The sequence below is a fragment of the Lathyrus oleraceus genome, chromosome 3, assembly GCF_024323335.1.
Source record: "Lathyrus oleraceus cultivar Zhongwan6 chromosome 3, CAAS_Psat_ZW6_1.0, whole genome shotgun sequence".
Taxonomy (NCBI): Eukaryota; Viridiplantae; Streptophyta; class Magnoliopsida; order Fabales; family Fabaceae; genus Lathyrus; species Lathyrus oleraceus.
Genome location: NC_066581.1, coordinates 196,336,131 through 196,480,309, shown reverse-complemented (window position 1 = coordinate 196,480,309; position 144,179 = coordinate 196,336,131). Strand labels below are relative to the sequence as shown.

At 36.1% G+C, this 144,179-nt stretch overlaps 11 protein-coding genes, 1 long non-coding RNA gene and 1 other non-coding gene across 14 annotated transcripts; 9 read left to right on the top strand and 4 right to left on the bottom strand.

The window, feature by feature from the left end:
- Nucleotides 1–5,347: 5,347 nt before the first annotated feature.
- LOC127129064 (uncharacterized) lies at nucleotides 5,348–7,725 on the bottom strand. Its single transcript, XR_007806137.1, has 2 exons — nucleotides 7,279–7,725; nucleotides 5,348–6,790 (listed from the first exon to the last, which is right to left on the bottom strand). It is a non-coding gene; the product is annotated as an uncharacterized LOC127129064 (long non-coding RNA).
- Nucleotides 7,726–13,093: 5,368 nt separating this feature from the next.
- LOC127126235 (18 kDa seed maturation protein) lies at nucleotides 13,094–14,211 on the bottom strand. Its single transcript, XM_051055121.1, has 2 exons — nucleotides 14,043–14,211; nucleotides 13,094–13,787 (listed from the first exon to the last, which is right to left on the bottom strand). Exons 1-2 carry the CDS (start codon nucleotides 14,148–14,150, stop codon nucleotides 13,323–13,325), a joined length of 573 nt encoding a protein of 190 aa, XP_050911078.1. The 5' UTR covers nucleotides 14,151–14,211; the 3' UTR covers nucleotides 13,094–13,322.
- Nucleotides 14,212–16,942: 2,731 nt separating this feature from the next.
- Nucleotides 16,943–18,608, top strand: LOC127130383 (uncharacterized). Its single transcript, XM_051059403.1, has 4 exons — nucleotides 16,943–16,969; nucleotides 17,103–17,155; nucleotides 17,480–17,684; nucleotides 17,781–18,608. Exons 1-4 carry the CDS (start codon nucleotides 16,943–16,945, stop codon nucleotides 18,606–18,608), a joined length of 1,113 nt encoding a protein of 370 aa, XP_050915360.1.
- Nucleotides 18,609–44,054: 25,446 nt separating this feature from the next.
- On the top strand, nucleotides 44,055–48,825 carry LOC127126234 (omega-6 fatty acid desaturase, endoplasmic reticulum isozyme 2). 2 transcript variants are annotated; one of them, XM_051055119.1, is made up of 2 exons: nucleotides 44,055–44,149; nucleotides 47,155–48,825. In XM_051055119.1, exon 2 carries the CDS (start codon nucleotides 47,165–47,167, stop codon nucleotides 48,317–48,319), a length of 1,155 nt encoding a protein of 384 aa, XP_050911076.1. In that variant the 5' UTR covers nucleotides 44,055–44,149; nucleotides 47,155–47,164; the 3' UTR covers nucleotides 48,320–48,825. The 2 variants fall into 2 exon arrangements, with proteins under 2 accessions (XP_050911076.1, XP_050911075.1); XM_051055118.1 differs by lacking the exon at nucleotides 44,055–44,149 and adding an exon at nucleotides 47,041–47,065.
- A 28,412-nt stretch (nucleotides 48,826–77,237) lies between these two features.
- On the bottom strand, nucleotides 77,238–77,310 carry TRNAA-UGC (transfer RNA alanine (anticodon UGC)). The gene has a single exon. It is a non-coding gene; the product is annotated as a tRNA-Ala (tRNA).
- Nucleotides 77,311–77,336: 26 nt separating this feature from the next.
- On the top strand, nucleotides 77,337–83,134 carry LOC127126233 (DNA polymerase delta small subunit). Its single transcript, XM_051055117.1, has 15 exons — nucleotides 77,337–77,492; nucleotides 77,567–77,696; nucleotides 77,836–77,942; nucleotides 78,250–78,376; nucleotides 78,681–78,788; nucleotides 79,329–79,444; nucleotides 79,534–79,617; nucleotides 80,573–80,641; nucleotides 80,716–80,787; nucleotides 80,870–80,961; nucleotides 81,052–81,179; nucleotides 81,404–81,505; nucleotides 81,616–81,683; nucleotides 82,427–82,509; nucleotides 82,854–83,134. Exons 1-14 carry the CDS (start codon nucleotides 77,454–77,456, stop codon nucleotides 82,484–82,486), a joined length of 1,302 nt encoding a protein of 433 aa, XP_050911074.1. The 5' UTR covers nucleotides 77,337–77,453; the 3' UTR covers nucleotides 82,487–82,509; nucleotides 82,854–83,134.
- Nucleotides 83,135–83,774: 640 nt separating this feature from the next.
- Nucleotides 83,775–84,695, top strand: LOC127126232 (uncharacterized). Its single transcript, XM_051055116.1, has 2 exons — nucleotides 83,775–84,365; nucleotides 84,451–84,695. The coding sequence occupies exons 1-2, from the start codon at nucleotides 84,009–84,011 to the stop codon at nucleotides 84,538–84,540; spliced, it is 447 nt and encodes a 148-aa protein (XP_050911073.1). The 5' UTR covers nucleotides 83,775–84,008; the 3' UTR covers nucleotides 84,541–84,695.
- A 9,022-nt stretch (nucleotides 84,696–93,717) lies between these two features.
- LOC127126231 (probable protein phosphatase 2C 68) lies at nucleotides 93,718–95,355 on the top strand. The gene is made up of 3 exons (XM_051055115.1): nucleotides 93,718–94,124; nucleotides 94,263–94,873; nucleotides 94,964–95,355. The coding sequence occupies exons 1-3, from the start codon at nucleotides 93,830–93,832 to the stop codon at nucleotides 95,243–95,245; spliced, it is 1,188 nt and encodes a 395-aa protein (XP_050911072.1). The 5' UTR covers nucleotides 93,718–93,829; the 3' UTR covers nucleotides 95,246–95,355.
- Nucleotides 95,356–105,240: 9,885 nt separating this feature from the next.
- LOC127126230 (probable protein phosphatase 2C 43) lies at nucleotides 105,241–106,881 on the top strand. The gene is made up of 3 exons (XM_051055114.1): nucleotides 105,241–105,611; nucleotides 105,748–106,361; nucleotides 106,470–106,881. The coding sequence occupies exons 1-3, from the start codon at nucleotides 105,317–105,319 to the stop codon at nucleotides 106,809–106,811; spliced, it is 1,251 nt and encodes a 416-aa protein (XP_050911071.1). The 5' UTR covers nucleotides 105,241–105,316; the 3' UTR covers nucleotides 106,812–106,881.
- A 1,024-nt stretch (nucleotides 106,882–107,905) lies between these two features.
- On the top strand, nucleotides 107,906–109,520 carry LOC127126229 (probable protein phosphatase 2C 43). The gene is made up of 2 exons (XM_051055113.1): nucleotides 107,906–108,347; nucleotides 108,448–109,520. The coding sequence occupies exons 1-2, from the start codon at nucleotides 108,062–108,064 to the stop codon at nucleotides 109,401–109,403; spliced, it is 1,242 nt and encodes a 413-aa protein (XP_050911070.1). The 5' UTR covers nucleotides 107,906–108,061; the 3' UTR covers nucleotides 109,404–109,520.
- Nucleotides 109,521–110,474: 954 nt separating this feature from the next.
- LOC127130382 (probable protein phosphatase 2C 43) lies at nucleotides 110,475–112,103 on the top strand. Its single transcript, XM_051059402.1, has 2 exons — nucleotides 110,475–110,836; nucleotides 111,115–112,103. Exons 1-2 carry the CDS (start codon nucleotides 110,551–110,553, stop codon nucleotides 112,101–112,103), a joined length of 1,275 nt encoding a protein of 424 aa, XP_050915359.1. The 5' UTR covers nucleotides 110,475–110,550.
- Nucleotides 112,104–112,640: 537 nt separating this feature from the next.
- LOC127126227 (probable protein phosphatase 2C 43) lies at nucleotides 112,641–115,141 on the top strand. The gene is made up of 3 exons (XM_051055110.1): nucleotides 112,641–113,001; nucleotides 113,100–114,088; nucleotides 114,454–115,141. The coding sequence occupies exons 1-2, from the start codon at nucleotides 112,716–112,718 to the stop codon at nucleotides 114,050–114,052; spliced, it is 1,239 nt and encodes a 412-aa protein (XP_050911067.1). The 5' UTR covers nucleotides 112,641–112,715; the 3' UTR covers nucleotides 114,053–114,088; nucleotides 114,454–115,141.
- On the bottom strand, nucleotides 114,697–116,910 carry LOC127126228 (actin-3). Its single transcript, NM_001427571.1, has 4 exons — nucleotides 116,600–116,910; nucleotides 116,120–116,513; nucleotides 115,294–115,907; nucleotides 114,697–115,146 (listed from the first exon to the last, which is right to left on the bottom strand). Exons 1-4 carry the CDS (start codon nucleotides 116,657–116,659, stop codon nucleotides 115,081–115,083), a joined length of 1,134 nt encoding a protein of 377 aa, NP_001414500.1. The 5' UTR covers nucleotides 116,660–116,910; the 3' UTR covers nucleotides 114,697–115,080.
- Nucleotides 116,911–144,179: the final 27,269 nt, after the last annotated feature.

Sequence of the window (144,179 nt, the reverse complement as noted above, 5' to 3'; positions counted from 1 at the left end):
TTTAATTTGTAATCTTCTGTCTTTGAATATTATGAGAGGCTAAACCCCCCAATGCTAGGGGGGTGTCCCTGAATTACTGTTGTATGAATATTTTATCCATGTTCTTATAATCATTGATGTTTTCGTAATTCAAATTATCATACAACGTGCTTAATGCTTAATTTTATTGGACAAATGAAATTCTGATCTCTGGTTAAGTTTTAGGTCGGACAAATCGCCTTATCACTTGTTGTATAATAAAACCCGCGTTTAATCACTTAGGAATGAGGATCAAACTGTGGTTACTGTTAATTCTTGATAAACTAAGTATTTCATAACAGCAATTTAAATAACTACGGAATTAGGATTGAAATTGCCTGTTAATAGTTTTTGGCTAAGGAATTAGAGAAAACTACTCTTGAGAAACGGTTTTGAATTATAATAACATAGATGTTTTATGATATGGAAGAAGTGGAATACAAAGCAATTCATACACCTGGCCCTAGCATTATTTCTCATATCGATTAAACTGTTTTTATACGTTTTATATTTTTATTTCTTATCATTTGTGAAAACAAACATCAAACCCCATATGAACTTTTGTTCAATCGAATTATTATAAAAATTGATACTTGCTACGCAGTCCTCGAGATCGATACTCGGGATAACTCCCTTTTTATTACTACATTGGTGCAAATAGTACACTTGTTATTTTACCGATCACCCAGCCAGGGTTGAGCCTTTGAGGTGGATGATTCTTGTTCATTCCTTGGCAACCTTTTTCTCTCCGACAGATGCTTCCCTTCTATGAGGATTGACTGAGTATTGTGTTGATGATGCATACCAGTTACATTTGTATCCTTTGTGATCATTTTGAGATCTTAGTGATCATAAGAGTCTAAAGTACTACTTATTTGATCAAAAGGAACTCAATACGCGGCAAATAAGATTGATGGACTTTATGAATGACTGATTTCGAGCTAAAATATCATCCTAGGAAAGTTAACATAGTAGTCGATGCCTTAAGTATGAAGGAATTACATAATTTGGAAATAATGATTCTCGAGTATGGGCTATTGGAAAAGGTATGAGATCTTAACTTGGACTTCACATGGACCCCAAGTGGAGTATTGATAATCCAAATGAATATTGTATGCAATATCAAGGAACAGATCAACCAAGACCAACTAATACAACAAAATCTGTAAGCCACACTTTATGGACCAGATTTCACTCAAGCTACAGGTGGAGTCATACTCTTCAAAGGTAGGATTTGTGTTTCGAATTATTCAAAATTGAAGAGGATAATCATGAAAAATGCGCAAAGGACTACTTTCTCTACTCTGGTGGTCGGGCATGAAAGTAAAGATAGTTAGGTTTGTAGCTCAATATTTTATATGCCAATAGATCATGATTGAGCATCAAAGGTCCAACGACTTGCTACAATTATTGGGGATATCAGAGTGGAAGTAGGGAGATATTTCTATGGACTTCATAGTTGGTTTATCTTTTATACCTGATGGACATGATTCAATTTCGGTAGTGGTAGACAAACTAACTAAATCTGTTCATTTTTTACCGACTAAGACTACCTACAAGGCACTTCACCTAGCTAGGTTATTAATTGAGAAATAATGAGACTTTATAGAATACTAGTGAATATTGTCTTAGACAGGGACCCAAAATTCACCTCACATTTTTGGAAGGCATTCCACCAAGCATCGAGGACAAAGTTGAAACTTAGTACGACAAACAATCCATATACGGAAGATCAGACAAAAAGGATTATTCAAATAGGGGAATATATGTTGCAAGCATGCATTTTAGAAGATGGAGGCAGTTGGAATCAACAATGACCATTAATTGAGTTTTCATATAACAATAGCCAACATTATAGAATTGGATGGCACTGTATGAAGCATTATACCGTAGGAAGTGCAAGACGTCATTATGTTGAGCGGAAGTAAGCGATAATGGAGTTTTTGGACTCGAGGTGATTTATGAGACTACTGGGAAGATAAAATCAATTCAAGTGGATATGAAGAGAGCCATAGTCGTCATAAGTGCTACGTAGATAAGCATAAAAGACCATTAGAGTTCGCGGAAGGAGATCATGTATTTTTTTAAGTTACTCCAAAATAAGGGTTGTGGGGTTATTTAAGGCAAAAAAGTTGCGCCCTTGATACATCTGGCCTTTTCTAGTTATGATGCATGTGGAATGGTGGTGTATTAATGTTAGCCAAGAAATTTCAAGAGTAAATTCGACAAGGAACCCAACAGGAATTTCTCCAAACATAGGGTAAAGTCAAGTTGTTTTTCGACTGAAAGACTTGCCATAGGAACAATAGGAGTCGTATTCGAAAAGTATGGTTGGGGACTTACTAAAATTTCAAGGAGTTCAATAAGGTATGAACTTTGACAAGTCGTTGGGATCAACGAGGAACATATTCAAAAAACTGAAGTAACTGCTTTTTGGTCTTATTCAATTTAACAAGGACATGTGAAAGTCGAGTCAAGCGTCAGTTTACATGCAGGAATGATGTGTCAGACATAGGATAATGTGAATTTTGGAAAGAAGATAATTTGTGGCATTATAAATAGGGATTCTAGTGTTAGGATCAGGGGTGACAAAAACATTGTAAATTACGATCACACTAAAAGTACCCGCACATAAGAGAGAAATGAGTTACCTGAAGAAAATGTATTTGTCTATCATTTTTATATTTATGCAAATACATCTTTTGTCTATTTAAAGTTCTTTTATACTTATTTCAAGACAGTCATAATCAATTTGCTAGTTACATTTACAAGATATTTATTTCTTCGAAAACACTAAACGTTCATTGTAAGAAATCCAACAAGATCGAAATGGATACTTTATTTTCTTAGAAACTGGTCACAAATTTGTCCTAAGATTTACTAGTTTGGTCCTTCAAGTAATTAACTCAAAACTAAGTAATTGATTACCAAGAACACCGGGGAACAAATTGGCACACCCAATTGGACCTATTTGTGCAAAAAAAAATAGTTTTAGTTTGAAAAGTGTTTGTTTTCCATATATGTTATAATTACAGTTTGTATTTAAAGGTGTTTTATGCATTTAAATTTATATGTGTTTGAGGAGTGGTTAAACTTTAATCGAAATGGTATGTCCTAGAAACACATCGAAAACAATGCTCCATAGAATGAATAATATGTCTCTTCGACGGTTGGAATGGCAGAGAATACTAATCCCATAGGGACTAATGAACCTGTCCTCAACCCAGTAGCGAGTACGACACCAATTCCATGGGCGGTGGTTACTTTTCCCGCGACAACAAGTATTCTGACTACTCCTAGGCCAACAATTATTCCCTTGGTGGACCATAGGCCTTCTTATGTATAAAATTTCACAATGCCACGGGTGTCGAGAGATTTTCCCTATGGTATGCCAATTGCAGTGATTGCAACATTACAGAGCAAAGCTTCAATGTTTGCAGATAATAACGCAACAATAGCATCCCCTTCGAATCCATACATGGCGTTAGGGTATACCATTAGTCACCCTAGTCGAGTAATGCATTAGGGAGGGACTTCATTTTCATCCTTAAACACGTCTTCTCTTATAACAAACTCCATGTCATCCATAAGACACCAAATGGATGGGAGTTACCACAAGATGGTTAACATGCTTACTCAACAAATTGGTACGGTGTTCAACCCCCTAATTCAGAACACAAACAAGAGTTACCAGTTATTGTACAATCATATGGGTCGAATAATCGGGTTTTTTAGCACCCCTCATGCCCAGCCGTACCCAATCCCTCAAATTGCACCAGTCAAGCCAATTGAAATGCCTGACAATGGAGATGTTCATATTAATCTAGGACAACACTAACAAGAAATGTCTAGACCTGTCGAACTCCATGTAGTTATGGGAGGAGAAGAAAAAGTAGCCCAGGCTAATCCAGAGGTAGCATGGTGAGTAGAGACCAAGAAGCTGAAGAAGTAGTAAGGAACGTTCGACAAGATAATTTGAGAGGCCAAAATAATCTAGCCCACATAGTCTAAATCATCCTTGCTCATAATAGCCTAAATGTAGGGTTACATAGGCCAAATTTTATGTCTCTTTTGACTGAATACGTCCTCCAGCCAGAACTTCCTAGGGGAGGGAAAGGCTCTAAATTCACTAAGTTTGCAGGAGACACAAGCGAGTCGACTGTCGAACATATCTGTTGTACCCCAAATTCCCCCCTCCCTTTTTCCTTTTCATATGACTTATTACTTGAGACTCATTCATGTGCACCGTTCATTCATGACTAACACTTGCTAACAAGCTTCATAGGTTCAATGTTTATGGTTGATAAAAACAAGGGCTTTGCTTGAAGATTGTGGTTTTGCTCATCATGTGGAGAGAAACCCTAATTTCTGAATTCTTTGGGACCTTGGTTTTTAAACTCTATATCAGGACATTCATTTGGGCATCCAAACCTTAATTCTTGATCTTTTCTATTAGGGGATCTTGTTTTTAACCTTTTGTGCATTAACTTGACTTTCAAACCCTAATTTTGGCTACCACCCTTTGTGTGGTCTCCTAACCCTAATTCCATATGATGCTCCTTCCTACCACTGGTTCTTGATTCTCTTGCTTGGTCAAGCTTCATCCTACAACCTTGTTCTTTAGCCATTCATGTTTCCTTCTTGGTTTTGGTTCTATTGAGTTCATGCTTTCCCATGTGCATCTTATGTTTGTGACCATTGGTTCTAGTCCAAATCCATGGCCCCCACAACTTTCATCTGATCAACTCCTCATGTCTTGTCATTGCATCTAGCCATTATTCACAAATTCAATTCTTTCCATTGATGTTTGGTTCATGGATCTTTGGTTAAGTCATGTTCATTGTACATTTTTTCCTTGTTAGGGTTTTTGGTTTATTCAAGATGTGTCATGGGCCATTATCTCATGTTCATGTCATTGGATCTTTAACTTTAATTCTAACCCCATGGTACTTTCAAATTCTTAGGTCTTTAAGCATTGATTCATGTTTGCATTGATGCATTGCTTATCTAAGTCCATTGCTTATGTTGGTCCATTGTGATTCGTAAGGGCTTGCATTCTTAATACATCCATCAATTTTGGTCTATTTGGTTCATGTATTATCATATGCTTATGATCTTTATGATTCAAGTGATCAAAAGTTTTTGATTTGATTTCTTCAAAGATCATTTAAAAAGTCATGTTCATAATTCATCATAGTGTTCATGTTTAAGCCATTTCAATCCATTGCAAATCTTGAAAAGTCATAGCCATTGTTCATCTCAATTCATTTCAAGTAGTTCATACAAGATTTGTGTTCAAATTCATCCATGCATTTCAATTCAAGTCATGTTCTCATAAATTTCAAGTTGTCTTATTCATTTCAAAACATGTCAATATTATTCATTTCATTCAAAATACCATTTCAATTCACTACATTACATCACAAGTGTCCAAAATGGAAAAATTACAAAAGGCTGAAATGTTGACCAAATGTTGACTTTGGTCAACAGTTGTCTTCTTGGTCAACTTTGACCAAAATCAACCCAATTTTCTTAAGGTTCTAATTCCTATAACCCTAATCCTAGTTCCATCTTTAATATTCATTATTTGATCCTTGACTTTTGGATTGTTGCATTTTGTACATGATAGCCCAAAACCAAGTCTTGTTGTCGTATTGCATTGTCCAAATAACCTACATAAACAAGAGGCAAAACATGAGCCCAAATTAGAACATGAACTTTTCAAATCATGGCATGGTGAATGGGGTTAGAATCAAGGAAATGCACAATTGAAACATGGTCAAGAGCTAAAAACATAGCCATGAATTACAAGCAATGCAACACTTCATATTACATACTGAACCGAGACATTTCGGTTTACCATCTACATCTCTCATTACTACAGCACTAGCAATAGTTCCATATTCTCCAAAAATGCATTCAAGTCATCAAATTACTTTTCAATTCAATCTTTGGATTCAATTCCAACATGTTATTTCATCAAAACCTCAAAGTTACATTCACCAATTCACATACAATTCCAATCCATTTCATTACCACCTGTCTCCTGCCTCCCATGCTAACGGCATTCCAAGTAGTACGAAGTCAATGATTGCTTCCACCCCTGTAAGCACAGCTATGACTACGGTAAAGTGGCTTTGTACCGTCATTTCCCCACTTCTGTCAAAGCCCTCATAATAGCTAAAGCGGTTTTTGACATCATGTGACAAGGATATTACGAGTGTTGTAATATGCAGAGCACGGATTTTATTTCAAGCAAAATTTCCTATTGGTCCCCTTGGTGATCGATGTGTAACTGGAAGCCTACAAAGTGCTAACCTCATGACAACACATGGGCTGAAAAACGAAGATTAGTAGCACTGAAGTTACACTACAGGGGACTTGCAACAATGTGCAGAGCAGAAGCTCAAATACTCGACGACAATCAAACTTCACTGCTTACCAAATATTCCATAGGTGCATGCTTGCCTGTTCCGTAGAACTAGTCCTGGCTACTCACAAGACCGTAATGATGTTGTTCCCTGCTGTACTAGAGCGGACTGGAATTACAGCTTTTCGACACGAGGAATCTCTCCCAAGAGAGTGGAGACGACATCTTAATTCGTTGGAGGAATGACTTTTAGAGAGCTTGGCATGGAAGAATGTATATTGTCTTCTCCAACGGATCCTAAATCAATGGACATCACTCTTTTTTAACTGCTATATCGACCAAATCATTATGTGTTGTTGAACTTAACTTTTATGGAGATTATATACAACTACAGAAAGCAACCTGCACAACAAACAAGCATAATGAACAGAGTAGTAATTGAATCATTGTAAACCTCACTCATTTAGAAGTCCAATAACTAATAGAACTCATAACAGCAAATTCATAAAACTGACTACTAACAAATAAAACTTAAGTTGACAGAGTGCATTTCAAAAGAAGAAAAATGAATTTTCATTTGGATTTCAATTTGAGTTTCAACTAATTCCCTCATATCTAACTGAAACTGAATTACAGATGAATTTCGACGGAATTTCGTTTGAGTTTCGTAACAGAATTGGATCCCTATAAGTCCATATCACACGCATCATTTTTTTTCACTGCATAATCAAAAATCTCAGAGAAGCAACCAAAAACTCACACAACAGAAACCCGATTCAGATTTTTCAATCTCACGCAATCAATCAACACCAACGCACATAGTAGAATTTGAGGGGAAGAAGCAAGAGGAAATCGGAATGAAAGCAGAAGGAAAGTGAAGAACACCGTACCTGTTCACGTCAAAGTTTCGATTCAGTGAGTTTTTTCGGTTCGATTTCGTTCTTTCCATTTACGCGTGCACGAAGATGAGTGGAACGTGAATGTTGGATGTTGAATTCGGAGACTGAATCGGTTACGACGCAGTGATTCGTCATATTCTTTTTCACCTTGAGTCCGACTTCGAGCATGGAAAACGTAGAAGCTGAAGAACGGAGATGCATTGCCGTGATTTAATTGCTTCTTCTTGTCGGGACCAAGGAATCGTCCGAACACGATTGATGAGGCGACGCCGAGATGGTTGACGCGCGTTGCAGCTTATTTGAAATAAGCGTTTTTCTCCATTTCATTTGTTGTTTCAACTACATGAAGAAGCGAATTCGTTGGACTGGTGTGGATGCATTGAGAGGCTTTGCTTGTTTGGCCCAAGACCCCCAAACGAACCAAGGCCCGAACGCGCTCTCCTATCTTTCTCCCACACTGGGCCTGTACCCACTTCTTCCTCAAGGTCCATTCAACTGTTGTTGGGTTTATTATTTTTTTCTCTACTGTTTGTCATATTAAGTTCAATTAGAGGTTTAGAAATAGGATTTTAATCAGATTAGTTTAATTAGGTTTTAGACTTAGGATTAGGCTAATTAGGTTAATTGGATTTAAAGTATTAGTTTTAGAAATTAATTAGGATTTTCGAATTTAGAATTTTTAGAAATATTAAAAATTGATTAGTTTTGATTTTAAAAAATTATAGTTAAAATAGATAATTAGATAATTTTCTAGAATTTTAGAATTTTAGAATAGGTTAGATATAATTGATATTAATTAGGATTTCATCCAATACCAATTATTATGAAATGACCATTTTACTTTTATGGGTTTATCTTGATATTTTAACCATACAAAATGCATGTTCCCCTTAGGAATACCCTATGAATTTAATTCTAACTCTTAGATCAGGATTAACCATAGATTTTAAATTAATTCCAACTCTTGATTCAAGTTGATTAAAAGTAATTTTGATCAACTAAATCCTTTGATCTTGTATAATTCCACAGTCTAATTCAAGTGATCAAAAGATTCTTTATCACTTGATAAGACTTTTTCCTATAAGTTGTAGAGCTCGAAGCCTCAAGTCAGACTCTTGATCGAGGCATCCCCAGTCATATCAAGCAACGGATCATACAAGACACATCAAAGGTGGTTCTTCAAGAGCTTGTTAATCGAAGTTATAATTGTGTGGCACGAGCCTTAAGAAATAAAGAATGAATGAGAATGGAGAATTTCATTAACTCTTTCTGAATATCTTTGGGTACGGGACGCTTGACCCAGTTGCTCATCGTATTCACCTCTATTCATAGACTTTAGCACAATTCAAATCATATGATTGACAAGTCTCTCCCTTCACAACACAATAGTGCAATAAACAAAAGACTCCACCAACAACTTATCAATCACAATTCGAGTTGTACGACACAAGCCTTAAGCAATGGACAATGATTGAGAGTGGAGAATTCCATTAACTCATTCTGAGTATCTTTGGGTACGAGACACTTGACCAAGTTGCTCATTGTATTCACCTTTATTCATAGACTTTAGTGCAATTCAAATCAAATGATTGATAAGGCCTTCATCATTACAAGGAGCGGCTAGGATTCTCCTTCAGCAACTTGAAAGTTAGGATGAGAATTACATGCCACGAGCCTTAAGTAGTAAAGAATGGATGAGAGTGGAGAATTCCATTAACTCTTACTGGATATCTTTGGGTACGAGACGCTTGACTCAGATGCTCATCGTATCCACCTTTACTCATAGACTTTAGTGTGATTCTTATCAAGTAACTATCAAGTCTTTTCACATTCAATCAATCCCTTCTTTTGCATCAATCATCTTGTTGTCAGCCCTAGTGGGCTGAACTACGATAGCTCTGATTTTCTCATTGCATAATGAGAATACATAGGCAGGTGAATTTAGATTTCCTGTGAGCTACCTTATTTATTAATACTTCATTCATTCAATCGATACCATCCTTTTGAGATCGAACATCACTTTTCCTTGGATTCCATGCACATCCTTTTAGAACGCCTAATGAAAAGTCCGCCTTGTGAACCAAGAGTTGTTTGACTTGTACCCAAACATTTAATTCGCTTTGTTTTTTGTTATGACAGAAGTGGGCATGCCTAGTTTCCTCCACATCCTATCCAATACCTCTTTCTCTCTTCGGTTCAGAGTTTATTCCTTCATGGATCCGAGACAATATTTCTCTTTGATCTTAAATTGTTTGTTCCCTAACAAGTGATATATTTTTCCTTGTATTCAAACAATACTTTTGTGGGTCTCATGCCATTCCTCTTAGGACGTTTGTCCATCTTGTGAACCAAGAGTTGTTTGGCTTGTACCCAAACACTTAATTCATTCTTTTTGGTAAGACAATACAATGGGTATGCCTCTGTTCCTCCACATCTTAGTCTGTACCTTTTTACTCTTGGATTCAAAGCCAATTTTCCTTATGGGTTCCCATGTTACCATTCTGTTGGTACAAGTTATACGGTCAATCACTTCAATAATATCCTTGAAGTTGTTTGTATTGTTAGTCCTAGTTGCTTAGGCAAACACTTCTTATCTCCCTTTATTTTCGTAGTTCCACGAACTACCATTGCTCAGATTTTCTCATTGCACGGTGAGAATACGTAGGCACGAGGATGCGAATCTTTGGCGAGCATAATCTTAAGTATTCCTTATTCTGCCTTAGGGCACCATCCATATCTTTCACGACCTATCATCTACCTTCAATCATTAAACTGTTTACCCTAGTGACATATTGTCTCTTTGAAACCGAAATACATTTTTCTTTGGAATTCCATATATACTCTTTTGGGACGCCTAATGAAAAGCCCAAATTTGTACCTAGAGTTGTTTGGCTTCTACCCAGACATTTAATTCTTCTTTTTTCGGTCCAAACATACAGTGATACCATGCCTTAGGCCCCTCACTTGTGGTTTATGCCACCTTCCATCTATGGTACAAATTTCATTTCTCCTATGTATTCCAATATACCTTGACTTTTGATTTCAAACTATACCTCTTCAGTCACTTGTTACCAAACCCTCAATTATGTGACTTTTGGTCACTTCATTCGGTTCATCTCCATTAATGCATTCATATTCTACCTTCATTCACTTCATGAGATATATCCTATTCTTTGAGCCAAATGCAATATATCTTTGAGTTCCATCTTATATCCCTTTGTGAACCAAGAGCCAATTTGTTTGTCTTGCCAGTCCTTATTGCTTAGACGAACATCACCTTACTTACTTTGCAGCTGTATACAGTCAATCCTCTTTGTTTTCGGTTATTCCAACACAGTGACACTATGCCTTAGGCCCCTCACTTTTTGGTTCATACCAGTTTACTATTGGGTTCATATTTTCACCCTTTGTTGGAGTTCAAATAACACAATCCTTTGGTTCAGACAATACCTTTATCACGATTATTTTTACCTTCCACCACTAGTTCTTTGAACTACGAAGCTCTGAATTTCTCATTGCACTATGAGGATACGTAGGCACGAGGGCCTCAATCCTCACTGAGCATTTTATCTATTTCTTTTCCTTTCCATCCATTCTTTTTTGAGTAATCTTTAGATATAACACTCATTCGAGCTAGAACGATCAAAACGGTTCCCATGGATTACCATGGATGTTAGGGGTGCTAATACCTTCCCCTTGCATAACCGACTTATTTACCCATCATATCTCTTTCCCCGGGTTTTATCGATGTTTTCTTTCCTTTGGGAATAAATAATATTCTATGGCGACTTTGTTGTATGTTCGAGCGTGCGATACGTTCGGGTATATTTTCGCTAGCTTCAGTTGGCGACTCTGTTGGGGATACTTTGCTGCTTGGAGTACTTCCTAGTCGCTAAAAGTTGTCGAGCCTAGTTTTGGTTCTTTCTCGCTAGTTTTAGGTGTTTATCTTTATACCTTACTCGCTTTATATTATTCGTCATTTATTTTATTCCTTACATTTCTGCATATTCTATTACACTGGATATCTATATATGTTGTTGTTGGGTTGGGGTTGATACTACATGAGTGAAGTTCTATATCGAATTTAATATATACACAGGATAGATTCTTGGATAGTCGTGTACACCTACATTTTGTGCGTTGGATTGTCACGAGAACCACACCTAGTCGTGGATACTTTATTAAAAATATTATAGAGTATTAATAGCCTCAATAAAAATAAAGTGTTAAAAATATATTTTAATATTAAAAGAGATGGAGGGAGTTTATACTTAAACATTTTAAAATTTATGCAATTAATAATTTGATTTTGTTATAATTAGAACTATGTCTTGTTTTGATAAATAAATATTAAAAAGAAATGCTACGAAAGAAAGTATACAATTTTTTAAAAAATTTATGCAATTAATTCAATCCGTATGCAAAATTAATTACAATCAGAACTATCACATTCAAAATTTATGCAATCACTTTGATTTTATTAGTTGTTATAAAATTATTTCAAATATTTATGATAATAATTGTTTACAAATTCTAAAGATGGCAATTATAATTAAAGGCGTTATTTACTATATATTTTTTTAAAAACAATAATTATAAATTTTCTTTATTAAACTTAGTAAAACATAATTGCTATCTTTCTTTAATAAGTTACATGGTTAGACTTGAAAACACTATCACATCATTTCCATCTCATTATAAAAGGATGAACATTCTCAATCACAACATTTCATTCTCATCATAAATAAACAAAACATTATTATTAACCTGCTAGCATGTATATTTTGGCATCTAGAAATTTTGTGTATGGGTAAAAAATACAAAACATGACTACTGCAATGAATTCAAATACATATGAAAACATTTAAAAAATGAAGCATTTCATAATATTTTAAGGATGCAATCAATGAGTAGCAACTAAGTTTGTTAGAAGTTGCTGTTGCACCCATTTTCCTACATATGATTGACTTTTTCATCTCTTTGAATATCCTGTTTTTTTTTCTCCTCTGAAATGCAAGGTTTCACCGATTAAATTTCTAGATGAAGAAAAATCTACATAGCAAACACCCATAAAAATCCGCCTGGGTAGGTAGAGAAACAACTAAGTGTTGTATGACATGAAACTTTTGAGCATCATCAGTTTTATCAAAATTTCCAGATTTATATCAAGAACCATGTGGTTAAAACTGCTGGAAGCACTTTCAGACTTTCTACATTTTTGGAAAGCTTGTTTTGGACCGCATTACCCTGCTTGATTTTTTCCATTAAGGATGATAAGTTGTATGCATTTTCAGTATTGAACTTTATATCAAGTTCACTCTTCTCTATGCTACTAATACTTCTAAAGTACTAATCTTTGGGGATGATTAAGTTATTTGTTAATTCATTATAGGGAGCTATAAGATAAAACTCAACAAACCGAAAGACACACAACCAAGCTATTTGCTTACTAAATAACAAACAGATAAAATCCTACCACAAGAAGTTTCCTCATCACAACAAAATTGGTAATTATACAAGAGAAAAATCAGCAAATACATAACCACTTGCTAGAAGCTAAGATGTCACTCCATATTTATTCATTCATGTAAAACATACTGAAAACTATCAAACCATTTTAGGTTGGGATATGAGTTAGGAAATCTATCTATTTTGAAAACATAAATTCAAGTCTTAGGAACTATCAATGACAGATTCTCTAAAATCAGAGAAATCTACCAGCATGTTGTACTTGGTACATTCATCTATTTACGTTTCACGTTTTACTGACATGTACTTGCTGGAAATATTAGGTACTTCTTAGATATCTTAGAATCAAAATAAATGTTATTATTTTCCTTTTACAAAGCATTTTTATTTAAACAAAATGAAATTGCAACTCCATGGCACATAATGTTCCACGTACTATAGTACTAATAGGAACATTCCCAAGCTTACACAAAAAACAGAGAGACAAAACAAGTTACAAGACAATGACTGAAAAGAAAAACAAAACTCTATTTTGTGTTTAGTTAGTTTCTATTTATTGTAGATATTCACTTGTAAGCACCACCAGTGGTATACCCTGTGGCATTCGGATTTCCACCAACACGGGTATTATGGGCCGTAGTAGTCCCATCTGTGCCTCTGTGGGTCCCAATAGGATGTGAGCCCACCACTCCGTCGGTAACATGGTCAGTATGATGTCCAGGTACGGCTGACATCTCATGGGCCCCTGTGGTTTGTCCATAATTTCCTATAGTAGAGTAAGTGCCTGCTCCTGTTCCGGTCCCGGTGCTATGGTGGCCCCCCATGGGCTGTCCATGATTTCCCGTGGTGGTGGTTCCAGTCCCTGTGTTGTGGTGGGCCTGACCCATTTGGGCTGCCGTGGTAGATTCTTTAACTGCCGCGTTGTGTTCACGCGCCATCTGTTTATCTAACTCTGCCTGGTTCATCTTCGCCTCTTTCTTTTGGGTTGCTGCCTCTTTCTGTACAGGATCACGTGCGCTCATTTTCTCAGTCTGTGTTTTTTATAAACACGACAACACATTCATTAGTTCAACACATGGTATGTACAAACCCACATGGTAGGTGCACGTTGAAGAAAATAAAAGATTTGTCCTAGTAATGATTTTAACCCCACATACATTCTAGAAGAAGAATACAAACACTTTTATTACAAGTTTGTGTTTGGTTAAAAATGTCAATGTTTCTAGAAATAATGTCAATGGGGAAAATATAAGTTGATATTAGGAGAACGAAATTAAGGATAATACCTTTTCTTGGACGGTGGCTTTGGTCTTCTCCATACCAGATTTGGCTGAAGCACCAATGTTGGCAGCTGTTTCCTTAATGGTCTCTCCGGCTTTCTTTGCTCCCTGCATTTTTTCAACTTCTTTTTCTAGATTTGTTTTCTTTTTCTTTTGCTTGATGTTGATTAACAACGGTGCACTCTTATTCTTAAATAGATTTAGGTGCCACAACCTGCTCGCTAACACGTGTCAATGTAGGACACGTGGTGAGTTTTGAACGGTGATTTAGTTAAGCACCTTACACGTATTTGCCCATGTGTCCGTCAGGAAGGTAACTTGATATAAGCATGGCGGTTTAGGAATTTAGGGGCACGTGGCTGATAACCACTACATGACTCCAGGGCATTTTTATGTGCCATAGTTCGAGACACAGGTATCTTCGACCTATACAAGTCATACTAAACTTTTTTTAATTGGAAAGACCGAAACTTGTCACATGGATTCATTTAGATACAAATGATGGTGTATAGTTATAATGACATTTATAGGCGTAATTAAAAATCAACTTACCGGTAGATATAGCTCCAAAATATTAATGCTTCCGATATTATTTTTTTTGTGACTTATAATTTGTTCTATCTACGGTAAAGTTTAATAGGGATAAATTTTTTAAATTATATATAATGTAAATAGACTTTTATCTATATTTTTTACTGTCACTATAAAAAATGCGTCATTATATATAATATATGATATTTGTGTATAAAAAAAAAAACACTTACTATATCTTTTAGCTACACCTTATACATAAGAGTTTCTTTTTGAAATATTGTTATTTTGTTTTTTTCTTTGAAAATGTGATAATTTAAAAATAACTTTTGAAAATTTTGATAATATTTAACTTCAAACTTGTTTTATTTTAAATTGACATTCCAACTAGTTAAAAAAGGGAGTGAACATCAATCTAATATATATCAAAACAATAAATATTAAGGCGGATTCTTATCTATCTATCAAGGATAGAATTAGCCTACTGAATTGTTAAAAGTTTATTGGTCCATATGTATCCTACTTATTAATGTCATGAAAATTTTTAATTTCTATTTTATTTATTTTGTAATTCAATCCGGTGCATTAATTGTTACTTAACACCTTATTAAATTTGAAGTTATTATTTTTTTTAAATGGTCCAAATTCTCATAACATGCATCTTCTCTTTTATGGCATTTTCCGGTGTATAAGAGTGTAATCAGTTCGATTTGAACCGGTTTTTTATCGAAAAAAATCTAAATCGATAGTATCTTCATCGATTTGGTTCGGTTTTATTTTTAATATTTTTCAAAAATAGATCTGAACCAAATTAACCGATTTTGTTCAGTATGGTTTGATTCGGTTGAGCGGTTTATAACATTTTTTCAAACATTATATTCATCAATTTATTTTCTACTTATTTTTTGGCGTATTTTATACTATATCTTTTAAAATAATATGTTTCATGTAATTTATTTCATACTCTATTTTTTCAAACAAATTACAAGTTTATCCATATGAAATAGTAACATGATTTCCATTGCATCATGAAATAAGTTCATTATCATAAAAGTTGACACTTGGATTTAGAATGTTGGGAAGAGATTTGAAAGTTTAACAAATAGAACACAACAAAACACACATTAATTAACATGTTTCACACCTCAAACACGCATCAAAACTATTTTGTACAAGACTGGAAGGAATTTTATTGAAAAAGAAGAAACAAAAAAGGTAAAAGAAATGAAAATTAACTAAGAAAACTTAAACACGAAAAACACGACCAAACCATATTAGAAAGACGGTAGAAGGATAAACACTTGTTGTGGGCAACGAGAGCAACAGTTCAGTGAAAGTAAGTTTGACTTATGGTTTCTACTTTTTATGTTTTGGAGTTTTATTCTAGATGTGTGTTTTACTGAAAGGAAGGAAGTGTTAACAAAGATGGAGAATCGTTGGACTTATACAAAATTTGGACTTAATGATGAGTGAAATTAAATATTTAGAGCGTAATTATATCCATTGATTCAGTTCATCGGTTTGAAAGTTCCTAAAAACTAAAACCGAGAACCGGACCAAACCACATCGATTTTCATTAGTTCAGTTTGGTTTTAGAACCAAACCAGAAACAATTGGTTTTATTTCGGTTTGGTTTTATTTGAATTGTTATAATTAATTCATTTTCAATAACTTGTAGACAAAGTTGGTTAGAGGGTACTTTACTATTTTCATTAAGTCTCACTTGTATTTAAGCAAGAGAGTGGTGTGAACAAATAACATAATTATTCCTTTTTGCAATTTGTGTAGTGTAGCAGAACAATGTGTGTGTGTGTGTGTGTGTGTGTGCGTTTGTTATAACTGTTTTAAGGTTGTGGAAGTTTGTTATTATTCTCTCTTCTTTCTCTTATTACCATTATTAATCTTTATCACCTTGTACACCAACAATTGGTATCTAAAGCTCCGGTTCAGATCCACAGGGAAACACGAGTGAAACGGTGAGACGTTGTGTGATTAATTTATGTTCAGAGAATTCGTGTTGAATTTTTTTATCAGAATAACATATCTTAATTATGTGGGATTGGGAAACATTGTGTTTAGGTGAGATCTGAGTGTATTGCACAAGGTTGAAGATGAACGAAAACAATAATATGAGTACCAAACTTCTAGTGTTCGATGGCAAGAACTAGATTCGTTGGATGATTCAGATGTGTGTGTTGTTTGGAGCTTAAAATATTCTTGATCTCGTCAATGACAGTTATGCTGCACTTCCAGAAAATGCAACTGATGCGCATATAAATGCTCAGCGTGATCTGAGGAAGAAGGATCATAAGGCGTTATTCTATATTCATTAGTGTGTCAATGTGAACGTGTTTGAGAAAATCGATGATTCGACAATGGAGGAGGTTGCGTATGACATATTGGTACGGTGCTACAGTGGTGATGCATAAGTGAAGAAGGTGAAGCTTATGTCTCTACGTAAGAAGTATGAGAATCTCAGCATGAATAACAATTAGAAGATACTTGATTATATCTCTAGATTGATTCTGATCACAGATGAGATTAAGTCGTACGGAGGAACTCTCTCTGAAGAAAGTATCATTGAGAAGGTATTTAGATCTCTTACTCCTCATTTTGATTACATCATTGTAGCAATTGAATATTCTAAGGATCTGAGCACCATAAGAATATAAGAGTTACAAAGTAGTTTAGGGGTGCAAGAGTTGCGTCTGACTGAAAGAACGTCTAAGATAGGTATAACAGGCTCTAAAAGCTTCTTTTGTCAAGAAAGACCAGAAGAGGTCTTGGTCAGAATCCAAGAAAAGACATGGTATGTCTCAGGAGTCAGAAGCCTCCAATTCTAATTAGAAGAAATATTAGAATGGAAGGGAGAAGTTTGACAAGAGAATAGTTCAATGTTACTATTGTAATAGGTTTGGCCCATTTGCTAAGGATCGTTGGTCAAACAAGGAAAGGAAGTCAGAAGAAACAAACATAGATATAGGAGATTCTGATTATGAACATTTGTTATTGATGGCTTATGAATCTGATGTTGATGAACCTGTGCGATTGACGATTTCTGATTCTGAAGGAGACTTTAAATATGAGTCAGAGTCAGAAGATGAATCTGAATCTAAAGTCGAGTCTGATTCTGAATATGAGTCAAAATCATAAGATGAGTCAAAATATGAAACTTCTAAAGATGAGTCAAAATTCGAAGGTTCTAAATAAGAGTCAGAATCTAAGGGTTTTAAAGCTGAGTCAGAAGATGACTCTGAAGCCGAAGTTGAGTCAGAAGATGACTTTGAAGTTGAAGGAGAAGTTGCCTCTGAAGAGGATTCTGCCTCTGAAGTTGAGTCAGAATCAGAAAATAAGTATGAAGGTGACTCTGAAGATGAAGAAGACTCTAAAGGTGAGCCTGACTCTGAAGGTGAATCTGATTTTGATCCAGATTCTGACGATGATCCGGAATCTGGAGGTAATCAAATATCTGGAAATGGAGCTTCTGGAGGTGGAGCTTTTGAAGGAAGAACTTATGAAGATATTGATTTTAATTATGAAGATGAGTCAGAGATTGTAAATGATTTTGAGAGTGAGTCAGAATCAAAAGGTGAGATTGATTTTGAGGAAGAATCTGATTCTGATCCAGATGCTGGTGGTGATTCAGATTCTGGTGATCCAGATTCTGATGGTGATTCAAATTCTGGTGGTAGTCCAGATTCTAGGAATATTCCAGATTCTGAAGGTGGTCATGCTTTTGAAGTCAGTACTTATGGAGTTCTAGTATCTGATAATATTCCAGAATTAGAAGGTTTTGAACAAGTTCAGAGGCCACAAAGAATCAGAAACATTTCGAAAAGGTTTGTGGAGTTTGACATGCTGCAAGACACTGAAATAGATTCTGAAGGGGAAGTTATTCAGTGTTGTTGCTACGCGAGAAATACAGAGTCACCATCGGTTTTTATTTGTTCCAAAGGAAAGGAAAAATATCGAGAAAACCTCAAAGAGTGGTCATGGATCCAGAATCAAATGAGATTTAAAACCACATGGCCACCTGATTAATCGAAATACGTGGCAAACCATGATGATCAAGGCATGATCATGTTGATCAAATGCCTCAAAACCATGTAGTTTACCAAACAAATGAAATTGTTCACCAATAGTATACACCAAGGGATTAGGGCTAGGTGAATTGATCCTCTTCAAATTATGGACGAACCAACGTATCCACCGGATGCAAGTACAAGCCATGAACTCAAGTCACGTGTCTCCTTGTGTCAAACCATGCTTATTCAAATGAAATGAGTGGGTGAATATGATATGCTAATGTTTGGGGTTAGTGACCTATATGATTATGTGAAGGGTAGGGCGAATTTTGGGGTATCACAGATGTCCCTATTTAATATTCTCGAACCTGAATGTACTGATAACAACGACTTCCATACATTCAAGGTAGGAGAGGATTAAATACTAGAATACTGGAAAATTTGCCCTCCAGGAACAAATGGAATGCAATGTGAAGATAGGTCACAAGGAACTTTTTCACTGGGAAATCGGACGAACAATAGTCTTTATGCAAGGTAGCTGCTGGGAATTGAAATGTTATGTGGTAGATGGGTATGGGAGCGGTTAGATATGCATGACGTATGCAGCTTGCTAATGCAAAATGATTGATTATTTTTTCATTCTATCTCTACTAACAAGTTTTTGCAGGCACTGAGAAAGATTTTTTTTTTGTTGGGGGATATATTGTGAGATTTTTTTTGAAATTGGTTTGCCAAGCAACACCTGGGCTTCAGGGTGGTGGATGACTTTACTGGGGACGATAGTAGGGGAATTGGAAGGTAAATAGTTGGTCTTCAACTCCGAGGTTGGGGACAGAAGCAAGAGTGACACTGATTGTTAGGGATTGAAGCATTCTGACCTCAATATTGCGATTGGGTAAAATTGGACATTCTCCACTCTGCGGTTGGAAATAAATTATGATCAACATCGGTTCTAAGAGTGGAAAAAGGATAGGCGTCAACTCTGAGGTCGAGTACAACGGGATGAACATCGACTCTAAGGTGGGAAACAAAAATGGTAGGCGTCAACTCTGAGGTTGGGTTTATAGATATCATTTATGGGGGTCGGAGGATAAGAAAACGACATAACAACTCGAAAGTCGGGAAAAAGGTAGCCATTCAGCTCTAAGGCTAGGGCAAAAATGTACATCAAATCCAACGTTGGCAAAAAGTAGACGTTTAGCTCTGAGGTTGGGGCGAGAATGGTAATCGTCAACTCTAAGGTTGGAAAAACGTAGTTGTTCAACTCTGAGGCTGAAAAAAGATACACCGACTCCGAAGTTGGAAAAATGTAGTCGCTCAACTTCGAGGTTGGAAGCAAGCAGATACTCGACTCTGAGGTTGGGAAAAGAATGGTAAACAACAACTCTGAGGCTGGCTAATGAAAAATGACAACAACTCTGAGGCTAGAAAAGGAGCATCAACTCTGAGCTTGTGGAAAGGATGACAAATGTCAACACTGAGGTTGGAAAAAGGTGATGAACATCAACTCCGAGGTTGGAAGTAAAACGACAAACAACAACTCTGAGGCTGGAAAAGGGTCAACAATTCTAAGGTTGGGGTAAGGAAAGGGCAACAACTCTGAGGTTTGGGTAATAAGAAAAGTGACAACAACTCTGAGGCTAACAAAGGGGCAACAACTCTGAGGTTGGGGTAAGGAACTGACATACAATTCTGAGGCTGGAAAAAGGGAGACAACTCTGAGGTTGGGGTAATGAACTGTAATACAACTCTAAGGCTGGAAAAGGGGCGACAACTCTGAAGCTGAGAATGAAAGGGCAACAACTCTGAGGTTGGAAAAGGGGAAACAAATCCGAGATTGGGAAGGGGAAACATACAACTCTGGGGTAGGATATGAAAGGAATAGACAACAACTATGAGGTCGGGAATAAGAGAAATAGACAACAACTCTGAGGTTGGAGTAGGAACTGACATCAAATCTGAGGTCGGGTGTAAGAGAAAGACAACAACTTTGAGGTGTGGAATAAGATAAATAGACAACAACTCTGAGGCTGGGGAAGGGGTCAATATCAACTTTGAGGTCGGGTATAAGATAAGGACAACAACTCTGAGGTTAGGGATAAGAGGGATAAACAATATCTGAGGCTGGAAAGAAGGAAGTAGCAATAACTTTGAGGTTGGAGTAGGAATTGGCATCAACTTTGAGGTCGGGTATAGAATGGTTTCTCAACTCTGGGTTAGAGGTAATAACATCATAACATTTGACACTGAAAGAAAGGTGATCATCTACAACTCTGCGGTTTGGAGAAAAGAGATATCAATACCGAAGGGTATTGAAAAAAGTGATAGACACTGACGAGCGAATGGAGATCAATACCGATGGATACTGAAAAAAGTGGTAGACACTGATGATATCTTGACTGGTCTTTCGAATTTGAGAGATATGGGTAGGAATTACAGGAACTGGGTTAGAGAAAAGGGGTTTTTGCCAATGAGAATTGGACTCTGCGAGAGGTTTGCCAACGAAAATGGGTTGTTGAATAGCGCCAAAAGAGTTTTGGGCTTGATTCTTTCTTGTTAAAGAGACTCGTGCTATGTTGGATGATATGCATGAATGAAATGATATGAACTATGCATGACAGGTTGATGCAATGATATGAGTATCTACGGATGCCCCAATCTTGGGTACCATGCAATGAATGCTGAGAAAATTTGCTCTGATTGCAAGGCTTCTGATTTATGGAGGGTGGGTTGCGTCTCGCATGACTTCCTGACATTTGACTACTGCTGGATGAAGAATCTAACATGGACCTTCGGATGTCCCAAGCTGGATCTAAAAAGCTTTCATAGGAAAGGAGAGAACCTTCATCTCTTTGGACCGTCTTGCCCCAGTCTGTTGGATATCTGCATGGATTGTCCCAATCACTAGTTATGAAGCAATTTCGTCGTGGATTAACTCAATCGGACCTGCCCAGTGTCTTGGAATTGCATTGCTCTGATTAACCATTTCAGGGAGATTGACTTCTTGTGCTATTGGGGTGGCATGCCCCAGTGCGAGCCTCAAGTAACCTTGCCGTTGGTTGGCTGATCTTTAAGGGAATGCCCCTGAGTTACTGCTCTTTAGAGAGATTGATCGAATCTCGACTTGACTACCTCAAATTGGCTGAATCTTGTAGAGACTTCTCGACGTGACTTCCTCTAATCGACTGCATCTTGAAGCGGTTTGTCTTTCTGCTCGACGGAGTCTTCAAACATTCTGACTGACGTGATTAAAAGAAGTGGTTTGCCCCTGCTCAATGGAGGTGTCAGGCGTTCTACACTTTTGAATCCTCGGGTTCCTCAATTCATGTTCATTGTAGCAGATCCATTGATGTCAGGTGCTTACTCACGAGTAAGACAAGTTCACTTTTGGAAATGATAATGTTAATGTCATGTTTATGCAGTTTTGAAATTCAAACTTGTTCACTAGAATTATGACATATAGTGAGTAAATCACTAATGAGAATGTCATGTCGATACCAACACATATGATAAGCAAATTGTTGAGGAGTTAGGTTTAACATGGTTGTACTGACTATAGTACGCTTTCGAAATAAACCCTGCTTCAATTAGGTCTTTTGAGGGTTGTAACATGGTCTAGTTCACGGTTTTAGAAAGAAAGGATTTATGGCTCGAACCTATCCTGACCCACCGCTCTTCGTGATGTTCTTCAGTCCTAGGTTTAGCTTAGTTCGATACAAGCGTTCTTCTTCCAAAAGAGATTTGGGAGTGAAAAGGAAACCCACGAGGTTTTCAGAGTGGCAGTCATGCACCTTCTGTTTGGTTTGTAGCCACATGATTTTGTTCTTGCTGAGGATTTTCTTTTGATTCCTCTTTTGCAGATTTGTTTTTTCATTTCCCTATTTTTGCTGGATTGGTTCAGATTTACAATTCACAGGGATGCCCTAATTTTTGCCTAAGTCACTTATTTTCAAGTTTTCGACTTAGCGGGCTTTATTTATTTTTTTGTTTTTGTTTTTGTTTTCTTTATTTCTTTGTTCTCTTTTGTTGAAACAAATCGTGTGACATATGGCCGTTTGATTGGACCTTTTGTTGAAACAAATCGTGTGACATATGACCTTTTGTTGAGATTTCTGACTTCTGAGACCTACCTTGTCTTTTCTTGGCTTTTGACCAAGACTGCTTCTGGTATTTCTTGACAAAAGAAGCTTTCAGAGCATGCTCTACCTCTCTCTCAGAGGTTCTTTTTTTCTGGTGTAACTCTTGCGCCTCTAGACTGCTTTGCAGCTCTTCTATTCTCATTATTCTCAGATCTTTAGAATACTCCATTGCTACAACGATGTAATCAAACTGAGGAGTAAGGGATCTAAGTACCTTCACAATGATACTTTCTTCAGAGGGAGTTTCTTTATACGACTTCTTCTCATTTGTGATCAGAATCACTCTGGAGACGTAGTCATGTACCTTCTCATTGTTCTTCATGTTGAGATTCTCATACTGCTTACGTAAAGACTGAAGCTTCGCCTTCTTCACTAATGCATCACTGTCATAGCACCGCACCGGTGTCTCCCACGCGGTTTTCGTCATCGTCGAATTAGCGAGTTTCTCAAACACGTTCACATCAACACACTAATGTATGTAGAACAATGCCTTTTTATCCTTCTTCCTAAGATCACGTTGAGCATTTCTATGCGCATCCGTTTTATTTTCTAGAAGTGTTGTGTAAATGTCGTTGACGAGATCAAGAACATCTTGAGCGCCAAATAATGCATGCGTTTAAATCATCCAATGATTCCAGTTCTTGCCATCGAACACTGAAAGATTGGTACTCAGGTTACTATTTTCGTTCATCTTCCACCTTGTGCAATACACTCACATCTCACCTAAACACAGTGTTTCTCAATCCCGCAAAATCAAGATATGTGATTCTGTTACGGTTCTGATAAAAAATTCAACACGGATTCTCTGAACAGAAAGTAATCATACAACGCCTCACCGTTTCACTCGTGTTTCCCGTGGTATTTCTCTGTGGATTTGAACCAGACTCTGATACCAATTGTTGGTGCCCAAGGTGATAAAGATGAATAATAAAAATAAGAGAGAATAAAGAATAATAACAAACTTCCATTACTCTAAAACTGTTATAAATGGTTTGACACACACACACACACTACTACACAGACTGCAAAAGGATAATGATACTATTGTTCACATCACTCACTTGCTTAAATACAAGTGAGACTTAAATAGAAATACTAAAATACCATCTAACAAACTTTGTCTACAAGTTACTTAAAATGAATTAATTCTAACAAAAATATTTAAAAAAAGTAAAAAATTACCAATCTAAAGGAAAGTTTCTTTCTCCGAAATTTCACTTAAAAAAAATCATCGTAGAAAGTTATTAGCTCATACATCATTAATTTTCCAGTTTGATGATAAACATTATTATATTTAAATAAAAATATTCATCTACAAAATTATATTTAAATAAATATAATTATTAAAATAAAAAGTAAAAATCATTAAATTAAATTTGAGACGGAGGAAATCTATGCGACACTAATCTTAAAAAAGAGAGTATAGTTATTGATCCTAAAATGTCGGCCCAACGGGTAGGCCACAAAAAGGCTATCGTCTAGCGCCTCATTTTTATTATATTCATATAATTCTAATCATCTTATTTTTTTTCTATAAATTTTTTATTATATATATATATATATATATATATATATATATATATATATATATATATATATATATATATATATATATATATATATATTAAATAATAACATCTTTTAGAAATTTATAATAATAACAACTATTTAAGATGTGCATTGTATAATTAGTTACTTAAAAAAACTATTGTTTTAAATTTTAGGAGGTTTTGTGTATAAATTTATTATAGTTTAATTGATGAAATCAATAGGAACTCTATTTTTTATTTTTTATTGTTTAACAATAATCATTATTTTTAGGTTTTTTTTAGTCACGAGTTAACCATAAAAAATTCTAGACTCTATGTTATATCCTGCTTTACACATCTTTAAAGATTATGTTAAAAGTTATATTTGTAAATAATAAATTTTAAAGTTTTTTTACATAAAAGAATATTTGAAATTTAAATTTTTTTAAAATTTTTTGGTAATGATTTTTTTAAAATGATAAAAAGAATGTTTAGATGTATTGGTTTTTATTATCAAATAAAAATAAAATATTAAATAAATTTGATTAGAATAATTTAATAATTTTATATTTTAAAAATAATTAAAATTAAAATATATTAATCTAAAATAAAAATATTTTTATCATATTTAATTTAAAATTTTGCCTTATACCTCTAAATATATTGGGTCGATGAGTGCATATTAGACTTGCTTGTACTTTTTTATTTTCTTAAAACTTAAGTTTTTATTTTGTACTCAAAGATCTCTTAAATTAATAGTAAGACAACATAGTATGCATTGAATATCATGTCCAATGTCGAGATCAAATGACCAAGTGGGGCGCATCATTTTTAATTTAACTAGTCCAATTTATACACATACTCCCACTTGAAATTAACGATGTATAATTTTTTAATATCTCATGCTTTATGATTAAATTTACAAATTTAATTAATCCTTGTAACTAAGTAAATCAAAAATCGTTTAATGGTGACCAAGGGGGATTATTGTATTTTCATATCAAAATACGTGTTGTTTTAATTTATCAATAAGTAGATGCCTTATTTATAAAAGAAAATTATATACTTTAAAAGACTATATCATCTGTCTTTTAGCAAATAAAATTAATCAAATTTAAAATAAAAATATTAAACGTGTACATTAATATAAACTTGGCCTTAATTTTATTTTTTTTGAAATCTCAAATTAATTGCCTTTTGATAATACATACAATTTCACAAGTCACCCACTTATAAAACCAAGTAGTTAGACGAAGACTTGTTTGTACTTGTGTTTCTTTGAACTGACTTTTTTTTATAGATGGCGAACGAGAACGTGGGTCTCGTTTTGATCTGTCTTGTACAAAATTTGTAAAAAATATAAAATAATTGAAAGTGCCAAACCTAATTTTATAATCTCTTTCTTATTAAAAAATGAGTGTGGGATCGTCATGATGGCTTTACAACTTAAGAGATAAAATTTACAAAAGAATTCTTATTAATCATTACACCCGCATACAGTATTCAACATAAAAAATGTTTATTGAGAAAATTTTTAATCCAACAATGATTGAAAATAAAGACTTAAAATCTAGATGGATATATCTTACCTTAAAAACTAGTAATTTTATAGAAATGAATTATAATTTACCATCCTATTATTTTTATACTCAAAGTTTTCTTAATCAAACACACGTGCATTGAATATAATCTAAAATAATATCGAGATCAAACTTCTTAGGGGGACGCATCCTTTTAAACTTGACTAGTCCAACTTATACTCTCTTTGGAATTAACCATGTAGTATAAATTTTTAATGCCCCATGCTTCATGATATATTTGACTAGTCAAATTTATGCACATACTCCCCATTGGACTAAGTGATTTTAAATTTAATACTCCCCTTGGACTAATCAAATTATAAATTGGGAATTAATCATGAAGCAATCAGGTGGTGTAATTCAAAAACTTGTGCTTCATTAATAGTAATTGACTTATTAAGTAGTCAAAAATCAATTTTCTCTTCCATGGTTAATTTTCTTTTCTATATTCTAAAATGTTTTTTTTTCAAATACTTACTTCATCCGTCTCAAATTAAATTTATTCTTTGAATTTTACTTGCTTTTAATATAGTGGTTAATTATATTAATTTCAATAATACAGTGAGTGATATTTAATAAAATAATCTTATATTAGTAGATGGTTAAGTAATTTCATAAATTAAAATGCTATTAATAAATATAAGTTTAAAATTAATAATAAATATTATATTGATACTTTAAAGAACAAACAAAATAAAAAAATAAAAATGACAAAGAAAATACGTATCATAAGAAAGAAGAAGTAAAAAACTATAAAGTCCGTGTAATCTTTAAATCTATATACAAAAAAAAAATTAAGTAAAAGTAAGGTAAATATCAAGAAAATAGGCAGACTTGTTGACTAGGTTGGGACCTCTGGGAATCCTTCTTCCCTTCTCACTCACTCTTAATATTATTGAAAAAAAATACAACAGGGGGAACCAAACCAAGGTCTTCAAAGAGAAGCAAAGATAAAACCAAAAATAGGATAAAAAAGCAAATTAAGAGAAACGAAAATTACATAAACCAAAGTGATCCATAAAAAAATCCTCCCTAATGAACAAAAGAGTAGACTTAGCAGATGGTAAGTCGATGGAAACACATAGTCTGTCACCTAACCATTTCCAAAGATCCAAAGCAAATGGACAATCTACGAAAAGATGAATCGAAATTTCAAAGACCATACATAAAACGTAGATGGACACATCTGTGTAACCTCGTATGCGTATGTTCTCATCCACAAGCATTTTCTTATGCATAAGCCTCCATAAAATAAAAGAGTGAGACAGAGGAATGAAAGGATGACAAATCATGGTGGACCAATCAAAAGTCAAATATAAAGGGTGAAAGAAATGAAAAGTTTGCTTAGCATTTAACACATTTCCAGACGAATGAGACCAAACAAGATTGTCTGAACCATGATTTATCTGACAATGTGTTAAATGCTAAGCAAGCTTTTCATTTCTTTCACCCTTTATATTGCCAATGTGTTAATGTGCAAACCTTCTTGGTAGAAATATATTCAGTCCAAATAAATTTTTGTATCCAACGATCTAAGGTCTTCAAAACTTTAATAGGCCAGCGATAAACATGGAAAGAATAAACTAGCACACCATGGATAATGGATTTAATTAGTTGAACACGACCCATAATAGAAAGCAATGAGCTTTTCCAAGCTGCTAGCTTCACCTTGATTTTGTGAGTAATTTCCTGAAAGTAGCATTTGGGTTTTCCTTTGAAAATCAGACATACTAAATAATTAAAAGGAATGGATATCACGCTAAAACCCAACATGTTAGAAATTATATAAACCCGGAAGTGAGGAATGAAACTGTAATAGAACTTGATCTTGTCATAGTTAACATTCTTCAATGTTTTTAATCATTTTGGAAACACACATTGGTTTTCATATGATCAAATTCTTGCAGGATAGAGCTAGATATGTGATTGTTCACTATGTGGATGCGCATGATCAATTTAAGGGCCCTTGGGTGTTAGAGCATAATGTTAGTAACATAATTGTCGTTCACGATGTCTTTAAGGATACAATTACTATCAAGTTATTATCGCGCCGCAAAAAATAACAAGTCGTCAGTAAACTTTATTTTTTCCAAAGGAAATGGAAAATATCGATAAAACCCCTAAAAGATGGTCGACGCAACCATGAGCGAATTCAGGAGTCGATTATGCAAGGGGAAAGTATTAACATCCCTCATATTCATTGTACTCAACGGGAACCGTTTTGCTTGTTTTATGTGTGAATGGGTGTTATTATCTAAAGGTTACTTGCTAAAGATAAAGTGGGGGATAAGTTTTAAATTAGTGTGTCCGTCAAGAATTCGAACCCTCGTGCCTATGTATCCTCATAATGAAATAAGGAAATTAGAGCTTCGTAGTTCCGAGTAGAAAATGAGTGTTTGTTGATTGTTTTTAGTGAACAATGTTAATATTCGCGTTCTAGCAGTTCAACGTTGCTTGTATGCTCGCGCATGGGAGACTTAAGCGTTTGTTTATTTGTTGTAGAATGAATGTGCTTGGATCGCATTCCAGCATTTAAACGTTACTTGTATGCTCACGCATTGGAGGCTTAAGCGTAGTTCATGGTAGAACGGGAATAACATGTTCGTTATGAAAAGGTTTGGATGCCCTAAGGAGGAAAATTGAATTTTATTGGTTGTGATTGTTTTTATAGTGGAGATAAGTATCAGACCACCAGTTAGGTACGACCGACAATCCGAGTACTTGGGAGCTGAAAGGATAATTGTATCTTAACCTATCTTTTTCATCCAAAGAGTTTTTATTTGTAAAATTTGCGAGGCGAGTTTAATCATTGATACTTAGAGGAATATTGCATCCTAACCACTCTTTTTCACCCTAAGATTACCAAATTAAACTTATTTTATTTTTATGTGTTTTGAATGGAAGACAAGTATCGGGCCACAAGCTAAGTATGGCCGACAACGCAAGTACTTGAGAAATGGCGCGCACATGTACGTACATCCCACCCTTTTCATCCAGTTTATTGTAAAAATATTTAAAAATGTACTTGACGTTAGATCAAGTGTTTGGAATTTTAAATGTGAAAGGTGTGAATGAAATGAAGGTGTGAGAATTGTGAAAGTGACATGGGAGAGATACTTGACGTTGGATCAAGAACTCGCGTTGCATTTGATTGAATTTGATTTGGAAAAATACTTGGCATTGGATCAAGTGTGATTTTGTCTTTTGAAAAAGGTTCTTTTTATCGTTTTCATTTTATCTTGTTAGTTAACATGCAAAGGAAATCGTTAAAGAAAAGTTAAATTTTATACTATTACATGTTCATGGGAATTGTGAAAATTTTACCCATAATATAGGGATGGATCATAAACCATGCAAGAATCAAATCCATACAAGCATACAACCATTAATCATGCACAAAAACAATCAAGTGGAAAGAAAAACATCAAGCACATTCATAATCAATTATTCTTGTATTTAAAAGTGAAATCAAGAATGGATACAGAGACATTAATTTCCAATGGATTAAAAAAAATCCTAAGACTAGTCATGCACCAAAGTAGAAAAAGGGGATTAATGTGATTATTTTTCAATCAAAAATGTGACTAAAATCTAATGAACATGTTACTTTCTACCATTAAAATGAATTTTAAGTATTAGTTGAAAATAAGAAAACAAATAAAGAGTTTTTATTTAGAATTTTACCACCAAGCATTTTTTTTACGCTTCTGAAAAAATTCATGCTCCGTAAGCCTACCAATCCCATAATAAAAATCCTTTTTGACATATCCTTGCAATGAAACAAATTTATTCATCTTAATCTCTAGACCTTTAGATAGAATATCTAAAATTTGACCCAACTCCACAATAGAAAAGTTAATTGGAATTCCTTTGACAGATAAACTAAGTACTCAATTTTCATAAGTCATGTTAGTGTAAAAGACCTTAACAAGTTCAGGATAATACATAGCATACATGTTAACCAATCCATCAATATTTTGACTTCTTAAATCCTCAACAAATTTAAAGCATGAATATGGAAAGGATCCTAAATCCACATACCTTAGACCAAACAAGGGTTTGGGGAGGAATTAATCAATATACCGTTTATGTTGTTGTCGAGTGGGGAACAACCGATTTAGCATTGAATCTGCTGAAGAGGATCTTGGAGGATTAAATGATGATGAATTTTATTTTCCCCTAGTTACCTTACCAACCTTAGTTTTTGAAGCCATGTGAGGAAAAATATGAAGATTTGGGTATGAGTTTAATGGAGTTTTTGTTTACTTTTAGTGAGAAAGTTGTAAACTTTGATGAAACTAAAATGGAGTCTAAGGGAAATTTTGGAGAAGATGAAGAGGGAAAGAAAGAGGTGTGTATATGTGGGGTTAAGTGGGAAGGAGAAAAGTTGGGATTCTATTTAAATGGAGAAATAATATAGAAGTTTGACCAAGAATTTAATTTACAATAAATCAAAGATATATCATATTTTTACACATAAACTAAAACACTTATTTTTACAATTAATCAAAGATATAACATGATTAGCATAATTAAACAATGGAATATGAAACAATTAGAAGAATGGAGTAGAAGCATAGATGCAGAAAAATTAAATTGCTGAATTTTAAATAATCGAAGACATACATGCATCTTTGGATTTATTGATGATCCATAAAGTCATGTGAGTGATTATATATCCCTTTCATCCAATATCCCTAGCTCTCGTCGAATTTTGTAAAATGAATCTTTTTTCAATTGTTTGATGAAGATATATGCTAGATGATTATGTTATGTATATCCACAAAAGTGATTTCTACATTACCTTGAAGAACATGATCACGTAGAAAATGGTGTCGTATGTCAATGTGTTTGGTTCTTGAATGAATGATTGGATTCTTTGTTATGTTGATTGCACTTGCGTAACATAGTAATTGAATGCATCCAAGATCAAGTTCGTAGTCACGAAGTTGTTGCTTGAGCCATATAATTTGTGAGCAACAACTACTCACAGCTATGTATTCTGCCTCTGCAATGGCAAGAGAAACACATGCTTGTTTCTTACAATACCAAGATACTAATGCACTTCCTAGAATGTGGAAAGTACTGTTGGCATCAATTTTGGTAAAACTAAGTGTTATCACAAGATGTCACGCGTGTTGTCTTGACATGTGATATCAACTTCCTATAGGTTGTTTAAATATGGTTGTGCAGGATTTAGTCAAGATGTCAGACCCGATGTTAAGACATGTGCATACAGAACATTCAGTCTAAATGTTATGTGTTTTGTTGTTGCATTTTTCATGCAAATCTTTGTGTGCTTATGTGGAGATTGCATGCGTTATTCAAGGAGTAATTCTATTTAAAATCAGAATGTTCTATTTTCCAAAAAGGAATGATTAGCTGCTGTTTCTTAGGAGATACGCAATTAAAATAGAATTAGGGTTTCATGCTGCCCATACCCATTCAAAAAGCTTCTATTTAAAGGCCATGTAAAACTTGTTTTAGATACACAAGATACGAACGATGAAGTGAGAGAGTTTTAGGGTTTTAGTCTTGTGTGAAATTGTGAATTGTGAGTCATTCATTCATCTTGTTGATGTATGAATTAGACTAAGTTTTGTGTTGTAATTTGTCCACTCTAAGCTTTGAAGTACGAGTGTATTTGTTTACTTGGTTGAAGCTTTTAAGCAAGATCAAGTATGTGTCCTTGAAGTGTGTCTTTTTATTTTTGTATTTGTTCTTATATCACTGCTGTGATTGAGGGGGAGTGAGTAGGGTCTCATATCTAAGAGTTCTTAGATAGAAGTCACACGGGTAGAGATTAGGTGAAAAGACAGTAACTTGAAGTTGTTTACTGAGAGTCTTTGAACTAATTTTGTTTAGTGGATTTCCTTCCTGGCTTAGTAGCCCCCAGACGTAGGTGAGTTTGCACCGAACTGGGTTAACAATTGCTTGTGTCACTTGTTCAATTGTTTCTCTGTTTTTATCCTGTTTATATTTCACTTATTGTTCAGATATTAGTGTCGTGACATTACCTTCGACGTCTCATATCTGATACCAAAATTTCAATTGGTATCAGAGCAGGCATCCTGCTCTGGTTCTGGGTGAGATCTTGCGACGTTAGTTTCTGGTACTATGGATAGAGACGGAGGATCTGTGCACAAACCACCAATTCTGGATGGATCTAACTATGACTACTGGAAACCTCGGATGGTAGCCTTCTTGAAATCGTTGGATAATAAGGCCTGGAAGGCTATTCTAACAGGCCGGGAACACCCCTTCATTACAAAGGATGAAGAAGTTACAACTGATAAGAATGGACCAAGGAGGAGGATGAACTAGCTCTTGGAAACTCTAAAGCATTGAATGCTATATTCAATGGGGTTGATAAGAACATCTTCAGACTGGTGAACAATTGTGAGGTGGCTAAAGATGCTTGGAATATTCTCAAAACCACTCATGAAGGTACCTCTAGAGTGAAGATGTCTAGATTGCAGTTGCTTACTATAAAGTTTGAGAATTTGAGAATGAAAGAAGATGAAAGTATTCATGACTTCCATATGAATATCCTTGAAATTGCTAATGCCTCAGGAGTCATGGGTAAGAAGATGTCAGATGAAAAGCTTGTGAGGAAAATTCTCAGATCACTTCCCAAGAGATTTGCCATGAAAGTGACAGCCATAGAAGAATCTCAAGATATCTGCAAAATGAGACTGGATGAGCTAATTGGATCCCTCCAAACATTTGAGTTAGGAATGAGTGATGGGTCTAAAAAGAAAGTCAAAAGCATAGCCTTTGTGTCAAACACTGAAGATAAAAAGGAAGAAAATAGTCAGGATACTAATGAAGATATGGCAAATGATTTAGCGTTACTTGGAAGACAATTCAACAAAATCCTGGAGAGGATGAATGTGAGGTCAAAGTCTAATGTCAAGAACAACTCATTTGACATCAGTAGGCCCAATGATGCTGGAAGAAGAACAAAATCTGAAGAAAAATCCAGACAGGGTAAAGGAATTTAGTGCCATGAATGTGAATGGTATGGCCACATTAGAGCTGAATGTGGGACCTATCTCAAGAAACAGAAGAAGAGTCTTGCTGCTACTTGGTCTGATGATAATTCTGAAAGTGAAACAGAAGGAGAATCTACCAATCTTGTGACTGCCTTGACTGGGAGATGAGATCCTGATGAAGACTCCAGTGGTGATGAATTGACCTTTAATGAATTAGCTACTTCTTACAGGAAGTTGTGTTTCATAAGTGAAAAGTGTGTCAATAAGTGGAGAATCAGAAGAAATTGATAACTCAGTTAGAGACTGAGAGGACAAAACACTTAGAAACCATCTCTAAGTTGAAGATTGAAGCTGTGTTCCTGAATTCGAAACTAGATGAGATGACAAAGTATGTCAGAATGTTAAACAGTGGATCTGACACCTTAGACAAAATCCTTCAGGCTGGAAAGATGGCAGGAGACATGACTGGCCTTGGGTTTAATGAATCCTCTTCTGACTGTAATCCCACTGGTAGCAAACCAAAGATGTCATATCAGGTGTCTCAACATCACAAGGAAAGACAACATAAAGGAAAACACCAAAGATGGAGATGTCATTACTGTGGGAAATTTGGTCACATAAAACCATTATGCTTTAGGCTGTATGGTTATCCCAGTCCTAATCATTAACCTAGACCCAAACAACACATCCCTGCTAACAGAAAACAGTGGGTTCCTAGGGCTGGTGCTACTAACTTGATAGCTCACACTTCCTTCAGAGTCTCAACCAAAGAAGATTGGTACTTTGACAGTGGATGCTCCAGACACATGACTGGAAACAAAAACCTTCCGGTTGACCTTCAATCTCATGTCACCAACTATGTAACTTTTGGTGATGGAGCAAAGGGTGAAATCAAGGGGATTGAAAAGCTGAACTTCCCTGGAGTTCCTAACCTTGATAATGTGCTGCTTGTTAAAGGATTGACTGTAAACCTGATCAACATCAGTCAACTATGTGATCAAGGTCTAAATGTGAACTTCACAAAAACTGAATGCTTGATTACTAATGCAAAAAATAAGGTCATCATGAGAGGAGTCAAATCTAAGGACAACTGCTATATGTGGATTTCTCAAGAAACTAACTATTCATTAATATGTGTTCTAGCTAAAGAAGAAGAAGTGAAGCTATGGCATAAAAAACTGGGTCATCTGCATCTTAAGGGAATGAAGAGGATCATATATGTTGAAGCTGTCAGAGGAATCCTAAAATTAAAGATTGAAGAAGGAAGAGTATGTGGTGAATGTTAGATTGGAAAGCAGACAAAGATGTCACATCAGAAGATCAAACATGACACCACATTTAGAGTGCTGGAACTTCTCCACATGGACTTGATGGGACCTATGCATGTGGAAAGTCTTGGTGGGAAAAGGTATGCTTATGTTGTGGTGGACGACTTCTCCAGATATACCTGGGTGAATTTTATAAGGGGAAAATCTGATGTGATTTAATGTGTTCAAAGACCTTTGTCAAAGACTTCAAAGAGAAAGAGAAAGTCATGTTATCAGAATCAGAAGTGATCATGGGAAAGAATTTGAGAACAATAAATCTACTGAATTTTGTTCATCTGAAGGGATTGGTCATGAGTTGTCTTCTCCCATTACCCCTCAACAAAATGGTGTGGTGGAAAGGAAAAACAGAACTCTCCAAGAATCTGCTAGAGCTATGATTCATGCTAAGAAGTTGCCTTACCACTTCTGGATCGAAGCTATGAACACAACTTGCTATGTTCACAACAGAGTAACCTTGAGAAAAGGGACCTCAACCACTTTATATGAAGTCTGGAAGGGAAGAAGACCAACTGTCAAATACTTCCATGTGTTTGGTAGTAAATGATATATCCTGGATGATCGTGAATAAAGAAGGAAAATGGATCCCAAGAGTGATGAAGGAATATTTTTGGGCTACTCAACAAACAACAGAGCCTTTAGAGTTTTTAATTCCAGAACAAAAGTTATGATGGAATCTATCAATGTTGTTGTTGATGATCAAGAGACTGATGTCACAGACGATGTTGAAACATTTCTGAATGATGCCCTAGCTGAACTCTTGGACAAAAGTAGTACGAGTGAGTCAATTCAAGCTAAACCTAAAGTTGATCAAGTAAATAAGGGACCCTCTATCAGAATTCAGAAGGATCATCCTAAAGATCTCATTATAGGAGACCCAAATAAAAGGGTCACCACTAGATCAAAGGAAGTGATCTCACATGCCTATTTTGTGTCCAAGATGGAGCCTAAGAATGTTAAAGAAGCCTTAACTGATGAATTCTGGATCAATGCCATGCAGGAAGAGTTAGGCCAATTCAAGAGAAATGAAGTATGGGAATTGGTTCCAAGACCTGAAGGAATAAATGTTATTGGAACAAAGTGGATTTACAAGAATAAATCTGATGAAAAAGGTGTGGTTACTAAAAATAAAGCAAGATTAGTAGCACAAGGATACACTCAAGTTGAAGGGGTTGACTTTGATGAAACATTTTCCCATGTAGCTCGCGTAGAGTCCATTAGATTGTTGCTAGGAGTGGCATGTATTATGAAGTTTGAACTGTTCCAAATGGATGTGAAAAGTGCCTTCTTAAATGGCTACTTGAATGAGGAAGTATATGATTTGAATAACCTAAGGTATTCACAGACCCAAATCTTCTAAAGCATGTGTATAAGTTGAGGAAAGCTCTCCATGGGTTGAAACAAGCTCCTAGAGCTTGGTATAAGAGACTCACTGTGTTTCTCATTGACAATGGATACAAAAAAGGAGGCATTGATAAGACTTTATTTGTCAAAGATGAAGGAGGAAAGCTCATGGTGGCTCAGATCTATGTGGATGATATTGTGTTTGGTGGGATGTCAAGTAAGATGGTTCAACATTTTGTTGAGCAAATGCAGTCTGAATTTGAAATGAGTCTTGTTGGGAACTAACCTATTTTCTTGGCATGCAAGTCAAGCAGATGGAAGATTCTACCTTTCTATCTCAAAGTAAATATGCCAAGAATATTGTTAAGAAGTTTGGCATGGAGAATGCAAGCCACAAGAGGACACCTGCTCCTACTCATCTAAAATTGTCTAAAGATGAAAATGGTGTCAGTGTGGATCAAAGTCTCTACATAAGCATGATAGGGAGTCTGATATATGTTACAACAAGCATACCTGACATTGCTTTTGTTGTAGGTGTTTGTGCTAGATATCAAGTTGAACCAAAGGTGAGCCATATAAACCAAGTGAAAAGAATCCTGAAATATGTCAATGGCACTTATGAATATGGGATGATATACACTCATGGATCTGAATCTGTGCCATCTGGATATTATGATGTTGATTGGGCTGGAAGTGTTGATGATAGGAAAAGCACATCAGGAGGATGCTTCTTCTTGGGGAATAATTTAATATCATGGTTTAGTAAGAAGCAAAATTGTGTCTTTCTGTCTACTGCTGAAGCTGAATACATAGCAGTTGGAAGTAGTTGTTCCCAACTGGTATGGATGAAACAAATGTTTATTAAATACAATGTCTCATAAGACATCATGACATTGTACTGTGACAACCTGAGTGCCATAAACATCTCAAAGAATCCTATTCAACTCAACAGGACAAAACATATTGATATCCGTCACCATTTTATTAGAGAACTCGTGGAGGATAAGATTGTAGCCTTAGACCATGTTGCTAGTGAGATGCAGTTAGCTGATATTTTTACAAAGGCCTTGGATGCAAATCAGTTTGAAGTCCTGAGAGGAAAATTAGGGCTTTGCATTTATGAAGACTTGTAGCAATTAATATGGAGTGGGAAAAGTAAGCAAATCAGTGTCTATGTGGCTAAAATAAAGCGCCCCCATTATGGTAAATCATAACTTAGTTTTGGAAATACCATCTATTACGTCTTCACACGCTACCCCCACAACCTCACTACCTACTCCAACTCTTCCATCTTCCTGCTCCTTCCTCACACACCTCTTCTAGGGCAACTGCGTTTTTTCCATAAAAACTCCAAAATGTCACAACATCAAAATACTTCTGCTTCAAAAACTACCAAGTCTACTCAAAAGGTTAGCGCTCCTTCCATGGACATTCCCGATGATGAGATTCTGGATGTGGTTCCTCTATCAGTTATTCCCTGCGAGGCCCTTGATTTAAACCATCCCATGGATGCCTCAGCTTTTGCATGCCCCAATCATGGTAACATCTCTAGTATCCCTTCTGGCTCAACTCCTGCCACTAATTCTAAGGAAGATATACACCACACTGATCGTGTTATAAGAAACCTAGTCACTAGAATCCTTAATGAAGGACATTCTGTGAAGGGAGTTTCTACTCCCCTGTCTAAAATGTAACCCTCTCCTAAGGTTGAACAACATAGTGGGAAGGATAGAGAAGATTTTGAGTCTGAAGAGGATGTTGAGGAAGATGTCCCTGACATCTCTCCTGTGAAGAAAACCACTGTGAGGAAGTCTCCTGTTAAAGTTGTTGCTGTGCATTTGGATAACATCTCTTTCCATCTTGAGGATGGAGCTGCCAAGTGGAAATTTGTGATTCAAAGAAGGGTGGTTGTGGAAAGGGAATTGGGAAAGGATGCTGCTGAAGTCAAGGAGGTCATGAACCTGATAAAGGCTGTTGGATTGTTGAAGATTGTGGCTGGGTTCTCTCAATGCTATGAGGGTTTAGTTAAGGAATTCATTGTTAACATTCCTGAGGATATTGCTGATAAGAACAACGAGGAATTTTGCAAGGTGTTTGTGAGGGATAAGTGTATCACCTCCCACTGTTATTAACAATTTTCTGGGAAGAAAAATTGAGGGTGCAGGTGAATTGAAAGCTACAGACAATGAGGTATGTAGAGAGATTACAACTAGGCAGGTGAAAGGTTGACCTATTAAAAAGCATCTTCCTGCTGGGAAGTTGACTGTCAAGTACACTATATTGCATAAGATAGGAGCTGCAAATTGGGTGCCTACCAACCATATTTCCACCATTGTTAATATCCTAGAAGGTTTATTTTTGTTGTTGGAACCAAAGTGAATTTTGACTATGGTAGGTTTATGTTTGAACAAATCATCAAGCATGCATCTACTAATGCAGTTAAGCTGCCTATTGCCTTTCCCTCTATGATTTGTGGGATTATCCTGAATCAATACCCTGGTATTCTGCGTTCTAATAACTTACCCAGTAGAAGAAAACCTGCTATGTTTGTGCATTATAAACTGTTTGAAGGCAGTCATGTCGAAGATATTGTCATGACATCTGCCATGAAAAAGCCAGCCTCAAAAGTTAGAACAATTGTTGAGCTTAAGGAGACTTGTAAAGAGCTAGGTGAAGGGATAAGGGTAGCAACAACTAGGAAACAATCATTGGAAGCCTTGATTGCAAGCTTGGAGCAAGCAAAAGGTGAAAATATTGAACATGCTAAGGACCCTGAAGCCCACACCTCTAGTGAGAGGTCTGCAAACAATGATGAGACAAGTGACAATTCTGTTTCTGGTGTTGATGAAGTTGCAAGCTCAAGCTCTACTGATTAGATCCTTTGACTTTGGTCCCTATTGATGTGATGGTTTTTATTGATGTGATGGATTTTCTTGATTTTGACAATTCTGTTTTGCTGTTTTGTTGGTTTGTATCTCAGCTTGCTTACAGCTGATTATGTACTTGGTTTTGTAACTCTTTAACTTTTGACATTTCGCTTAATGACTAAATAGACATTTATTTTGTCTCTTTGGTCTCTTTTAGCTAAAAATGGGGAGAATCAGCTATAGATTAATGATGTTTGTCTGTACAAAGAGGGAGAATTGTCTGGTGTGTAGTTGTTTGGCACATGGGGAGAACTCTCTGTGTTCTGTATGAAGCATGTTGATGCTTGGTGTGGACTAGCTGAAGGGGGAGGTGCGTGTTCTGAGCACAAGCTCATGTGTGTTTACTAATTGCTATTTTTGCTAGTAATGTGTGTTTGTTTACTTCTGCTGCTGAACTGATACTTTAATTGATTTCTTGTGAACGTATGATTTGATGTATGTTTTAGCCAAATTTTGCCAAAGGGGGAGTTTGTTGGTTCTATATGTTGGCATCAATTTTGGTAAAACTAAGTGTTATCACAATATGTCACACATGTTGTCTTGACATGTGATATCAGCTTCTTGCAGGTTGTTTAAATATGGTTGTGCAGGATTTAGTCAAGATGTCAGACCCGATGTTAAGACATGTGCATACAGAACATTCAGTCTGAATGTTATGTTATGTGTTTTGTTGTTGCGCTTTTCATGCAAACATTTGTGTGCTTATGTGGAGATTGCATGCGTTATTTAAGGAGTAATTCTATTTAAAATCAGAATGTTCTATTTTCCAAAAAGGAATGATTAGCTGTTGTTTCTTAGGAGATACGCAATTAAAATAGAACTAGAGTTTCATGCTGCTCAGACCCATTCAAAAAGCTTCTATTTAAAGGCCATGTAAAACCTGTTTTAGATACACAAGATACGAACGATGAAGTGAGAGAGTTTTAGGGTTTTAGTCTTATGTGAACTTGTGAACTGTGAGCCATTCATTCATCTTGTTGATGTATGAACTGGAATGAGTTTTGTGTTGTAATTTGTCCACTCTAAGCTTTGAAGTACGAGTGTATTTGTTTACTTGGTTGAAGCTTTTAAGCAAGATCAAGTATGTGTCCTTGAAGTGTGTCTTCTTTCTTTTTGTATTTGTTCTTATATCACTGCTGTGATTGAGGGGGAGTGAGTAGGGTCTCATATCTAAGAGTTCTTAGATAGAAGTCACACGGGTAGAGATTAGGTGAAAAGACTGTAACTTGAAGTTGTTTACTGAGAGTCTTTGAACTAATTATGTTTAGTGGATTTCCTTCCTAGCCTGGTAGCCCCCAGACGTAGGTGAGTTTGCATCGAACTAGGTTAACAATTGCTTGTATCGCTTGTTCAATTGTTTCTCTGTTTTTATCCTGTTTATATTTCACTTGTTGTTCAGATATTAGTGTCGTGACATTACCTTCGACATCGCATATCTGATACCAGAATTTCAAGTACCACGTGTGATTTTTCTATCAGTCTTACATCCTGCATAATCTGAGTCAGGGTAACTAACTAAATCATATATACTACATTTTGAATACCATAGCCTAACATTGGTTGTTCCTTTCAGATACTTCATGACCCTTTTTATGGAGGTGAGATGAGATTCCTTTGGATTACTTGAAAGCGTGCATTATGACAAACACTAAACATAATGTCAGTAAGGCTTGCCGTAAATTAAAGTAGGAAACCAATCATACCTCGGTACTTTGTGATATCAATAGAAACACCAGATTCGTCTTGATCTACATATGTTTCGGAACCCATTGGAGTAGTCATTTCTTTGCAATTATCCATATTGAACCTTCTCAATAATTCTTTTGCAATACTTGGATCGGTTGATGAAGATGTTATTATATAATTGCTTAACTTGTAGTCCAAGAAAGTAGGTCATCTTACACATCATGGACATCTCGAATTATTCTTTCATCATCAATAAAAATTCTTCACATAGGTCTTTGTTTGTTGATCCGGATATGATGTCATCAACGTAGATTTAAACCAATAAAGTATAACTTTTGGTTTTCTTGAAGGGAAAACCCCAATTGGTTTAATCAATGAAACCCCCAAAGATTCTCAACCCAATTAAGATTTTACTAACGTAACTTGGACATTATCACTATTAATCTAGATTACTCAACAAGAATGATTATGTGTAAATGTTGAATGAATGTTATGAAGAAGAATGAAGATGAAGGAAATCTTTGTATCTTCCAGGTCTCAATTTATTTGAAATGAGAAACATGAATGTATTTATATGTGTGTGAGAAAGAGGAAATGTAATAGAAAATTTGTGAAAAGAATAACAAACGTTTTTCAGCAAAAATGAGCTATGAGTCGACTCATAAAACTTCATGTGTCGATGTATGAAGGACAAAGAGAAACGATTTGTGAAAGCACAACTTACACAACGACCTATATAGCTATACGTCGACTCATTGAAGAAAAAATTCTTATATACGTCGACCTGTAACATGGGTGAGTCGACTCATACTTTCCATGGAATTTTCTTTTAAAAATTGAGTCTTCATGCATCGACTGTAGCAACTATGAGTCAATTCATGTTGACTGGAAAGTTTTCATGCATCGACCTGTAGCAACTATGAGTTGATGCATGCTGAGTGAAAATAATTTTCCACATTATTTGTGCAGTATGAGTTTACCTATGACTTTCATGAGTCGACCTATAAAAATCATTTTAACATAAAACCTTGTTTTTGACTTAGAAAATGACTCTAAGCGGATAAGAATGACTCTAGGATGATTATGCACTCCTAGTCAGGAAAATGAACACCTAGATTAAGAGGATGCCATCCAATATACATAAATACTAAGTGTTCTAGTTTTGACATCAATCAAAACATACAACTAGAAGAGAAATGCACTCACAAGTATAACAAAAATGTCTAAAATATATGGCATATATATTTTAGAAGGTTTCAATGTTGTTGTTCATTCATCATCTTCTATTGAAGATTTTCATGAAAATAATAAGCTATAGGATTTGAGGTAAAGGCATGATGGATGCATAAAGGTTGTTTCATAGCACTTTAATGAGTTTTGAAGAAGACAATAGATAAAACAAAACATGTGACCGCTAAGTTGTCATTGATCTTTTGGGTTAAGCTTGATGCTAAAACAAATTACTTTGTCCGCATGTGTACATTTACAAGAAAAACTTTCCAAACACCTATTGTAGTTTGTAATAGAAAATCTAAAAACTACTCTTATTCGAAGGTCGTTAAAGATTTTCCTATTGCGTAAATCAAGATAATTCAACTTGATGGTAAAGTTTTGGATTGTGTCATAGAATGATATCCAAAAGGTGAAAATGGTCATAAATTGCTTATTGCATATTTTATAGTGAACTCTCAAAAATAAATTCTTGTGGAGATGATGTAGGCCAGGCGGTTAGGACAAACCTCTATAAATTTTGGTGTAAACTCTGAATGTTGCAAATACTGTATCGACAAGCACATACATCTACATTTGCAAGACTTTCTCTTGACTTTTTACAATATAAGTTGATCACTCTAAGATGCTAAGTGTAAGACTATGTGAGCTTTACACTTTCTCTCTTATAGACTTCAATATCATTTGCTTGATCCAATGATTGATTAACCCTTTAATTGGATCTTTGAATTATTCTACGAGGCTTAAGATATCTTCTTGATCATATTCCATCATCAGGAGCTTAATGGACAATTGCAATTAACTCCCTATTTGTCAATTGTCACAAAGAACTCTCAACATCCAAAAGTCGTTTGACTTATGGAGTTGTCATCTTTAAGAGTTGTTTGCTAATTATCATCAATTGTCATCATCAAAACTAACTCATGATTATACTTGCACAACACATAGATCCACGTAATTATCATTTTCAAGAAAAAGGAATTGAATAATCTTGGTTAAATCAATTTATAACATTCTAAAGTACTAATACTGGAATTTTTTACCCTTCATTTTGTTTTTTCTCTCACAAAAGATGGCATGATAACTATTTGCCAAGACATATTCACATCCAACCAAGGTAATTGGTGAAACACCTCAAACCATTTAACTTCCTCTCAACTAATTTTATACTTGTTGACTAACATATTTTTTATCTAGAATGGGTACATATTTTGGTTACACTTAATATCAAGTCAACTCTCTCCAAGCTCATACACTTTGGTAGAATGAGAGTCAGGACCCTCGTCTTCAAACACAATGGACCTTCCCTCCAAGCTTATAAACTCAATCGTGTGAGAGTCATAACCTTTATCTTTAGTAAATCGAATCCCTTCCAAGCTCGTACACTTAGTTGGGTGAGAATCTCAACATTCTTTGCTACGCCAATTTCCCGGCTAGTCACCAGGTTATCATGCTATGACACCACATCCACCTCGATCTAGAGACTACTCATTGGGCCTAAGACGAGAACATTTATGTTTTGGCCAACTTACTTGTTCTCAAAGACAATAGGATGTCAATAAGACCAATCATAAAAAAAAGAAAAATCATGATCAAAACTCAATATTTAAGAGTTATGCATCACATGTGGCACCAACACATTGACGAAACACATTAAAAGTGAAATAAATGCCTATGTTCACTAAACAACTCTATCCTTGAACGAATTACTAATATTACATGTTTAATTGACAATATTCCCAACAAGGCATCCCTAATATACAAATGTCGGTTTCAAACCATCACATGGCTCCCCCTGCAATCCCGCGGTGCCAATATGACCGGAGGATAATTGTTTAAGATTGGACCTTTAACTTATCCAAGTCTAATACCACAACTTCATGTTCATGTAAACTTAACACGACCACAACAAAATTATATAAACTTAACACGACCACATCCCAAAGTACACATTTCTTAATCCTAAAAATTCCATGACCAATGCTAACTTGAGTATTAAATTATTTACATATATTTGACGGGTCCTCTCCATCTAAACTAACGGAAAAATATTCTAATTAATAACATAATCAAGTTATCATCCACCGTTCTATCGTTAACCTTGCGAACTTGAATTTTTCACTCCGTTAACATAATATTTTGAGTTTAAAAATTAAATACACATTCTTTTAAGACAAATATATTTACCTTTGTTTCCTAGCGTATATTCTTTTGGCACAAATTATATTAGCCTTCGTTATATCATAACAAGTGTTGCATATAGTGGACGAAAAATGTGTCTGTGTAAATAGTATATCTAGTTTAAATTTATACGAGAAAAGAACGACATTATTTGAACATAGGTTTATAACTATTAATAGAACTTTAAAATGAAATAGAACCGAATTCAAAAATGGTGTCCAATAACAAGTTGTTGTCAAATAATTTCTGATGAGAAACTATGTGTAGAAATGAGGTGTATGGCCATAGTCCGTTGGGGGCATAGAAAGGTACATGGGAGGTGAAAAAAACTACGTGGATTGTGCGTGGACAATGGTATACCCTGGTAGAGAGAGATAGAGAGAGGGAAAAACAAATGAATGTGAGAGAGAGAAAAAGTGAACATCCCAATTTGCGAACAACACGTTAAAAATACCAAGTGGGTCCCACGACCCGGGAGAGGAAGGTGCAAAGAAAACCAGTTCCACAATAAATACATCTTCATTCCGCACATATTAGCCTCGCCTCGCCCCTTCTATCCCTCCCTCTTCATCACAACCATTCTGCGGCGGCGCTTCAACCACAAAATCCTCGCACTTTCAGGTATTTTCTTCTTCTTTTCTCTAAATTTACCCTCCAATGTCATACATAGCTCTCTTTTGATTTTCATTACAATTAGATCTAACACCTTTTAATCGTTTCCGTTCAATTTTTTAGATCTTCCGGTTTCTGTTACATTAACATCGATCTTAATTCATTCATTACAAAATTTTCATCTGATTTTGTTAATTTCATATCAATATTGAACAATATATTGAAACAATCCTTAGTATCTATTTTTCCTCCGTGTATCTGGAACGAACCTCCGTTATTTCTATGTTCCGCGTTCAACATTCGTGATTTCTCTATCAGATCTAATGAGAAATCTCACATTTCCGTATTGTTCGCCGTATATTCAGGATTAACCTAATCTCTCGTGAAACTGCAGAGTTCTGTTCTTGTTTAATTTATTTTATTTTATCGATTGATTGAAATTTTGTGAATGCATATTTTTCTGTTGCGGATCTCGTTCATTCGGTTTGAGTTTGTTTATTCATTCGGTTTGAGTTTGTTTATTCATTCAACTGATGTGAGCGGATGAGAAGGAGAGACTATTTGTTTTTGTTTAAATTTGTATCGTGTCAGCATCGATTGTGAGTTAATGAATTTTTTTATAACTAGATTTTGACAACTTGTTTTGAAAGTTGTGTATATTTGAATTATTGAATCCAAGTTGAGTGTAAAACAGAATCAAATCCCTCCAAGACGGCAATTTGTATTGTTTAAATAATTGGACGGCACGTTTGAAGAACTAGATTTATATTCAACCTTTTGCATTTATTTTGAAGGTACAATTAAAAAGTGAACGTGCTTTGGTAAGATTCATTAAACTGTTTATAAATAATCTATTTATGTTTTTTACGGGATGAATGGCTTTTTTATTATAAAAAGAGAGAGAATAATGTATGGAGTATATACTTTGTAGCACTTGCTAGAAGAAAAAATATCTTGATATTTCATTAAGTTTGTACAGTATATATATTTATTGGAAACTGCTAGAGTATTCTAAGGATATCAGGAGGGTTTGAGTTGAGTTTGGGTAAAAACATGACACAAATCATATAGAGTACATCTATTTGATTAAGGTAAAATAATCATCGATAGCATTATTTGTTCTTTGTCTGTATGGATAAAACCATATGTCTGTAGGTTGGATTGGTCAAATTACTCTTTCTTAAAATTGATTTAACATATTACCACAATTCTCACATAATTACAAATATCAACTAGTAGTTTTAAATGAAGCAACAAAGTTTAAATACATCTAAGTCTTCACACATTAAATTAAAAAAATTAAAATTAAAAATTTAGTCACCCGGTATAGCCCATGATTTTATTAGGTGTGTTGTTTGAGTTTATTCGACATCCAACTATTTTATGCAATATTTTTCTCAAAAATCATGTGGACATAATCTATTTTTTTGGTTTATTTGAATCAGATCTTATACACTCCTAGATATTACTGTAATTAAAAACTTAAAAGAATAAGTTTAGGTTGAAATTTGTGTATTTAGGACTTTGAAAAATAAAATGTTTGATTTTTTAAAATGATTTATTTGTGGACATAATTAAGAAAACCATTATTTATTTTTTGACGGTTATTTTAATTATGAAAAATGTCATCAAAAGGGTGTTGGACACCGTATATGCCGTTTGGTATAGAATTTTGTTTTTGAATTTAATCAAAATATTTTAAAACGTTAAATTATATAAATAATTTAAAATTTTGAATTAGCGGAATGTATATTGTCTTTTTTTTTTTAATTAATTCATTCTCTCTTTAGATATACGCGTTCAGTTTATACGGTGTTAGTTTTATGTGTTCAAATAACACTACTAAAAAACTGAATAATGAAAGTATCACAACGAGAGTAAACATCACGTGAAAAAGATCCGAGTCATGTCATATGATAAAGAATACTAGTATATTGTATGCAGTAAACATATGGAAAGTTTGGTAGATGTTACATGCCGGGACCACTCATTATTATTTTATTACGGGCCATTGATTTCTTTTTGGCAACTTTAATATATTGCTTTTTAGTTAGACAATTGATTTTATTGTCGCATGAACGATACTACTCTCTCCTTGTCTATTTATAAGATCTTTTTAAGTATATTAAAAATTACTACTTGTGTACGCATGATTATTATTAATGCTAAATTACTTTTTGTGCATAAACTTATTTAATATTAATTTTCAAATTTTCAAATAAATTAATATTATTAGTTAAAAGTATATCTATAAATCTCTGATAAAAATTACATTTAACATGATAATTTTTTAATAAAAATATACAATTTTGACATCGGTGATATTCTAAATATTTTGTTTTTTAATACTAAAATTCTTAATTTTTTTAATCAATATTGTAAACTTCTGATCTTGACATTTACTTTTGTATGTGCATCATATGTAATTACCATCTAGAGTCCCTTGTTTTGAATACAGAAAAATCTCCATGACGTGTACAAGGGTCACGATGTTTTTGTTGTTTGTTTAGTGATGCTGATTTTGCTAGCTGTATTTTTGTGCTTTAGAAACCATAAATTATTTCCATGAGTTTTGTCCTTTATGGATTCATTATATAAATTTAATAATAAAAATAATAATGTAATAAAGTACAGAACGTGAGGATGGACCACACACTAGGCAAATCAAATTCCTCAGGCGCATAAAGTTCACTATAAAGTTTTTCGTAGCTGAGTGATTAGAGGCTTAGAGTTGTTTATGTGGCACTTGCACATACACACCCTACTTGCGGTGGAGTTTGGAGGTTCTTATTTGTTGGGATATGGTTTTGAGATTCTTATTCTTAACATCACTAGTTTCTAACAATCTAATATAAATTAATAATTGTATAATAAAAACAGTTATTATATGCAGATAATCTTAAATTGAAAATTTCAGTTTTGGTAGTAAGTAATGTACTAGAAATTGTATATGTAGAACTGTGTTCAGTGCTTAAAGGAGTGTTGTAATGAAATGTATTTTTGTGTTATGGCAGGTTGCTGAAGATGGGAGCTGGTGGCCGAACCTCTGTTCCTCCTTCGACCAGGAAATCAGAGAATGACACTGTGAAGCGGGTGCCATTTGAAAAGCCTCCATTTAGTCTCGGCCAGATCAAGAAGGCCATTCCACCTCACTGTTTTAAGCGTTCTGTTATCCATTCATTCTCCTATGTTGTTTATGACCTCACCATAGCCTTCTGTCTCTACTACATTGCCACTCATTACTTCCAGAACCTTCCTCACTCGCTCTCTTTCTTGGCCTGGCCTGCCTATTGGGCTGTCCAAGGTTGCGTTCTTACCGGAGTTTGGGTTGTTGCGCATGAGTGTGGCCACCACGCATTCAGTGACTACCAATGGCTTGATGATACAGTTGGCCTTGTTCTTCACTCTGCCCTTTTAGTCCCTTACTTTTCATGGAAATATAGCCATCGTCGCCACCATTCCAACACTGGTTCTCTTGAGAAGGATGAAGTATTTGTGCCTAAACAAAAGTCCAGTATCTATTGGTACTCCAAATACCTTAGCAACAACCCACTAGGAAGAATCCTCACTATTACTATCACACTCACTCTTGGCTGGCCGCTTTACTTGGCTCTCAATGTTTCAGGCAGGCCTTATAAAGGGTTTGCTTGCCACTTTAACCCACATGGTCCCATTTACTCAGATCGTGAACGCCTTCAAATATATGTATCAGATGCGGCAATACTTGCAGTATGCTTTGGGCTTTATCATGTTGCATTGGCCAAAGGTCTTGCCTGGGTTGTGTGTGTTTACGGAGTTCCACTGCTCGTAGTCAATGGATTCTTGGTGTTGATCACATTTTTGCAGCATACTCACCCTGCGTTGCCACATTACGATTCCTCGGAGTGGGACTGGTTGAGAGGAGCTTTAGCAACTGTGGACAGGGATTACGGAATCCTGAACAAGGTCTTCCACAATATTACAGACACTCATGTGGCACATCACTTGTTCTCCACAATGCCACATTATCATGCAATGGAGGCTACCAAGGCAATAAAACCAATTTTGGGAGAATATTATCGGTTGGACGAAACACCGTTTTACAAGGCATTATGGAGGGAAGCAAGAGAGTGTATCTATGTTGAGCCAGATCAAGGTACCGAGGGAAAAGGTGTATTCTGGTACAACAATAAGTGGTGATTTTTAGAGCTGCTAAAGCTTGTTGTCTATCAGGTGAAAATGTTTGAACTTCTCTAATTAGAATGTTAGCACTTGGAGAATAATTTTGTTGAATCCTGATATTTGTAGTAGTAAGCAGTCCTAAGGTAGTTTGCTTGAATTCTGAATAAGATATAGCATTTCTAAACAGTACTATTGAATTTATTGCACCATGATTTGAAATCAGTGCATTATCTATCTGTTAAGAAACTTATTGTTATTCTTGTTCTTGATTTGTCTGTAAGAATTATGAATTCGCATATTCTGTGTTAGACTAAGAATTGTGAATTTGTCTGTAACTTTATGTGGTCAAGTCTGTTTAATAAAAAAACAAGATGTGTAATGTAACACCAGAATGATTCATTCCAAATTTGGGTGGAGGAGGATGCAGATCATTAAGAATATTAGTGTTATAAATCTGCTTTCCGAACAATGAGGGGCATGTAAAATAAATGAATCATGTAATTTATGCTTTTACCTTGTTTTAATATGTTTCTTATCCGAAATTGTGTGTTTTATTTTCTCGTAATGAGATTAGATTAGTAGTCCTAGAATAATTTAGGTAGGTATTGGGAGAATTGTTGAGACCAATCAGAAAAAGTTAATTTAGGGATTATTTTCTTAGCATATTCAATGAACTTTTACATCACTTTTAGAAAGAAAAAAAAACTTAGATTTTGTTTGCAGTATTGAAATAAAGTGGTTTAGGATGAAACATAATAAAAGAAAATTGTATTTTTAGGTTTGGTTGAGTATCAATGAATCGGTTTGTTTTAGTTTTTTAATATTAATGAATCGGTTTGTTTTAGTTTTTTAATATTAATTTTTTAATATTAGAAAATGGTACTTTTACATCACTTTTATAAGATTTAAAAAAAAAAAAAAAGAATAATTTATTTTATGAGATTAATTACTATGTATTTTTAATGTAAAAAGATTTATATTGACAATTCTATTTTAATTTTGATGTGTAGGATTAATTGACTGTGTAAAATTTTTTTATATTGTCCATGTATTTCAATTAAATCCATATTTTATTTATAAAATCCTCGTATAAGAGGATTTAAAAAAAAAATCATAACGCATTTAATTCTAAACTCAAATTTACCAATATTTTTTTATTTATCCATTTAATTCTTACACTCACATCTATCAATATTTTTTGATTTGGAAATCGTTACAACCCCGATAACAATAGCTCTGAGGAACGCCCATGGGACATCCTTATCCGTTAACTATTAGAATAATAATGCCTTAGCATGACAATTTAACTATTAGAAAAAAAATCAAAATAATTAAAGGAGAAGTATCTCCTTATTTTAAAAAATAAGTACTAGAGATATAAGTTCAAGTTGATGATTATTTTAGTGACGATATAAAAAAGCAAAGGGAATTCGAACAGGAAAGAGATCAACTGAAACCTCTCTACAAGATGACAAGAAGAAAAAAGGTCTCTTGGATCCAATGTTCATGGAAAAAAACAAGACACATGGAAAACAAACATTAAGTATGTGTGTGACAAATAAGCTAGGACAAGAACTAAATAATACGATGCTTCGTTTTTTATACGAATGAAATTACTTTTATCATAGCGAGTTCAAAAGCTTCAAGTTGGCGTTGGAAGTTGTTGGAGCATTTGGTCATCATTTAAAACCTCCAAGCTATCATGAAATTATGGTTTCACTCCCTTAAAAATAGTTGGTATATACAAAAATATTTGATGAAGACTAATGAAGTGAAACAGGCTAAATTTGGATATTCAATTATGTCATATGGTTGAATGGACTGAAAAAGTAGAACTTTGAAACATTTCTTGCTGAATTCTTAAGCAGGAACAATGTTTGTGAAAAGTGTTATACTTCTAAATATATAAAGACATGAGACATAATTTATGAGTTATTGGACAAATTTGTTGTGGAGATTGGAGAGAAATATGTTGTGCTATTAATTATTGATAGTGAAAGTAATATTTGTTGGTTGGTTTTCTTAAATGCAAAGATGCCACATATGTTTTGACTCCATGTTTTGTCTAGTATAGAGATCTTGTGTTAGAACTTAGAAGATATAGGAAAATTCTAAGGTTTAAAAAGGCTATACAATTAGGAATTACTGATATGGGATACATTTATAACCACATATTATCTTATAACCACAAGATTTGCAATCACTTTCCTTACTTTTTAAAGGTTGCACAAATTAAAAATTAAATTTAGGGATGTGTTCACTTTAAGATCAGTAGAATTTCAAGTGCGACCCAAATTCTAAAGAAAATACTCTTTTCGTTTTATAATAAGTGATTTATTTAAAATAAAAGAGTACCACAAAATAAATGATTCGTTTCAATTTTCAATGTATTTTTTTTAAAAATTTTATCTTCTAATTATTATTACTTTTATCATTTTCAAAGCATGATAAAAGTACTTTAATAAAAATATCATTTTCCCTCTTTCATTTTTTTTTAATTTATGTAAAAGGAGTAAGAAAAATGTGTTGTATTTATATGCAATCCTTTTAGAATGATGTTAGAGGTCATGACACTCCTTATAGATATGCTAAGAATGATTTATATAATAAATAAAATATTTGCAATGGATTACATTTTGCCAAGAAGTCAATTGAAAAAAGTTTTCAATTTTACCTCAATCAAGTATGTATTTGCAACCATCAATCAAAGATGGGAGTGTCAACTTAGTAATCTATTAGATCTTGTAGGCATCTTAATCTAAAATATTTTATAGTAAACAAGAAATTGAGAAAGATCTCATTCTGGGAGATGTCTTACTAAATGTATTAAGATACTTAGTAAATTCCATAAAGTGGAAGATATGACTTAAACACAATTGGCACAAAATAATAGTGTTGAAGGCCTCTTTTGAATAAGTGGAATAATTAAACAAAGGTGTTGTATTTAAAGGTTAACTTGTGGATATCCTTATGTAAATAATTTTTTTCATTGCAACTAAGTGGCGGAAGCTTTATGGAGAAGAAACTTTTCATTTGCAGTTATTGATCGATAAAATATTGAGTTTAAATTGCAATAATTCAACATGTGAGGACAACTAGAGCACTTTTGAGCATAAAAGTATTAAACTTAACTAGGTTATTAGAGTATCTTCAAATATAATTTATTTTAGACAAAAGCAAACTTAACTCATATATTAATTAAATGGTGTTCGATATAAGCTGGAATTCAATAAAAAATAATACGTCTAGTTTAATAATTGATCGTCTTTGCTAATGAGTGAGCAATCAAATTCGTTTGATGCTCGATAAATTTAACCTTAAAATTAAGATAAAATTGTAACAAACTCTATAAAGATGTAATAATTAAACTAAACTCGGAGCTACCCCTATGCTTGGCCCGGAGAGCTTGAACCACCCGTTGAGAATCACTTTCAAATATGATATTTTGCAGGTTTAAGGATATAACTTGAAATTCTGGTGTAGTCAGAATTCAGATGTTATGCTCCACGTCATGACATCTGATCTAACATTGTAACTAATACAGCAAGATAGTTATTAACTACTGTACTAATATGCACAGGTTCACAGATGTCACGACATCTCATTCTATGTCACCCTAGAATGTATGAACACCTGGTTCTGTGCATCAGGAAGAAGGACTCAACAGAAATCAAACCTAGCACTCACTTCTGTTGTTTTCTTCCACAGTTATCAGCATGATGTCTTACTGTTGTTTGTGGACATCATCTGTTACATTGTTCCAGTGTGTATATCTTTTACTTGTATTTCCTGAATTAAAGGTTGAACACGTTAATCTAATTTCCACTTATTAGATTGCTAGCACCTAGGCTATTTGGTAGGTTCATTAATTGTAGGTTAGTAGTTGGTTTCCTGGTTTTTCTCTAAGCTATTGAATCCCTGAAGAATATCCTGAGAAAAATACTGAACCAGAAAAACCACTCATCCTACACTTTAGCACCTGCTGTTGGGAATGAATGTCACAACATTTAGTTCGACATCCAGAACATATGCTGAGTCTGTTATGTTCCTGGAAACGTGTTGTGCTAAGTTTGCAATACTGTAAAGGACCAACTAGTCTCTACTTCAGTATCAGCCTTCAGTATCAACTGTCAAAACATCCAGTATGACAGTTTCACTATGATCCTTCAGCCAGGTCTGTTATCCTTGAAAAGAACAGACTTAAATAAATACTGAACCAAAGTCAACCTACTTATCATTCAGTATGCACTGTCCCTGATGAATGTTACAACTTTCTGATTGACATTCAAACAGAAGGCTATATGCCAGGTCAGTTATCATCTTGATAAGCTGACTGGAATACCTACTGAGTTAAGACAGTAATAAACACATGCAGAAGGAAAACAAACACAGGAAATTGTTAACCCAGTTCAGTCCAACATGACCTACATCTGGGGGCTACCAAGCCAGGAAGAAGATCCACTATTAGCAGTATTAATTCAGAGTTAAGCTCACCCGTTTACAACTCTTCACTTAATCCCTACCCAATGCAATCTATACCTAGGAACTCCTAGATAGAAACCTCCAGTTTCCATTCCTATCACTACAAATACAATGTAATGTTACCACACCTTGAACTTGCTTCACAGCTTCATTCAAGAACAAAATCACTCTTGCCTACAGGCTTTGAGTTACAAATACTCTCAGTTTTTACCACTGAGAAACACATGGTAACCTTCCCACAGATTGGGAGGTTTACCTTACACACACCCCTAAAAACTCATTCTAAGAGGCTTACAAATACTAGGTTACAATCAGCTATTTATAACCTAATCACCCAACTGGATTTGGGCCTTCAGAAATCGCAGCAGACTTGTTTTTTGCTGTTACAACTTCAGCAGAAAAATTCTGCTACAAACAAGGTCTTCAATCCTAGAATCTCTCCATATATATCTCCATATTTTGAGCCTATATATCTTCTGATTGAGTCTTCAAGACCTCCACATGGGAGTTAGGATATTCACCAGATATCCTTGCTGATCCCAGAATATATACTGAATTAATTAATTCAATTTTCTACACATGTGCGATGTCACAGACCTGATGTCGTGACATCGTACATGACATGTTGGTCCAGATGTTGAATTTCTTCAACCCAACATATTAAAACAACAGAGATGATTACATTATTTGTTTTCTAAAATTAATGTCAATCCTAAGGAATCAACAATCTCCCCCTTTGGCAAATTTTAGCTAAAACAAATAAACAATACACTGGACAAAACATCCCAATTTGGGAATGCTCTTCATCTCCGTCATTGGCTCCACCACCACAAACACCAAAGTTGGTGTACATGGGGAAGAAGAGGGACAAGACTCAGTTGTACCAGAACCCTTCCCCTCAACCGGAGAGCTTCCAGAAGAATATGTAATGCTGAGTACATAGACAATGTAACTCAGATCACAAGGCACAACTGTCTTCTTAACTCAGATCACAAGACACAAGTGGTAAACCCAGTTGGTGGATTTTGTGCCTGATGCCAACTTCTGTTTGCTGCCACATCCACAGTTGGCTTGCTTCTGGTACATTCTCAACCCCAGAACTATATTTCTCTCCCCCTTTTTAGCTAAACATTTGTAAAGGCACCCTTCACAAAACCAGATCCAGGCGCAGCTTGCCCAAACCTTAACATACCCCATGATTCTGAGAATGGAGTGTTTTTCTTGTGAGAGGAAGAGGGCTATTGCATCCTTTAAATAGTCCAGCCCGTGCCTAGGAATTTCCGGTAGAAATAAATGCTTGGTCAAGATGCATTTATTTTTGCTGAGAAACAGTCAGAGAATCACCAACAAAATCTCAGATTATCTTTGAATACCTTTTATAGCTCTTGACTGTTTCTTTTCCAAAACAGTCGTTCCAGTGCATGGAGACTATTCCATATATGCAGTCAGACACGTTGCACGCGATGTCTTAACATTTCACGCGACTTTTTCCTGTATTCTGCTAGTATTCAACATTTTCAAGGTTCCTGTCATACCTCCAGTAGAGACTTGACATCTGGCACTGATACAGTCAAATTCCCACACTTCAGCAGATGGTTACTCCCCCTGTACCACACAGCTGTAGCCATCTGGCTTATTCTGATTTACCAGAATTTGACACATCACCTTCATAATTCCTACTGACTTTAAGTTTTAGAAGGAATTAGCAGCATTGTCCAAGGCAATGTCATGACATTCGGTCAAACATTCTTCAACTCACTCAGCCTTGACACAGCATCCTGATAACTGACAAGGTGCCATACCTGGTTATCTGAGTACACCTAGACCACAAGCTTGATGATTACTTGCAGCTTCAAGGCCAGAACTCCCCCTGTCATGAACACCCCACTCTCCTCTTGAAGATTGGAGATCACACATGGGCATATCCAACATCCCAAAGTTGGACCTTCACATACTTCCTGATTCATAGAGAATCCAGACCACTTGATGAATGGAAAACACAAGACGCATCTTCATGTCTTCAAGAGCACACCCTCTGTTCAACCCTCTTAGCTGAACACATTCACATTCTGTGTCAATCTCTCTTCTAACCAGAACATAAGACCACTTCACTGGATGTTCTAACATCAGCTGGGACATCCTTCACACCAGGACAAGGCACACCATCTGATAGTCTTCAGATACCACTGAGTCTTTGGGTTGATCAAGAAGAACCCAGACATTCATTGGGACACATACATTTTCATCCCATTACATGAGATAATCTTCCATAGATAGCTCAGAACTCCTACCACAAGCTCCAAGGGATGAATAGAAAGCACCTCCTTTAGTCTTCAACTTACTACTTTTCTACTCAAGAGTAATTTGTCTCAGACTTTCCTCAAGAATAATTAGCTGCCATATGTTGATTATCTTGATTCTTCGAACTCACTTCTGAGGTAAACCTATTGCCACTGGTTGATTACCTCCTTAATGAATCCTCATATGAAAAAGTCAAATGCTGCTTTTTGACCTCCCCAAGTTTATCAGACTTCTCCCAAAGATATTCTGACCTTTCAAGTGAGACTAGAACTTCAAGCTTTTTGAAGTATCCAATCTACAACCCTGTAGACCTTTCTATCTCAAGTTGATGTGCCACTTCACCAACTAAGAGTCTGATGTTGAACCAAATGTCACAACATTGTGTTTTGACATCTAGCTGTTGAATTCAGCTCCTTCTTCTGCCACTTGAAAGAACTTCTTCCCTTCACAGAACAAGAGTTCAATGTTCTCATAGACTTGCTTGTGGAACCAAGTTTGAGTAAACAACCTCCATCCTGCAGGTTTGCAGTTAAGTCATCCAAGCTCACACCTTGATGAATCCCTGCTTCTTCTCCAAAGACATCAGACACTCTGATGTATGAGTCTTCAAAAGGACCAGTTAGAAACTAACCCTTCAGCTCTACCAAGGATTCCACATCCTAAGGCAAGGCTGTTTCCATGATGTCAAGACTGCTGCCACTTGTTCTTGACTCCACAGTGTGCATAAGCTAATGCACTTCCTTACCTAGATCAGAAATAAACTGATCCAAGTAACCACCATCAAGACTATGATGTCTTCTTCTTCTTGTACATACCAAGGCTGAATCATGTTTCTTGCCAGGAAACCTTTTCAGAGATCATATGCTTTTGCTGCCACCAAAGAGATAGATCATAAGCCAATGTACTATCCTTCCTGTGATTCTGCACAGGGTCTTGAAGAAGTGATGTTCCAACATCTTTAAGAACATCAGTTATCTTGAGCTCCAAGGATAATCAATTAAACACTTGTACTTGGCACAAGTAGACATTGATCTTAAATCCTTTCCCAATTATCCTTTCAGATACTTCCACCATAAGAATACTTTGGAAGTACTCTTTTTGTGTCAACATCTTCTGCTTGCAAGCACCTCGACAGTTTTGAAAGTCTTCCCAGATTAAATTCACCCTTAGGAATGAGAGAGAGATGAATTCTTCCTTGCAAATGTGTCACACAACCACCAGAACCCATGTGACACAGGTCAACAGCCAACCAGACCCTAGGCTGACCAAATGTGAGGAGGTTAACCAAAACTCCCCCTCAAATTAACAATCATGGAAACTTCACACCCATATCCATGCATTGTACAAACATGTCTCAACATGACATACACCATCCCTACCAGTGGCACCTAACTTTATGAGTTATACCTATACATACTCCAATCACACCAATCAGACTTCAGCTGACCATAAGTACTAGTGAAAAACAACACCAGTCAATAGTAGATATGCATTGCCAGAGCATACTACCTCAACCAACCTCTGAATCTTCATATTCTCACTCCTTGTAAGAACTGCCACTTCCGAACGTGGTGTTTGAATAACAAGATTCATGGTTCCAATCCTCTTAAATGATATAGCAATCAGGTTACCCCAATATTGACTTCTAACATTCAGGGGACTTGTCTTCCAAAACAACATAGTACTTCAGGGAACAACTATTCCACCCTGATCAATCTACAGGAGTAAGACAACCAGCAGGAAATTGCACAATGTCACATCTCAACCAGCTCCACTTCTAGAGATCAGACTTCTACAAGTGACCTTCTTGAGCATACACACAGTTGACCCTACCCTTGTCAACTGAGCACACACAGATGTCTCCTCTTCCAGGTCAAGAGTAGGTTCCAAACAAGTATCCCTTTGTTTGACACCTAAAAACATCTACTCTTCAACCAGTAGCTGCATACTTGTTGAACAACATGTTCTAACATCGCATAGAACATTAGTTCCACCTCCTTGGAACAAACCCTCCTTGAAAGTCTTCAAGGTCTTCATATACACTACCCAAGAGTGTAAAAGAATCAGTGATCAGGTGATTCTTACCATCCTGACGTGAGAACATCATGATGAGTGGACTTGAGGGGACTCAAGTAGCTTTGACATCTTCAGAGGTTATGATGAAATCTTGAATACAACAGCCTTTCATCCACATGAGGGAAACTACATCAGAGTTTGAGTTTTGCCAGATATTATGCAGCGGAAATCATAATACAACTCAACCTATGAACACATATTTCACCAGATCAGCCTCCAAGTCTATACCAAGTTTGAATGTGATTCAATACTGGCACAGATGTCCCATCCAAAGGCCAATTGCCAACCTCCAGATACAGGTACACATCATTCCTGTCATGAATAGTCCATCCACCTACTTCAAGGGACCATTCAGGGAAATTCCAGAACCTTCCACAGGTTCCAACATTAGTACTACCATAACTCCTTGCAAGATACCAGAAAGTATCACCCATGGATCTCATCCAGAAACAGAACAGGATGCCTGCTCTGATACCAATTGAAATTCTGGTGTAGTCAGAATTCAGATGTTATGCTCCACGTCATGACATCTGATCTAACATTGTAACTAATACAGCAAGATAGTTATTAACTACTGTACTAATATGCACAGATTCACAGATGTCACGACATCTCATTCTATGTCACCCTAGAATGTATGAACACCTGGTTCTGTGCATCAGGAAGAAGGACTCAACAGAAATCAAACCTAGCACTCACTTCTGTTGTTTTCTTCCACAGTTATCAGCATGATGTCTTACTGTTGTTTGTGGACATCATCTGTTACATTGTTCCAGTGTGTATATCTTTTACTTGTATTTCCTGAATTAAAGGTTGAACACGTTAATCTAATTTCCACTTATTAGATTGCTAGCACCTAGGCTATTTGGTAGGTTCATTAATTGTAGGTTAGTAGTTGGTTTCCTGGTTTTTCTCTAAGCTATTGAATCCCTAAAGAATATCCTGAGAAAAATACTGAACCAGAAAAACCACTCATCTTACACTTTAGCACCTGCTGTTGGGAATGAATGTCACAACATTTAGTTCGACATCCAGAACATATGTTGAGTCTGTTATGTTCCTGGAAACGTGTTGTGCTAAGTTTGCAATACTGTAAAGGACCAACTAGTCTCTACTTCAGTATCAGCCTTCAGTATCAACTGTCAAAACATCCAGTATGACAGTTTCACTATGATCCTTCAGCCAGGTCTGTTATCCTTGAAAAGAACAGACTTAAATAAATACTGAACCAAAGTCAACCTACTTATCATTCAGTATGCACTGTCCCTGATGAATGTTACAACTTTCTGATTGACATTCAAACAGAAGGCTATATGCCAGGTCAGTTATCATCTTGATAAGCTGACTGGAATACCTACTAAGTTAAGACAGTAATAAACACATGCAGAAGGAAAACAAACACAGGAAATTGTTAACCCAGTTCAGTCCAACATGACCTACATCTGGGGGCTACCAAGCCAGGAAGAAGATCCACTATTAGCAGTATTAATTCAGAGTTAAACTCACCCGTTTACAACTCTTCACTTAATCCCTACCCAATGCAATCTATACCTAGGAACTCCTAGATAGAAACCTCCAGTTTCCATTCCTATCACTACAAATACAATGTAATGTTACCACACCTTGAACTTGCTTCACAGCTTCATTCAAGAACAAAATCACTTTTGCCTACAGGCTTTGAGTTACAAATACTCTCAGCTTTTACCACTGAGAAACACATGGTAACCTTCCCACAGATTGGGAGGTTTACCTTACACACACCCCTAAAAACTCATTCTAAGAGGCTTACAAATACTAGGTTACAATCAGCTATTTATAACCTAATCACCCAACTGGATTTGGGCCTTCAAAAATCGCAGCAGACTTGTTCTTTGCTGTTACAACTTCAGCAGAAAAATTCTGCTACAAACAAGGTCTTCAATCCTAGAATCTCTCCATATATATCTCCATATTTTGAGCCTATATATCTTCTGATTGAGTCTTCAAGACCTCCACATGGGAGTTAGGATATTCACCAGATATCCTGCTGATCCCAGAATATATACTGAATTAATTAATTCAGTTTTCTACACATGTGCGATGTCACAGACCTGATGTCGTGACATCGTACATGACATGTTGGTCCAGATGTTGAATTTCTTCAACCCAACATATTAAAACAACAGAGATGATTACATTATTTGTTTTCTAAAATTAATGCCAATCCTAAGGAATCAACATAACTTCTTGAATTGCTTCTTTAAGGGTCATGGCTTCTGCTTCTATAATAAAATGAGTACCAACATCCCAAGCTATACCTTTGATATATAAATCTATCAAGGTTATCGCGCACACACCAACCCTTGTTAGTGGTACCTCTTTGATTATTGAAACCCGCGTCAACATTGCATTTGAGCCACCCTACATTAGGTGCACTCCACTTCATGAGTTGACGATTCAAATTCTCACTCTCTTGTCCGTGTTGAGCTGAGAACCAATCCTTCCAATTACAAAGAGCAACCATTCCGAGTTTTGCTTCCTCTTCATGCTCATTATTCCATAACTTATCATTTCTATTTCTACATAGCACATCTATCATAAATGCAACTCTACCCCAACTTTCATATCCTCCCTACTACAAATATCAAAGACAATAGACTTAACATCATTAAAAGAAGTTAATAGAAGATCTATAATATTGGACAAACATGTCAGTCATCTTCATTATTGTTATCACAAAGTTGGCAATTTATCGGGCATTGAACATGAAGTTGTCAGAGTCTGGAACGAGTCAGTAGGCATCCCCTACAAATTCTCCAAAGATGATTGTCATACCCCAAAAATTACCCATCATTTTTTCTAAAAATAAAAAAAAAAAAAAAAAAAAAAAAAAAAAAAAAAAAAACGAAAAAAAAAAGAAAAAAAAAAAAAAGAAAAAAAAATTTAATTAATTAATTAATTAATTAATTAATTAATTAATTAAAATAAATATATAAATAAAATATAACAAATTATTTTGGACTTGGGTCTCCCTCATTTCAAGCCCATTACCCACGAAATTAGTCTATAAATACTGAAGTTTCAGTAGGGGAGTTACATTTTGGAGTTTACACTGGGAGATTCACTGGAGAAAGAAGGAAGAGAAGCAAAACACTCTGAGGTTTCCCTGGAACAAAACCTTGAGGAAAAAGAAAGAGAGAGAACAGAGAAGGACGGATAGAAACTTTGGCATAGGAACCCTGCCTACCCGGAGAATTCAGAGTAAAGAAACCCTGAAGGCAGCCCATCTGCACCGAAGCCATCGCCGTCCAATTCCCGCTGCCTAACTTATTCCGATACTACAAGTGGTCAATCCCTTCAACCTTGAATTGGCAAACAGGTTTGCGTATCTCTATTGTTTATACTTTCAATTGGCCATACCTACATATATAATGCATCATGATTAAATGTTGATATATAATTTGCTTTCGTATGGGAATTTAAATATGCCTGAATACCCTGAATGTTTGACCATGTTATTCCTGTGATAAAATGCCATAAAATTCAAAGTTCCTAACATGGGGCTGTTTTCAAATTCAAAATCCGTGGCCTTCGCTAGGCGAGGCAGAGGCGAACGAGACAGTACCTGATTCTTCTAGTCTGTTTTTTTTATGTTTTTATCATAGCCATGCATTATTCATCCTATCCTATTTATTGTTGTGATATTTCTCCGGTGTAATCTTCGATTGCACCCTGATTTGGTGTTCTGACATGTTTCTTTTTTTTGAGTTTCGTAAAGGTTCACATATCCCAGGAAAAGGTTATTGGCTAGGTATTCCACTTTATTTGTGGGATACCCTTGTGGAGTTTCACCCTAAATTAATTTTTTAATGTATTAATTTCTAATGTATTAATTTTTTTTAATATATTATTTTTAATAATTTTAATGTGGAGTTTCATCCTAATTATATAATTAATTGTAAAACTTTGCCTTTGAATAAGTGATCTTGGACCTCTCTTTGTTGCCTTACGATTACGATATTACGGTCATGTCCCGCGAACGTGGGGATACCCTTAGCAAAGATCCTTCGGTTAAATCATCATAAAATAAATTATAGTCCCTCGGATGTTGCCTTCGAATATACAACTTTGTCCCTCGATGACCCTCCGATGTTGCCTACGGTTAAAAGATGATAGTCCCTTCGAATGCTAAGGTATCCTCGTAACTGTTGCCTTCAATGACCAATCGATGACCCTACGATGACCCTTTTACATCCAAAGGATAAAACTACTTATTTCTCAATAATAAGGACAGTTTTACCCTCATAAGGATAGGAAATACTCATAAAGACCTTGGGTCGGTATAACTCTTAATTGTTGGCTCACAACCTAAAACATTTTTTCACACCTCACACCTTTCAAAATACCTTCAGAAAATCACCACTTGGTATACATTCATACTAGAATCATTACCGAGTTATATTTTTCTAAACAATTTTCAAAACTAAACGAGATAACCACTTTGTATACATTCATACAAGAATCATTACAAAGTTAAATTCTCTTTTCAAAACAATTTTCCAAACAATTCACAAACACTTTTTTAGACAAAAAAATAATATAAGTGATCGAGCAATTAAGAGCCCATGGATAACCATGGATACAAAGGGTGTTAACACTTTCCCTTTGTATAATGTACCTCCCGAACCCAAAATCTAAATTAAGGTCTTTCCTGTTCTTTTCCACCTTTCCTTATTGGATAAAAGAAAAGTCGGTGGCGACTCTTGCTAACCGCGACATTGCGATAAAAAACACAAACAGTCCAGTTCACCGTATGACAGAACTGGCGACTCTGCTGGGGACCCTAAATATTTAAAAAGAGAGGTTACCTTAAAAACAAGATCACTTATTCAATTTGTCTGATTTATTTTTAAGGGATTGCTTGGGTATGTTATGCTTGAGTGAAAGATCCTACACCCGGATCTAGTGTACCTTAGGTAAGTAGCAAGAGATCATCGCGACTGTCCGGCGTATACTGGAATGGTCAAAATGATGGCTACGGTTAATGTGGCACTTTGGATGTCCTGATGTTCCTCATGTTAGTTGAGGAAATATTTGGCATTCGCGTGGTGTCATAAAAGCATTAACCAGACCTTTAGAACCCTAATTGACTCATCCTGGCCATTAGAAAGTAGTGAGATAACTGGCTTCGGTTCCGACTGGAGTTGGTTGAGACTCGATACTACACTCTTTGAGATTGGACTTTAGGGAAGCTTCGGTCAACCACTTGGTGTTGCACTGAAGTGGACTTAAGGAAAGGTCAATGATTTGAGATCCTTCTAGAACCCGGTTACTATTCTAAGACAGGTTGAACCAACCAAACTTCAGTGGGGAGGGTATTTACCTATGGAACTCACGCAAGCCTTAAAACCTAGGAATGATTGTTGTGTGACTTGCTTGTGCTTGTTATTTATCTAACAACATGACATCATAACAACATAACATCATAACATCATGGCATTGTACTAACCATTTCAAGGATTTAGGGATTTAACTCTGCTAAAAAAAAAAACAGAAAAAACAAAAACAAAAGCAAAAACAAAAGAGAAAAGAAAAAAAAAAGCTCTTTTTGTTAGTTTATGCAAAGTTAAATCCCGAAAGTCCTTGAAAACATTTCATACATTGCATTGCATCGCATAACAGGTATTCTAAAGGATCAGTGTTCTCACGATTTTCCTATCAAACAGATTCCAGCAGATTCAAACAGATTGAACAATGGCTCTCGAACAAACTGTCAAAGATCTCCAGGCCCAGAATGCTCAATTCCAGGAAATGATGCTGAGCTTATCTAAGGGGCAGGAAGAACTGAAAGCTCTTTTGATGGAGAAGAAGAAGGACCAGAAACCTGTGGGTTACATCAACCCGGGGAGAAGGCTTAAGGGACAGGTTACAGGAGTCAAGATTAGAATTCCGAAGGATTCAGAAGAAGAGACCGAGAATGATTCGGAAGATGAGAATCCTAATCTCGTCAATTCTGAGGACGACGATGAAGATTATGAACATGAACAGTACTCTCCGAAGGATGATAAGTACAAGTTGCTGGAAGAACGTATGTTAGCTATGGAGGGGCAGAAAGTGCCCGGTCTAGATTTCGAAAACTTGGGTCTGGTCTCTGATGTGGTCATTCCCCGCAAATTCAAGGTTCCCATTTTCACTAAGTATGATGGTGCCTCTTGTCCTCAGATGCATCTAAGGGCTTATGTGAGAAAGATTCAGCCGCACACTACTGATAAGAAACTGTGGATCCATTTCTTCCAAGAGAGTCTGTCTGGCACACAGTTAGAGTGGTATTATCAGCTTGAGAGCTCTAACATCCGCACATGGACTGATTTAGCAACAGCTTTCTACAAGCACTACCAGTATAATTCTGAGTTAGCGCCTACTCGGCTACAGCTACAAAATATGACTATGGGCTCTAAAGAAAGTTTCAAAGAATATGCTCAAAAGTGGAGAGATTTGGCTGGCAGAGTCAAACCCCCTATGACTGATCGAGAGTTAGTGGACATGTTCATGGGTACACTGACTGGCCCATTCTACAGCCATCTACTGGGAAGTTCCTCGTCAGGTTTCACTGAACTTATCTTGACAGGTGAACGGGTTGAAAGCGGCATTCGAAGTGGAAAGATACAGGCAGCTACTTCTGCAAGCACCAAAAAGTCCTATCAGGGAAAGAGTGAATCAAATGCTGTGTACAGTGAGAGGAAGCATAACAAGAAGAATCGTGACCATACTGTTGGGGCAGTTACAATTGCCGCACCGCCATCTCAGAACTTCCAACACAGACAAGACAGGTCGAGAAGACAGTTTACCAAGATCAATATGACTTTAACCCAAGCACTGCAGAGTATGTTAAAGGCCAATTTGATTACCCTCAGAGGCCCTCCTGCAAATCCCAACACTACTTCTCCTCGTTATAATCCCAACGCCAGGTGTGCCTATCACTCCGATAGCCCCGGGCATGATACGAATGATTGCTGGTTGTTGAAGAACAAGATTCAGGATATGATCGACGCTGGAGAAATTGAATTTGATCCTCCGGCGACCCCCAATGTCATCACAGCACCTATGCCTAATCATGACCAGAATGTTAATGTTGTGGACGACAATTCTCACGTTACTGACGTTGCTGATTTAGCATCTCCTCTCCTGATCGTTAAGAAGAATTTATTGCAAGCTGGTTTATTTCCAGGTTGTGCTGAAGATTGCGATCTTTGTGTACTCCGACCCAATGATTGTTTGAAGTTGAAGAACGGCATTCAACGGCTGATAGATGATCGTACAATTCTATTTGAAAGGGTTCCTAAGGTGGACAACTCTATTGAAGAGGTATCTGTGATTGCTAGGTCCAAAGCTCCAGTGAAGATTACCGCTACTAGAGTGCCTGTGAAGATTACCGCTGAGCCCAAAGTGGCTCCCCTGATTATTACCGCACCTGGCCCCGTGCCATATTCCTCCAGCAAAGCTATTCCGTGGAACTATGGAGGCGACGTTTACATCCATGGCATAAAGCAAGTTGGTAGTTCTGCTAATCCTAATGATATTGTGGGGACTAGTAAAGTTACTCGAAGTGGAAGGATCTACTCCCCAGAAATCTCACCTCCCGCTCCCGAAATTCGAGGAAAAAGACCAGTCAATCCTCCTCAGTCAGAGACATCGGTCGAAGTTACTTCTGAAGATGTTGCCAAACAGGAAATGGAAGAGATGCTGAAAATCATCCGTAAGAGCGATTTTGATGTAGTGGAACAATTGGGGCATACTTCGTCTAAAATCTCAATGTTGTCCTTGTTATTATCCTCTGAATCCCATGCCAATGCATTGATGAAATTCTTGAAGACCGCTCATGTGCCTCAAGAAACATCCGTCGATCAATTCGAACATTATGTTGCTAATTTGACTGTTGACAATGGCCTAGGCTTTTCCGATGCTGACCTGACGCCAGCAGGAAAGAATCACAATAAAGCTCTGCATATCTCCATCGAGTGTGAGGGGATCACCCTGGCTCACGTGTTGATCGACAACGGCTCTTCCTTGAATGTGCTCCCGAAAGCTGTACTCGATAAATTTGACTACAAAGGCATTGAACTGAAACCTAGTGATGTTGTGGTGCGTGCTTACGATGGTGCGAAGAGTGTTGTCTATGGTGAAGTGGTTCTCCCTATCAAGATAGGACCTCAAGTCTTCAACACTACCTTTCACGTGATGGACATTCGTCCCGCCTACTCCTGCTTGTTGGGGCGCCCTTGGATCCATGGGGCAGGTGCGGTAGCTTCGTCGCTTCATCAAAAGCTGAAGTATCCAATAGCAAGCATGGTTGTCACTGTATGTGGAGAAGAAGAGTATATTGTCAGTAGTGTGCAAGCCTTCAAATACGTCGAGATGGATGGTGAATTCTTTGAGACTCCTTCTCAGTCATTTGAAGTGGTTCCTCCACCCAGTCCTGTCCTTAAGCCAACTCCCCTTGTGCCCAAGGTTGTTCGTGCTCCCCCTGTCATGATCTCTCTCAAAGATGCTCAAGCCGCGATTGAAAATGGTGATTGTGCTGGTTGGGGTCAACTGATCAATGTACCGTACAAGTCTGATAAAGCTGGCCTGGGGTTTAACTCTGGAAAGATAGTCAAAAATCAGATTAATGCTATGGAAGATGCTGATAGTGATTGCGACTTGGATAGCTGGATTTTCCCAACAATTGGTGACGGACTCAACAATTGGAAGACTGAAGACATTATCCCGATTTCCTTTAGTCAGGAGTAATTGTTATTGTTTATTCTAGAATTGCAAATTTTAATTTTCTTTTACAATCAAACTTCTTAAAGCATTGTGTCTATGCCCGAGGCACAATAGCTAATTTGTTAAGGGTTTTGTCATTTTCATAAGCATATTTATATTCAATAAATCAATGGACGTTTTGCATTCAAATATTGCGCTCTTTGTCTTTCCTATTATCTTTCAAACGAGCTATGTTTTCTTACACACACGCACGTAACGAATTGCAGATCCCTATCCATTCTGGATCCTGATGATAATAGTTCTACTACTGTTCATTATGACTTTGAAAATCCGATCTACCGAGCCGAAGATGGAAGTGAGGAAGATTGTGAAGTACCTGAAGAACTTGCCAGAATGTTACTACAAGAAGAAAGGACTATACAGCCGCATGAGGAGTCAGTTGAGACTGTAAATCTGGGTACCGAGGTGGACAAGAGAGAAGTCAAAATAGGAGCAGGCTTGGAAATCAGTGTCAAAAGAAGATTGATTCAAATGCTACATGACTATGTGGAGATTTTTGCTTGGTCTTACGAAGACATGCCAGGGCTGGATACCGATATAGTAGTGCATCGTTTGCCGACGAAGGAAGATTGTCGTCCTGTTAAGCAAAAGGTTCGTCGCATGCGTCCTGAAATGTCCGAGAAAATCAAGGCCGAAGTCATGAAACAATTCGATGCTGGTTTTCTGGCGGTTACTTCTTATCCTCAATGGGTTGCTAATGTGGTACCAGTGCCAAAGAAGGATGGTAAGGTGCGAATGTGTGTGGATTACAGAGATTTGAATAGAGCGAGTCCCAAGGATGATTTCCCACTGCCACACATTGATGTTCTGGTAGACAACACCGCTCAACACAAGGTATTCTCCTTCATGGATGGATTCTCGGGTTATAACCAGATCAAAATGGCACCTGAGGACATGGAGAAGACTACGTTTGTGACGCAATGGGGCACCTTCTGTTATAAAGTAATGCCGTTTGGTTTAAAGAACGCAGGAGCAACGTACCAGCGTGCTATGGTGGTTTTGTTCCATGACATGATCCATCATGAAATAGAAGTATATGTGGACGATATGATAGCCAGGTCTCATACTGAAGAAGAACATCTCGATCATTTATACAAACTGTTTGAGAGGCTGAAGAAATACAAGTTGAGATTGAACCCGAACAAATGCACCTTTGGAGTAAGATCTGGTAAACTCTTGGGCTTTATTGTCAGTGGTAAAGGTATTGAGGTCGACCCAGCCAAGGTGAGAGCTATTCAAGAGATGCCAGTTCCCCGTACGGATAAAGAAGTCAGAGGTTTCTTGGGACGTTTGAATTACATTGCCCGATTTATTTCCCATTTGACCGCTACTTGCAAACCCATCTTCAAGTTACTGAGAAAAAATCAAGAGATGATATGGAATGATGAATGTCAAGAAGCTTTCGACAAAATCAAGAAGTACCTCCAAGAACCTCCAATTCTGGTGCCACCAGTTGAGGGAAGACCTCTAATCATGTATTTAACCGTTTTAGAAAACTCAATGGGGTGCGTGTTGGGACAACATGACGAGTCCGGTCGAAAAGAGTATGCCATATACTACCTTAGCAAAAAGTTTACCGACTGTGAAACAAGATACTCACTGCTCGAGAAAACTTGCTGTGCTTTGGCCTGGGCTGCTCGCCGACTAAGACAGTATATGTTGAATCACACCACTTTGTTGATTTCTAAGATGGATCCTATCAAATACATATTTGAGAAACCCGCCCTCTCCGGAAGAATAGCAAGATGGCAGATGATTTTAACAGAGTATGATATCCAGTATACCACCCAAAAAGCAATCAAAGGAAGCGTGCTAGCTGATTATTTGGCTCATCAGGCCGTGAATGATTATCAGTCTATGAATTTTGAGTTCCCAGATGAGGATGTCATGCTTGTTACTGATTATGAAGAACCTGGACCGAATGAAGGACCCGAAGTGGGATTCCGATGGACTATGGTTTTTGATGGATCGTCTAACGCATTGGGCAACGGTATTGGCGTCGTGATCATTTCCCCCAAGGGTGGCCATACGCCTTTCACCGCTAGACTATGTTTTGAGTGTACCAACAATATGGCTGAGTATGAAGCATGTATTTTGGGACTCAGAGCTGCTATAGACCTGAGAATCAAGTTTTTGAGGGTGTATGGAGACTCAGCCTTAGTAATCAGTCAGGTCAAAGGAGAATGGGACACTAAACATCCGAACCTCATCCACTATCGAGAGCAGGTGTTGACATTAATCCCATACTTTGAAGAGATCACATTCGAACATATTCCCCGAGAGGAGAACCAGTTGGCAGACGCATTGGCTACCATGTCATCTATGTTCAGAGTCAGATGGGACAATGAAGCTCCCCGGATTACCATTGAACGACTAGACGAACCAGCATATTGTTATGAACTTAACGCTGATGAAGTAGAAGAGAAGCCTTGGTTCCACGAGATAAAAAGATATTTAGAAGCTCAGGAATACCCTGAAGGGACATCCATCAATGACAGGAAATTTCTGAGGAAGTTCTCCGCTAAATTCTTTTTGAGTAATGGAATATTGTACAAACGTAACCATGATTCGACTTTGCTTCGCTGTGTGGATAGAAAGGAATCAGAGAATATTATGGAAGACATGCACGACGGTATCTTTGGGACTCATTCTAGTGGACATACAATGGCCAAGAAGATTCTGAGGTCAGGGTATTATTGGTCTACTATGGAAACTGATTGCCACCATCACTCCAGAACTTGTCATAAGTGCCAGATCTATGCAGATAAAGTACATGTGCCTCCTGCTCCATTAAACGTGTTGACCGCGCCGTGGCCCTTTGCAATGTGGGGCATTGATATGATTGGCGAGATTAAACCTACCGCCTCTAATGGACATCGTTTCATCCTTGTTGCTATTGATTACTTCACAAAGTGGGTGGAGGCAGCCTCATTTGCTTCTGTTACTAAGAATGTGGTGGCACGATTCATCAAGAACAGCCTCATCTGCCGATACGGCGTCCCTGAGAGAATTACCACTGACAATGGCACTAATTTGAACAACAAGATGATTACTGAACTCTGCACGCAGTTCAAAATAAAACACCATAACTCTTCTCCGTACCGGCCAAAGATGAACGGCGCTGTAGAAGCGGCTAATAAGAATATTAAGAAGATTATACAAAAGATGACGGTAACATACAAAGACTGGCATGAGATGTTACCATTTGCTCTTCATGGTTATCGTACTTCCATGCGAACTTCGACAGGGGCAACTCCTTTCTCTTTAGTCTACGGAATGGAAGTCGTTTTACCAGTGGAAGTTCAGATTCCCTCTCTAAGGATCATGAAAGAGGCGGGCTTAGACAAGGACGAATGGATTCAGACTCGACTCGATCAGATAAATTTGATGGATGAGAAGAGACTTGCGGCTGTATGTCACGGGCAGATATATCAGAAGCACATGACCAGGGCATTCAACAAAAAGGTCAAGAGACAAGTGTATCAAATTGGCGACTTGGTAATCAAACGCATCATCCTACCACAAACTGACCCCAGAGGCAAATGGACTCCCACATACGAAGGGCCATTTGTAGTTAAGAAGGTATTCTCAGGTGGAGCCATGATACTCGCTACAATGGATGGTGAAGACTTCCCACATCCCGTGAACGCGGACATAGTTAAAAAATACTACGCATAAAAGAGACCCGCTAGATCGACGTATCTAGGCAAAAGTAAGGGCATCCCGGCGAACCAAAAGGGTTCGGGCAAAAATTAGGGATATATAAAAAAAATGTACACTCGGCAAGTCGAAAACCTGAAAAGGCGGCTTGGGCAAAAAAGGGTATCCTGGTGGACTGAAAACCTGAAAAGGCGGTCTAGGCAAAAATTAGGGATTAAAGCGTATGACTATGTCCCGTTCTCAGTCAACTTTCATCCAAGTTCGAGGGACTGACCAAGCCAATCACTTCTATCCGACAGCAAGGGATGAGATGCTCGAAGACATAATGACAGTAGTAGGCTTAAAATCAATAGGACTTCTTCCACATAGCTTTCTCTTTGTTTTCGACAATTTCCTCTTACTAGGATTTCTGTCTCCTTGTACACAAATTGCCTGTTTATAGGCCTCCTTTCAAAATCAATACAACCCTCTTTCAAAAAAAAGATGCTTTTGTTTTTACTTTTCTGTTGCGTAAATGTCCATTGATTTAATTTGAATTAATATGTGCATTTGAATATGACTGATGTTTACCAAAAATACATGCATAGAATAGCAATAGCAATTACTACCCGACTTCAGGATCAAGGAAAAGGTCTAATCATGCTTCCAATGAATCCGCTACCAATTCTCTTCCCCAGCAAGCCTGTTTTTTTTTTCCTCAGAAAATGGCAGTATCCCCAGGCACAGCCAGTTACTCCCCAACAGAGGTCGGCGTCACCAGACAGATTGATCATCTCATCCATCCCCAGCCAGGCTCTGTTGAATATTTCCACCATCAGACAGAAATCAAGCATCCCCAGCCGAGAAAGGGTCATCGACACAAATGTATCAAATCAGTAGATGGGGATTTATTTTCCCCAGTAGAGTCCCCAAGCAGAACTTCTCATACGCATAACTCATTCATTACATCCTTTCACAGCATACGCATGCATACTACATTCACATTTATTTTAGCATAACACGAAACATCTCATGCATCATGACATAGCATGAAGCTAACTTTTTCTTTGCAGGTTAATTATCCTCCTGATATAGTCAAAGTAGAAGGTTCATTCAGACAGACACCTTTATCAATCGCATTCAAGATTCAGATACATATTTCAAATACAGTTCATGGGAACATTCATTCTGACAACACTTCGATATCCTCCTAACGATGGCATCTCTAAGCCCATCCCAGACATTTATTGCAAGTACAACATATACAGGTTATCAGATACAGCCTAACGTACGGTTCATTCTGATTCAGCCCAACATATGACTTCTTCAGCAACTCCAACGCGGTCTAACGTACGACCCGTTTGGATCTTACAACCCTCAGATGCTACCTAACGTACGGTACATTTCTGAAGTGTAGTCTGGCGTACGACTACCGCTTTCATCATCAGATGCGGCCTAACAGACGACTCATTCTGCGACGGTCTAACGTACGACCCGTTCGGATGTCCATCCCCTCAAATGCTACCTAACATACGGTACATTTCTGAAGTGTAGTCTAACGTACGACTACCCCTTTCGTCATCAGATTCAGCCTAACGTACGACTCATTCTGCAACTCAGATACGATCTAGCGTATGGTCCATTCTGATCCTTTATCCCCAACAGCATATGACACACTCCGACTCCCCAGCGAAGTCGGCAGCCTAATGGATGACTCATTATTCGGTCTAATGTACGACCCAGTGTGGCACCCATGTCTTCAAGTTGGCCTAATGTACGGCTCGATCTGAAGCTTTCGTCATCAAACCTCCCGGATGGCATCTTTAAGCCCATCTCCATCAAGACCAACTGTCGATTCTCAAGTGCAAATTTTTGGGGCATTCTAGTGTTCAATAATCTTCCACCTCCAGACCACGAATGGCATACACGCCATCCTAACTCTCTCGGTTCAAGAATATTGAACAGGGGCAGCTGTCATACCCCAAAAATTACCCATCATTTTTTCTAAAAAAAAAAAAAAAAAAACGAAAAAAAAAACGAAAAAAAAAAATAAAAAAAAATTAATTAATTAATTAATTAATTAATTAATTAATTAATTAAATAATTAAAATAAATATATAAATAAAATATAACAAATTATTTTGGACTTGGGTCTCCCTCATTTCAAGCCCATTACCCACGAAATTAGTCTATAAATACTGAAGTTTCAGTAGGGGAGTTACATTTTGGAGTTTACACTGGGAGATTCACTAGAGAAAGAAGGAAGAGAAGCAAAACACTCTGAGGTTTCCCTGGAACAAAACCTTGAGGAAAAAGAAAGAGAGAGAACAGAGAAGGACGGATAGAAACTTTGGCATAGGAACCCTGCCTACCCGGAGAATTCAGAGTAAAGAAACCCTGAAGGCAGCCCATCTGCACCGAAGCCATCGCCGTCCAATTCCCGCTGCCTAACTTATTCCGATACTACAAGTGGTCAATCCCTTCAACCTTGAATTGGCAAACAGGTTTGCGTATCTCTATTGTTTATACTTTCAATTGGCCATACCTACATATATAATGCATCATGATTAAATGTTGATATATAATTTGCTTTCGTATGGGAATTTAAATATGCCTGAATACCCTGAATGTTTGACCATGTTATTCCTGTGATAAAATGCCATAAAATTCAAAGTTCCTAACATGGGGCTGTTTTCAAATTCAAAATCCGTGGCCTTCGCTAGGCGAGGCAGAGGCGAACGAGACAGTACCTGATTCTTCTAGTCTGTTTTTTTTTATGTTTTTATCATAGCCATGCATTATTCATCCTATCCTATTTATTGTTGTGATATTTCTCCGGTGTAATCTTCGATTGCACCCTGATTTGGTGTTCTGACATGTTTCTTTTTTTTGAGTTTCGTAAAGGTTCACATATCCCAGGAAAAGGTTATTGGCTAGGTATTCCACTTTATTTGTGGGATACCCTTGTGGAGTTTCACCCTAAATTAATTTTTTAATGTATTAATTTCTAATGTATTAATTTTTTTTAATATATTATTTTTAATAATTTTAATGTGGAGTTTCATCCTAATTATATAATTAATTGTAAAACTTTGCATTTGAATAAGTGATCTTGGACCTCTCTTTGTTGCCTTACGATTACGATATTACGGTCATGTCCCGCGAACGTGGGGATACCCTTAGCAAAGATCCTTCGGTTAAATCATCATAAAATAAATTATAGTCCCTCGGATGTTGCCTTCGAATATACAACTTTGTCCCTCGATGACCCTCCGATGTTGCCTACGGTTAAAAGATGATAGTCCCTTCGAATGCTAAGGTATCCTCGTAACTGTTGCCTTCAATGACCAATCGATGACCCTACGATGACCCTTTTACATCCAAAGGATAAAACTACTTATTTCTCAATAATAAGGACAGTTTTACCCTCATAAGGATAGGAAATACTCATAAAGATCTTGGGTCGGTATAACTCTTAATTGCTGGCTCACAACCTAAAACATTTTTTCACACCTCACACCTTTCAAAATACCTTCAGAAAATCACCACTTGGTATACATTCATACTAGAATCATTACCGAGTTATATTTTTCTAAACAATTTTCAAAACTAAACGAGATAACCACTTTGTATACATTCATACAAGAATCATTACAAAGTTAAATTCTCTTTTCAAAACAATTTTCCAACACAATTCACAAACACTTTTTTAGACAAAAAAATAATATAAGTGATCGAGCAATTAAGAGCCCATGGATAACCATGGATACAAAGGGTGTTAACACCTTCCCTTTGTATAATGTACCTCCCGAACCCAAAATCTAAATTAAGGTCTTTCCTGTTCTTTTCCACCTTTCCTTATTGGATAAAAGAAAAGTCGGTGGCGACTCTTGCTAACCGCGACATTGCGATAAAAAACACAAACAGTCCAGTTCACCGTATGACAATGATGTTTGACTAGAGGTAACACTTTAATGTTCCACAAACTACACCAACCCCCATCCACTTTCCCATTCAAATTGTTCAACTGGGAGTTCCTCCATAACAAATACCTTGATCTCACACTGTAAATCCCATTTTGTTCATCTTTCCAAATCATCTTATCTCTCACCACTTCCTCCACTAATGTAACTTGTAAGATATCTTCAGAAGTTGCATTATAAAAAAGTTCCATTATCACTCTCACATCCAATTGTTTAATATTAGGCAACATGGGATATTTAACAGTAATATCATATGCACATTTTCTTTGAGGGCTCCCCACACAACCGTCTCCTTTCCCTTGAAGCCAAGGTTCGTTCATAGCCATTATGTTACTTCCATCCCTTATGCTCCACCTGCAACCAAGCCTTAAAGCATTCCTAGCTTGCCATATACTAATCCAAACAAGGCTCAAATTATTACCAATGTTAGCTTTGAAGAAATAACATCTAGGGAAATACCTTGCTTTGAAGATTTTAGCCATTAGAGTTTGCGGTTTTGTCACCAGTTGCCAACCCTATTTAGCGACCATAGCCATGTTAAAAGCTCTAAGGTCTCGAAACCCCAATCATCCTTCCTTCTTATTACAAGATAATTTATTCCACGCCATCCACCGAATTCCCATATTATTATTACCTTCTCGCCACCAGAAAGAATTAAGCATTTTCTCAATATCTTTTACCATCGCTACATGTATGATGAAAATACTCACAATGTAGGCCGTTATAGATTGTAAGACTGACTTAATCATCACTTTTTCCCCTGCCTTGGATAACGATTTATCTTTCCAGGAGTTTATTTTCTTCCAGACGATCCTTAATAAATTCAAACGTAGGTTTTTTATTCCTTCCAATCATAGACGGTGATCCCAAGTACGTCCCCATGCCTAAAACACGACGAACACCCACAGGACGAGCATGATCCTTTTGTGCAGGCTTACTTAAGTTGCGATTAAAGAACACTTCTGATTTTGTCATGTTAATTTCCTAGCATGAAGCATCAGTATAAGTATTAAGTAATTGCATAAGATGGCGCACCTCAGATAAATTGGCATGAAACATCAGTATAAGTATTAAACAATTGGATCGTTTGGGTCTTTAGGCTTGGATCAATCTTCGTACTTATGTAGATTGGTTTTTTGATTGCTCCATCTCCTAAATTAACTTCTTCTATAGGGTCTTAAGCTTGGATCTTCTTCGTTGAAACCAATGGGTCTTTTTTCAAATCCAAAGACTCATCATCATAAATGTAATCGAGCCTCTGACCTTTTGGTTTTTCTCCCTAATCCATTGTTGAATGTTCTTTGTCTACTGACTTGGAAACAAGATGTTCATCAGTCTTCTTTATTTTGTTAAATTTAATTGGATTGGCTCTGATAACCATTTTTTGTTGGTAATTGGACTCTAAGGACACCTTTATTCGATTTTGGCCATATAGGTCGTAATTCGAGCAAGTGTGCTTGACTCAGTCATCAACATCATTGTCCACGAACCACCAGTGCTTGTGGTGGCCCTTTCGTTATGTCAATCTCCCATGACTTCGTATTCCCGCATGAAACCATGAGTGGGATGTAGCTTCATGGAATAAAAAACATCTCCATGCATTGAAAAATCTCATTCTAGCACGCAAGCAAGGTGAAATCTTAGCCAACCTTTTGTCGAATATTTTCTTGTCTATAAGTTAACTTTAGTCAAGAAGTAACTTTAATAAGCTTTGACATTTTCTACGATGCCACCAGGCCTCAAAATAGAAATGTTCTAATGTAAAGATTAAGGCACTCCCTCCACACCATGGATCAATTCTCGACCTAACAATAAATTATAATTTGCTTTGGACGAAATGACTACAAACAACGTTGGTCTTACAATTGTCCATGCAACAAAGTTAACTTAAATAACTCCCAAGGACATGCTTGTTTTACCTTTGTAATCATACAAAATCATATTGCGAGGTGTTGGTTCATTCCTTCATTAGGCCTGTCGAAAATGTCCTTTTCTTCTTCTTTTCCACAACTATTATTCATAACATAATAACACTGAGGCTTATGCTTTGTTATTTCTTCAGTAATACAATATCCTCTTCCTTTGTCACTTCAGTAACTATCAATTTTATAGGTAGCACAAAAACGACATTACATAGTATGTAAAGATCATCTTCTTATCCATACTCAAAATTATCGGTAATCATATCATCATCTTCAATTGGCATGGATCCTTACCCTTAGGCTTAACTGCTGGTGGCAGAGGGGGAAAAGTCTTTCATTCGTGGATCTCTTTGCCACTTGATCATCTGTCAGTGTTGGGGGTTTGCCATTGTTACTTGATTTTGCAGTCACGAAAGTAACTTTCTTTCTCCGTTGGTGCCTTCTCCATTGGGTTATGGTCATTGGCTTTTTACCCAAGTAATTATTAAAAGCATATGAGTAATTCTTCGACATCTGGGACAAAAGTTCATACATTTCTCGTAAATTCTTTATCTTTGTGACTCGGATGTGTGAATTCTACAAGAAATAAAATGAAATGCTAATCTCTTTTTCAAAACCAAAAACTACATATATAATATTTACATAAATAACTGCTACCAACAATTACATCTTCATGACTTAACACGTATTCTAATACACGGACTTTAGTCTTTTGATCTGTTTCCACATGTCTTTGGTCCTTAACCCGCTCCCAATCGTTATTTCCGTCGAAATCGTCTTCAAGTTACCTAATCATATATGTCGAAAACTCCACTTGTCAAATTTGTGAAAAGGTCTACTTGGTGTGGAAAACATGCTTTAGCTCTATGCACTTAGTATTTTCATCCAACTCATATTTCACATTCTTGTAAAAAAAGATTAAGTCGAAAATCACATGCTAACACAGAGTAAGGTGAATTGTTTTATAAATGCCAACAAATAAAATGATTATGTATGTTATTCTTTTATTGAGGAAAAGGAGCATTAGAGTCGTAAATAGAACAACAACAACAACAAGACCCACTATGTGACAAATAGAAAGAACAACACGATGATTCACGTCGCTAGCGCTAGAGAAGTTCACACAAAGACGATGACCGACTCTTGAAGTGTTAGAAACATATATCAAAGTGACAACAAGATGATTTGTGATATGAATGCCATATCATAAGAGTGATTGGAGTCGACCATAGTATATGGTTTTCGATTCTAATTTTTTTCCAAGCATTAACTTCTATTTTTAAGAAAAAATGATCATAATGCTTTTTGTGTATGTCTCATGTGATTTATTTTAATACTTTTTATTTCAATTAATAAGAGTCTTATGATACATTTCCATTAAGGATTGAATTTTGATGTAAGATTCTAAACTTGCATTGATTGTTAAGGGATCTTGACTTATAAATTAAATATTTAAACATTATTTTCAAATTCTAAATATAATAATATTAGTCCAATTTTAGCTTCTACTTATATATTTTTTTTAAAATTAAAAACACAAAAACAAATTCATATACATAAAGTCCAATGATAATGCTGATTACAAATTTAAATTGCAAATATGTGTGAAGTTAAATGAGTATATTGATTATAAATTCACATAAAACTGAAAGGTGACTAGTACCAAGTTATAAGGGGCATCAATTTGACGTGGCTAAGATAGAAAAAGAGTTAAACTGGGAAAAAAACTGGAGATGCGGGGTATCGAACCCCGTACCTCTCGCATGCAAAGCGAGCGCTCTACCATGTGAGCTACATCCCCTGTTGTTTTCAGTTTTACTCTACACAAATTTATTTACACTTTTATAAGAATACGAATGCTTATATGTTTAGCCCCGCATCATCACTCTTCAGAGTCCACAACCAAAAAAAAGAGTGCGAGTTTCGAACTTTTCCCGCCAAGCCATGACAATGGAGAGAGTGCAATGCTCCTACGAATCTCTGGTTCAGTGCTTCCCCTCTCTCTCATCGTCTTTGTGTTGTGAACTGTGAAAATACGCTAATTCGATTTGGTGCAGGATGAAACGTTCGAAATTGGGAAAGAGATGTATCGTGGACAGCAATACAGTCAAATTTACTTCGCTCGTCTTCGCTTGATGAGAACTCTCTTGTATTCCCTTGTTTCCCAATGGAAACCTAATTCTCCTGGTTCGTACTTTTTATTTTCTATATTTTTATCAACTTAGGGTTTTGCTTTAAATCAATACTGACTTTTAAATTTGATAACTTTTTATGTTTGATTACTTGAAATTTTGTTAATTGATTGAGTTTCTGGTGATTCGGACAGTGTGCACGGTGTTGGGACTGGAAGAGGGCAAGGAGTGTGTTGTTGTTGGGACACTGTTTAAAAACATGAAATTGAAACCTTGCATACTTGATGAGTATTCTAAAGAGGTACTGTGGTTCCGGGTTTCTATTTTTCTTTTTTTGTTGGAGGGGTGTGGTTGTTGTTTTTATGTAAATTTTGTTTTTTAGGGTTGTTGAGTAGTGACGACTATAATGTTGTGGGATTTGAACAATGTGATAAGCTGTTTGGTACTAAATGTTTCCAAATATTAGTTACATTGGGCGCTATATCAGTTTTCGTAGTGAGTAATTGAACAAATTGCTATTTTCTGTGATTGGCAATAGTGGGTTTTGTAAGTAAAAAATAGGACAATGGTATGGCACAGTGCTGAGTTTCTTTGCTAATGATGTGCAGAGATCGGTTGTCCCGCTTGTCAAGCTGCATAACTTTGTGGACAAAGATGATTATCTTGTTTTGGAAGATGAAAGTGGAAGAGTTAAGCTTGGTGGGAATATTATTGTACCATCTGTCTATGTAACAGGTTTGTTTCATTAACTACTTAGTTGAACAACTTGGATTTCATGGTAGGATGACAGTTTGAAAACATTGGTACAAACTGCACATTTATTTCAAGACAATTTTAGCTTTGGTATGTCATTTCTTGACAATTTTAGCTTTGCTAATTTCTTATGCTTTTTGTTTTGTTTCATATTTTTCTACATGATCTTGAATTTAAATACATGGCTTCTTAATTGGTATTTGTTATTTTAGAGATGCAACTTACCTGCCAAACAAATAATTTGATTCTGCACAAGATGATTTTGTGCTAATGTCATCTCTTACAGGAATTGTGGTTGCTATACATGGTAAGGAGACTGGAGCAGGTGATTTTTTGGTTCAGGAAGTTCTAGAAGCTGGCTTACCACCGCAGATAGAATTCCCTATTAAATCAAGTATATATTCTCAGTATTTTACATATACAATGATTTTAACATAGTGGTAAACATGTCTATCATATTATGGGATTTTTATTTATGTTAGGCTGAGATTTTCCGTTGAAGGATGTATGATTCAAATATTTGTGATTTTCCCATTATCCTGTGCAAAGTATGGTTTGCGTTGTCTATTTAATATTCTCTCAGAAGAGTTGGGTTGTTTGAGAATTTTATGATTCATAGTCAGCATGCGTGGATTTTCTCCTGCTTTGCTTCATTTAACATAACCGAGTTAAAGAAACTAGTTTCCTATTTTTTCTTTATATTGTCAAATATTGGAATGTTATCTGTAATAATAATTCAAATTAGTTGCTTGCTGTACGTATGCTCCATTTTCTCTTGCTTCTTTTAACATTTCAGTCATTAGTAACAGTCTTTCTGTTTTGTTCTTTTAACTGTGCATTTTTTATACTCAATTCTTCAACCTATGGTTTTAAAAATGTTATGATTTTATTGAAGTTGTCGCTTAAAATTTCCTTTTTTATTTTGATTGAGCAGGGGAAGACAGATATGTTCTTCTTGTGTCAGGATTATGTATTGGCAGCAGCAAGTCTAACCCTCTTCAATTTCAGCTTCTAGTTGACCATATTACTGGGCACTTAGGAGATGAGAAGGTTTATCCTGTTTTTCTCTCAAAGTTCTGGCGCTGATAATTATGCAACATTTAAAGGTTTTAACTTGTCAATATTGACAAAATAAACAGGAGCAAAGTATTGCGTCGCAAATTGTTCATGTAGTAATTGCTGGAAATTCTGTTGAGATACCTCGGGGACTTCTTAATGGACAGGTATTATTGTTATTGTTGAAGAAACCTCTATGTCTGTGTTAGTTACTACATACTAGCAGTGTATAGTGTACATTAAGGTTTTTATTTAAAATAGCAGGAAGAATAGTACAAGTGTCTGCAGTAGAACACTTAAGGATTATGTACAGATAAAAATATGATAAAAAAGACTAATAACTAATACATTCTAATATCTAAAATAGTTCTACTGTTGGTTTTTCTAATGATAATTTGTATCTCTATTTTTTTGGTTTGTGTTTTGATATTTTTCCTTGAAAAGTTCAAACAATTTTCTCCATCTGAGTCTGTCCCTTTGATGCTTTATATGATAAAAGACTAATAACTAATACATACTGATATCTAAAATAGTTCCACTGTTTTGAGTTTTCTAATGATACAAATTTTGTGCTGTTACTTTTGGTTTATGTTTTAATTTATTTTTCTTTGAAAAGTTCAAACAATTTTGGCCATCAAATTCTGTGCCTCTGAATGCTTTATATTTCTATTTCTATTCTGATATATCTTTTTATTTTTCCCGAAAAGTACCGATGTTTCAGGTATTCAAAAATTGATCACAACACATACTCTTGCCATATTGTAACATCACTAATTAACTTACTTCAGTATCTGAGTTACTAGATTTCAGCCACTTTCTCTTCTGTGATTGATTGCCTTAGCAAAGAACATTTATAAAAGTATAACATAACCATCTAATACAAATAATTACACGTCTACAGAATTGTCCCACTCATTATCTTACTAGGGTTGCATTTAGACGCATATTTTGATTGTGTTGTCTTGACATCAGGATGTTGACAGCACCCATTCACATTTATGCCTTTCAATTTACTATAGAGTGTAATAGCCCAGTTCCTACAGAAATATTTATTTTGCAATTCAATTTTACTATGAACTTATCTAAGAGGGGATTTATGGACTTTTTCATCAATATTTACAGAATTTGGCTTCAAAAGATCTCTCGAAGATGGCAGAACCAGTAAAGGAGCTAGATATTCTGTTGAATCAGGTTCATTTCATTTGTTTGATTCCTCTACTGTAGTTGTTTTCTAAATAATAAGCTTAACTTATACTTATACTCAGATTGCTGCGGGTTTACCATTGGATATCATGCCAGGACCCTGTGACCCTGCTAATTTCTCATTACCACAACAGGTTCTTATGTTTGTCCTTTAAAAATATTTATGCCATTTGTGACATGATTTTTGAAAATTACTACTAAGAATTGTACTTTCAGGCATTGCATAGATGCCTTTTCCCCGGGTCATCAGTTTACAACACTTTTAGATCTTGTACAAACCCTCATTGTTTTGAGCTTGATGGTATCAGGTAAATAGTCTGTTTATAATATTACTCTCATTACTTCTAAATGTACCATATTGTTGTACATTAAGCATGATCTATATTGCTTCCTTCCAGGTTTCTTGGGACATCTGGTCAAAATGTAGATGATCTTGAGAAGTATTCCGAAGCAAAAGATAAGCTTGACTTTATGGAAAGGACATTACAATGGAGGCATTTGGCACCAACTGCACCTAATACCCTTGGTATAACATTATATATGCTTCCATTCCTAATTTATATTTGCTTGGTTATTCCATAATCTGTCATTTTCCACTCAGCTCAGAAAATTTCAAAATGGGTGAACCATTGTCAATGTCCATTGTATATATTACATGCTGCTTCTAAATAAATATAAACTAAAGAGTTAAATTAAACTGTCATTGTTTTTGTTCAAAATGATTGTTCTGATATTAATTGTTGTCTTCAGGTTGCTATCCTTATACTGATAGGGATCCTTTCTTCATTCAGAATTGTCCTCATGTGTACTTTGTCGGCAATCAGGATAAATATGATACTCGTGTGATAAAGGGTACTTTTATTCTTAAATCTACATTGCAGAAAAACATAATACTTTTTCCGTTTTGCATTTTATATAACTTCCCCTCCTCTGAACACTAATTCATTTTACACATTGATCAGGATCAGAAGGCCAATTGGTTAGACTCATATGTGTTCCTAAATTCAGTGAAAATGGAGTTGCAGTTATGGTGAGCTCTAAAAGTTTCATAATTGTTTTCTTAAAAATGGTCTTTTATAGTAATATTACCCTGCCAGCATTTCAACAACCTCTCACCTTGAACATTTCCTTCTAGTCAATCAGAACTATTATTTGATAAATAACCTGCTACCTGAAAGTATTCTATTTTGCTTGTTTTCTCCCTTCTATTATCTAATGAAGCAATTTTAAATTTCAATTAAAAAATGCATGTTAGTAAGTTATATTTAACTGTGATTTAGACTTATGCAAAAGGTTTTTTCCCAGGAGATCATGAACAATTGAAAAACTGAGAAGTATTACCTCAAGTTATGTTCTTTTGCTTTGCTGATAGAGTTAAGATTGGCGAACTGAGCATTTCCAGTTATTTATTTCTGTGGATTGGGGGACACAAGACAAGTAAATTTGGTTTTTAGACTGTCTTTTCTTTCACCTATATAATTGGAAGGAGAGATTTGTTACTGAGATTCCCCCTGTTGGATTAAAGGTTATTATACTTATTAATGAATCAAGTAATAAGACTCTGGTGCAACATTTTTAACTTTTCATTAGTATGCAATCATCTTCATCAACCTCATTGTTTAATCCCTATTCTATATGGTTGCCTGTCACAATTCACAACTGAGGAAGGATTTTTTTCTTTGCTTAATGGTTGGCTGTGACATAATAGGTAGTTTTATCTGATGTGTTTCTTGTTGCAAATTTAAAGACATGTGAATATTTCTCTTTTTGCAGTTGAATCTGAGGGATCTTGAATGTCATACTCTCAGTTTTGGAACTCAGTTCAGCCCATAACACCGCAGAATGAAGTTTTTGTGGTAAATGTCCGATCTTATACATTTTACTAGTTAGAAATGCCGCGGCTTCTCTATAATAGATACAAATACAATCTATTTTTCTTAAATGATTTTGATATTTTATTGGGTTCAAAACGTAAAAGGTTTCGTAAAATATTTGAGGTGTGATGATGTTATTATTGTAGTAAATGTATAAAGCTGTGTCATAAAGTTTATAATTTTACTGAAATATAGTAGCTTTCTTGACTATAGTGTTACACTCCTGCTAGGGCAGATAATAGGATTTTCTTAACAAACTGGCTTCCATTTACATCCCAGCTAAGGCAATAAATAGCATTTTTCTTTTCTCTTATTATTAAATACAGGTTACAGGAAGTTTGTTTATTGTGCCGCCAACTGAGCGTCTTTGGAGATAACGCAACGAACTGAAAATTGAATATTGAAGTCGACAAGGGCTGCTGTGTTTTTTAACTGTAATTTATTTTTGTACTAACCTATTATTTCAAGCTTAGTAAGTTAAGACCTAATATTGACTTGAATTTGTATTTCACTATTTACTTTTCATTGTAACATACTAGTAATTGTGTATTTAAACCCGTGTATTAAGTTTGCCTGAGATAGTGACAACATTTCAATTTTGAATTAATCAAGGTTTTGTTTTTAATTCTCAGCATAATATGTGTTTTAACCCACCTTATCCCGGATTTCTACAAACGTAATTCTTGTATGGAAGGATGGATATTCACAATAATAGTAAACCTATTTTTGGTGACGCATTATTATAGTCATTGTAACGTCTCTAGACAACTCTACTGTGGTTTATTGAAGCAAGAAAGCTAGAGAGGTAAGTGGACGCAACAGGACCATGATAACTAACATGTACAACTAAGGGTGGGGGTAACATCCATTAGTGGTGGCACTATTGTAGCTCGATTGATTTTGCAGTTTTACTACGGAAAATAAAAGAATGCTTAATGCGTAAGCGCTCGTGTTTAATCATAATCAGGACCTAACTTTTACATGCGTGGAAGATAAATTTAATAATTCTTGAGTTACTGTAAATTTTTAAAATAAAATTCTCAAGATATATATTTTTAGATTATTCTAAAAAATGTTTAAAATAATCTCTCAACTTATTTTAAACAAATTTAATTTAACGTCTTTTTGCCTAATTAAAATGCGGGAAAAAAGTGTGTCAGAAAGAAACACTGAATTGAAGGAGAACGTTATTGCAGGTCTTGTCCACTTATTATTACTTGTAAAGTCTCTCAGAAAATTCACATGCCATGCCTATAAAGAAAAGAAGGCCAATAATGCAGCCAAAACAAATACAACTTCTAATAATTAAGCTCTTTACAACTAGATAGATCCCAACCCAACGGCTATATTTCCATTATTCATTTCAATAATAATCATTTCACATACAACGGTCCATCTATCTTCATAAAACCATAAAATCTTATTAACATTTTGCTTACTTTTTCATTTTCATTAATTAATATTTTGCTTACTCTCTTGCAATGGAAACCATCCCTACTGTTACATCTATATCTATCTCTCCAACTGCTACCACCGTCACAACCACCACCACCGCCGATTCTAAGGTTCAACGAGTAACTAAGAAATCTTCCGATGAACTACTTCGAAAATTTGCTGAAGTGGGTACCAACGAGAAGAAAGAGCTGCGTATTATCAAACGCAGGAAGAAGATGAAGGAGAATCAACGCGAGAGCCAGAGCCCTTCGAAAGCCGGCGCCGCCGTTGTTGAAAGGAGGTCGCTGTTGCCGCCAACTGTAAACCGGAGGTCGGTGTTGCTCCGGCAGCTTAGGGCTAGAGATAACAGAAACAAGTCATCAATCTTGGGAACTATTCAAAAAGTGAGACCCTAATAAACACTTTTTCATGTTATTAATTTTTTTGTTTCATTCAAACATTCTTAATTTGTGTTTTTTTTTTCCGCAGACATGGCGTAGAACTGTTGAAGGTGCTTCTAGAGTTTTCATGGAAAAGCATTATCATCGTCATAAGCGTTTGATCAATGATATTGTTTGAACAATTACAAGCTAAGCAAAATTCTAATCAGATGAAAGCAAGGCTCACCATATTCACCTTATGTATATTTAACTGTTGGTTTAATTCAGTTCTTTTCTTTCCACTAATTGTATTCTTTTTGACTTCAAGTATCAATTGAATTTGCATTTTCTTAACTATGTTTGCTTACAAATTAGTACAAATCGGAAACAGGAAAAGTGTAGCAGTTATTGTTTGCTAATTTGTCGGCAGCGTATTGTTAAAACGCTATGATAGATGTCAAATCTTAATGAAACACTTTGGAAGAAGTATTATCATTTAAGTTTTTCATCCAAGGGTTTGTCAAATAAATAACACTCTAAATATCACAATGCAATCACACTTCACCTTCTTCAACATCCAATTCTCTCAAAAATCCTTTGTCATAAGACTTCTTTAAAACTTCATTTGCCTTCATGTACTTAATTTTGTCTACATGACCACCATGTATTGAACCGATGAGTTTTAACAAATAGGTTTTCATGTACTTAACTTAGTCTACATGACCACTATGTATTGAACCGATGAGTTTTAACAAATAGATTTTTATGCTAAAATAAAGACATATTCTATTGTAGACCTCCTATCATCCATATCACCATCATTGTTTGAATTAACATATCCTACAATTGAAGGATCACTTTATTCACGGCTAAACATGATATCATAATTCATAAAACCATTCAAGTACCTGAAAATTGATTTGACCGCTTCCCAATGACGTTTTCCTGGTTTGGATATAAACTTACAAACATGACTTACAACTTGTGTAAAATCTGACTTAATGCAGACCATAACATACATTGAACAACCAATAACACTAGCATAAGAGACCTTTGACATATACTTAACTTTTGCATATGTCTTTAGACTTGATCCAATGAGAGTTTAAATTAATTCACCACTGAAGTACTCACAATCTTCAAGTTACTCTTGTCAAACTTGTCTAACACCTTTTCAACATAGCACTCATATTCTTGTGCATTTCCATACCAAAAATCTTCTTAGCAACACCTAAGTCTTTCACGTCAAATTCTTTCCCAACATGATTTTCAATTTATTTACATCATGTAAATGATTAGCAACAATAAACATCTCATCAATATACAATAACATAAAAATAAAAGAGCCATCATCATGACTCCTAACATAAACATAACATTCATACTCAGACCTTATGTATCAAGGCTAATACTTCCGTGTTAGAAGTATGTCCGTTGACTAGAGAGAAAATCTTATCATAGTCAATCCCTTTTTTTTTTTTTGTTATTGTTGGTTTTCTCTTGAACACCCACTTACAACCGATGACTCTTTTCCCCTTAAGAAGCTGAACAAACTCCCATGTATGATTTTTCTTCAAGAACTCCATCTCATCCACCATTGCACCCATCCAATTATCTTTCCCCTGGATAGATATAACTTCTCGAAAAGTAGAAGGATTTCAAGAACTAGTAAGAAGTGCATAGGCTGCCATGTCTTCGTACCCATATCTTTCTGGCGGCTTAATTGAACAATACCATATGTCACATACAAGAATATAATCCTATAATCCACCTAAAACTTCAGGTTCGTGGTCAATTTCAGTTAAGAATACCCGCATATTCTTCATTGACGGAGGATCAACATCCACCGAATCACCTATTTATTAGAATTTTCTTCTTTAGGTGCTGATACATCCGTTGTAGCTGGCACATTCAACATTAATTACTCATCAAAAACAACATCTCCGATGATTATCATATTTTTTTAATCAGATCCCATAAATTGAACCCATTCACACCTTTTGCGTAACCGATAAAGACATACTTCTTCAACTTTGGATCAAGTTTGATTTGATCTTCTTTGGATATATTCACATAAGTAAGACACCGAAAAACCCTTAAATTGTCAAGATCAATAGGATTACCCGTCCATACATCATGTATAACTTTCCCATCCAATGAAGTTCGTGGTGACCTATTGATAAGATAACACACCATGTTATCTGCCTCTACCTAGAAACCTTTTGATACTCCAACATTTAACAAGAGATATCCCGCTCTTTTAGTTAAAGACCTATTCATTCTCTCTGTCATACCATTTTGTTGTGGTGTCTTGCAAACTGAGAAATTTCTTTGAATACCGTGTTTTTAGAGAACCTCTTGAATTTCAAATCAGTGATCTCTGTCCAATTATATGACCACAAATACTTGATTTTTCTATCTGTTTGATTCTATACATTTGCCTTCTACAACATGAATTTGATAAATACTTCATATTTATGCTTCAAGAAATACAACTAAATCTTACGAGAAAAATCATTTGTGAAAGTCAAAAAAATATTTTTAAATACCCTTCGAAACCTTTTTGGTAGGTCCCAACACGTCATAATGCACACAATCTAAAATTTCCACTATTTTGTGCTTTTCGGTCTTGAACCGAACACAATACTATTTCCCAAGTATATAATACGTGCACAATTCAAACTTGAAAATATCAACACCCTTAAATAGATTTCTCTCATGAATTTCTATGATCCCAGGCTCACTGAGATGACCTAGATGCATATGCCATAGTTTGGTTGCATCATTATCAGACCCAACTAATACAACATCATCTACAACAATGTTGCCCAACAGTTTATAGATGTTACATGCAGTTCTCATTTCTCTCATCGCAATTAATGCACCTTTACTAACCTTCATAATGTCGATATTTCCATCAGACTAGTAGGAGAAACCATTTTCCTGTAAAGTACCTAGGGAAATCAAGTTCTTCATCAATTCCGAACTACATCTTACTGCGTTTAATGTTCGCACACCACAATCGTCCATGAAAATTTTAGTTTGTTCCATTCCAGTGACAATACATGATTTATCATCACTTAGATAAACAAATCCAAAATACCTGACATGAATGTAGTGAATATTCTGGGTGCGACGTCATGTGGTAAGAACAACTAGTCAAGAATCCACACATTTGTGTACTGGTTGGATAAGACACAATGTATATCTGCTTCACTAGAAGAATCATCAATTTGAACCATATTTTCACAAATAGACAATCCCTACTTTATGTTTGGACATTCCTTCTTCCAATGCCCAATCTGTTTGCAACTATAACACTCACCTGTTTATGGTTTCTGGATTTATACCTCTTCTTTCCAGAACCTCAATTACCCTTGTTCATCCCACGATCTTGACCCTCTTTCACATAGAGACTGTCACCTTGAGTTCCTTCCTCTACACTTTGTTTCCTTTGAGAATGAGACACAAGTGTAGGAAGAATCACATCCTAACGACTGATAGTGTTTTCTCCGTAGGTAAGATTAGTCAGCAAGTGGTCATAAGAACCTGGTAATGAGAAAAGCAAGATAGTTTCCTTATCTTTGTCATTAATCTTCACTACAAGCCTCACCAGATTGATGATTATGTTATTGAAGACAATGACATGTTGTTATAAGTTAGATCCTTCATGCATCTTTATACGTATAGTTTCTAATTCATAAATAATTTTTTCATCAGCGTCTTTGACATATACTGACTCTTCAATTTATCACAAACCTCATTCAGAGTCATTAGGTCCAAGATATGATACACCATCTCATCTGGAACACATAGGAGAATCAATCATGCAACCTTCTCCTTCATCTCTACCAAATCAGTATCCTCCATGTTGTTTGGTTTCGTCTCATGCAACGCTTTATGTAAACTTTTTTGAGCCAACTAATCTTTAACCCTCATTTTCCATAATCCAAAGTTACTTTTTCTGTGGAACCTTGCTACTTTGAATTTTACACCAGGGTTAATCGCTATCTGATACCAATTTTTATACCAACAACCATTATAAAAGATTAAAAGACAATGAACATGATCGATCCTTGTTAACACATTTTGACCAATGGTGCTTACTGTTGCAACTATATATTTTATATATAATGCCCTTTATTTCAATCTTATGAATTGTCTAGGATTCTGATGATACAAGGTGTGTGTGTGTGTATGTGTGTGTGTGTGTAATACTAGGGTTAAATTGACCTAAACCCTAATTTTCAGTTACCTAACAATTATCTCAATCCATAATTATATCATTAATATGATCTATACTTAACATACAATAATAATCTCAACAATATGAGCTTACTTAAAACCCATAATAATCTCAATAATATTGGCCATACTCAACAGACGTTTAGTTATAGGGTTTTTAGAATCCATAACCTTTTATGAAGGACAAATGTTCAAGGAGGAACAATTGTCTAAACATTATTTGTTATGTGATATGATGGTCCTCATCTAATCATTTTCCTTGACCAAATATTCTTCTAGGGCTGATCAATACTTGTTCCCAAAGTCCTAGAACATTCACTAGGTCGATAGTTGGAAAATGTGATATTTTGGCCTGACCTCACTGGTTTGGTGTCAGATTCATCAATGAGCATCATGGTTTTCTTTACATTTGATCAAACATTTTGTTTCCTTCCCAAGAAGTTTAATCCGTTATGGGATTTTGTATTTCGGCTGGATCGTGGCTATTTATAGGCCTTGTGTCTAGTCCATAACAATAGCCCCGATCTTGATTCGGTGAGACTGAGCCAATGTTTGCCTCTATGTATTTCAAGGAGTGGTATGTAGAATTGGGTTGTAATTCTTCAATATTTGTACTTTTTGAGAGTTATCTTATTTTTCCCTAATGGATTATCCAATTTTAACTCTGCTTGTGCATGCGGGTTTGTCATATAGGAATTTTCACACTTGTTAGGGCTATTTTATACTATTTAGCTTTTAACTCTTAGTATCCTCCTTTATTTTAATGTGTATTCGTAGGATTTTCTTTAGGGATTCTCGACATATATCACAATCAACAATTTTTGTGCTTATGCTTTGATGTGGTAATCACGACATATGGAAGCAACCCGTAACAATTTCATCCCAGGTGGCACTTTGTGATTGGTCTTCTGCTGATATTTTCTTATAAATAAGAAGTATCTTATACAATTGTTTTTTTTTTAATTTTCATCGTCTTCTTTAGTGTGTGGGCTCAAGATTCCCAAGTGATTCATTCTTCCCATCTTCCTTCTTTGGTTGGATTTCATCAGATCTTTACAATCATGACGTTTAATGCTAGTGTAACTATCTTTGGTAAGTTCATATCCTTTTCTTTTCATGTGTTATGGAATTGTATTTTTGTATGTGTGATGATTTTCCTTTGACCTTCCACTTAGGGTGGTGCTAGCCTCTACCGACAATGGTATTTGACTCCCCTCACGATGGAATGAGCTTATACTCATAATGGCATTTTCTTCTATCCATGATGGTATTAGCCTCTATCCATGGTAGTTGTGGCATCTTCCTTATTACTTAGTATTACATATCATTGTGAACCCCCAGGGGTTGGTCTAGTGGTGAAGGCTTGGGTCCAGAGAGTGTGCCCATCTCAAGATCTCAAGTTCGAATCCAGCTAGGTGCAAACATTTCATATGTTGGGTCAAGTCCATAGAATTTTTTTCTATGGTTTTAAACAGACCCCCACAAGTGGATAGTGAGATTGATCTCCTTAGATTAGTCGGTCGTAAGATCGGATACCAAGATTAAAAAAAAGTCATTGTGGGAGATTTGTACGAAAATTTAATAAGGGAAATGCGTAGCTTGATGAGGCAACATCAGTCTATAAAGAACTCCTTTTGATCATGTATCTATGAGTGAACATCATTGGTACCCCCTAATGGGCTTGCCGTGCCTGTCAATTTAATGGTCTTGAAAAGTTGTGTCATCCACATCTATTATGGTTGTTAGTTCATATATTCTAGTCTTGTCGTGCCTGTCGAGTTAATGGTCCCGAAAACTTGTGTCATCCACATTTATTATGGTTGCTAGTTCATATATTCTAGTCCTGACGACATGCGATGTTTCAAATCCTTGATAGATTTTGGGAAGCCTAAGGAGTGGCTTATAGTCATTCCTTATGTTGCTGCTCGGATATGTAAATGATTATCCCATTGTCTCATAACCTATATAAATTTTGATTGAAGAAACCATCATATTGATTTCCATTTAATTGACTTACTCCCAGTAGGTTATGCATTACCCCTCCAACTAAAAGCATATTATTGATAGAGGAAAGAAAGCCATTACCTACTATTATGTATCCTACGATCATTCCTTTATGATTTCCTCCAAATCACACACTGCCTCCTTCCTTCATCCTAAGGCTTTGGATATACACCTTTATACCATCACATGTCATGCGCATCTAGTGTCCAGGTACCATGTCTAGTATTTTAACCTAGTTACTAAAGATATATCATCATCATCATCATCATCATTGTCTATTGTGTCATCAAGTTGCACTTGAAAGGATGTTAATGCCATTAGATCAACATTTGCATGTTCCTATTCTTCATTAGAGGATTCATCTAATTGGTCCCATGCGCAAAAAACACCTTTCTTCTTTCCTCCATATCTACTCTTATTGAATTTCTCATTCTCTATATTAGGACATATATTTTTGAAGTGTCTAGGCTATTTGCATTTATAGAAAATTACTCCCTTCGTTCCTTTTTAAGTGTCACTTTTTTGAAAAAAATTGTTCATTTTTAATTGTCACTTACAAAGTTCAAGGTAATATTAATTGAACTTTTGTCAAAATTACCCCTAGATAATTATTACATAGAGAGAAAAAGTAAAATAAATGTAGAAAATAATTAAGGGTATTATTGGTAAAAGAAGAATTATGATTTGAAAAGTAACAATAATGATTAGTTTTCTTGTTATGTGTAAAAAGTAAAAAAATTATATTTAAAAAGGAACAGAGGGAGTACCTTTTTATCAGCTTTTTTCTTGTCTCTTGGATCTTGGGAAGACTTTGAACTCCCTATTGAGAAATTGTTGTTTTCTTCTGGCCCATATATGCCCAACTTTATTGGAGATGAGAAAAAGTTCATTATCTTTTAATGCTACTACATGAAATTCATATTCAAGTTCACCAGATTGTAGAGCCTTGATATTCTTACTTTTAAACTTCAAAACAATATACTTTGTCTTCCCTTGGGGATCACCTTCATTTATATCAATACCACGACTCCAGAGGGAGCTAATATGATCTTCAAGAGATAAGTTGTTCAAATTATTTGCTTCTTCAATAGAAATTACCTATGGTTTCCATTTTTTAGTAAACTCCTCAAGATTTTCTTGACATGATATGTAGTGGTATAAATCTTGTTCAAAACTTTAAGTCCAAAGATTAAAACTTGGAATCTAGAAAACATGGTATCCAAGTTTTCACGTTCTTCCATTTTGAACATCTCATACTTCTTTATCAGAGAATTTACTTTGGATTCTTTCACCTGCCTGATTCCTTCATAGTTAAGACAAAACAAATCATAACTAATCTCTGTTGATTTAGTGCGTGTGACCATATCACATTCCTTATAGGAAATAACCTTTACAAGAAAAGTTTTTGACTTTATGATGTAACTTGTAAGTCTTCTTTTGATCATGATTCATGGAAAAGGATCAATATTTTTACCGTATGCATTTTTGTGATGGTTGTAGCTTCTATAGTTCTAAATCTTGAGAGATAAAGAAACTATAATGTTATTTTTTAAATTCTCAAACTTTTCTCCATCAAACATGGGAGGTTTGATTGAGTAACATGTACTGATTCCTTCATCATTAACATTTGAGGTTCCAAACATGTTTTTCTCTAAAATCTTTTGAAAAACTTTCAACAAAAGACAAACACTTGAGCTTTTCCCTATAATGATATTTTTTTTTGTATTAAGTCAACCGATGTTTTGATCCTTGACACAAATGAAGTAAATATCAAACACCTCACTCTTATACATGGTGGTCCAACATAATTATCTTAATCATTTCGTCTTAACAAGTCTCATAGTTTCGGGGTTGTGTACTAAATAAGGAAAAATATCACAAATTGACTATGAACAAGTATGGACATATTGTTCAACCTAGATTACATTCGCTACTTGAGCCCAAACACGTCTCACTAGCTAAATCTATTGTGGTTGCTCTTACACGAGGATCAATCATTGCCTCCACACTCCCGCCCATTACGGGAGGAGGCGCTACCCATTATTCTCCACATTTACTAGGCACATTAAAGGCCCTAACCGAACAAGAATAAATGCTCTCATTCATAAAAATATAAGGCTCAACAAAAACTATAATCATCCAAAAAAAACTTTAACATTTAGAGTCCTAATTATAGTAGAAGGATGACAAAACTCTCCATCACCTAGCATGTTTGATTTGACTTTTGGAAGAGACAAAAGCAATATTATAGGTGTATAATTGATTATAGAGTGATTTTGAGGTGTTTAATTCTTCTAAAATATAATTGATTTTGTCTCTAGAATTAATTATATTTAAAACTAAAATTTGTAACTTCTGAATTTAAACTTGATTTTTACACTTAAATTTGTTATTGATTTTTACACTTAAATTTGTTGCTCAATTCATTTTTACATAAATATATTCAAACATAAATTATGCTAAACTCAATTCTATTAAAATCAATTCTTCCAATCTCAATTATGTCAAAATCAATTCTATTCTCTATCAATCTAAATGCAGACTATCAATTATATGATTTTATTCATAGCCTATTAATAGCAAGCTTCATCTTAGACTTAACTAATACAATAAAAAAATTATATATAGAAGATTTCTTTTTGAAAAAAAAAAAGAAATGATGACAAGAATTATTGTATGAGTGAACTTTAGTAATATGCTGCTCATATCATATAAGCACGTGACTTCAAATTCTCCATTCGATACAAGGACTTTGTTGGTTCTCTGAGTCAATGTTTTCTAACTACAGTGAGCTCCATAACCAACTAATCTAAACTTTAAGAGAACTAATTTCATTTTTAATAATTTTTCAGAAACCACATTTTCAAATTTTTAATCCGAACAAACAAAATATTTTCTCTTACTTTCGGATGGATATATCCAAGATTCCAAACAAAAAGTTATTTTGACAAATCCTTACATCCCATTTACATCCATAACCGACTTACACATATATTGGATTCAATTAGTTTAGTTAGTTAGGTTCAGTTAATTATCTGTTAGTTTCTGTTACTAGAGTTAGTTAGATTCAGTTACATATTTGTTAGTTTAGTTAGTTAAACTTTTGTCACTCTCTGTTCAGGTAGTTAAGTTCCATTCATCTATATAAACAATATTCATTGATTCTTCCACATTCATACTTTTATCTCCACACACTTAAACACTCCTTCAATCTTCTTCTTCTTCTTCTCCCCAAGATCATGTTTCTGTGGATTCGAAATGTACTGTGTGCTTGCTCAAGCAACAACACTATTGACATGATTGGCGATGTTAACATTGATGAATTTGATACTGATCCTTTAGGGTGGTCAATGAGAGTACTTAAGCATCCATTCGGTGAAGTCTCCATGGCTGCGGTACAGGCAAATGAAAATATGGAAGGTATCAGCGAGCTTGACATTGGGGACATAGCACTTTTTGTTGGAATTTATGATGGCCAAAATGGCACCTTTGCTTCCGAATTTCTGAGTGATAGACTCGTCTCGGCTCTACTATGTGAGTCTTTTTCCATTTCTTTCCTGTTTGCATGCTTGTATGTGTTTTATCTTGTTTTCTTTTTGTTAAAAATTTAAAAATCAAGATTGCAAGAAGTTCTTTTGTTAAGCTTAGTTCTCTGGTTTTTTATGGTTACAGGTGATATTGATCTGAATGGTCAAAATATGTCTGAAGATATTCTGAGGCAAGTTGTTGATAAAATGGAGAAAAAGTTTATGGAAAAAGCTGACGAGTTACATGACCATCAGCCGGGGCGAGTTCTAGCTAGTTCTAGCTGTTTGTTTTGTATTGTATGGAAAGGGAAACTGTATGTCGCTAATGTTGGCGACTCCCGTGCTGTAATGGGTTCTTCGGGTCTATTTGGTAGACTCCGTGTTCAGCAGTTGGTCAGAGATCACAATGCTGGTAACGAGCATATTAAAGAAGAACTCATGAGATTGCATCAGGATGATCCGAATATTGTGATGTATATCCGTGACGCATGGCGTGTTCGAGGGGTAAGCGAGGTGAGCAGATGTATAGGAAATGCATATTTGAAGCGGGAGCCTTTCACTTTAGACCCGTCCTTCAATGTCCCGCAGACAGAACTTGCGCCTTCTGATTTTACCCGACCTTTGCTATCAGCAGAACCCGAGACATACTCAAGAGAATTAGACAGTGGGAGGTTCATCATATTTGGTTCCGGTGGACTTTGGAAATTGCTGACAAATGAAGAAGCGGCTAAAATTGTGAATACCAATCCACGACAAGTACGGGCTTGTTCTTTTTCTTTTATTGTGTTTGTTAGCTAGCTCTTGGTTTGATTGTTTATGGTATGGCATGTTGGGTTTTTGCTGCAGGGAATTGCAAAGAGACTTGTGATGATTGCTCTAAAGATTGCAGCAAGAAAAAATAATATGACCTACAGTGAGCTTTTGGCGGTTCCTAGGGGTCCAAGGCGTGAGTATCATGACAATATCGTTGTGACGGTTGTATTTCTCGACAAAAGGCCAGATGTGATGACCCCACGGCCAAGGATCAATTGCTTCAGAAGCTTCTTTGACACGGCTCTTCGTTCAAATTTTCACTATCTGTATGCTCATAATACAGCTTTTTGTTTGGGTATGGGAAATTATTCCTAGAACTGTACATAGGAAATAAACTTGGGGCGCTCTGCCTAAGTTTGGAAAAGAGACCTCAAACTGTAATATCGCACATGGTTTAATATTCATCCAATTGTCTTTTGTTTTCATCATTTATTTTCACTTTTAGAATTATAACTTGTGTCTGAATCAATGGTGGAAAACTACTAGCTTCCGACATAGTGGTAGCTTTACTTGCTGGTAACTAATACAACTCTGATAAATTATATCTGAAAATTATCAGAGATAGGCTCTAAGTATGAATGAGAGTGGTATTCTGAAATGTGAATTCATTCACAAGAAACAGAAGTTGAACGAATATGGCCTTTTGATTGTTGTCAAAAGAAGGAATAAAAGAAAAATTCTAACAGTTCTTATTACTATCCAACAAGTGATGTGTTTGAGGTTGAACCTAGGCAGAATCCTGGATTTTAAGTTTCGAGAGTTCATGGAGAACATGTCTGCAAAATACAATGGTGATAGTTATCACTTGAATGTGAAGAACTGCAATCTTTTCTGTGAAGTTAACAGGGAATTCTATACCGAAATGGGTCAATCTTCTTGCTAGATCAATAGGTATATATATATATATATATATATATATATATATATATATATATATATATATATATATATATATATATATATATATATATATATATATATATATATATATATATATATGAGAAGTTTACAGACTCAAGATACATTCTTTTGAATTCTGTTGTTGAAGAATAAGTGGTTATGCTGTGCATATATATGAATTATTGTCTTTCTGGTAGCTGAATATTGGAAAAGGCATTATTGTTTAAAATGACTATGTAGTACGCCGTGCTGTGCGGGAAATTGAACCAACTACTAATCGTTAGTATTGAGGGCCAAAATTAGGCCTTATCTAAAAAAACAATTCATCTGTGGACACTATTGAAATAGAAACTTCACATTCTGAACTACTTATTATTCTTCACTTATAAGCTATCTAAAAACTATATATATATATTTCTGTTGAGACTTGTCCTTATCAGTTACCATAGTTAGTAATCAATATTCATTCAATCATTCAACACACACACACACCATTCATTCACCCTCTTCCTTTCTCCTTCAATCTATTCTCTCTAATCACACTTTCATGTCTTCTGAAAGTGAAAACACAACATATGGCTGCAGTTCAGTCAAATAAGGATATGCAAGATCACAGCCATGTTGATGCTGGCCATGCACTCTTTCTTGGAATTTATGATGGCTTTTTTTAAAGGCGACACCACTGCCATCTATATCCGTAAACACATCTTTAAGGCTCTATTGAGTGAGCCTTCTTTCATTCTTTGTTTCTTTCTTGTTTGCATTTTCATTCATGTGTGTATTATTTTCTTATTATCATTATAATGGTTATAAATTACAGGCGTATTATGGAGGATAATAACAACATCACTGTCTCTATTTTGAGGTTACTTGAAGACGAACATTAGAGTAAGTTTGGTTCGATGACACTTGGTCATTACATAGTATTTTGCGAATAATTTCGAACAAATCAGTAGAATTATGAGAAAAAACAAAATCAAAATATTAAAGTGAGAAAAATCTATAAAGGTGAAGAAAATTGGGTCTTAGTGAAAACTGACGGGCAAAAGTTTTTGTGAGTGAATTTGGAGAGCACATTGAAGAGACTATTTTTCTATTGATTTTGATGAATATTTCTTACCGACTCATGATAATTGTTAATTTAACTGTGAGTAGTTAAGTTATTTTGGATTAGGTCTTTAAAGATGAACCTATTTGTATTATGTTGGATTATACGAATGTTTGAGCTTTTATGAATGCTTTTATATTATATATAAAAGTTGTTACGTTACTTAGCGCACACACTTTGTAGAGCGAAACAAGAAGCACTGCAAGTCATGGAAGAACTAAAAGAAAGAGAAAAGATGGCAGCTCCAACACAACAACCATTGGGAGATTATTTTAGGAGAATTGATGTTGGACAAATATCCTTATGATTTCAACCAGTTCATCTTGTGACTTTTGATATTAAGAATTATGTAATTTCAGATCTGAAGGATAACCCGTTCGACAGGTAAGAAATCAGAGATCCTTAGGAGCATCTTGCTAAATTCTATGAGACATGTTAAATGTGCAAACCAACGAATAATGTTACCGACGATCATGTAAAATTGCATTTGTATGGTCTTTCTTTGATAGGCCGCGCTAAGGATTGACCGTAATATTTAGACCTGGAAAAAACTGATGACAAATTTTTAGAGAGGTATTACTCAAATGCTCAATTCGTGGAAAGAAAAGTTGCAATTTCCAACTGTGATCAAGACGAGTCTGAGTCATTATCTGATGCATGAGAGAGGTTTAACCTGTTACTCCGTAAGTGTCTAAATCCTAATATGAATTCTATGGAACAAATGACACTCTTTATCAGCGGACTGAAAACACCAACAAGAACGCTTCTCGATGTCACCACTGGAGGTACATTGAGAGAGAATGTTGAAGATAAGGTAAATACGCTGATTTAAAATATGTGCCAGAATGAGTATCGCTTAAGTGATCGAGCGATAAAGCAAAAATGTATTTTTGCAGTTGATTCGAACACATCTTTATTAACTCAGATGGAGAGACTTTCTAAACATTTAGCTGCATCCCAACTAGCACAAATATGAGTCAAATTCAAACACTAAAGTGTTATTTTTGTAAAGAGGGACATGCAAATGAAAATTGTACACCAGAGAATCAAAGTGATGAAGCTCAATATGCAAATTTTCAGAAGAATAATCCATATTCCAACACCTATAATCTTAGTTTAAAAGACCATTAGAGTTTCAAGTGAGACAACAATCAAACCTTGAATGCTAATCAAGGAATTCAACAGGTTCCTCAAGCACCTCAACGAAAACCATCACATCTAGAGGAGACCTTGTCCAACTTCATGAAAGCAACTCAGTCAAGTTTTGAACAAGCTAGTAAAACTCAAGAAGACATGTTTAAGATACAGAGGGAGATGACACACAATCAAATCACCATGAACAAAGAAGAGGTTCATAAACAACTTGATGCATGATTCTTAGCCGTGACAAATTATCCTCAGTGGGTTGCAAACATTGTATCGGTACCAAAGAAAGATGACAAAGTACGAATATGTGTTGACTACAGGGATTTAAACAAAGAGAGCCCGAAAGCGGACTTTCCACTGCCCCACATCGACGTGTTGGTGGATAACACGACTCAACTCTCGTTATTTTCATTCATGGGTGGATTCTCTGGATACAACCAGATTAAAATGACCCCGAAAGACATGAAAAAAACTACATTCATCATCCAGTGGGGAACCTTCTATTATGTTATGCCTTTTGGTCTAAAGAATGTCGGGGGAACATATCAATGAGCAATGATGACTTTCTTTCATGATATTATTCATAAAGAGATCGAAGTATACGTCAACGATATGATTTCAAAATCTCAAACCAAAGAGGAACACCTTGTCCATCTGCAAAAATTGTTTGCAGGATTGAGAAAATTCAGACAGAGACTAAACCCTAATAAATGCACCTTCGGGGTAAAACCCTACAAGCTACCGGGTTTCATTGTAAGTCAACGAGGAATTAAGGTTGATCCCGATAAGGTCAAGGCCATACAAAGTATGGCAGCGCCGAGAATAGAGAACGAGGTTCGTGGTTTCTTAGGGAGATTGAACTACATCGCTAGGTTCATATTGAACCTTACCGCCACTTGTGAACCTATATTCAAGTTGCCACGCAACATCAGGCTATCGAGTGGAATGAAAACTTCTAGAAGGCATTCAAAAGAATAATATAGTATCTGCAAGAGCCACCAATCTTGATGTCTCTGGTACCGGGAAAACCCTTCATCATGTACTTGAAGGTTCTCGATGAATCCATAGGATGTGTACTTGGGAAACATGATGAAACAAGTAGAAAAGAACACATCATATACTACTTAAGCAAGAAATTCATCGATTGTGAAAAATATATTCACTGTTTGAGAAAACATGTTGTGCACTCGCATGGGCTGCCAAATGTCTGAGACAATACATGTTGACCTATACAACACTGTCAATATCAAAGATGGATCCAATCAAGTACATCTTCGAAAAAACAGCTCTCACCGAAAGAGTCGCTTATTGGCATATGGTATTAACAGAATACGACATCAAATATATCACCCAGAAAGTCATCAAGGGGAATGTGTTGTCAGATTATCTCACACACCAACCAGTGGAAGATTATCAACCAATGAGGTTTTACTTCTCAGATGAAGATGTCATGTTCATCTGAGACTATGAAATCCTTGGACCAGACGAAGCACCCGAACCAGGACCGCAATGGACGCTCGTGTTCGATAGTGCCTCAAATACATTAGGTCATGAAGTTGGAGCAATCATCACCTCTATGAAAGGCTCTCACCTTCCTTTCATGGTAAGATTATGTTTTGACTGCACCAACAATATGGTAGAATATGAAGCATGTATCTTTCGGAATTGAAGCAGATATTAATTTTAGGATCAAAATCCTTGAAGTATACGGAGATTCAACTCTAGTTATCAGTCAAATCAAAAGAGAATGGGAAACTCGTCACCCAAATTGGTTCCCTACCGAGAACATGTTTTAAAGTTGATTCCCTACTTTGATAAAATCATTTTCCATCACATCCCTAGGGAAGAAAATCAACTAGTTGGCGCTATGGCTACCTTGTCGTCCACGTTCAAGGTTAAGTGGGATAACGAAGCACCCTCCATAAAAATTGTATTGGTGTAAGCCCTAGAGGCCAATTCTTTTGGTACTTGTATCGAATTATTTATTAATAATAAAAGGCTTTTTCTTTATTACGTTTGTTTAATAAAGTCCCTAGAATAGTTAGTCTGTTTAATGTATCAAGTATGACTTAATCATGAGATCACATTAAACATAAGGACACTGTTCTTAAAGTATCCGTAGTCGAGCTTTAGTGTGAAGTGGGATAACATTAAAGCATTAAGACTATTATGCTTGTAGACTGATGATCACATCTCATGGATCATGGATAAAGAGTTATTAAGTCTTAAACATAGGTATGAATATTATGAGTAATATTTATACCGGATTGACCCGCTATGAGAATACTATATAGAAAGTTATGAAAAGTGTCATAAGTTATTCTCATGGTGATAATGGTGTATACCACTCTTCGACCTGAAACCACTATGGACCCTAGATGTAGAGTCGAGTGCTTTATTGCTGATCCAACGTTGTCCGTAACTGGATAACCATAAAGACAGTTGATGGGTACTCCACGAAGCATGCTGAGGGACATGAGTGACCTAGATGGAATTTGCCCATCCTGCATAACAGGATAAATGTCTATGGGCCCAATATTGAATTGGACAAGGATGACACGGTCTATGCCTTGTGTTCAATATAGACATAAGGGCAAAAGGGTAATTATACACATAAGTATTATCACAGAAGGAATTGTCAGATCACATGACATTTTCGTGTCTTGGGTAACAGTGATGTGTTGCTAGATACCGTTCACTGTTTATTATGTTAAATGCATGATTTAATATAATTGCCAACGTCACGAAAACCTACAGGGTCACACACAAAGGACGGATTGATGAGAGATAGAGTAACTAAGGAATACCGTAAGGTACGGTGCCCTTAAATGAATTATAGAACATCGTAAGGTACGGTGTACTTGAGCAGAATACGAAATATGGTAAGATACCATGGGCTTAAGTGATTTTGGGCATATTATAAGATATGGGCCAAAATACACTTAAGTGGGCTTTTAGCTTGAAGCCCACACAAGTGGTTCTATAAATAGAATCCTTGTGCAGAAGCATTTGTTGCGATTGCATTATTTTCATTTTCTCTCTCTCTCACTCAAAGCCTTCATTCGTACCAGCTTGCACTGAGATTGAAGGAAGTCGTTCGTGTGGACTGAGTAGAGACGTTGTCATCGTTCAACGTTCGTGATCGCTTTGTGGATTTGCATCAAAGGTTTTGATTGTCACAAGAGATCTGCACCAAAGGTTTCAACCGTCACAAGAGGTAAATATTCTATCACTGATCATGACCATTCGTAAGGATCTCTAAAGGAGAATTTTTTTAATTTCCACTGCGCTTTGGACCGCAATTCTCCTTCAAATTGAACATCTTGATGATCCGACACATTTTTTAGAAACTAAGGAAGAATTCAATGATAAACCTTGGTTCTACGAAATCAAAAGGTACCTTGAGAAACAACTGAGAACACATTAATTACAAATAAGAAAACTCTGAGGAAACTGGCATCCAAGTTCTTCTTGAGCGGTGACGTACTATACAAAAGAAATTATGACACGGTCATGCTCAGATGTATGGATAGACACAAAGTAGACGTGATCATAAAGAAAATCTATTAAGGCTCATTTGGAACCCATTCCAGTGGGCACACGATGGCTAAAAAGATCTTGAGTGCATGTTATTACTGGTTGACAATGGAAACCGACTGCTAACTCCATGCGAGAACATGCCACAAATGCCAGATTTATGCGGATAAAATGCACTTACCAACGACTCCTTTGAACGTCTTGACAACATCTTAGCCTTTCACCATGTGGGGCATATATGTGATTAGACGCATCGAATTGACTGCTTCAAATGGACATCAGTTTATCTTGGTAGTCATCGATTACTTCACCAAATGGGTGGAAGCTTCTTCTTATACAAACGTAATCAAACAAGTGGTTACTCGCTTCATAAAAAAGGAAATAATTTGTAGTTATGGGATTCTCAACAAGATCATTACTGAAAATGGACCGAATCTTAATAAAAAGATGATGAAAGATTTATACAAAAGTTTCAATATTGAACACCATAACTCGACAAACAAGAATATTAAGAAGATTGTTCAAAAGATTGTGAAAACATACAAGACTGACACGAGATGCTACATTTTTCCTTACATGGATACCGTACTTCAGTACACACTTCAACTAGGGAAACCCCGTTCTCTCTTGTATATAACATGGATGCAGTACTTCATGTGGAAGTAGAGATTCCCTCACCGAGGATCTTAACAGATACAAAGCTCGAAGAAGCTAAATGATTTCAAATGAGGTTTGTTCAACTCAAACTCATTGAAGAGAAGCGCATGATAGCCCTCTGTCAGGGTCAATTATACCAGAAGAGGCTGAAGAAAGCATTTGATAAGAAGGTTCTTCCTCAAAATTTCCAAGTAGACGATCTGGTGTTGAAGAAGATCTCGCCAATCCATACAAATTCACGGAGCAAGTGGACACCCAACTATGAAGGACCATACGTTGTGAAGAAAGCCTTCTCTGGAGGAGCTCTGATTCTCACAACTATGGTTGGTGAAGATCTCCCACTTCTAGTGAACTCAGACGCATTGAAAAAATACTTCTCCTAAAAACAAACCCGCTAAGTCGAAAACCCCAAAGGGCGACTTAGGCAAAAATGGGCATCCCGGTGAACCACAAAAAGAAAGGTTTATGGAAAACCTAGGGATAAAACAAACAAAAAAAGTGAAAACCCTGCTAAGTTGAAAACCCCAAGGGACAACTTAGGTAAAAAGGGGTATCCTGATGGGCTGAAAACCCGAAAGGATGGTCCATGAAAAAATTAGGGATTTAAAAAGGCAAGAGGCTGCAGTCTGTGAAGAACCTGTAAATTCACCACAATTTGGGGCACTGATTTAATTTTGTGTGGTGTATGATTATCTCCCATTTGGGAAAAATGTACCCCCACTCCCATAAATGTGTAATAATTTTATCACTTTTCATATTCGTCCATTAACTTAGAAATAATCAAAAGTGACCTAAAAATAACTTTTTTCAAAAGAATAAAAATAAACTTGATCCAACATCAAGTGTTTTCCAAATCAAACTTAATTGAATGTAACGTGAGTGCTTGATCCAATGTAGAGTACATCTTTCATTTAATTCACATGATTGTCATAATCAACTTCAAACATTTGATCTGACGTCAAGTCATTTTCTAAAAAACATGTTTACGATAAACCAGATGAAAAAGGATGGTGTGTGTGTATTTTTCCACACCATTTCTCAAGTACTTGGGTTGTCGTTGTGCTTAACTTGTGGGTTAATACTTGTCTTCTATTTAAAACACTTAAAAATAAACAAGTTTAATTCAGTCCTCATGGGATGAAAAAGAAAGGTCAGGATGCATTTTTCCTTTCATCTCTCGAATATGCTAATTGTCTGTCGTACTTAGCTTGTGAATAGATGTTTGTCTTCCTCTAAGTACCAACGATTAAACTCGTCTCACAAATTTCATAAACAAAACTTTTTGGGATGAGAAAGAGAGGTCAGAATATGCTCGTCATTTTAGCTTCTGAGTACTTGGATTTCCGGTTGTACCTACCTTGTGGTCCAATTCTTGTCTCCCACTTAAAATCAATCACAACCAGTCAAATTCAGTTTTTTTTGCCTTAGGGTATTCAATTTTTTTTCTTCATAAATGACATGTTATTTATGTTCTACCACAATACAAACAACGCTTAAACCTTTCATGCGTGAGCAAACAAGCAACGTTTAATTGCTAGAACACGACCTTAACATCGTTCAATAAAATCAACCAACAGACACTTATTTCCTACCCCACGAACAACGAGGTTTTGATTTTCTCATTGCACTATGGGAATAAGTTGACACGTTATTTCGAAATCATGGTGAACACATTAATTAAAAACTTATTTTTTTCCTCTTAATTAAAACCAGTCGCAAGTAACATTTAGATGATAACACTCATCAGCGCAAAACAATCAAAATAGTTCTCGTTGAGTATAATGAATGTGAGGGGTGCTAATACTTTTTCGTTGCATAATCGACTCTCGAACCCGAATTCGATTGCGACGACTATCTTCTTTTTCTTTTTTGATTTTTATCGATATTTCTTATTTCCTTTTGAATAAATAAAGTTTGGTGGCGACTCTGTATTTTTCGCGGCACGACAAAGACTAATGATATATATATATATATATATATATATATATATATATATATATATATATATATATATTCATCAATGTTGATTGGGTAAGTTCAGTCACAGATAGAAGATCAACCTCTGGATATTATACCTATGTTTGGGGTAATCTTGTGATATGAGGGAGCAAGAAACAGGGAGGTGTGGCAAGAAGTTGCGCATAAACCGAGTTTAGAGTTATGTCCGAAGGTATTTGTGAAGGATTATGGATCCATAGAGTCCTAGAAAAACTTAAGATGAAAATTGAATTTCCATAGAAATTATACACTGACATTAAAGTTGCTATTAGCATATCTCATAGTTCAACTCAACATGACATAACCAAGTATATTGAGATTGATTGACATTTCATAAATGAGAAGTTAGATGCTGAAATCATATGTCTATCTTTTGTAAGTTCGAGTCAGCAAATTATGAATATTCTGATCAAAAACTTGACAAGACCTATCTTTAATCATTTGATAGACAAATTGAACATAATAGATATTTATGCATCAATTTGAGGGGTGTTAAAAAAAACATAATATTTATTTTCCTATTTTCTAAGTAATTGTAGTGAATTTCATTATGGCGATGTAATTTTCTCCTTCATTGAAGGAGAAAATTAATTGAATTCATAAATGCCAATATTATAAACTCTGCTGCATGTATAAAATAAATAACATATTTCTTAAGACGACTTATTCATTATTAGATACAATTTGATACATCATACAGATTGTTATAAAAGAAAATGATACTATTAGGTACACACAAATCATTATAATATACTACTATAAATCATTGCATTTGAATATATATCTTTTAAAATCTCATTGAAATACATACATAAGCTTCCTTCAACCGTCACTCATTCTCTTTTTATTACATGAAGTTTGTTAGTTAATTTAGTTATAAATATGTACTCCGTTTTGATTCATTCAACTAGATTCAGATTTGTATTTCCACAAACTCAGCACTCATTTAACCTCTTCCTTTTTTCGAGATCGATGAGATTGTAAAGGCACTACCCTTATATATTTTTCTTCTCCCCAAGAACAAGTGAAAACACAAGATCATGTTTCTGTGCGTTCAAAATGTACTATGTGCTTGCTCAAGCAAAAACACTCTTGACATGGTTGATGATATTGACATTGATGAATTTCGCGCTGATCCTTTAGGGTGGACAATGAAAGTAATTAAGCATCCATTCGGTGAATTCTCCATGGCTGCAGTACAGGCAAATGAAGACATGGAAGATTTCAGCCAGGTTGAGATTGACAAGGAAGCACTTTTCGTTGGAATTTATGATGGCGAAAATGGCGTCATTGCTTCCGAATTTCTGAGTCAAAGCCTCTTGCCGGCTCTATTATGTGAGTCTTTGCTGCGTTCATTCGCTATATTCGTTGTTTCTTTCATGTTTGCATGCTTCTATGTGTTTTATCTTATTTTCTTTTGTTAAAAATCAAGCTTACCAGAAGTTCTTTTGTTAAAAATTTGTGGTTACAGTTCTTATTAAGCAGAATGGTGAAAATATGTCTGAAGATATTTTGAGGGATGTTGTTGATAGAATGGAAAAAAGGTTTATGCTTGATGCTGACGAGTTACATTACCATCAGCCGGAGCGAGTTCAAGCTAGTTCTAGCTGTTTGTGTTGTATTATATGGAAAGGGAGACTATATATTGCTAACCTTGGAGACTCCCGGGCTGTGATGGGTTCTTTGGGTCCATTTGATATACTCCGCGTTCAGCAGTTGGTCAGAGATCACAATGCTGGTAACAGGCATATTAAAGTAGAACTCGCGAGATTGCATCCAGATGATCCGAATATTGTGATGTATCATCGTGATGCATGGCGTGTTAGAGGCATAAGCAAGGTGAGCAGATGTATAGGAAATGCATATTTGAAGCGGGAGCGTTTCACTTTAGACCCATCATTCGAAGTACCGCGGACAGAACTTGCGCCTTCTGATTTTACCCGAACTTTGCTATCAGCAGAACCCGAGATACATTCAAGAGTCTTAAGAGACAGCAATAAATTCATCATATTTGGATCTGGTGGACTTTGGAAATTACTTACAAATGAGGAAGCGGCTAAAATTGTTAACACCAATCCACGAGAAGTACAAGCTTGTTCTTTTTAGCTACTTGTTTTTCCTTTTACTATTTACTGATAATTCTAGTATTATGTTTGCTTATTTATGGTATGGCATGTTGGGTTTTTGTTGCAGGGAATTGCAAAAAGACTTGTGAGGATTGCTCTAGAGGTTGCAGCTAGAGAGAAGAATATAACCTATAATGAGCTTTTGAAACTTCCTAAGGGACATGATTTTACTAAGGGTCCAAGTGTTTCTTTTGAAAGAACAAGGCGGAGTTATCATGATGATATCTCTGTGACTGTTGTATTTCTCGACAAAACGCCAGATATAGATATGTCTGTGATGCGGGATGTGATCCCCTCAGTGCCAACGATCAATTCCTTCAGAAGCTTCCATGACACGGCTCTTCGTTCGTGTTTTCACCGGATGTATGCTCCTGAACCAGTGATTATTCGTTCGACTGTGGATTTTTAAGTCTAGAACTTTATATAGGAAATAAACTTGGGGCGCTCTGCCTAATTTTGGAAAAGATAGCTCAAACTGTAACATTGCACATCGTTTAATATCATCCTTTTGTCTTTTATTCTGATCATTTATTTTCACCTTTATAATTATACCTTGTGTCTGAATCAATGGTGAACAAGTGTCCAGATCAGTTAAATTATTAGCATAATAATTTATTATTGCATAGAAACATTATGAATTAAGTAGAAAGAACATATGAACAAGAATATGATAAATTGAAAATAGTTTCTAGCAGAACCAATAATAGAATTTTTATGGCAGAACCGATAATAAAAAATTTATGTCAGTACAAGATGGCAAAGCTTTGGTTAGTGCTTCTGTCAAAACCAAGTCTTTTAACGCGAGACAATCAAAGCTTTGCCAGATGACAGGTTTGATATCATTTAAAGTCAGAAAAAGGTTTGCAATTTTCGAGATTGTGCTATATTTTTTAGAGGTGCCATTGATGGGGCTATCTCTAGCTTGCTACCCAAGCAAAAGTTTTGATTGGCAAATTGTTGTACCAAATTCCGACATAGTGGGACATTTACTTGCTGGTCATTATTAGAACTTTCAACTATCACACTATTAAATTATATCAAAATAATAAATAGTCCTTCAAATATTTGAAAATTATTAGAGATAGGCCCTAAGTATCAGTTAACACTCCTAAGCCATCTAAGCTGCAAAAAAGCTGTTTATCCAAACAGGCCCTATATATATATATATATATTTATGTTGAGAGTTGTTATTTTACAACAGAGTTAGTTAAATTCAGTTATATATATCTGTTGAGACTTTAACATTTTCTGTTACTACCATAGTTAGTTGATTTTCTGTTACCAGAGTTAGCTAAATTCAGTTATATATTTCTGTTGAGACTTTAACATTTTCTGTTACTACCATAGTTAGTTGATTTTCTGTTACCAGAGTTAGTTAAATTCAGTTATATATTTCTGTTGAGACTTTAACATTTTTTGTTACTACCATAGTTAGTTGATTTTCTGTTACCAGAGTTAGTTAAATTCATTTATATATTTCTGTTGAGACTTTAACATTTTCTGTTACCATAGTTAGTTGGTTTTCTGTTACCAGAGTTAGTAATCGACATTCATTCACTCTTTCAACACACTCACCACTCATTCACCATCTTCCTTTCTCCTTCAATCTTTTCTCTCTAATCATACTTTCTTGTCTTCAGAAAGTGAATACACACCATCATGGGGCTGTTTCTAAAATATCTACTTTTCGGGGTCCCGGTCCCTTACAAAATTTACCGTGTCAGAACTAAAACTTTTAATGCTGACCCTTTAGCGAGGTCGATGAGACTGGAAAGACATTACCGTGGCGAATTCTCCATGGCTGCAGTTCAGGCAAATAAGGATATGGAAGATCACAGCCATGTTGAAGTTAGCCATGATGCAATCTTCGTTGGGATTTACGACGGCTTTAAAGGAAACACAGCTGCCACGTATATCCGTAGCCACGTCTTTCAGGCTCTATTGAGTAAGTCTTTTTTCATTCTTTGTTTCTTTCTTGTTTGCATTTTCAGTCAGATGTGTGTGTGTTATTTTCTTACTATCATTACAACGGTTATAAATTGCAGGGCGTATTATGGAGAATAATAACAATATGACTGTGGCTATATTGAGGGAAGTTATTGAGGAAATCGAAAGCGGATTTATGGAATTTGCTAGAAGTAGTTTTGAGCATCAACATCGGGAACAGATAGGTTTAGTTAGTTCAGGTTGTTTGATTTGTTTTATATGGCGAGGGACACTATATCTTGCCAACGTGGGAGACTCGCGCGCTGTGCTTGGTTCTGAGAAGGATATTGGTCCATTTAAAAGATTGCGTGTGAAGCAAATGGTTAGAGATCACAATTGTGATAATTCAGATGTTCAAAAAGAACTCCGTGCATTGCATCCAGATGATAATCTTATTTACGAATTTAGTGAAATGTACCACCCAAATGTTGATTATCATGCTAACAAAGATCCATCATGGACTATTAAAGGCTTAATCGAGACAAGCAGATGTATAGGATATGCATACCTGAAGAAGGTTCCGTTCACTCAAAGGAGATCATTCCAAATCCCAATGCGAGAACGAGTGGTTTCAGCTTTTACAAGACCTGTGCTAAGATCAGAACCAGAAGTTTATTCAAGAGTCTTAAAAGACAATGATAGTTTCATTATATTTGGATCTAGCGGATTTTGGAAATTGATGTCAAATGACTTTGCTGCTAGAATTGTTAACACCAGTCCACGAGATAATATCGCGAAAAGACTAGCCATAATTGCTATAGAGAAGGGGGCTGATAAAAAGGAAAGCAAATACAGTGACATTGCAGAGCTTCCTAAGGGAGATTGTGCTAGTGGGAATTGGGATATGGTACCTGACAGATCTAGACCGATTTATCATGATGATATTACGGTGATTGTTGTATTTTTCGACAAAAGGCCGAATGGTGTGAGGCCAGAGATCAAGTCTTACACTTGCAATGATTATGCAGATCTACCATCAGAGTTTATATTTTTCTACAATAATATGAATGTGTGACACATTACATGTATAAGATACCACAGTTTGTTCATTTACTCAGTTTTGTTGTAAGTTTGACAATGATTACTCAGTTCTGTTGATTCATGTGTGTTTATATTGCTTCTTCCTAATCTCGTCTGGCAACAAAACTAAGCTTGTCGAGCGACGATGTTTGATTCATGCGCGTTTTTATATTTCATTGACTAGTGCAGCATGCTCGTTTGGCGATGGCTTCGAAATCAGGAGCTATTAAAGAGTTTTTTCCCCCAACAAATTGTAAAAGTTTTCAATTAGTATTTTCATTGTATAGTAAAAGTTTTGAGTAAGTAATTTGTCCTTAGAAGATTGAACTTCATGAGAATTAAACTAACCAGTAGATACAATTTGGTACATCACACAAATTGTTATAAAAGAAATTGACAGAATTTGGTACACACAAACAGTTATAAAAAATTGACTATATAAAAATTTCATTAAGAAAAATACTATAAATCATTACATTTGAATTATATCTTTTAAAATCTAACTGCAATACATACATAAGCTTCATTCAACGATCACTCGTTCTCTTCCTTTTACTGATTAAAGCCGTAATTGCAAACTACGACATGTGGAGAGTTTTAGTAGATTAAGGGAACTCTTACGATATAATGTATGCTAACCTTTTAATGAAATTGCAAATATCTTGTAAAAATCTTATCCCGTATAAGGAAAGCGACCTCCAAGAATTTAACGGGTCAACAACTAGACCATAAGAATACATAGATGATATAAGCGGGGATTGATGGGGATTAAGGGGTCAGAAAAAGGTTTGGTTTTTCCGAGATTGTGCTATATTTCCAAGAGGTGTCATTGATGGGGCTATCTCTAGCTTGCAACCCAAGCAAGAGTTTGTTAAATTCAGTTATATATTTCTGTTGAGACTTGTTATTTTACAGCAGAGTTAGTTAAATTCAGTTATATAATTCTGTTGAGACTTGTCATTTTCTGTTACTATAGTTAGTTGATTTTCAGTTACATAAATACATACTAGTAGTCTAGTATAGTAATCAACACTCATTGAATCATTCAACACACTCACCACTCACTCACCCTCTTCCTTTCTCTTTCAATATTTTCTCTCTGATCACACTTTCATATCTTCAGAAAGTGAAAACACAAGATCATGTGGCAGTTTCTAAAATATCAATTTCTCGGGATCCGGATCCCTTACAAAACTTATAGTTTTAGCACTGAAACGTTTGATGCTGACCCTTTAACGAAGTCGGTGAGACTTGAAAGGCATTTCCGTGGCGAATTCTCCATGGCTTCTGTTCAGTCAAATAAGGATATGGAAGACCACAACCAAGTTGATGTTAGCCATGGTGCACTCTTTGTTGGAATTTATGATGGCTTTAAAGGCAACAACGCTGCCTCCTATATCCGTAGACACATCTTTAGGGCCCTACTGAGTGAGTTTTCTTTCATTCTTTGTTTCTTTCTTGTTTGCATTTTCAGTTACATGTGAGTATGTATATATTGTGATGTGACTGTTCTTTGAATGTGGATATGGAATTGAAATGTATAGGAATTATATGATTGTATATCAAAGAACTGAGAAGATGGAAAATGTTTTCTTGTGCTTGTGGTGCTAGATTGCGAATAATTTTTATGTACTTTTGGCCTATCTGACATGTAGTATATATTGTCATGAAGTTTGATGAGAAAATAAACTGGTTATAAACTGCAGGGCGTATTGAGCTGAATGATAACCAAATGACTGTGGCTATTTTGAGGGAAGTTGTTGAGGAAATCGAAAACGGGTTTCTTGAGTATGCTACAAATACTTACGAGCAAAATCAACATCAGGTAGGGATAGGTTTAGTTAGTTCAGGTTGTTTGATTTGTATTATATGGAGAGGGATACTATATCTTGCCAATGTTGGAAACTCACGCGCTGTACTTGGTTCTAAGGAGCGTGTTGGTCCATTTAAAAGATTCCGTGTAGAGCAATTGGTTAGAGATCACAGTTGTGATAATCCAGATATTCAAAATGAACTCCATGCAATGCATCCAGATGATAAAAATATTTGCGAATTTAGTGAAGTGCGGCCTATAACTGATTATCAAGTGTACCCTTTACATGAATATTATTCTAGCAAAGATCCATCGTGGACTATTAAAGGCTTAATCGAAACAAGCAGATGTATAGGATATGCATACTTGAAGAAGGCACTGTTTACTGTGGGCACATCATTCTGTATCCCGACGCATGAACGAGTGGTTTCACTTTTTACAAGACCTGTGCTAACATCAGAACCAGAAGTTTATTCAAGAGTCTTAAAAAACACGGATAGATTCATTATATTTGGATCTAGCGGATTTTGGAAACTGATGTCAAATGAGTTTGCTGCTAGAATTGTTAACAGCAGTCCACGAGATGATATCGCGAAAAGACTAGCCATATTTGCTATAGAGAAGGGGGCTGGTAAAAAGGGAAACAAATACAGTGACATTGTCAGGTTTCCTAAGGGAGAAGAAGTTAGCGGGGATTGGGGTTTGAAACGGCGCAGAACTAGACCGATTTATTATGATGATATGACTGTGATTGTTGTATTTTTCGACAAAAGGCCAAGTGGTGTGAGGCCGGAGATCAATTGTTATACTTGCAGTGATTTCGCAGATCAACTATCAGAGTTTACACATTTCTATAATAATAATAATAATATGAATGTGTGACAAAATACATAGTTTGTTCATTTTTTCAGCTTTGTTGTAACTTTGACAATGATTACTCAGTTCTGTTGAATGAAAATGTTGTTGATTTATTACCAAAGAAAGAATTGCAAATATAGCTTATTGCTTCTTCCTATTCTCGCCAGGCGACAAAACTGAGCTCATCAAGCGACCATGTCTGATTCGTGCGCGGTTAGCCGATGTATTATATTGTCTAGAGAGGAACTGAGCTCACTTGGCGTACCAGTTCGACCATACGTGTGTTTACATCGTATCGCCTAGTGCAACAGACTCGTTTGGCGATGGCTTTGAAATCAGAAGCTATTAAAGAGTTTTCTAAATATTATAAGCTTTGTTGCATGTATAAAATAAATAACGATTTATTTGTTATTAGATACAATATGGTACACACAATTTGTTATAAAAAAAATTGACTATATATGAAAAATTATTTAAGAAAAATACTCTAAACCATGAGATTTGAATACTATGAATCAGTCAACCAGATTCAGATTTATATTTCCACAAACTCATCACTCATTTAACCTCTTCCTTTCTCCTTCACTCATTCTCTAATCACACTTTCTTGTCTTCAGAATGTGAAAACACAAGATCATGAGTCTGTTTCTAAAATGTATACTTTTCGGGATCCCGATCCCTTACAGAACTTATCATCTTACCGCTGAAACGTTTAATAATGACCCTTTTGCGAGATCAATGAGACTGGATAGGCATTACCGTGGTGAATTCTCTATGGCTGCAGTTCAGTCAAATAAGGATATGGAAGATTACAGCCATGTTGATGTTGGCCATGATGCACTCTTTGTTGGAATTTATGATGGCTTTAAAGGCGACACCGCAGCCATCTATATCCGTAGACACATCTTTAAGGCTCTATTGAGTGAGTCTTCTTTCATTCTTTGTTTGTTTTTTCCTTGCATTTTCATTCATGTGTGTGTCTTATTTTCTTATTATCATTACAATGGTTATATATTGCAGGGCGTATTAGGGAGAATAACAACAATATGACTGTTCCTATTTTGAGGGAAGTTGTTGAGGAAATCGAAAGCGGGTTTATTGAGTTTGCTAGAAATAGTTTTTTGCAACAACATCAGGCACATATAGGTTTAGTTAGTTCAGGTTGTTTGATTTGTATTATATGGAGAGGGACACTATATCTTGCTAATGTTGGAGACTCGCGCGCTGTACTTGGTTCTCGGAAGGGTGTCGGCCCTTTTAAAAGATTGTGTGTGAAGCAAATGGTCAGAGTTCACAGTTGTGAAAATTCGGATGTTAAAAAAGAACTTCGTAAATGGCATCCAGATGATAATCTTATTTACGAACTAAATGAATTACGCGATGAGGTGCATTCTCATATTAGCAAAGGTCAATTATGGACTATTAAAGGCTTAATCCAGACAAGCAGGTGTATAGGATATGCATACATGAAGAAGGTTCCGTTTACTCAAAGGAGAACGTTCAAAATCCCAATCGGAGAACGAGTTGTTTCGGCTTTTACAAGACCTTTGCTATCATCAGAACCAGAAGTTTATTCAAGAGTCTTAAAAGACACTGATAGTTTTGTTATATTTGGATCTAGCGGATTTTGGAAATTGATGTCAAATGAGCTTGCTGCTAGAATTGTTAACACCAATCCACGAGATAATATCGCGAAAATACTTGCCATGGTTGCTATAGAGAAGGGGGCTAATAAAAAACGGAAAAAATACTGCGACGTTATAGAGATTCCGAAGGGAAATGGTGTTAGTGGGGATTTTGGTTATGTGCATGACAGAATTAGACCGTTTTATCATGATGATATAACTGTGATTGTTGTATTTCTCGACAAAAGACCGAATGGTGTGAGGCCAGAGATAAAGTCTTATACTTGCAATGATTACACAGATATACCATCAGAGTTTACGCATTTCTATAATAATACGAATGAGTGACACAAGACATAGTTTGTTCATTTACTCGGTTCTATTGTAAGTGTGACAATGATTATGCTTCTGCCTTAATTTAAAAACATTTCTACTGTTTTACAGCACTCGGTCGTCTTTTAGTCGATTCTGTTTTCATTTTCTACATTCTTCATTTTGCTTGTTTTCATGTATGTGTCTTGTTATTAACAAACTTTCTCGTAGTTGAAGTGCTGATAATTTACACGCCTGTCTATAGATATATTTTTGAATGAGTAAGCATATAGTATAAATAAAATATCAGACATTTAACATGCATAGAGTTGGTTTTTTGAGCTTTCCTCGTGTTATTTGTCATGTGTAGTGTATAGCACTGATGTATGTATGAAATATAATGGGAGCTTGATGAGGAATTGGACTGATATATGCAGGCCATATTCAGCCGAATAATAACATGTCTGAAGATGTTGACAGAGGCAGGGTTTATTGAGTTCGCTGGAAGGAGACGGACGCAATATCTCGCCAAGTTGGAGACTCGCGTGTAGTACTTAGTTTTCAGAAATGTGTTGGTCCATTTAAAAGATTGTGTTAAGCAAATGGTCAGAGACACAATTGTAAAAATTTGAATATTCATAAAGAACTCCTGTGAATTGCATCCAAATGACATAATATTTGTAAGGCTTCGTAAATTATCAAGATAGAAGATTGGAAAGTGATTATCAATGACTTTTTCGGTTCATAGAATTATAAATAAAACACATACCACTAGGCCAATCAGAACATTGGACCGAAAGATTTGTTGTTTCAAACAAAACCAAAATCAGTAACAATACACGTCTCTGCAACAAAATGAGGGGAAAATTGGATCTCACATATCTTGCTAGTCTTCATGCTCTTATATCCCAACATATCAAGAAAGGAAAACACAAAGAAACTTGATAATAGAAATGGTAAAAGAATAGGAAATGGATTTCCTCAACCAACTAGATAGTATTTCCTTAGTACAATGTATATATTGTAATTTCCTTGATCCAACTCTCAGGCTCCATGATTTGAACTTAGAAGCATTTCCTGTGTACTATTGATGGCCCAGATTCATCATATTCTGCCTTTGCAATCCACATCTGCACAAGGAAAAGTAAACATATCAGAAAGGAACACATTAGAAATGACTTGATTAAGCCTAAGTAAATACATTTTATAACTTGTACTTATTAATGAAATTTCCTGCTTTTTTGCTGAATTACCAATTCAAAAACCATCAAGTTTACCTGTTGGAAAGTGCTGAGGGATGCCAAAATAGAGCCTCCGATCCAGACACTGTACTTCCTCTCTGGTGGTGCTACAACCTTGATTTTCATGCTACTAGGTGCCAATGCTGTAATTTCCTTGCTCATCCTATCAGCAATACCAGGGAACATTGTGGAACCACCACTCAAGACAATGTTACCATAAAGATCCTTCCTAATGTCGACATCACACTTCATAATTGAGTTAAATGTCGTCTCATGGATACCCGGAGATTCCATGCCGATCATCGATGGCTGGAACAGAACTTCAGGGCATCGGAATCTTTCAGCGCCAATTGTGATCACCTGTCCATCAGGTAACTCATATGTCTTCTCAACAGCTGAGCTAGTCTTAGCAGTTTCCAACTCCTGCTCATAATCAAGAGCAATATAAGCCAATTTCTCCTTCATATCCCTCACAATTTCTCGCTCTGCAGAAGTGGTGAAAGTGTAGCCACGCTCAGTTAAAATCTTCATCAATCCATCAGTTAGATCACGTCCTGCAAGATCCAATCGAAGAATCGCATGCGGAAGTGCATAACCCTCATAAATAGGAACCGTGTGACTAACACCATCCCCAGAATCCAGAACAATACCTACAACAACAAAAAAAGCATAGAGTACCGCGTCAACTCATTTCAATCACAAGTAGACCGACCGCACAAGCACCATTTCAATTTTTATAAAATTATTATCATTGCAATGATCGGCGTCCATGATTCATACAAAATTTCTGATGAAATGAACATTACAAGACTAGAACATAACAACAATTATACATGCAAAATTGAAAGGTAAAGCAATTTACCAGTTGTACGGCCACTAGCATAAAGAGAAAGCACAGCTTGAATAGCAACATACATAGCCGGAGTATTGAAAGTCTCAAACATGATCTGAGTCATTTTTTCCCGATTAGCCTTAGGGTTAAGCGGAGCTTCCGTGAGAAGAACAGGATGTTCTTCCGGCGCAACACGAAGTTCATTGTAGAAAGTGTGATGCCAGATCTTCTCCATATCATCCCAATTACTAACAATTCCATGCTCAATTGGGTACTTGAGAGTCAAAATACCTCTTTTGGATTGTGCTTCATCACCAACATACGCATCTTTTTGTCCCATTCCAACCATTACTCCAGTGTGACGTGGACGACCTACAATGCTAGGGAAAACTGCCCTAGGTGCATCATCTCCTGCAAATCCAGCCTACAACAACACAAAAAACAACAAATTAAATCGATTGAAGTTAGAATAATACGCCATTGAAGACTAAGAAGAAGATCTCCATATACCTTAACCATTCCGGTTCCATTATCGCAAACCAAAGGTTGAATATCTTCGGATTCTGCCATTGTTGATTTTCTGCAAAATGAAATGAAGGAGTCTCTGTGAGAAGGTTTGTTGGTTGGTTTTGTATTGTGGGTTAAGCTACTACCCGCGCCTGTTGTTTTAAAAAGAGAAGGTTCGTAAATGTAAATTCCTATCAAATGAAACGCAAATTGCTTATCCTTCAATCCTGGCCGTCTGTTTCGTATCTATGATCCCACGGGCCATGTTTCTTGTTGTAAATAGCTGGCAATGTTGCTCTTTTACTTGCTTTCCACTTCTTTCTCCCTGGCATCTCCCAACTCCTAAATTACCACCATCTCACTGAATTAACTTAACTATTAGTATGATTAAAAACTGATACTATTATTAAATATTTTATTTATTATTTTTTAAGATTATGATGTGTCAAAAAATTAAAGATTATGTTATAAAATACTAATTTATTTGTTTTTATGGTAATATTTATTGATTGTAATTAAATTTTGAAATATTTTTTTTATAAATAGTGATAAGAAAAATACTCAAAGGTACAATGACAAAGGTATTATTTATTATTTTATAGTTCATTAAATTTTAAGATGTTAAAAATAGTCAGTATTAGTAGATTCAAATTATATTGATTTATTTAATTATGTCCTTATTTTATCTTAATTAACTAACAAGAGAGAAAATTATCAGGGATGAATATGTTAATAGGATAGAAGATATATTAAAATTTATATAATAGTATAAAGCAAACACATTTTAATTTTTTATAAAATTATCAAAAAAGTACATTTAAAATAATTATAAACTACATTAATTATGTTTGTTGGTTACAAGATATTTATTAATAATAAAATTCAAATATTATAAAAAGTTTTATTAAAATAAGATAGGATAGTAGTATGATAGAAAATTTCTTATCATGTGTTTGATAGGCACATGATACAAAAATATAATACCATTGTTTTATAGTTGTTACATGTATTTAATACAAATTTAATAGTAATTAAATAAAATAAATATTAAATTTAAATTATAAAATTATTTTTTCAAAAAAATTTGCATATATATTTTTTGAAATTTCATTTAATTTAGAAAATTATTTTTTCAAAAATAATACATAAAACTTAAAAATAATAAAATAATATTAAAACTTAAAATTTTGCATATATATTTTTAATAATTTATAGTTTTTAAAAACAAAAAAAATAGTAATAACACTTAAAACTAATAAAATAATTAAAAATATATATGTTAGATATATCATAGTAAATGACAAAACTATTGCAGTTAAAAAAGTTTATTTAATTTTAAACAAATTTGAGTTTTTTTTTTTAACTTTAAATAATATTATTATTTTAGATATTTAACTAAGAAAATACCGTCCTATTGGACATGTTTATTATGAGTATAATTGTTAGGTTAAGTTTTAGTAGAATTTGATTATAAAAAAATTCAATAGAAGAATTATTTTTAATAGAAAATCAAATATTTAAAGTATAAATAAATAAAATGATTATAATTAAAATGATTTAAATTTGAATATGTTTACTAAATTATTAAAAAATAACTTTTTGAAATTTGAGGGGTATTTGATTTCTTAATTCAAATATTTATTCAATTTTTTTTATGCTAATGAAAAAATGTGTCCTGTTTATATTCAATCATTTATTTAGTGATTCATTTCATAAAAATAATGTGAGATAATTGAAGTGTGAAAAATTACGATCAATATTATATTTTTTTATATCTATTTTGATGATATTATGTAAAAATATAATTTTATCAAATTATTTAATGAGAATTATTTGTTTTGGATTTATATTGGTTTTTTAAATTTATTTTAAAGAAAATTACGTGTAAAACTTATAATAAATGTATTTTATAAATAAAATTTGTAAGTTATAATTATTTTTACTTTTAAAATTTCTTTTTACTCAGAAAACATTTAAAAAATCCTAAATCTAAGTAATCAGATTAGTACTATGACATTGTCCACATATAAATTATATTTTCTAACAAATTTTCAAGTAATTTGTATTAAAAAAATAACCATAAAAAATATGATCGAATAATAGTTAGTATAATATAGTTGTTCTTGATATTTTATGGATGATATTTAAAAAATAGTATTTTTAAATAATTTAGTGATAAATATTGATATTATATTATATTCTAATAAATTAAAAAAAAACTATAATTAAATGTAAAATAATTATCTCATTTTTTCAGCGATGTTATTAAAAATGATCAGTATTAATTAAATTTAACAACAATTATTTATTTATCATGTGAATGACTTAATATAGTATAAAAAAGTTTATTTAAAAAATACTAAATATAAATATATATATATATATATATATATATATATATATATATATATATATATATATATATATATATATATATATATATATATATATATATATATATATATATATAATTTGAGAAAGTTGACTATCATTAAAAATATTAAATATAATTGTGTTATAATGGAAAAATTAAACGGTGATACAATTCGAAACAATGGAAAAATTCTTCTAAGCATATGGTTTAGAAAATTTATTTAATAAAGTTGTAACAATTCTCCATATAGTCCTTAAAAAGCATCACATGTCAAAATATTATTGCAATTAGAAAATGATAAAATAATATTTTTAGTGGTAATCAACTTTCTCAAATTTTATAGGAGATTTTAGTTAATTAACTATTAATTATTAATTATTGAATTAAATGTCTTTTTGTTTAATTTTTATTTATATTATATTAAATTTTAATATTATATATTTTATAAAAGTAAAATAATAATTTATTTTCTTTTCTAATCATATTAAATTTTAATCCAACTCAAATTCGTAAAAAAAGTTTTACTTCAAAAAATAATATGATATAATTTAAGATTAAATTATCAAAAAATATTGTAGTATGAAACACTTGATGAAAATAGAAAATGATAATGATATGATATCAATCATATCAATGACTTTTATCATATAAGTCCATGGTTGCCAATCACAATATCGAGGGTGAATAGATCGCTAGAATTTGAGAAAATTTAGGTGAAAATATAATATTCTAATATTAATGATCCAATATGGATATTTAAACTATCATACAAAATAATAGAGCTAATCAACTAATAAAAAAAATTCTTAGACTTGTAATCGGTTATACATTTAGTGCAATCGATTGCACTAAATCTCTACCTCAAAAATACAAAAACAAGAAGGGATGCTACATGTTGCATATTTGTGCAACCTGATACGTTAAGTTTATGTCTTGTATTGAACGTTGCAGAACAGAGGTGTAACATATTGCGCATTTACTGCACCCTGTTACACTGACTTGAATTATATTATTTTTTCAATACACCACCTTAATTCAAGTCCTCCAAGTCTTCCATACCCAAGTGCTCCTTCAACCTCTTGAACACTTCAATTATTACTCTTTTGGTTAGTAAATCGGTCACTTGATCTTCACTTTTGTAATACCCTAACTTCAATTTTCCTTCACCTACATGCTCTCTCAAGTAGTTAAATTGCACCTCTGTATGTTTGCTTCTCTCATGTACAATGGGATTCTTAGAAAGATTTGTTGCGGAAACATTTTATATCATTAAAGTCATGGTTTCATACTCTTTGTTGCAAAACCCATTCATCATATTCATCAACCACACAGCTTGACATACGCATAGACGATGCAATGTGCTCGGTCTCGCAAGAAGAGAGCACCACAACCGATTCCTTCTTAGAACACCAAGAGATTGATGTTTCTCCATACATAAAGATGTATCCAGTTGTAGATTTTATGTCATCTTTATCACCACACTAGTTTGAATTGGTATAACCGAGCAATTTGCAACTTTTATCATTATCCGTTCGGGAAATAGAATTTTGCATACCATCGAATCGTTGATGTATCTCAGAATTCTCTTAATTGATGTCAAGACTGGTGCCTTTGGCTTCCCTAAAAACCTACTCACCATGCCAACACTAAATTTCAAGTCTGGTCTCGTATTGCATAAGTACCGCAATCAATCAGCCTCCTATACTGCATTGGATTAATATCTTGCTTGTCTTGATTCTTTGACAACTGCAAATTTGTATATGCAGTGGTAATTGTCACATTACAATGCTTCCATTTAGAATTCTTTAAATATCTCAAGAGCATACCTTCTTTTATGCATGAGCAGTCCCCTTTCGGACTTGTGAAACTCAATGCCAGGGAAATATGTCATGAGACCAATATCGGTCATTTCAAACTCCTTCATTAAATCACTGAACTCGGCAATGTAATCTCCATTGCTTCCCGTAGTCAACAAATCATCAACGTAGAGACATAGAATTATCACTTCTTTGCTTGTATTCTTCTTCACATACACACCATGTTCGGATACACATTTATCAAATCATATCTCATTTACAAGCCCATCAATTCTTTTGTTATAAGCTCTCGGTGCTTGCTTCAACCCATACAACGTCGTCTTCAATCTATAGAACTTGGATTTCTTATTTTTTTAGTACAATAAAACCAGGAGGTTATGCCACATATAACTCTTATTCCACTAGACCATTCAAAAATGCATATTTAACATTCATTTTCTATATGAACCAATTGTTGTTATTTGCAACACCAAGAACTAGTCTAATAGTTTAATTTTCTAGCCACCGATGTAAATACTTATTCAAAGTTTATACCTTCTCTTTGCAAAAACCTCTTTGCAACTAATCGAGTCTAATGCTTGATATCTTACCTTTGGAATTCACATTCACTTTGTACATCCATCTCACACCAATTAGCTTATTTCCTTCTAGTAGGTCAACTAGTTCTCATGTCTTGTTTTTGTCAATCGACTTCAGCTTCTCCTTCATGGCACATATCCACTTTGGATCACTCAAGGCCTCCTCTATTTTCACGGGTTCAGACTCATCTATGAGAGCAAAATGTACAAGATCACCATTGTCGTTAACTTCATTATCCGGGAATAACTCACAATCTTGTAGTCTTACGGGCATGCCTCCTTGTTGATCTTCTCACATTTTCTCCAATTAGAATTTCACTGACTGCATTTTCTGTATTTTCAAACACTGCAGAAACAGTTCCAGTACCATTTGAATTAAATTATGCATGCCATCAGTCCTTTAATTCATAAAAAACATGTCCCTATTAATTACGATTCTCTTGTTGATTGCGCCATAGAGTTTGTAGTCATTGGTAGAGTGATATCCAACAAGTATCATTTGATCTCACTTGTCATCCAGCTTCTTTCTAAGCTGATCCAGAACACGTTTATACGCAAGCGAACCAAATACCTTCAACTCGCTCATATTTGGCTTGAACCCTAACCAAGATTCTTCAGGTGTAATATTTTCCAACTTATTTGTTGGACATAATAAATATGCACATGTGGACATCACTTCTCCCTATAATTCTTTTGGTAAGTTATTCCCTTTGAACATGTTTCTCACCATGTTCATAATGATCGATTCTTCCTCTTGGCGTCTCCATTTTGTTAAGGCATATTTGGTGGCACTATCTCATGCATAATTCCCTATTGATCACAGAATTTCCCAAAACCATTTTAGACGTATTCACCTTCACCATCTGCTTTTAGACTTTTGATTTTGTGATTACTTTGTCTTTCCACCATGGATTTGAACTTCTTGAATACTTCCAACACCATATTTTTTCTTTTAATCAAGTAATTCCACAACTTTCTACTAAAATCATCAATGTTCTCCCGATTGAGTTAACTTGCATCGATCCACATACATTTGAATACACCACCTCAAGATGACACTTAGTTATGCATCATGCTTCTTTGCGATTGTATCCAGCTTTGGCTGCATTTTTTTGTGATATCTTCTACTTCATCAATCACCATTAACAGTGTGATCTCATCATCTTCTTTCCTTGTAAACTTTGCTTCAACTTCTTGTGGATCAGTCTTGTTGGCATGACATTCATAAGTAATTCTTCCTCTTGATTGATATGTCTCCAATATCATATGTTACAAGTGTGTTATCATCTACGAATTTCACATTGTTCTTCAATGCTTGATTGATCTTAACAGGTCAAACCTTCCTTCTCGTCATGTCTGAACACTCAGAGTCAAGGTACCATTGATCGATGCACCATGCATCTTCTCGCGTAGTCACCACCATGCTCTCAAGCAATTGGTTCCGGCTTTGGCTCCATTTTTCTGTATTATTATCTACTTCAGCAATCTCCATTAACAGTGTGCTCTCATCATCTTCTTGCCTTGCAAACTTTGCTTCAACTTTTTGTCGATCATTCTTATTTGCATGACATTCGCAAGAAAATGTCCAAGCTTTTGGCAGTTGTAACATTGAACATTGTTGTTGTCATCTTCCATCATCCTCTTCCTCTATTATTTTCACATTTGTAATTGCTTGATCCGCCACCTTTTTTGTCGCTGCTTTCACCCTTTTGTAGTGTTGAATTATTGGAATTTTGTGATTATCTCCCATCATTGTTGTGGTAGTTCCCTCTTCTTTTATTCACATACCACTTCCGCTTCACTTTATTGTCTTTTCCAACAAAATGAGCTTGCAAAGCAACTTCATCATTTGTTTTGTCAACATTTCTCCTCCTTTCTCTGCTCATGCGCCTCAAGAGAACTTTACAACTCTTATTTGCTCATATTTAAAAGATCTTTGGAATCTTCAATGGAAACCACTACATCATTGAATCTTGACGTCAACGATCTCAAAATTTTACAAACTAAATATTGTTCGGTGATTATATCTCTGCAAGCTTTCACTTGATTCACCAATCTTGTGATTCTTGTAGTAGATTCACTAATGATTTCCTTCACCTACATTTGAATTAACTCCAACTACTTCGTGTGAGTTTGTAACCTCACCACCTTTGCCTTATCAGCTCATGCATAACTTTTTTCCATAATTTCTGAAGCTTGCTTTGAGGATGTGCAGTCACAAACCTTCTCATAGTTATCAGCATCAACACATTGATAAATGACATATAAAACTTTGAAATCTTTCATTTTCTCCTCCTTGTGTGTAATTCTTTGTGCATCCACTGCACCTTTTACAAGTGGATTAACATTCTCTCTTTATCACTTCAAAAACATCTTGATAACGAAATAATAATTCATCTGTTTGCATCACTTATCATAATTCTTCTCGTCGAGAACTGTGAGACCTGCAGGGATACATTCATTGGAGATGAAAAGCATTTTCACACACTAAGTGTTCGATCAAAGAACCAAACTCTGATACCAAATGGTGGGTAAAAACCCCAATCACAAGAACAATAGTGAATAATGGAGATATTGAGAGAATTAGAGAGAATGGAGAGAATTAGAGTGAAAATATGATATTCTAACATTGATGACGCAACATGGGTATTTAAACCATCATACAAAACAATACATCTAACCAATTAATGAGAAAAACAAAATTTCCACACTTGCAGTCGGTTGCACATATAATGCAATTGTATAGTGCAACCGGTTGCGCTAAATCTCTGCCTTAAAAAATACAAAAACTTGGAGGGATGCAACCTGTTGTAGATTTGGTGCAATATGTTGTGTTAAATCTATGTCTAATAATGAACACTACAGAATAAGGGTGTAACATGTTGCACATTTACTACCATCTGTTACACTGACTTGAATTGTATTATTTTCTCAACTTCAATCTTACAAAATCTTACATATACTAACCCAATAAATAATTTAAAAGAATTTCGTTAAGACAACTCAGTTGGTAGTTGTGCAGAAATATCAGTTATAGAGACACGGATTCGAACCTGCGACAACCTACTTATACGTGAATTCCAAACGATAGACTAGTTAAACAAAAATTTAAAAGAATAATTTTTTTTTAGTAAAAAGTGCAATAAATTCATTAAAGAATCAATAATTTCAAAGCACTTTATAATAAAAACCCTTTTATTTCTTGATTGGAACTCTTAACCCCCATCCAACATGTAGTCACTCTTTTCTTATGTGAAGTATTGAATGTCAAGATAGTTACCATTTTCTATGGAAGTATTGAATGTTAATCTTATCTTTTTACAATTTTACAATAGAACTTTAGGGCTCTAGAATAGAACTTTAGAGCAATTACGAGCAATACATAGCACTCTAAGGTTAAACACATCAGATTTTAGAATAGAACTTTTAATTTGATTATAAAACAAAAATATATTAACCCATTGTAAAATTTTATATTTAAATTTATATAAAATTAAGTAAATGATCTCACAAAATAAATAAATAAAAACATAAAATTTAAAGTTGTTTCTAAAGTTGGCCTTGATGAGTTGATTTGAGCTTTTATTGAAAGAGTTCCGTTACCTCAAATGTCCCATAGTACGTACGACAAGTTGTGTGCTTTTAATTATGTGCAAACACCATACTACATCAACATCAACATAATATTGTAGTAATTGAGCTGGATCTAATGAAAAAGTGATTTCACAACTTAGGAAAAAGGAAAAAGACCCCACCAGAAAAGTTACAATTCTAGTTATTATTTGAGAGAAACAGCTTTTCTTTATCCAGAGGTGTGTAATTTTCACTCCAACTTTTTTGTTGGCAAATGGGGTAGGGTAGGGTAGGGTAGGAGTGGGTGTAATAATCATACATGGGACGGTGCGAAAAGCGATAGTGCGTGCCATTACCAACTCAGCATTCAGATTGCAACTGTCAAAAGAACATGTTGGGATGTTTTGTTTGCTACGTATAATCCACTTACGCTTGTTCTTCTTCATGTTCCTTTATGGCCCTACGATTGGATTCTTTGTTGACTACTTCAGAATTTCTATCGAATCCAACGGTGGATGAGCGCTTTTGTTGCCACGTCGAAAGACGTGCATAGGATAACTACCAACCGAGCATACAACATGGTCACACATTTTGGACAATCTTTGTCCCGCGCTGACATACCATCTTTTGTTTTAAGGATAATTTAGTTTTTGAAAAAATATAAATTAATTTTAAGATTTTATTTTGGTCTTTAATTTAATAAATGTTACATTTCAGTTACTTAAAAGAATTTCGGTTAGTCAATTTAATTCATTTCATTAATTTTTAACTTTATATGTTTCAAGATTTTTAACTTTATATGTTTCAAGTGAAATAATATTATCGATTACTATTATATTTGGCTTGATTAAGAGAATATTGAATTGACGATGGAATATATGGAGCTCTCAATAACCGTGTTTGATTATGTCAATGTCACGTGCATTCCACTTAGGTTTGCTCCTGAGATTGTTACGAAAACTTACTACCCTTCAATGGTTTTTGGACTAACTTGATTTACCTGGACATGAGGTGAACGATTGGCTTGCATTTCTTAATATGAGCGTTTATACAATTTCTCCAGCGTTTATTTCATCAATTAAGAACATTTACCTTGCAAATTAATCTTGAAGTTATCTAGCAAGAGAATAAAACATGTTCCGACCACCACCTGGGTTCCCTGCAACAAAACTTGACACTACAAAGGCACATGTTCAGCAAAGTATCAGCACCTTTGTGAATATTCAGACTCGTCAGTGTGAGGTTGAGAAATAATTATATGCCTACACTGGGTTATGCCACTTAGATTTAGGAGTTTTAGATTCTTAGGGTTTGATTTGAAGAATTCTAAAAAAGGGTTAGTTGAGTCCATCCAAAAAGTTTACGGTAAAAGTTGGATATAAGTTTAATTGGATTGGATTTAGTTATTGGATAAAACATGAGCTAATTTTTTTTTAAATTTAATCTTAATTTTTTTGGGTTTGAGATTATTGTTGATGAATGTGATGATGAAGATGAGGAAGGAGAAGAGAGAAAAAAATGAAGTTATATAAAAATATTATAGATTGACAGTTCATTGTTGTATTAGGTAGACTATCAATTTTCAACCGTTTGATATTTATTAAAAAATTAAATAATTAAAATTAAAAAAATAATAAAGTCTATGGTGAACATTCAACAATATTGTCTCATCTAATATATTTTAAATTAAAAGTTAACAGTGTGGAGTAAGTTGGGTAACGAAATAATTTTTAAGGGGACTAAGTGAACTTTTAAATTAAATTAAAGGATTGCGGGACTAATTAAGCCAAATTTTTATTTTAGAATATGTTGATTGTTAATAAAAAATTAAATTATTTTCGAAGTGATTTATTATTTGAATGGAGGGGAAATTGTTGATAATGTAATTCATGGTATTGAAGCATGTTGTTGTCGAAACACCTAGTTCTCGAAGTGTCTATGTGTCAAAGTGTCGAAGTGTTGAGGAGTTGGCCTCAACATGAATTTTTACTTAGGCCCAATTTTATAGTGTTAGCAGAATTAGGTATTTTAGTCTTTGCTTGAGGAGCAAGCAAGTCCAAAATCTATAAATAGGGAGTAACCCTTATCATTGTAACATAACACATACTTGCAGTTGCAAAGAATACAAATTCTCAATTTTAGAGTGTAAGACCCCAATTTTGACCCTAAGATCCCTCATGCAAATTCATCATAAGCATTAGCATTGGGATCATACCTTGACATCCTCCTTACCCCTTCTTCTTTGGGTTTGTTTGGGGAGAGATCATCAAGCACTTTGTAATTGTATCATATTTGTATTTTATCATTTTTACTAACCAAAATACCAAAAATATGTCTTTGCATTTGCCTAACTCTTTTGTAGGTAGGGCATGATCTCCATTGATCTATCAAGTTCATATATAGGGTTTAAGACCCTCATGACAAAGAGCACAACCATGAATTGATACAAGAATGGTTATGAGCATCATATATGAGTTCCAATGGTTTCTACATGTTATATTGATCAAGTTTTCTTCAAGATTTTGAGGGTGATTTTCCTTGGAAACCCTAGTTTGACTGGGTATCTTAAGTAACTTCTCCAATAAGCTATATCACCATTTGATCAAATTTCTTAAGAGACACTTCAAAATTTCATCATCTTATGCATATATGATCTACCATGAGCCTAGAAAGTCAAGAGAATTGAAGATTAGCAAGTTGGTTGATGGTGGTTGGCCAGATGAATTCATCTGATCAAAACTGAGTCTTCCTAGAACTTATCTCCTACAATTTTCACCATATGAAAATGATTCCAAGATAAAAGTTCCTCTAAATGACATTCCAAACAACTTTCATGTTGAGACCTAGAGCTAGTTTTGCTTGGAAAATCATTTTCTATGTTGAAACATTATAGGTCATTTTGTCTAAACCCTAATTTGAAAGTCAACTTTCCAAGGCCATAACTTGCTCAATTTTTATGAGATGAAATATTTTCAAGTTTCACAATCAAATTCAAGATGCCTACTTCAACTTTTATATTTTGAGTGAGGGCTAATTCAACTTTTATGAGCATGTGATATGAGGCTACATTATAGGTCACTTTTGACCTATACCATTGAACAAGTGATTTTTCCAAACTTCAAAAATGCATAACTCTATCATTTCAAATCCAAATGACATGAAATTGGTGACCATTTTGAAGGTACTTGAAATAGCTACAAATTTGATGAAGACACTTTTCTCATTTGAAGCTCACATAAAAAGTTAAGCAAGGTGGAGTATTGAGACATATGGCTTGACACTTAGAAAAAATTTCAACATGTTGAAATTTCCAAACTTCCACCTCAAAATTCATCATGATACAAGCTCCAAATGGAAAAGTGTTGAATATTAAAGTTGTTCCTCTTGATCTAACCTTCCCAAAAAGTCAAAGTTCATCCATTTTGGCATGAACATGGTATCATCATTTGGCAAAGGTCAAACTTCAAATCTTCACACACACTTGCCTTGCAATCCAAGTTGATTTCAGACCCTCTCACACTCATTTGTGGACCTTAAGCAATGATCTCATGAGCCTCTACACACCCATGCACCCATGCATCATCAATTGCCAATTTTAGAAAGTGAATTTGAAGGTGCAATTATCACTTGCTGCAGCTATGAATAGAGCCCCTTCTGCTCAGAATTGAACACACATTCGCGTCAGCTTTGATCCTAAACCCCTAACCCTTCCATTTGAGAGAATAAACCTGAGAATTTTATCTTGAAATTGAGTTTGAATCTCACTGTTTTGAGATTCAAAACTCCAGGGATCCAAGACCTTTTGTGCATTTCATTCTACTCCTGCAAGCATTCTGAGTGAGATCTAGCACGAGCTAAGGCAAGAGCAGTTGAATCCAGACCTCCATTGAAGGTATTTTCCAGAAAATTTCATCTCTTCGATTCTCTCTCAATCTTGCTCAATTCTCTTGATTCTTTGGTTGTCTGAAGTCCTACCAATGTAGGCAAGAAGATTGAGTTGCTTAGAGGTCAAATCGAAGCAACTCAATTGACATACCTCAAATTTAAACTCCTCATATCTTTCTATACGTGAGGAGTTAGTCAAAATTGAGGTGATATTCGTGATCTACGCCATTTTTCCTTTCAGATCATGTCCTCCTTTTTTATTCTGGTGATGGTTGAAGGTGGACCAGTCCGATGAGGTCCACCGGAGAAGAAGACCGGAGCTACAGCTCCGACCTTGTGTTGGCACGTCTCCAACTATAAGATCCATTTAAATTGTTTTAATCCTGAGCGTTGTTTCTAATTACCACGTGTGCTGCTCAGTTGACTAGAGACCAGATGGAACGTGCGCTGGTGGCCACTTGATCTGCCACCTCTATTAATGAGGGAGATCAAGTGGTCCACGTTTGGACCATTATTAATATTTTTCATGATTTAATTGATTTTTCATTTGTTTTTAATTGTTTAAAAATACTTTTAAGTCTTTAAAAAATCTGAAAATTTTTCTCCAAGGTCTTTTGACCTTGTTTGACCTATGATAAATCTCATGGCCATTTATTTGGTGTTTTGATGAGGTTTTAGGAATTTGACAAACCATATTTAATTTAAATGCATTATTTTAGTATTTTTAATTGGAATAAATGCCAAATAATTTTGTTGACCAATTGTGATGACTTGTTTATGTCTGACTCTTGTTGTTGGGCCTTGATCAAGGTTGATTTGACTTTGTCAAATTAATATCATTGGATTTAGGGGATTGATGGAATGTACATTCCATCTCCCAAAATGAATGAATGATATTAATTTGGTAAAAGTCCTCCTTTGATCAATTTGAGATTTCATCTATTCCCCTCCCACTTCATCTCATCCCCCTTCTTTATGCATTTATCTCATTTGGCCTATGATATCTCAAAGTCCTAAAGCTAGTTGATTGAAAAATTAACACGAGTATGGATAAGATTAGGCCACACCTTTTGCATATTCTTTTTGTGTGTGGTATGTTTCATGAGCATAGTTCATAATACTATGTCTCTAACATGCATTAACACCAAAATTTTATTGCCCGACCTCAAATAGTTGTGACTTCTACATAAGTCCAATTACGATTGCTTAACATAGCTCTAAATTTGTGACATAAAAGGCATAGCATTCTAGTTAGTGGGATTGTAATTCTCCCCTCTTTCATGCTATTGTGTGGAAACTTGGCCTTTTTTCCTTCCTTTGGAAGATGTCTTGGTTCAAGGATCCATGCTTGTGATGAGTGGGTTGAGTGTTCTTCAAAGAATGTCTAAAATGAAAAGCAAAAACAAAACAATACTAACTTCTAACCTATTAACTACTAACTTTTAATTTCAAGCCATTTACTTTAATGTCATTTAATTCTAGCTTTATTCCATTTGCCATTGTTCATATCATTCTAATTGTTTATGTTAATGCAATTTTCACTTTGTCCACTTGGACCATATTGTGTGATATTTTGTTTGTGTATGTAGCACCTCATGCACCTCCCGTTTGTACCTACATTTCCTTTTTAGGTCATTAAGATTGCATTAGCATTACATAGCATGTTACATCTTATCAGTCAAGACTGGTCAGGAGATTCAACTGTGCAAGGCAACCAGAGCATTTTCCATGAGATCAAAGCCCTAGGGTGGTTCCAATGAGCTTACATGGTTCAAGGATCATTTTGAAGCAACTTGGCCAAGTGTTGAAGGCTCATAATTCATCAGTGCATGTGCAAGTCATCTGAGGCCCATAAAAGTCAACTGCAAAGTCAATTGTGGATTTGGAGGTGGGAAGTGATTAGAGATACTTCATTCATGCTCAAACAAGTCTCATTTGACATTTCAAACACTCACATTGAAGAATTTGAAGTCAGGTCAAGACTTTCCCAAAATAGCAAGTGACCTATAATTTGAAATTTCCAAAAATAGGTTTTGGACCAACTTCAACTCAATTTTACATCATCAATAAAGCTTCAAATGAAATTTTGTCCAACATGAAAGTTTAAGATCTTTCTCTCCCATTTCCAAAAAGTCTAAGATCATGAATTTCTAATGTGTGGTTGAGGAGATATGATCCAATCATGGCAAAGTGTGTTTGAAAATTCAAATGGGCATAACTTTTGAACCAAGGCTCCAATTTTGGTGGTTCTTTTTGCATTTTGTTCATCATGACATGAACTTTCCAAAACATCCATTACATGGCTTGAATTTCACTTGTATGATCATGTGCTCATTCATGAAGTTTTTTGAAGGAAATTTCATAAAATCAATTTGGATGATTATATGCATAAAATATCAATTCCAAAGCTTGCATGGGCCTTGTTTAAGTGGATTTGGATCAGATTTGAGCACTGTTCACGTGGCTACCTCATGCATGGGGGTGAAAAACACAATTGGTGCATACACTTCATAACTTGCTAATCTCACTTGGATTTGGCTTAAACATGATTTCAGCATCATTAGCAAGGGATATATAATGTTAATCACAACTGCTTTCATGATTAACACACATTTTCAGATCTGAATCTTGGAATCAACCAAAATTTTCACTCAAAAATATTTCCAAATTCTTCACACAAAAGCCATTGCTCTTGTTGGATTCATGATGAGGAAGCATTTCTGAGCAAGATTGGACGTGGACTTGGATCAAATCGTGCCATATTTGCTCATACATGAAGCTTGAAGGTTCAATGGAGATTTCAAAATTAACTGGATTCGTGCTTGTTTGAGCTGCAATTTTTCCATCAATCATCTCCACAAGTATTGTAGAAGAGTTTGGAACCATTACAAGCCTTGGATAGCACGATTTCAGTTTGCTGCTCTTCAAGAGGTCATGATTCGAGCCTTTTAATTTTGAAATTCATTGTGATATTCATGTAGATCTTTGATTGGTGATCATTCTGATATAAAATTTGAGAGAAATGGCGCACTATACATGAAGTTATGCATGATTGAAGTATGAGATGCCAAAAAGTTTTTCTTCGATTTGATCTTGTTATGGTGTTTTAGTGTAAATTGATTGTTGATCTTTGATGTGCATGAAGTGATGAGTCGATTGGTGTAATTGTTTGTGATTTCTGGAATGTTTTGGGATTTTCTGGAAATTCGCTCATGAGGTTCATCGTCTGCATGAGGAAGAAGATGAAGGTCATGCCATTTTCCAGATTGGCTACGAAATTGCTACGAATTCGCTACCCTCGTTCATCATTAGCTACGAAAATTCTGGGCGCCTTAGGGTTTCAGTGAAACGACGCCGTTTCACTTGAGCGCCAAATTTGAATCTGGAAAGGGTTCGATACTGAGCGAGCGAGATTTTCAAATTGCCTTCCATTTTCCATGTTTCCCTCCATATTTGGCCATGCTTGGTTCATTTGATTTCAAATTTTTTCCCAAACTTCCTAAAATCATAACAAATTGAAAAATGCACCAATTTAATCCCAATTTTTTGCAAAATGCTCCTTATTCTGTCTAGTTTTTTATGATCATTAATTGGAAAATTGTGCACGGCTGGAAAAATGATTTGCCCTAGGATGATTGAGTACATATGCATATTTGACCTTGCCTTGCTTATCTTGTTGTGAAATGCTTGTTTTTAATCCAATGAGCTTGAAATTTTGCATGCTGATTCTAGACACATTGATGGACATTTTGGCTTTGGTTTGACATTTTACCGTGCTCCAATTCTGTTTTATGCTTGTTTTAATATGGTGTGACAATTTGTGTCACACCTTTTGATGTTTAACTTGTATAATGTGATTGCCATGCCAAATGATGTCCAATGCTTCTGATTTTTTGTGTGATGGATATTGTGGATGTCTTGATTGCTCATGAATTTTTCCAGAATTATTTGAATCATTTCTGTTTTGATTGAGAATTTTCATTCATGCTGATCATTTGGATGCCTTGAATTGGTCATTGACTTCACTTGCTTGCTACATGAACTTGCCTATTGCTTTTGATTTGGTCCTTTTTAGGACTTGTTCTTGAGTGATTAAACATGCTTTTTGTTGAGTTTGAAGTTCTGTTTTGATTTTTTGATCCTCTTTTGACCCTAGGCTTTGACCTAGTGGTTTGGACTTACCATTTGGATTGTGAATTTCAGGTTCAAGTATACATTTCCATGAGTGATGATGCTCCTTCATTTGAGTTTGATCATGTGTTGTTATTGGATAATGTTGGTTTGTTTTGTAGGCTTTGAGGACAATTCATTTGTGTTTGCCCAATGCCTTGCACCATTGTTGCCTGATTGGATTTGTCTGTCTGTGTGATATTAACTATTGATTGTTTGTCTGTACAGTTGAACTGATTGGTTTAGTTATTTTCACAGGTACTTAAGTTGCTTCGAGTTCATTCGAACTTTGCTTTGCTAGCTTGTGGTTTGCTTACCACTGAGGTATAATTCTTCTGACTTCATGTAGTCTGGAAGACCTATCCTGTTATGTGGGCAGGCACCTGTCTGAAGCCCTCCTTAAGAGGCAATGCTTGTGTTTGTTTAATGTTGTGCCAAGCAGGTAAAGACCTCTTAAGAGGCAATTGGCAGATAAAAGGGATATGCAATCCATCCCCTGCTATTCAGTTGTGTCATTCACTTTGCTCACACCATGTGTTGGTGTATTGTGAATAAGAACCCAAGATCTTGTTGTGTCAGTCATCTGTGGAGAAGAGTTCCTACATTCTGAACTCCCACACTTTCTATTTAAGTCAAGCTCTCCCAGGCCAGGGATAAGAGCTGTGAGGTCTTACCCTCACTTCCCATTTCATCTGCTTCACCCTAACTCTCAATGTTAGGGTTAAGAGCTAACCACACCCCATTCCAGTTGGCTTGTTTGTCGAGGTTGACATGACCCCTTGACTAAAGCCTAGCCTTGTGTGAGCCAATTGTTTGCATATAGTGTGTGTGCTTGCTTTATTGTGCTTGTATGTGTTTGACTGTGCTGTTTAGGATAGCTTGCTTCCTGTGCAAGTTAGGATAGAAACCTCAACATAGGGATCGTATGCATGACAACTTCTAGGCTCGAGTCGTAGTCTCCCTAGTAGCTTGTTATCTCCCTTTGTCTCTGGTTAGGTTAGAAATTCTTTCCCTGTTAAGGGGAACTACGTCGCCCTGATCCTCATACCAGATGAGGTACGTAGGCAGGAGATGAGCTGATCTCTCCGGGCGCCCTTTTTCTTTTCCAGCCCCTTTGTGTGTGTTTGGAGTCTGACGTAAGTCCAGCGATTGGCAGTCGGTTTCCTGTGTCTTGTTTGCTTGTTGGAGTCTGACATAAGTCCAGCGATTGGCAGTCGGTTTCCTGTGTCTCGTTTGTTTGTTGGAGTCTGACGTAAGTCCAGCGATTGGCAGTTGGTTTCCTGTGTGTGTTTGTTGGTTCGGAGTCTGATGTAAGTCCAGCGATTGGCATTCGGTTTCCAGGTTTGCCTATTTGTGTGGAGTCTGACGTAAGTCCAGCGATTGGCAGTCGGTTTCCTGTTTGTGTTTTGTTTGGCGTGCGTTAGCCGAGCTACGAGTGCTCTGATTCTTCTCCGGTCAGAGAAGATACGTATGCATAGGATGCGACATCCTAGCGAGCACGTTTTCCCCTGTCCCGGACTACGTCGACTCTGATGTTTGTGTCTGACATGCTACATAGGCCCAGGATGCGATATCCTACCGAGTCCCGTTTCTTTTGTCTTTCTGTGTTTCCTTCCAGCCTTGTGCAGTGTTTGAGCAGTTTCTAGCAACCTTTCTTCTATTCTTTCTGAGCGTGGATCCCGTCGAGTACGACGGATGCGTAGGGGTGCTAATACCTTCCCTTCGCATAACCGACTCCCGTACCCATCCATCTCTGGTCGCGAGACCATATCTTTTCCAGGTTTACTTCGAGCGTTTCCTTTCCCTCCTTTGGGATAAATAACGCACGGTGGCGGTTCTGTTGTTTCGTTTTCCCGCCGGTTTTTCGCGTAATGCGACAGCTGGCGACTCTGCTGGGGATAGGAGAAGTTAACCTCTTGCTGGTCCATCTTCCCTAAGCGAGTCAGTCCTAGCGCTCTGTAGGATAGGGTTTGGTTGCTTTTACTGCTTTATTTATTGCATTTATGATTATGATGTGATCGTTTATGTTTACATTTATGTTTGCATTTATGTTTGCATTTATGTTTGCATGCATCATATTTTCATTGTGCTGGCTGTGTGTTTGTCTCTCTGTGGGGTGGGAGTTACAAGAGGTAAAAGGCTCAATACTCAGGCTATGAGTGAACTCTAGGACACCTAGGAATAGAGTGATTCATGGGAAGCGGGTGGTATTGCGCCACTTAGCGGAACATGATATCACGAGCAGTTCAGATCCTAATGGGGTATTATCGGTACATACATCTGGTGTGTACAGGATGATATTCTTGAAAGGGTTGTTTATCCTGCGTTTCTCTTGACCTTACCCTGGCCTAGATGACACCCGTGAGTGGGGAGGGATTGAATCATTTGCAGGTACTGATGGTGACTATGGTTCAGTTGGACTTATGGATATCTATCTCTGATGCCGGAGTTCTGTCCGTGATATCTATCGTCGGGTTCCGTTTATTTCGGATCCTCGGGTTGAATTTGAGGATACTTGTTCAGAGGATCTGGTTGTCATCCGTTCAGTGGATTTCCTGTGATGATGGTGACATATCCCCCGGTTCCGTTTATTTCGGAACTCCCCAAGTTGGAGTTATGGTTACTCGGGCCCTCAGATGATTGTGATCAGTTCAGAGACCGGTCCAGTACAGTTGATCCTCAGATGACTTGGAAGATGGCACAGTGACTTTCCTGCATGCATTTGCATCATTCCCATTTCGCATTCATCTGCATTTAACCCATGTCTATCCGTACTCAGGGTCCATTTTTATTAAGATTCTGGTCGAGAGACATCCGGATGTCAGAATGTTGTTGATGAAATATTATCCGTCTCAATGAAGCTAGAATCAAAGGACAAAATATTCCTCATACGGATAGACATTGCATGTGTGAGTCATATTAACCTGTTTTCTGTTTTGTAGGTGTCGGTATCTAACCGGTGCGCATAGCTCTTCCGTTCAGACATACTGCCAAACTCAACAAATCCAAGTTGATGGATTCACCCAACGCCGACATTCTCGAATTGAAAGAGATGATGGGGGAGTTGTTCAAAGTCGTGTAAGGGCTCGCCTTGGGGAAGAAAGCAATTGCTGAGAGGTTGGATAGGATTGAAAGCTGGATAATAAAGGAGAAAGTTCAGGGAAAGGCTCCGTCATCCGTATTAAAGAAGCCCTCTGGCAATGGTCAACTCAAGAAGGAGGTTGAATCAGGTGGTGTGCAGGCCAAGAAAGAACGCGGTAAGGATCGTTACCACCCTTATGCTGCCACTGTAATCACTCCTGTTGGTAATCCACCTGTACAACAGCAACAATCGCCACCTCGACAGAAAGCACAGAAAGCTAAGGGCCAAGTGAAGAAGGAGACGACTGACCGTCAGTTTGATAAGCCACCCGTGACTTATACCCTTCTGTTCAAGAGGCTGAAGGATCTTGGGTTAGTTCGGCCGAGGATTTTGGTTCCTGTAGAACTGCATCAGAGGCCTGCAAACTACGATGAGAATGCTAGGTGCGAGTTCCATTCTGGGGGCACCAGGACATAACATTGAGGGTTGTAGAGCTTTTAAGCATGCCGTCCAAGATATGGTGGATTCTAAGGCCATCAGTTTGGCGCCAACACTGAATGTTAATGCTAACCCCGTGCCAGGTCCCGTGGGGGTAAAGGTGATGTCAAAGGACAAGAGAGGAATAGAGGTGCCTGCGGGGGATCAGTTAAAAACTCCCATGTCTATGGTCCCAAAACATCTGATAAAGAGTGGAGCTTTCCCTGATGGTGACAAGGGTTGTGCGGCCGTCGCCACAAATGGGTGTGTAGTGATGGGGGAGACGATTCAGAGGATGATAGAAGTAGAAATGGACGGTGAAAAATTTGAAACACCAAGTCAGGCTGCTGAAACTGTCAAGGTAGAGGATGCCATCTGTGCTGAGAAAGAAAAGAAGTTGTCCATTTCTTCTTACAAACAGGCCATGGAAGTGGTGAAGAACGGAGAAGCCCTAGGCTGGGGAAAGATCATAGACATTATGGTGAAAGCGGATATGTTCGGGGTTGACTATCAGCCAGATCAAGAGTCGTCTAGACAAAACAGAGGACGTCGTCAACCGTTCACATTCGTCAGTGCCGGAATGCTGGATCCAGGTCACGCCTGTACAGTGGGTGAAGAGACTGACTGTGACCGCGAGCTTGAGTCGTGGATAAAGTCGTGCGTACCAGGGAACTGGAAGGCCTCAAAGATCATCACTGTCACTCATCATGAAGAGTAGTATTTCTGTTTTTCAATTCTGTTTGCATGAAAGCCATACGTTTTGCCCGAAGCGTAATGGTCCATTGTAAGGGCCATCTCATGTGTTTCATTGTGCAACATTTGGCATCATTAATAAATGGATGTTTTTGTGATTAAAAGCGGTGTTCCCTGTTTTTCATTTATTTTTGCAGTTTAAAAAATAATAAAAATGGCAATGTTTGTTTTCATTTTCTTTCCTTTTGATTCATCTTGTTCCGACTTCAAAAGCGACTATTCTCCTGATCTCATTGATAACAATTCGGTTACACCTCTGTATGACTTCGACAATCCGATCTATCATGCCGAAGAAGAAGGCGAAGAAGATTGTGATCTGCTGGAATTAGCCAGGTTGTTGAAACAAGAGGAGAAGGTGATTCAACCGCACGAGGAGCGATTCAAGATTGTTATTCCAGGCACCGCCGAGGTCAGAAAGGAAGTGAAAATTGGGGCCGCTTCAGAGGCAAGTCGAGAGCAGAATGGTAGCCCTGTTGAAAGAGCATGTGGATACCTTCGCCTGGTCGTGTCAGGATATGCCAGAGTCGGATACCGATGTCGTTGTGCACAAGCTACCGTGGAGAGAAGACTGTCCTCTAGAGAAGCAAAACGCCAGTGCCACGTATCAGAGTGACTTTGTTTCATGATATGATTCATCATGAAATTGAATGCTATGTTGATGACATGATAGCAAAGTCCCGAGCAGAAGAAGGGCATCCGGTAGACCGGGGCAAGTGGTTTGACCGGTTGAGACAACTCAGACTGAGGTTGAGTCCGAATCAGTGCACTTGTGGAGTGTTGTCCGGTAAAATGCTGAGGCTTATTATGAGCGGATAAGAGGAATCGAGGTTGATCCTGCTAATAAAAAAAAAGAAGAGAAAAAAGGAAAAAAGCAATACGAGAAATGCCTGAACCGAAAACAGAAGAAGGTTCGTGGTTTCTTAGATAGATTGAATTGCATTTCACGGTTTATATCTCATCTGATAGCCACGTGGGAACCCATTCAAGAAAAAAGGGAGCAAACGGTCAGGTGAATAATGATTGCCAAAGATAAAAGAATAAGTTGCAGGAACCTCTGATTCTGATGCCTCCTGTGGAAGGAACAACTGTTAATCTGGTACTTGACAGCCCTCGAGGGGTCTATGAGGTGCGTATTGTGTCAGCATGACGAGTCTGGTCGAAAAGAGCATGCAATTTACCTTAGCAAAAAGTTTATCGACTGTGAAACAATACATTCACTGCTCGAGAAAACTTGATATACTTTGGCATAGGCTGCTCGCCGACTGAGACAGTATATGCTGGTTCATACCACTTTGTGGATTTCCAAGATGGATCCGATCAAGTAGGTGTTTGAGAAGCTAGCATTGACCGGACGGGTCACGAGAGGGCAAATGATGTTAACTGAATACAATATTCAGTATACCTCTCAGAAAGCAATCGAGGGGAGTGTATTGTCCGATTACATCGCCCCGCAACCCATTGAGGATTATCAACCAAGGAAGTTTGAGTTCCCTGATGAGGACATGTCGAGGTGCTCAAATCGAAAGATTGTGAGGAACCGATCCCGGAGGAGGGGCCTGACTCTGAATCCGAACGGATTCTGATGTCTGATGGGGGGAGGTTAATGTGGATAAGTTAGTGCCGTTTTGGTTACGCCGAAAAGATCTCACATTCCTTTTGTTGCCCGGATAACATTTGAATGCACCAACAATGGTGGCTGAGTACGAAGCTTGTACCCTGGGTATCGATCTTCGGTGCGTACGTCTACTAGGGCAACGCCGCGCTCGCTCGTGTATGGGATAGAAATGGTATTACCTACTGAAGTCTAGATCCCATTGTGGAGAGTCCTGATGGATGAGAAATTAGAGAAGGATGAGTGGATAAGGACTCAGTATGACGCGTTGAGCCTGACTGAGGAAAAGAGGCTGGCAGTTACTTGTCATGGGACAGTTGTAGCCAGTGAATGAAGCGTGTTGTTGACCGAAAAGTTCGACCTCGTGCGTACCACGTGGGAGAGCTGGTATTGAAAAGGATCCTTCCTCCTCAACGATCGTAGGGGCAAGTGGACACACAATTATGAAGGTCCATTCGTGGTCAAGAAGGTTTTCTCTGGTGGAGCCTTGTTGTTGACGACCATGGATGGCGAGGATTCTCCATCCCTTGTGAATGCGGACGCAGTTAGAAGATACTTCGTAAAAGAGACCCGCTGGACGAAAAGAATAAAGAGTCCAGGCAAAAAAGGGCATCCCGGCGAACAAAAAAAAAGAAAGAAGAAAAAGGTTCGGGCAAAAGTCAGTGATAAAAAATGAAAAGAATTTGTACACCCGGTAAGTCGAAAACCCGCAAGGGCGGCTTAGGCAAAAATGGGTATCCCGGTGGACTGAAAACCCGAAAGGGTGGTCCAGGAAAAAGAGGGAATGAAACGAACAACTGCGTCCAACATGATCGTTTGTGCTTGGGATATGACTTGGATAATCTCCGACAGAGATCGATCGGAAGCGTCTTGTTCAGAAGACAGAAAGTGCGGAAAGTCTTGAGGACATATGTGGTGTAACCGAGTTGAAACCCGATGAGATCACGGTTTCACATTGCCATTAGGATAGATTTTTCCTTTTGTGCGCGATCACCTCCTTTCAGAGATTGCTTCCTGTGTGTTGCTCGGTTTTGAGCCACCTTTTTTTTTCCAGTCAATAAATGCGTGTTCAGTCAAATAATTTTGTTTTTGTTTTCATGACCGCTTTGATTGCAAAAACATCCGTTTATTTTTGATAAGCATATTTGCATTTTGAAATATAGAGGTTCCTTCCGATGCATGCTTATAAGATTGAAATCTGGAAATCTTATTCGGAAGTTTGAGTGACCTAGGTGTTGAAATGTTGGCACGCCTGTGGCACGCTTTTATCTAACGATCTCTTGTGCAGGTGCTGTTAGATATCTTCATTCACTTGCAGTTGGTGATGGGTAATATTTTGACAGAAGATCCCTGCAGAGTCCAATCAGGGGCAAGGGATAGAAGAACGGTGAAGAGATGAAAGAATTGCGACAACGATCCTAGAGGGTAATCAAGAAGACTCTTCAAAGTCTGAAGATTGGAGAGTTTGCCTTGATCCGAGGAGATCAATTGTCTCGAAGCAGAGAAAAGACGAGAATACTGGGTGATGGATCAGAAGAGACCAGATGAGTCTGGGAGCTCTCAAAAGTGGAAAGTGGACACTGAGGTTGGATGATGAATGTCGGTGTTCGACGAATCGATGGGCGTTCCATGTCAAATAGGCCGTATCTCCCTAGTGGGTTTGAGGGTGTTATCTCCCTAGCAGATTCGAGATCGGTGTCTCCTCAGCAAGCCTGAAGGTCGCCATATCCCCAGTGGAAGTGTCGGTAGGTAGATTGTTCCTAAGGGTTGAGGATGTTTCCCCAGCAGGCTTGGAAGTGGCTGTTTCCCCAAGCAAGTCTGAAAGCTATTAGAACTGTTATTCCCCAGCAGTTGGGTAGCAGACCTGAAAGTGGGTTTATCCCCAGCTAGTCTGAAGATTGTTAATCCCCACTGAGTCGGAAGGATGTTGTATCCCCAGCGGAGGTATTAGTGAGTAGTTTGTTCCTCAGCAGTCGGGTACGAAGCACTGTAATCCTCAGCATAGTCGTGAATGCCTTTCCCCATCAGGGTTATGAATGTTTTCCCCTAGCAGATCTCCCCAGCAGAGGTTTGTGTTGATGGTTTTCCCCAGCGAGTTCCCCAAGTGGATCAGGTTCGGTGAAAATTATCCCCAGTAGAGTTTATCCTACCCATGGATTGGCCGCTATCCTCAGCAGAGGTGAGCATTGGTTGTTTCCCTAGCGGAGTTCCCCAAGTGGATTGGATTCGGTGAAGGTTGTCCCCGGTGGGATCCTTTCTCCAGCAGCAATGCTAGTCCTTAGCATGAGTGAGAGGTTGGTGTGTTCCTCAGACAGAGTCTCCCCGGAGTTGACTTGGTTTCCTCTACCGTCTCCAGAGTATCAGATCAGCAGAGCACCCCCAGCAGTGCATCTCCCCACCGAGTCGGAGAATCTAATCAGATGTGTGCACTCAGAGGAGCGACCTATGCTCCCCAGCAGGAGTTTTCCTCATTTTGCATCTTGCATGTAGTAATCATTGCATCCTCAAAGCGCGTAGCATTTCCATTCAACATGGAGCATTACGCCATAGAAAAATTCAAACATATGCATTCATATGTCAAACCTAATCAGACCATATCCCCGGAAGAGGCGGATCATTGTTCAACATCTGTACGGCACATTTGCTACAGTTGCTCTTGACGGACAACATTCAAGGTTGATTCTCCCCAGTGAGCTCCCCAATGAGATCCCCAGCAAGTGTTTAGCCTTGCCTTGACATATGTAGATGTCATCCCTGTGATACCGGTAAGTGTCATGTCAGCACCCGTGTGTGTTCTTTCTTTGGTGTCGGTACGCACCATTGTTTCGGTGTCGGTAAACATCGAGTCTCACTCTATTCATCGGTAAATGTCTGATCGTCCTTTTTTTGGTGTCGGTACGCACCATTGTTTCGGTGTCGGTAAACATCGAGTCTCACTCCAGTCATCGGTAAATGTCTGGTCGTCCTTTTTTTGGTGTCGGTAAACATCATCTTTCGATGTCGGTAAACATCGAGTCTTTCTCCCAGTCATCGATAAATGTCTGGTCTTGCTTCACTTCTGTACGCATCATCTTTCGATGTCGGTAAACATTGTATCCTTTTCCAGTTCATCCGTTGATGTCTGGTCACCTCTCTATTGGTGTCGATAAACGTCGAGCTTCTCCCGTTCGTCCGTTGACGTCTGGTCGAGTCTTCCCAGTTCATCCGTTGATGTCTGGTCACCTCTCCGTTGGTGTCGATAAACGTCGAGCTTTTCCCATTCGTCCGTTGACGTCTGGTCGAGTCTTCCCAGTTCATCCGTTGATGTCTGGTCACCTCTCAGTTGGTGTCGATAAACGTCGAGCTTCTCCCGTTTGTCCGTTGACGTCTGGTCGAATCTTCCCAGTTCATCTGTTGATGTCTGGTCACCTCTCCGTTGGTATCGATAAACGTTGAGTTTTTCCCATTCGTCCGTTGACGTATGGTTGTATCTCTTTCTCCCATTCATCCGTTGATGTCTGGTCACCTCTCCGTTGGTATCGATAAACGTTGATTTTTTTCCATTCGTCCGTTGACGTTTGGTTGTATCTCTTTCTCCCATTCATCCGTTGATGTCTGGTCACCTCTCCGTTGGTATCGATAAACGTTGAGTTTTTCCCATTAGTCCGTTGACGTCTGGATGTATCCTTTTCCATTCATAAAAATCAAAATCCCCAGTGGAGTCGTTGGTAGACGTCTTGTCTGGTCCCGTGATGAGTATCAGATTCTAGTGGAAGTTGCCGTTGGTGAACTTTCTGTTCTTGGATCCCCGCAGAGTGCAAATTTCTACGGTTCTTTGGTATTCAATCCCTGTTTACCTTGAAGGTCTGACAGCCGTTGCTCTCATCCGTTCAGGTTCCCAGTTGATTGAATAGGGGCAGCTGTAGCACCTCAAATTTGCACCTCCCATTTGTACCTACATTTCACTTTTAGGTCATTAAGATTGCATTAGCATTACATAGCATGTTACATCTCATCAGTCAAGACTGGTCAGGAGATTCAACTGTGCAAGGCAACCAGAGCATTTTCCATGAGATCAAAGCCCTAGGGTGGTTCTAATGAGCTTACATGGTTCAAGGATCATTTTGAAGCAACTTGGCCAAGTGTTGAAGGCTCAGAATTCATCAGTGCATGTGCAAGTCATCTGAGGCCCATAAAAGTCAACTGCAAAGTCAATTGTGGATTTGGAGGTGGGAAGTGATTAAAGATACTTCATTCATGCTCAAACAAGTCTCATTTGACATTTCAAACACTCACATTGAAGAATTTGAAGTCAGGTCAAGACTTTCCCAAAATAGCAAGTGACCTATAATTTGAAATTTCCAAAAATAGGTTTTGGACCAACTTCAACTCAATTTTACATCATCAATAAAGCTTCAAATGAAATTTTGTCCAACATGAAAGTTTAAGATCTTTCTCTCCCATTTCCAAAAAGTCTAAGATCATGAATTTCTAATGTGTGGTTGAGGAGATATGATCCAATCATGGCAAAGTGTGTTTGAAAATTCAAATGGGCATAACTTTTGAACCAAGGCTCCAATTTTGGTGGTTCTTTTTGCATTTTGTTCATCATGACATGAACTTTCCAAAACATCCATTACATGGCTTGAATTTCACTTGTATGATCATGTGCTCATTCATGAAGTTTTTTGAAGGAAATTTCATAAAATCAATTTGGATGATTATATGCATAAAATATCAATTCCAAAGCTTGCATGGGCCTTGTTTAAGTGGATTTGGATCAGATTTGAGCACTGTTCACGTGGCTACCTCATGCATGGGGGTGAAAAACACAATTGGTGCATACACTTCATAACTTGCTAATCTCACTTGGATTTGGCTTAAACATGATTTCAGCATCATTAGCAAGGGATATATAATGTTAATCACAACTGCTTTCATGATTAACACACATTTTCAGATCTGAATCTTGGAATCAACCAAAATTTTCACTCAAAAATATTTCCAAATTCTTCACACAAAAGCCATTGCTCTTGTTGGATTCATGATGAGGAAGCATTTCTGAGCAAGATTGGACGTGGACTTGGATCAAATCGTGCCATATTTGCTCATACATGAAGCTTGAAGGTTCAATGGAGATTTCAAAATTAACTGGATTCGTGCTTGTTTGAGCTGCAATTTTTCCATCAATCATCTCCACAAGTATTGTAGAAGAGTTTGGAACCATTACAAGCCTTGGATAGCACGATTTCAGTTTGCTGCTCTTCAAGAGGTCATGATTCG

Excerpts from the sequence above, each read along its gene's own strand:
- LOC127126235 (XM_051055121.1), bottom strand. The coding sequence starts at position 14,150 with ATGCAGGGAGCAAAGAAAGCCGGAGAGACCATTAAGGAAACAGCTGCC. Across the intron at positions 13,788-14,042 it reads AAGCCACCGTCCAAGAAAAG|ACTGAGAAAATGAGCGCACG; the intron begins GTATTATCCTTA and ends TAAAAAACACAG.
- LOC127130383 (XM_051059403.1), top strand. The coding sequence starts at position 16,943 with ATGGAGGAGGTTGCGTATGACATATTG. Across the intron at positions 17,156-17,479 it reads AAGAAAGTATCATTGAGAAG|GTTTGGCCCATTTGCTAAGG; the intron begins GTATTTAGATCT and ends CTATTGTAATAG. Across the intron at positions 17,685-17,780 it reads AAGATGAATCTGAATCTAAA|TCAGAATCTAAGGGTTTTAA; the intron begins GTCGAGTCTGAT and ends TCTAAATAAGAG.
- LOC127126234 (XM_051055119.1), top strand. The coding sequence starts at position 47,165 with ATGGGAGCTGGTGGCCGAACCTCTGTTCCTCCTTCGACCAGGAAATCA.
- LOC127126233 (XM_051055117.1), top strand. The coding sequence starts at position 77,454 with ATGACAATGGAGAGAGTGCAATGCTCCTACGAATCTCTG. Across the intron at positions 77,697-77,835 it reads ATGGAAACCTAATTCTCCTG|TGTGCACGGTGTTGGGACTG; the intron begins GTTCGTACTTTT and ends TGATTCGGACAG. Across the intron at positions 80,642-80,715 it reads TAGATATTCTGTTGAATCAG|ATTGCTGCGGGTTTACCATT; the intron begins GTTCATTTCATT and ends ACTTATACTCAG.
- LOC127126232 (XM_051055116.1), top strand. The coding sequence starts at position 84,009 with ATGGAAACCATCCCTACTGTTACATCTATATCTATCTCTCCAACTGCT. Across the intron at positions 84,366-84,450 it reads TCTTGGGAACTATTCAAAAA|ACATGGCGTAGAACTGTTGA; the intron begins GTGAGACCCTAA and ends TTTTTTCCGCAG.
- LOC127126231 (XM_051055115.1), top strand. The coding sequence starts at position 93,830 with ATGTTTCTGTGGATTCGAAATGTACTGTGTGCTTGCTCAAGCAACAAC. Across the intron at positions 94,125-94,262 it reads ACTCGTCTCGGCTCTACTAT|GTGATATTGATCTGAATGGT; the intron begins GTGAGTCTTTTT and ends TTATGGTTACAG. Across the intron at positions 94,874-94,963 it reads TGAATACCAATCCACGACAA|GGAATTGCAAAGAGACTTGT; the intron begins GTACGGGCTTGT and ends TTTTTGCTGCAG.
- LOC127126230 (XM_051055114.1), top strand. The coding sequence starts at position 105,317 with ATGTTTCTGTGCGTTCAAAATGTACTATGTGCTTGCTCAAGCAAAAAC. Across the intron at positions 105,612-105,747 it reads CCTCTTGCCGGCTCTATTAT|TTCTTATTAAGCAGAATGGT; the intron begins GTGAGTCTTTGC and ends TTGTGGTTACAG. Across the intron at positions 106,362-106,469 it reads TTAACACCAATCCACGAGAA|GGAATTGCAAAAAGACTTGT; the intron begins GTACAAGCTTGT and ends TTTTTGTTGCAG.
- LOC127126229 (XM_051055113.1), top strand. The coding sequence starts at position 108,062 with ATGGGGCTGTTTCTAAAATATCTACTTTTCGGGGTCCCGGTCCCTTAC. Across the intron at positions 108,348-108,447 it reads CGTCTTTCAGGCTCTATTGA|GGCGTATTATGGAGAATAAT; the intron begins GTAAGTCTTTTT and ends TATAAATTGCAG.
- LOC127130382 (XM_051059402.1), top strand. The coding sequence starts at position 110,551 with ATGTGGCAGTTTCTAAAATATCAATTTCTCGGGATCCGGATCCCTTAC. Across the intron at positions 110,837-111,114 it reads CATCTTTAGGGCCCTACTGA|GGCGTATTGAGCTGAATGAT; the intron begins GTGAGTTTTCTT and ends TATAAACTGCAG.
- LOC127126227 (XM_051055110.1), top strand. The coding sequence starts at position 112,716 with ATGAGTCTGTTTCTAAAATGTATACTTTTCGGGATCCCGATCCCTTAC. Across the intron at positions 113,002-113,099 it reads CATCTTTAAGGCTCTATTGA|GGCGTATTAGGGAGAATAAC; the intron begins GTGAGTCTTCTT and ends TATATATTGCAG.
- LOC127126228 (NM_001427571.1), bottom strand. The coding sequence starts at position 116,659 with ATGGCAGAATCCGAAGATATTCAACCTTTGGTTTGCGATAATGGAACC. Across the intron at positions 115,908-116,119 it reads TGCTAGTGGCCGTACAACTG|GTATTGTTCTGGATTCTGGG; the intron begins GTAAATTGCTTT and ends TTGTTGTTGTAG. Across the intron at positions 115,147-115,293 it reads CCCTCAGCACTTTCCAACAG|ATGTGGATTGCAAAGGCAGA; the intron begins GTAAACTTGATG and ends TTCCTTGTGCAG.